We start from the raw sequence: 144,179 nt of genomic DNA, 5'->3' as shown, positions 1-144,179 counted from the left end.
ATCAAATACTCTAAATAACTCTGGGATGCTTTCTGAAATAAACCCAAATATCATATCTGGGTATCCCAGACCTGAATACTTTCATGCCATTTGGCTGTCCCATGATGTCGCTCTCAATTCTCCCCTTCATGCATTCTCCAGTATAGCTGAACTGGAGTATTGCTGTGCTCTGAACATGTTCCACACAGTTTCATTTTAAAATTCGCCCCAATTATTCCTTCTCCAGGATGCTTCTGTTCATCTACTAGTCCCATGTCTTTACTATCTACTCCACCCTTAATATTTCTTTAGAGTTTTAATTCAAAAGAGACAAGACGTCTTCCTCCAATGCACTTTTACTACATATTATTTAATCTTTGGACAGGATAGGCATTTGTTTCCTTATATCATCCCTGTGGGTAGTCAGTTTAGCTGCTTGTGAGCAAGGGCTATGACCTGTTTCTCCATGAATCTCCTTCAGTTACTGGGTGCCTCGAGTAGGACAGTTGCTCTAAAATAGCTGTTGGGTGCCATGAAGATAGGAAAGGCAAGAAGGGGAATTCGGTAGGCTAGCGAGTGTTAAAAATATGCTTTAATACTTGAAAAGATGTAAAAATGACTTTCATTCTCACGGAAACTCAAGTCATGTTAGATATTCCGAGTTACATAATACACTTTATACTTTTAGAAATCTCAGAATCTAGGAAGTGACGATGGGTTTCTCACAGATAAGTTAACTCTATGAGGGCTACTTTTATTCCAAGTGGCTGTTTTTTAAGGGCGAGTACCATAATAAGGTTTTGCTTGATCATCCTGTACAGTGACGAGGCTGTTCAGAAATTGCACTCCTCCCCTCCCAGTAACTGGCGTGCCTCACCTTATGTGAACTTTTGGTTTTTCTAAGAGAGAGAAAAAAAATCCTTCAAATTTCATTGATATTCCTTTTTTTTTTTTCTCTCAAGCTCTTATTTCTTGGAAACTTGTAATGCCTTATCCTTCACAACTGGCATGCTCCAAGTTGAATGGATCTATGAGGAAAAGTAACTTCCTCTATTGATAAAGTTGTTGCCCCAATCCCCAGACCCCAAAAGGATAAGGAAGACAAGACACCTAAAAGATTGATGACATTGTTTTTGGTTTTCATATTTTTACACTAATTTTGAAGAAGCAGAAAAACTTGCATTTTACTGGTACCTCAATTTCTACCAATGAGTGGAGTGGGATTTAAGGTAGTGAATTGAATAAGAATCTTGGGTAATAAATTCATCGATTTTGCACCTATAAAATTATTTTAATACTGAGTATATTTTAATACTGAGTGTCATGACTTTAATACTAAGTCATGATACTCAACTGCTCAAAAACCTTCCATGGGTCCCCACTGTCCCTAATATTTAGCCTACGTATGACCTGCTAGTCCCTTTTATAGTCAAGCTATACCTTGACTTGAAAAGTATACCTTTTCCTTCTTACTTCTAAATAAAATAATGTAGGCATGTGATGTCAGGCTATAACACTTGGTTTAATCCAGTAAGCAGTTAGAACTCTTTATCATATTCAATATGAGGAGTAACTGAGTCAGAGCCATGACCTAGGAATAAAGGAGTAGAGTAGTAAACAGGAGCCCTCCATTAGAGGGAGATGGGCACATTCACAGCTTCACTCCTTGCATCCTTTAGAGGTTCCACTAGTCTGAATGCTGATTCTGGTACTCTAAACCCTATTCAATGCCCGTATTTGTGCATGAAACATTTCCAGGTTATTTCACCTTAAAGGGACAAATAATTCCCTTTTTAGGTATTCTACAGCACAAATTGTCTGAGAGATCATAGAAACATTCAATTTGCAATTGCTTTGCTATATATCATTGTCTTACATGATCATTTAATGGGTTTTTAATGCATATTATTTGTTTCTTTGATTGGATTATAAGTTCCTTGAGACCTGTGGTTATATTGTACACATCTTTAGAACGAAGGGGCAAGTTTATATAATGTATTTACTGTAGACATGCTATCAAAATTTGTATCAAATATTATTAATGCATAATAAAGTTTAGTTTGGGAAACGTGATTGCTCTGTTACCTCTGGCTCCCTCTAGTGATGCCCAAAATATAACATCTAGCTGCACATTTCTGTTTCATCCCATTTGTTGGAATTTTACAACTATCAGATGTGATGCAGAGAACAAATTCAGCTACAAGCAAAAATATATATGTAATTATGATGTATAATATCATATATTAAATGATTATGTGAGACAGTGATCATATGACAATGATATATAGCAAAGCAATAGCAAATTGAACACATCTACGATTGCACAGCAAATTTGTGCTATAGAGTATCTGAAAAGGGAATAATTTGTTCCTTTAAGGTGAAAGGGACAATAAATTATTGTTATATTATTTTATGCTTGATTAATAATATCATAATTATTACAGCCAAAGTGCATCAATCTCCTATTTCATGCCAAGGGCTGCTGAAGACAATGATACGTATTTTCTCACCTAACCTGCATGAGAATCATGTGAGATAGCTATTATTGTCTTCCAGCATTGACTGGTGAGGAGACCAAGACACAGCAATGTTTAGGGACTTGCCTAAGGACACACAATGGGATATCCCTCATTCTACTGTGGACAGATTGGAGCATGTGAATGGATACCTTGAAACTCTGGAATAATTGGGCTATTGGCTGGTGTGCTTTACCCCTAAATCTTAATCAAGAATGTATAGTTCTGACAAACACATGTGCACAGCAGGCAGTACTTAGTTTATTTTGAAAAGAATTGAACAACTGCATATGGCAATGGAAATAAAGGAGGCTTGTTCAAATGGCCAGTCTATGCTCAAATTTCTAAATGAGGTAACTATTTCAGAATAAGCCTCATTTTGTATTGTTGTGCCTATGAATTGACCTAATTAAAAATTAAGTAATTTGCATAGTAATAACACATGTACCTTCTCATCTGTTAGTATCACAAGTCAAATGGAATTAAAATAAAAAATGTCATATAAAGTGGGAAAATAGTATCTAATGTTAACATTAGTATTGATCTCTTATTGTATGAAAGAGAGAATCATATCACTAAATAAAGAACAAAGTGCATAAATTAAAAAGAAAAGTCTCTTTCACACTCTATGTTATCTTCTTGCAGGGAGGTAAATAATGTAGGTAGGTCTTACCTGAATAATGGTAGATTTTCAATACAAATCTGTATTTCAATATGAATATACATTTTTCAATACAAATCTATATTTCAATACAAATATATATTTTTAAGTATAAATCATACATTCTCCCTTCCTAGACAGCACTAATATTTTTAAAAAAACAAAACTTAAAATCTCTCTCTCTCTCTTTTCCTGAGCATACATTATTATTAACAAGAGGCATCTGGTTCCCATTAATATTGAGAGAAGAAATCTATCTTAGGAATTATGGTTTAAGTTGAACTGTAGGGCAGGAGAATTAGCCATCCGTCCTGCTTCACGTGCATTTGTAGTCATGCTAATCACCAGCAGGAATCAAGTCAGTCTCTCTCTCTCTCAAAATGAATTAAATAATGTAAAATCTATGTCACTGTATTTAGGGCAAGTGAGCCATATGTGCATGTGAGATTGAGAGCATGAATGTGTGTGTGGGGGGTGTGTGTGTGTGTATGTGTGTGTGTATGAGGAGACAGGGAAAGGGGGAGAGCAAGAGAGGAAAGTCCATGGAAAAAAGCCATCGAGTTGCCATTCATAGCAAATACTCCATCTACTACAAGAAAAACATCAGGTCTTACAACTTCTCCATGGGTTTATGAGAACTACTTTTAGGGGTTATCCAGGTACTTGGAAAGGTAGTCAAAAAATAAATGATTTCTCATTAAAAAATAATAAAATGGAATTTGCAGAGCCGAATGAGAAGTCTCCAGGAGTGAACAATGGCTTGTGGCAGCCAAAAGACGTAATGTGAGAGAAAAGCAGGGCTGCTTAATGCCCAGAACCTTCAAGTCTAAGCAGATAGAATTAGGTCTGCAGCCTCTGCCTGCCAATCATTTGCTCTGTGACCCTGGAAAAATTGCTCAACTTTTCTGAGCCTCCTTTTCTTCACCTGTAAGTGAAATGAATGGCATTTATGTCGCAGGACTGTGGTAAGGACTAAACTAAATAAGACCTTCTCTTTGAAATTCTTTTAAGGACCACAGTGTAGTTGAAGCTCCCAATAATACTTAGATCCTCTTTCATCTTACCTTGGGAAGGCCGGTCGCCAGTCTGTCACCTGCTTGAAATATCTGCATGTAGCTAAGCTAGTCTCACATAATGGCAGATTCTGATTACCTTAGATGAAGTAAGATAAACAGATCAGAAGCTTCAGTTCTGCCGGGACTAATTAAATAATGGCTTGTTCATCTACATTTTGGCCCCCAGCCAGATGGGAGTCAAGTATGTCGACCTTGACATTGCCCATGAAGATGCATGCTTCCCTTCTTTGCCAAAGAAAAAAAAGTCAAGTTTGAGTGACAGTTTCTATTTCTTAAAAAGTATTTGGGTGTGCATGTATACCTTCTTCTTTTGCTTTTCTTTCCTCCCTTCCTTTTCTCTCTGTCAACCCTTTCCCCCATTAAAAAAAAAGGGTTTGATTATAGAAAATGTCAACTGAGTTTCTCATTTTAATAAAATAAGCACCTAACTTAAGTGGGGGGAAAAAGCATTTTGTGAAAATAGGTCTCTCTTGCTTATGAAGTTGAAGTCTTGAAGCGTTTGTCATGGCTAAAATTTGACACAAAGCACTGAATGTCCTTTGAATGATGATATTAAGATAGAGGTCAAAAGAAGAAGAAAATTGTTCCACAGAAAGCCATTAGATATTCCCATAGGAAAAGTACTATAATGGTCCCATAACTATACACTGTTGAAACCACTGGCTCACAAAATGCAGAGTAATGAAATGAGGCTTGTTTTATACTCTTGCTTCATTAGATTTCAGGTTCAGAAGTGAAGGGTTATAATATGTGGCCAGATGGGCTAGGAAAGCAGTTGGAAGAATAAAAGAGGCATCAAGGAGAGGTCAGATGTTCCAGAGTAAGAAACTTCTCATAAGGCAAATGGAAATGTAAATTAAGCCATGGTAATATGTCACAGGGGCATAATAAACCTTGACATTTCCGCAATGTGTGAGAACTGTTATACCCTGTGCTCTGAAGATCATATTTGTGAGATATTCTCTTGGATGAGGGCCATTGACAAGTGTTATCTTTAGAAATTGTCTTCAGTAGTCCAGAAATGAGAAGCAAACACTCAAATCGAGTTGTGGGGAAAAGAAAACTTATCATCATTGACTGAATGCCAATTGCCTGCCAAGTACTATGCTAAGTGCTTTCCATTTTGCTCAGTCCTCAACAAAAGCTTTATGCTTGTGAGATTGTTACCACCTTCTTGCAGATGAGATAACATAGTACTGGTACTACTAAATAATATGTCCCAGTCAACATGGCTAATGAGTGATAGCACTGAAATTTTACCCGAACCTTGATGAGTTTAGTAATGTTTATTTCTTCCCATTACAGCAAGTCTGCCATAAAGAAAAGAAGTAATTTATTTATCTGGAATCTGAGATGACTTTTCTAATCCAGCACTCCCAAAATGTGCTAAAGGGGACACTAGCCTTGGGATTATTTCCCAAAAAAATCATTGTTAAATGTGTGTGTGTCCTTATATATTCTTTGGTGTCTTTTCAAAGATTCAAATGCATATTATCTTACTTAAATTTCTGACAACCCCTATGCTAAAAGAAGTAAAACTGTTTAGAAAGGGGAACATCACACACTGGGGCCTGTTGTGGGGTGGGGGAGGGAGGAGGGATAGCATTAGGAGATATACCTAATGCAAATGACGAGTTAATGGGTGCAGCACACCAACATGGCACATGTATATATATGTAACAAACCTGCACGTTGTGCACATGTACCCTAGAACTCAAAGTATAATAATAAGAAAAAAATCACAGAAAGCAAGATAAGAAGAAAATATAGCTGTATTTCTACCACTTTTACACACACACACACACGTGCACGAGTGCATGCCAGAGTTAGTTTTGTTTTATGGAATCACATTTATACTATATGTGAAGCTTTGTATCTTGTTCTTTTGTTATTTTTATGGTTGTACAGTCAATTCTCATCAAGTGACCAAATGACCTTTCACTAATAATTTCTTCTAGATTTTTAAAGGTCTTCTTCCTTACATTTGCCTTTTTAATATACCTGAAATAACATTTTATTATATGATGGAAAAAAAAATAGAAGTAAAGCTGTTTAGCTTCATTTAACTGAACTTCAAAATTTTCTTTTGATCACAACACCTTTAAATCTCTGATTGAATCAGTGCTCAACATAATATTCTTTAAGAAATGTCATTCCAAAAACCAACACGACATTCCTAATCTTCCTCTTGTCTGGTTGTTTCCACTGGCAATGGATTAACAAACATGCAGGATTGAAAACTTATGGCCAGTAGGAGAAGGACCTCTTTCATTAAAAAAGAAGAAGTCAGGGTACACAGAGCAGACCAATGTAGAACATATTTAGTTTCGGGTTTGATAAACAGAGTTCAAATCTAACCACCGCCTCTTCTTGGATAGGCAACCTTGGACAAGATTTAATCTCTCTGAGCCCTGGTTTCCTCATCTGTATGATGAGAATCCTAAATCCTACTTAACTAGACGGTTATAAGGAGAAGATACAATAATAATAATTCCTATAAAATGTTCTGTAAACCATGAAGAGTTAAGTGACATTATTTCAACCTTGCTATTTCTTTAAGTAGTCTCATTATTTCTTCATGGGTCTTGTCTTTTGTTATTGTAAAATCAATTGCAAGACATAAACATGAATGTTCTGAGACCTCAGGATTATACCAGTTGTGTGAGTAGTTAGGAGAGGAAGTAAAGTCAGCAACAACTTTCCATGGACTTTTACTGTGAAATTATAATTATGGACTGCCTTAATGTGATATGTAGTATTTGTCTAAAACCATGACTTACCATGATATCTAAGGCCGAAACAGTGGGCTCTAGGAAATCTCACTTAAAATGCCATGATATTCTTATTACTCCTATTAATTGATTTTGTTCAGAAAATTCTAGACAACACATAATTTAAATCATATAAAATTGTTTTCATAGGTCAAGAGTGGGTGAATAAAGGACCTGAATAGACATTTCTCAAAAGAAGGTAGACAAATGGCCAATAAACATAGGGAAAAATGCTCAGCATCACTAGTCATCAGGGAAATGGAAATTAAAAGCACAATGCGATACTACCTTACTCCTACAAGAATGACTATTAATAAAAAGTCAAAACAACAGGTATTGGCAGGATATGAGGGAAAGGGAATGCTTATGCACTGCTAGTAGGAATCTTAACTAGAACAATCACCATGGAAAACAGTGTGGAGATTCCTTGAAGGGCTAAACGTAGATCTACCATTTGATCCAGCAATTCCACTACTGGGTATCTACCTCAAGGAAAAGAACTCATTGCATGAAAAATACACTTGAACTTGTATGTTTATAGCAGCACAATTAACAATTGCAGAGATGTAGAACCAACCTCAATGCCCATCAACTATTTAGCAAATAAAGAAAATGTGATATATATATACTTTTTTTTCTTTTACATTCCATAGTACATGGAATACTACTCAGCCATTAAAAGGAATGAAATAATGTCTTTTGCAGCAACGTGGATGGAGCTGGAAGTCATTATTCCAAGTGCAGTAACACAGGAGTGGAAAACCAAAAACTGTATATTCTCCCTTATAAGTGGGAGCTAAACTGTAAGTAAGCAGAGGCACACAGAGTGATACAATGGACTTTAGAGACTAAGAAGGGAGAGGAAGGTGGGGGAGTAAGGATCAAAAACCTACACATTAAGTACAAGGTACACCACTCAGGTGATGGGTGCACTAAAACCTCAGAATTCACCACTACATAATTCACCCATGTAACAAAAAACCACTTGTACCCCAAAAGCCTATATGAAATAAAAATTTTGAAAAAATGAGTGGGCCAGGCATAGTGGCTCACGCCTATAATCCCAGCACTTTGGGAGGCCAAGGTGGGTGGATCACAAGGTCAGGAGTTCAGGACTAGCCTGGACAACATGGTAAAACCCCGTCTCTACCAAAAAATATACAAAAAAATAAAATTAGCGAGGCGTGGTGGCACATGCCTGTAATCCCAGCTACATGGGAGGCTGAGGCAGGAGAATCGTTTGAACTTGGGAAGCAGGGGTTGCAGTGAGCTGAGATCGCGCCATTGCACTCCAGCCTGGGTACAGAGTAAGACGCTGTTTCAAAAAAGAAAAAAAGAGTGGGTGAATATTAATGATTTCCTATGGCTCCACCTAAAATATGTCTGAATATCTACAAGAAATAATTCTAAATGCCCTCAAGCTGCACACTTGTGCAGTAAGCAAAGAATTCTTTAGGAAAAGAATACAATTGAAGTGTCATATTAAAAACTTACAGACTTTTTTTTCTTCATACTATTTTGATAAGGTATGTGAGGCCCTTTAGTGAACTGCACCTTTATGGGGAAAATTGCATGAGCTCCTCACAAAAAGGTGGAACCAGCTTGAGTCTCTGCTAAGATGTAAGGTTGACAAGGACACAGGGTTTTTCTATTCACTGCCCTGCTCTGTTGTCTAGAATTGATCCTCCTCAACCAACTTACAGGTGGTTGCTAAATATTAGGCTGGTGCAAAGGTAATTGTGGTTTTGCCATTGAAAGTAATGGCAAAATCCACAATTACCTTTGCACCAACCTTATACTTGTTAATGAAGTTAGCAAGCGAATGGATAGTCACCATATGAGTGTGTATATTATGGGCATTCACCTGCGGGAAGTTCAAACTTCCTCGTGTATTTGATATTGCCCATACCAATTCCTGTGATTCAAAACGCCATGTCCCACTTTACCTACTACTAGCCATGTAATTGAAAGAAAGTCGTTTAACCTTTCTGTGTATGACTCCCACATTTCAAGTGGAAATAAAAGCATAAAATGAAACCATTTTCTTTGATTTCATGCCTAGTACACAGTGAGAATGAAAATCAAATTCCATCATAATGTTACAATCTCATTTCCTTCTTTAACCAAAACAACCAAATTGCAACCTCATTCTATTCCCTTATCCAGTGTTCTTTAAACAAAAGACAATTATCTTGCAGTGCTTCTATTACTCACTCACAGGAAAGAATTTGGGAAATTAAAGGAATTCTAGTTTTCTGGGAGGCCCGTGCAGTGATATGGATAATATAAAAGCTGCAATTTATCAAGCATTTGCTCTTTGCCAGGTGTTATCCCTGATATCCAGACATGGCATCTACTGCCCTTCATCTTGACCCTCGGCTGACATGTTTGTAAGAAAACAAGGTAGCAGTGTGGGTTCTAAGGCTGGGTCAGATTCTACCGTGGTCTCTTGGACTCTCCTGGAACCCTGCTACCATGCTCTAAAAAGCCCAAGACACATGGAGAGACCATATGCAGGCATTCCACTTGAAAATTCCAGCTAAGCCCAGCCTTCAAGTCATCCCAGCCCAAGCCCCCAACCTGTGAGTGAGGAAGCCTCCAGATGATTCCCGCTCCCAGCTGTCCCTGTCACCCAAGCTGTTCTCCAGTCTTACTAGCTGAGGCCTCAGAGGCTGTGGAGCAGAATCAGACCACCTCTGATGTGCTCGGTTTAAATTCTTGCCTCACTTGTAAATTATTATTAATCCTTTCTGTCCTCCACAGGCCACAGTCATGAAGTCAAAAACAAATGGGAATTGGACTTAATTGGAAGGAAGTCACTGATTCCAGAATTTATTATACTGTGAGAAGGAAGAACATTTAAATGGAAACACTCATTTTGAAGTTGACAGAATGTGGCCTGGAGGATTCTAAGAGAAAAGTAGCATGAGTCGTCTACCATGCAAAGAGAAAGATAGGTCTTATTATAATCATCCTGCCTAAAGGAATCCCAGCCAGTCAGTATAAATAAATAATCAGCAACTTGGGGAGGAGCCAAAGGTCCCAGAGAGCAAATTGTATCTATTAATACATTTTTAAACAGATGGAAGATAAATGAATAGTGTTTGGCATGGAATTGCAGTATATTTTTAATACAGCCATTCATGAGATTGCCTCAGATGGTCAGTTGGTGGGCAAGGAATAACTAAGGGAACAGGGCTAGAAACAACCAAGTTTTAATCACTCCCAGTGGTTGCTAGACTCTACCCAAATAGCATTAGGTGAGTCTCAGACTCACATTCAGGAAGCATCTGTAATTGACTAAAGATATAAAAATTAGATTCTGGGGGAAAAAAATACCATAGGTGAAAGACAGTGTTATTTTTTATGAGATGTAAGGAAAAGACAAAGAGAGAAACATTTGCTAATGATAATATCTTCAGACTTTTTTTGAAGGTGTTTTTTTGTTTGTTTGTTTGTTTGAGACAGAGTCTCGCTTTGTCACCCAAGTTGGCATGCAGTGGTGCCATCTCAGCTCACTGCAACCTCCCCCTCCCAGGTTCAAGCGATTCTCCTGTCTCAGCCTCCCAAGTAGCTGGGACTACAGGTGCGTGCCACCATGTCCGGCTAATTTTTTATTTCTTATTTTTAGTAGAGACAGAGTTTTACCATGTTGGGCAGGCTAGTCTTGAACTCATGACCTCAAATGATCCGCCTTCCTCGGCCTCCCAAAGTGCTGGATTACAGACGTGAGCCACCACTGTGCCAAGCTGTAAAATCTTTCCAGAACATTTGTTACCTTATATCTTCCTTGCCCATTCCCTACCTTTTTCCAGTGTCATGTCCCTCATGTTCCTGAGGATCCAGCTCAGGCTTTGCTCCTTTGTTCATTCTCCTGGCATTTGTTGAGCATAAGTTTAGACCAGATGTCATGCTTCTTGCTACATAAACAAAGTCAAATAGTACAGCTTCTGCCTTCAAGGAACTCCTTATTTAATGGGAGAGACTAATGCATAAATACACCATTGCAGGATAGCGTAATAAGTCTTCGATAACACACATGCCAAGGAACCTAGAGAAGCATACAAGAGGGTGCCAAATTCACCCTGTGTACCTCAAGAAAGGGCTTCCACAAGAAGTTCTGCCAGTCCTGAGGAATTAAGAGGATGGAGTAGGAAAAATCGTGGTGAGGGAGGAGGAGAGTGAGCAAGAAGGGATCATTATCAAAGCAAGCAGGTGCCAGTGAGCAAGAAGGATCATTATCAATGCATGCAGGTGCCCAGAAAGTGGGAGAGATAAGAAACAAGAATTGTCTGGGAATTGCAAGTTCTCCTTTGAGGAGCACGTCTTGACAGCCTTTATTCTTTAATTGCACTTCGTATGATCTCCCCCATAGCCCTGCTACATTATCAAATCCTTCGCTATCCTTATTATTTGGTCGGTCTGTCTCCCTGGCTGGGTTATGAGCCCTTTCAAGAAGGGGCTATGTCATTTATCTGAACATCCCTAGTTCAGTATTCAGTATATGCCTAGTGATTTAGCCTGCCTGCATTTATTGCCAGTGTAAAGCACCAACTGATCCAGCTATTCAATAAAATGGGTCTCTGAATTTGATTTCGAACCTAAGGGTTTAACTGGAATAAAATTGATTTCTACCACTGACTTATCTCAGAACCCTGGCTGCCCTTAATAGGATTGACTCACAAGATAGGGAGGGCATTTTCAAATCAGGAAGACCTTGATGGAACTCTGCTTTGCTCCCTGACAACTGAGTGCCCCCAATGCTTTCCACCCCTTTGAATCTTGTGGTCGTAGCTGTAAAATAGGGTGGACAGTACACTCAAAGGTTTGCCATGAAGACTCAGTGAATAAAGGATTGGAATCACTTCCTAGTGATTGGTACATATGAGGCACTTAAAAGAAGCGAGTCGTATCTCCTTGGATCTCACCTCCCCTCTTTCCAACTTTTATGCTTTATGAACTGGCCTGAAGGCCATAACCAAAGAGAAATATGAATCATTAATGTAGCTCCTCTTTCATTGCTGTAGGCACCAGTTACTGAATTCTAGCTGCTGGGCTCTTTGTATACATTATTTCCAATTATTTCAGAGCACAGCTGGGTAGGAACCACTTCTGGTTCCCAAGTGAAAAAATTGAGATCATCTGCCCCAGTTCGCACAGCTGGGCAGAGACTGTAATTGTAACAAGGAAGTAGGTTTGCATGAGCCTGGGAGAGCTGGCTGCTAAGTTTTCAGAAACTCCATGAGCCAATTGTTAAACAGAGCCATTATCTAAAATGAAATTATTCAGGCTTACAATTAATTTAACTACATTACATTAAAAAAAAGAAAACCCATTACTACATAATTATTTTCTATATTTTACTGTAATTTATGTCAAGAGTCAGCAGAGAGTCAAGAATCAGCCTCCTGGTTATGCTTGGCCCACCACCTCTCTTTGTAAATAAAGTTTTATTGAAAGACAGCCATGCCCCTTTGTGGAGGGGCTGTCATGTGCCAGGTGCTTTAGATAAGCAATCTGTCAATTTCACAATCTAATTATAATCGATCACAATATTGATTAATAGGATGGAGTTAGAGCACCTGGGATTTAATCCATACCCAGTCCTAATTTGGCAAGTGTGACTTTGGGGAAGTGGTTTAACTGTTCTGTGCTTGAGTTTTCTACATCTGTACAATGGTATCTTGTGTTTTGGTTCCCGGGGAATCAAACAAAAAAGCTGCTTACAGAGACCTTAGAAAAATTCAAGGCACTAGCAACAGGACAATAAATGTTGGTCATTATAGTTTGATCCTCTCCAGGAGATGGTAGGTCAGAGATCATCCCAGGCTAGCCAAGAAACGGCAAGAGAGATCAAAGGACTCACCGAAGTACACTAAGTACAGCAGCCTAGATTCAAACCAAATCTTCCTGATATTTAAATCCATGCCATTTCCAATAGACCATGTAGGGTCTAAATGACAGAGCACTCATCAGGGACCCAGCCCTGTGCTCAGCTCAGTTAATTGGAGATGGGTTTTTAGTAGGAAAACAAAGAGAGATTAGGCTAAAGAGCGTTATTGAAACTATATTACACAGATTTCTTTTTTTTCTGTAATCCCAGAAAAAGGAACTTGTACTGAGTTTGGAATTTGCTAAGGAGCTATCAAAAATTTCTCACCAGTAGAGAGACATGGTTTGTTCTGTCATATTATGTAGTAATCTGCCCCCAAATCAAGTAACAGTTGGTTGTGTTGGGTAACTAATCAAGTCACCCATCTGTGGGAAAGTTCCAGCTGCTTCCTGCGTAACCCACTGGGTCCTCTGGCTGAAACTCACTTAACTAGTGCACGTCTCTGTGGGTGGCATCGTGGTACACATTGCTATCCAAGCAAGATCAGTCCCCTCAGAGCATTTTCTACTCTTTCCTGTCTTTCACGATCACATCCCAATTAATTAAGGAAGTCTTGCCAACTACTACACCTTAAAGCTTTCCCTCCCTTCAGGCCCCCCGGAAACTACCCTCATGTCTAGCACCCATGGTCTCTCATGATGGCTGGAAGTCTGTATAGCACAGTGGTTACGGCTCTGTGCCTGACCTCACCAGACTGCTTGGGTGGTGTTCCTGCTCTGCCAGGTGGATGGAACACTTTGGGCAAGCTACTGAAACTTTCTGGCTCATAATACTATTGAGGAATTTAAAAAGTTAATACTACTAATGTGCTCAGAACAGTTCCTTGTATACAGGAGGAGCTCAATAAATGCTGTTGTTGCTGATACTGATAACTAGTTCGACAACTAGTTGTAACCCAATATTTGTGGATCCAGAGTCTCCTAAAGCAGTGTCCACATTAGTACCTGGGTCATATTTCCAAAACGCCACCTCTCCAGCCCACTCTGCTACCAAACTACAACCTCTTAATGTCTGTGCTGATCTTGCCTACACTATTTACATTAATGTTGCTTAGTATGTGCCTCAGATATTCCTCATTATACAGCTCTACACATCCCCAGGGACATCATGCTTTATTCTCTTCCTGCCACTTTATGCTTCAACAACTACCAAATACTTAAGATCCCTGGAACACACACCACTGTGTCTGTTGAAATTCATGTATCTTCAGAAGAGTCTCTTCCTTAGAGAGATTAAAGATCACTGTATTCAGGTCTTTTCCTAATATTCAGTCTCACTCTTATTATGATTTATTTTTCTTTGTAGCACTTATATATTATACATTTACTTTTATATTTATTATAGGTCTGTAGCCCCTACTGGAAAAAAAATATTTAGTAGACTCCTTGTCATACTCATCCTTGTATCACTAGTCCCTAAAAGGGTGTCTATTCATCTAAAAATGAGTTTGGGTGTACCAAGCTTCAGTCAATCCAATATGTCTTAAGTTATTGAACAAAAAACAAAGGACAAATGATTGTACAAATAAAGGGATATCTCATGCCTTTGTGCTTCTCTATAGCCTAGCCTCTCTGAAACAAAAGCCTTTCGCACCTTGTTTTCCCTGAGAACTCTGATTCACGCATCAATATCTATCTCAATGACCAACTCCACTGTAACACTGAGGCAGGAGAAAAATAGGAAAAATGAGGCTGGAGAAGAGCAAAGGGAATTAAAAGTTGGATAAAGAGCAGAACAAGTAAAAGCAGAGAACAGAAGCAAGGTGAAGGGATGGGTGAACGGGAAGCGAGATAAAAAGCAGAGGTTCAGCAGCCAAAAAAAAAGTTAGATAAAAAGGTGAGCAAGGACCCCATGACCAGCAAGATTGGTACCAAACCAGTAAGAGGCAGCGCTTCAGAGATGGGCATGCACATTAGAGAGAAAAAGTGTCCTTAACATAACCTTGTATGATAATCAGCCACTGAAGGTTCATGCCTATGGGCTGCATATCATGCATGTACTTAAAATTATGGGACAGAGGTGATGCACAAGAAGCACAGGGGCCAAAGGAACTAAGCAACACACCTATCAATCTAAAGGGCGGACACTGGCTAGAGATTAGGCAGTCTTGGGAAGAGAAGGAAAAAACACATAAAAAGACCCAAACTACAACAAACTGATGCTGATCTCATCTCACAGAGGTCAATTCGCTCTCCTGCTCCGAGTTGTAATATTGCGCTTCATACACTTTCGTTGCTTTGCTTTGCAATGTATGTGTCTCGTCCAATTCTTTGTTTGGGACACCAAGAACCTGGAACTGGCACCATCTGGTAGCAACACCATCCTTGATTTTCACTCTAAGGTAAAACTTTCTACTTCTGCTGTTTTTTGTGACTTGGACTTAAATGATCACAACATGTGCGACTATTTCAAACGTGGTCCCATATGTAGCCCGTAAGACCCCGGGGGCAGAGCAGAGATGGGACTTTGACCGGGCCAGCATAGACTTGGACATAGGCATTTGTGACCCTTAGTAGAGGTTGCTGGATTGAACTCTGTGCTCCTAGAGGTCCTTAGAATGCCTTGCAGATGCCTGATATGACAGGGGGAGAGGCCTGTGCAGGATCTCTTCAATCACAAATTCAAAGCCTCCAGGTCTCAGGACAGAATCGGCTGCCCAAATCTTTGATCAGCCTTGACCTGGGGGATCTGCTGCTTTGATGCAAAAGAATCACAGAGGGCAGATGTTAATGGTGGCCTATGTTTGCATTTAGTGAAGAAAATTCAGGGACCTTGTATGCAAAATTAGCCCAAGCACCCAGCTCATGGCAGCCAGCCAATTCTGTCTACTAGCCTCCTGTACCCTTCCTTTCAAGGTTTTGAAAAAGTCAAAGGAAGCCTGGAGATTCCAAAATAATTTTCAGTGCAAAGCAATTTGCATGCCAGAAATGTCTTTTATCTCTTCCAGTTAGGCCCTTCTTCTCCTTATTATTTTTTTTTACACTGTGCATAGATAGAAAGTGGACTAAATAACTGGGGAAGATGAGTTTAGGTGTACAAATTCCTGCTGACCTAATGAATAAATGTTATCAATAGAGGTCAGCAAAAAGGAGAGGCAGAAGGGATATGGGGAAAAGAAATTCATGGAAGACAAACTTTTCACATTCGAGGTTAATTCTGACCAGATATACCAAAAAAAAAAAAAAGAGAGAGAGAGAGAGAGAGATTTTTTCACCCCCCTCCCCAACTCTAGGGACATAGCTTGCATCAAATGTTTCCAAGATTGTTTTAAATCTTTTCTGTGGCTTCTATAGGAACCCATAATCCCATGTCTCTCTCTCTCTCTTCCCCCCTCTTCCTCTCTTTCTCTCTCTCTCCCTCTTTCTCTCTCTCTCTGTCTCTCTCACACACACACATACACACACACCTATCCCCCATTCTTGTCCCAAGTTAATTTCTTTATCCTTGCCATCCCTAAAATTGTTGTGTATGTTCTTATGGCAGAGACTAAAGATGTGGTCACGTTGGATATTTTCTTACAAAGAATAAACCACTAGGACATAATCCCCAAAACGCCACTTTTTAGCCTGAGCTGAGATCCCTGGATGCAAGCTGCCACCATCCAGTATCTAGGTAGGAAAAGTGTATCTGACAGGATGTGTCTGAGGATATTTTGCCAAAAGCAGTGAATATTGGGCCAAAAGCAGTGATTATTGGGAGAATAGAGGGCTCCGATGAAAGACAAGTTCTCACTCAAACACAAAGAGTGAAATAAAGGCATTTCATGGAGACAGAATGGGGGAAAAGTCCCATTTTTCTCTGGCTTTCTGTTCCCTGTGAGAATCAGAGTGAGCACAAAACCATGAAAACAATAGGCCCAGCTGCAAGGGCAATAAGGCAATTTATTAGGGAGATGACATTTTTAATGAGAAACACTTGCTGGAGGAGAACAAAAGGGCTTGTTTGGTCAGAAAGATGCTCTTGAATCTCTTCTGAAGTGCATGAAAAAGTAATTTCATTTACGCGTCATACCCTGAGCGGTGGAATTTCCTCAGGCTCCAGATGTTGTCCGGCGCAGATGCTGAACAAATGGAACAAATGTCCTAAGAGGTTTTTATTTTTTTAAAGCAACTCAAGGGAATTTTATGAGCTTTGTGGCCAAGAAAATCATTAGCAAATAATGAGCTTAAGAAAGAAAGGCTGAGGTTAGCAATATGTTGCTGGACATACAAAACTATTCATAATCATCTGCAATCGAAGAGAGGGATCAGTTTTCAACTTAGAAAAACAGAAATCAGTGGGTGTAGCTGCTGTGTTTCGGGCTTCCTCGCTGGCCTTCTGAAAGTGATTTGATAAATATTGTTTTGGCTGTATTCCAAAAATAATTAAAAGCAATGTATTTATAGTTTGAGATTTGAAAATCTAAAACACAAAGATTATTACCTTATAGTAGTAATTCAAATGCTTCCAGAGAAGGGGCAACACCACTCTTTTGTCTTGAATTCTCCTTTGAGGGTCCTGAGTTCTTCCCCAGCTAACACACAAGGTGAGCCAGAGTGTCCCGAGGCAGCTTTAATAGGAAAGTCTAATCAGGGTCCCCCTCTGGGCTGACTGCAGGGGCTATTGCGCTCCCTGGGGGAGCCACCAGGATCTATGTATGGCCTTTGTTCAGCCAGCTTCTTTCTCTGCAGTTCTGACAGGGGCCTGTATGAGTGGTTTTGGAGGATTATGGTGTCACGCAGGGTGTTTTAGGTCAGGATCTAAGAATCAAGTATGTTTGAAAATTCAGGACAAGGCCGGGCATGGTGGCTCATGCCTGTAATCCCAGCACTTTGGGAGGCCAAGGGGGGCAGATCACCTGAGGTCGGGAGTTTGAGACCACCCTGACCAACATGGAGAAACCCTATCTCTACTAAAAATACAAAATTAGCTGGGCGTGGTGATACTTGCCTGTAATCCTAGCTACTCAGGAGGCTAAGGCAGGAAAATCACTTGAACACAGGAGGCGGAGGTTGCAGGGAGCTGAGATCACGCCATTGCACTCCAGCCTGGGCAAAAAGAGTGAAATTCGGTCTCTAAAAAGAAGAAGAAGAAGAGGAAGAGGAAGAGGAAGAAAAGAAAAAGAAAAAAGAAAATTCAGGACAAAAGAAGTCTCTGATTCAAGTGTCAAGATCTGTGCATAGCCGGGCGCGGTGGCTCAAGCCTGTAATCTCAGCACTTTGGGAGGCCGAGGCGGGTGGATCACGAGGTCAGGAGATCGAGACTATCCTGGCTAACATGGTGAAACCCCGTCTCTACTAAAAATACAAAAAAACTAGCCGGGCGTGGTGGCGGGCGCCTGTAGTCTCAGCTACTTGGGAGGCTGAGGCGGGAGAATGGCGTGAACCCGGGAGGCGGAGCTTGCAGTGAGCCGAGATCACGCCACTGCACTCCAGCCTGGGAGACACAGCAAGACTCCGTCTCAAAAAAAAAAAAAAAAAAAGATCTGTGCATAGGACTGAAATCATGAGTGCAACTTCAGTCGGGAGGGCTCATGTTAGGAGAATAAATAAAGACACAGGTGCACAGACTGGTGCAGGTATGGGCAAGAAGGCAGAAGGAGCCAAAAGATAGTCACTTCTATCCTTGAGCTAAAAGGGCCAGATGTTCTTTAAATGTCTCACCAAGTACAGGACTCCAAGCTCCTTGACTTCACCTGCGTCACCATCAGTGTCATCAGCATCACAATAAATATGTTCTTATCAGCACTTACCATGCATTAGTCATTATCGATAGCTATGCATAACCCTTATCCTCACAGATCTGCAAAGCAAATACTAATGTCCATCTCCACATTTTAGGGATGAGACACTGAAGCCCAGAAAGGTTAAGTAAATTGTTCCAGGTCACATAGCCCGTTAGTGGTAGAGAGGGTGCCCATGGTACCATCACCAATGCTCCTGGTCCTCAGTACTTGATAATATGCTCATGCATCGATTCCTGGACCACGCTTGTAGCATTTGGGCTTAGCAAGGGGGAGATCTGTGAACTAGAAGGAGTGGTCATACACACCAGCGTTTAGAGATCTGGCCAAGGTGTTGCACCATAGAACAGCTCTGTCCAACTCTGGGAAGTAGTTTTTAAATAAACCTTTTCAAAGCAGTAAATTATCTTCCATCTCTTAAGCAGATGGATGATAAACAAAGTCAGTTAAGTAACGTCCATACATGTATTAACCTAGCAGTTGAAACATATGTGGAGATCTTTAATCTGTCAATGAGATTGAGTGGGAATGCTAAGCTAAGGCTTACATCAGGACAACTTTCGCTGCAATCAGGACAACTTTCCTGCATCAGGACAACTTTCACTGTTGTCTGTTTGCTGGCATTGTCTACTTGGCATTGACTCAATAATAACGCAGAAGATGACATCTTGATCAAGACCAATTAACACATTCCTTGCAGCTGTTTATTGCTATCTTCAGTGAAGACAGCATCTGAGGAAGCAGCTGGCAGCCATTGCCTTTTCCAAGCAAAAAGCAGCTCTTTCAGAACAGAAATCAGGTTGGCCTTAAGCCAACAAGGGTGATAGTGCTTTCAAGAACAGAGGATAATCAAGAGTTTTTTTTTTTTTTTTCTTTAACCCTAATATGACTGAATTCTGATCAGTGTTTGAATAGAAGAAATTGGCCAAAAAATAAAATGTCATTGGTCTCCACATACCTAGGGCTGGTGAATGGGCACATGGAGTGACTTTTGTAGAACCAAAACCCAGAGAGAGCATTTAGAATTGAAAGAATGGATTGCAACACTGATGCTACTAGCTATTGAAGATCTTCAACGGATAAAATGTTGTGCCATCCATGCTGTGCGTTTTCCCTTTCATTCTTTCTAACAGTCCTACCAAGTAGTGACTATTGGTTTTCTTTTGAACATGTTAGGAAATTGAGGCTCAGAACAGACAATTTGTTCAAGATTACACAACTGGCCAGAAATGGAGTTGGAGTCACAGTGAGTCTCCCTGAAGTGAAAGCTGGGACTAGCAACCACTTTTTTTATTTTTAATTTTATAATTTTTTTTTTTTGAGACAGAGTCTCCCCATGTCGCCCAGGCTGATCTCGAATTACTGGGCTCAAGCGATCCTCCCACCTCAGCCTCCCAAAGTGCTGGGACCACAGGCATAAGCCACCACATCTGGCCTTGTGACCACTTTAAACAAAGTTAAGACCCTTTACGTTTTTCCATAATTAACCAAAATGACCAGTAACTTCCTAAGGAGAGGGGGCTAAGTAAATTAGTATTGGGATGAAGAGAAGAGAGGTTTTGAGAAGATGTTGTTAAGTTTGTGATAAAGTAACACAAAAGCACTCAAAATAGCTCACATAAATAACAGGGAGAAATTGGTGCTGGTTTATAGTGCTGAGGGACAGGAAGCAACTCTGTTTTTCAAAAGGGGCTGCACTTACATGTAGAAGCCAGCAGCAGCTTTCTTCATCCTTCTTCTCTTTTTACCTGGTTTCATCCATGCTTGCCCCATCTTTACTCCCTTTCCAGACCACTTTTTCCTCCTGACTGACCAGCCTCTCCACAGTGCACCAGTTCTCAGTTCAAACAACCAGTCCAGACTAATGAAAATGACAGCTTCATGTTTAGAATCTTCCAGAAGGAACTTTTATTGGCTCCCTTTGAGTTAGAAGCCTATTAAATCCTGCTGCTCCTTCCCAGCTTCATCTGGCACCTGCGCTTACCAACCTGGTGGCCAAGGTCCTGCCTTCTGAGATGGAATGCACTAGAAAGCAGCCATTGTTTGCCTGTGTGGAGCCTTTCCTATGATTTCAAGCTAGTCTGTTGGCTTATTTGAGCTGACATTCGTAATAGTTGAGGGGTTTAGATTCAGAGGCAGACTGAATATAATTTACAGCTTTTACCAGGTCAACCATTTACCAACTCTAACCGTACAGATCACTTATCTACACTGAGTCACAGTTTGCTTCTCTAAAAAGGAGCCACTCATCATAATGACCGTATAGTATTGTTGAGAAGGCTCAGTGAAATCCAACCCTTCAGGTGTGGTGGCTCATGCCTGTCATGCCAGCTCCTTGGGTGGTTGAGGGAGGGAAGACCACTTGAGGCCAGCATCCTGGGTAACATAGGGAGACTCTATCTCAAGAAAGATGAAAGAAAAGAAAAACAAGAAAAGAGGAAGCAGGGAAAGAAGGAAGGAAGGCAGGGAGGGAGGGAGGGAGGGAGGAAGGAAGGAAGGAAGGAAGGAAGGAAGGAAGGAAGGAAGGAAGGAAGGAAGGAAGGAAGGAAGGAAAGGAGGGATGGAGATGGAGGGAGGGAGGGAGAAAAGAAGGAAGGAAAAGAAAGAAAAGAAAAGGAAAGAAAAATTCAGTCTTAACACAGTGTTCACCAAGTGCTGGCGATTATTACCTTAAATGTTAGCAGAGTAAACTACTGTGAAGGTAAACAAGGCAGGAGACATTATCTCTTTTTAATAGATAAAGACACTGAGGTTCAGGGAGTTTCAGTGATTGCCTATTTTTTGCATAATTTGTAAGTGAACTACAATTAGATCCCAGAGGACTTCCCATATACTGTGTCTTTTCATGCAAGAAACTACAGCCGAGAAAAATGGCCTCTATAGAGACAACGGCAAATAGTGACTGGGGATGGGAGTACGGTAGGATGTGTCTCCAGTGAACTGCTCCTGACTCTGACCATTCCAAGATTCTTCCCAAGGAGAAGACTTCTACATACCTCCTCTTCTGCCATCCTCCCACTTTAGATGTTACTATAGGCCCTAGGCCACAGGCTGTATGTGACAAATCTGAAAGAGTTTATTTTCCACATGCAAACCAATCAATTTTTGTGCTTCATCTTTTTCAAATAAAGGTCTTCTGAAGTGGCTCAATAGAGTTGACCAAACATAAGAAAATTAGGGAATGATGATTTTTAAATATTCAAACATTCTTCCAAGGGATTTTTGAAAATTTAATGAAAACAGTCAATCCAAATGAAGTATTCCTTTGGTGGGGGAGTCATCCTGTCTCCTCTCTATGACTCTCCCATCCGTTCATAATTTTTTTGTGTGTGACCCACATACTCTGAAGGAGGGCAGGGGGAAGCAGTAGGTGGAAGGAAAACAGGAAAATGTGTTGAGGTTATCAGTCAATAACTGATATAGTTGAGGTTATCAGAGTAGACACTCTTTTCTCCCTACCCTCCAGAGTTTATCACCAATCCAACAGGTTAGCAAACTGTATTTTCTTTTTATGTAAAAGGCTATATAGTTTACCAGCCCTGGAAGTTAGAAGGATAAAGCTCTATGGTATCATAGCTAAATATGTGGCTATTAGGCATTTAGCGTTCTAAACACTAGACAATGGTAAAATAAAAGAAGTTGGGGCATTTGAGGGTCTGGGGTAACTTCTCTGCTGGGTTGACAAAATAATTCAAATGTGAATGTTCCAAGGGTGGTGCAAAGCCAGGCTCAATGCATTTAGTGCCAATAGGTCCCAATTTGTGGGTGAGAGAGGGCAGCAGGCAGCCCCTGGCCTGGGCAATGATCTCCTAGTCAGGCAGTGCCAATAGATAAAGACACTGCAAAGTGTCTTGTAAAGTAATTCCAATAAGAGGTGGCCAGGACTAACTAAGGGGATTCAATGGTACTGGAGCCGTAAGGGAGGGAGTCTATAGAACAATGAGAGATATTGAGAGAGGGAAGAACATTAGGGACAAAGAGTAATGTATGCATAAAGAAGAATGATAAACCACAAGGCTTAATACACTTAGAAAAGTATATACTTTTATACCCCGAAAATTCAGTGTTCTACTGTACTGAGTCTTATCCTGGTACAGTGATCTTGAGGCTGTTGGCAGATGTTCTCGTTCTCCTGGGAACACGGTGGGATAAAGCTTGTTTGCTTCTTTGAAGCTAGGTACAGCCATGTGATTTGACTTGGCTAATAAAATGACTAAAGTGATGTGCATCATGATGAACTAAACTTTTAAGACCCATATTTTCTTCCTACTGCTGTGGAAATAGTGAAAGTGCATGTTATAATGAAGTGCACATGATGGAGGGACAATGGCTAGTGAGCCAAACTCCTCTGACAATCTTCATCAGATGTCATGATAGTTAATTTCACGTGTCAGCTTGACTGGGCTAAGGCATGCCCATATAGCTGGTAAAACATTATTACTGGGTGCATCTGTGAGTGTGTTTCCAGGAGAGACTAGAATTTCAATCAATAGGATGAGTAAAGAAGATTGCCTTCCCCAATGTGAGCACCATCCAATGCATTCATGGTCAGAATAGAACAAAAAGGTAAAGAAAGGGTGAATTTGCACTCTCCCCTTGGGGCATCTATCTTCTCCTGCCCTTGGACATCAGAGCTTCTTTGGACATCAGGACTTAAACCATTCTCCCTACTGTCCCTGTTCTCAGATCTTTGGCCACAGAATGAGAATTATACCATTGATTTTCCTGGTTCTTGGACCCCTGGAATAGGGCTTATTTATACTACTAACTTTTCTGGCTGCATTAAGCCACTCTTGCATTGCTATAAAGAAATACCTGAGGCTCAGTAGTTTATAAAGAAAAGAATGTTTAATTGGCTTATCATTCTATAGGCTGCACAGGAAGCATAGCTTCGGCATCAACTTCTGGGGAGGCCTCAGGAAGCTTACAATCATGGTAGAAGGTGAAGTGGGTGCAAGCATTCCACAAGGTGAAGCAGGAGCTAGCAAGAGAGAGAGGAAGGTGCCACATACTCTTAAATAACCAAATCTCGTTAGAATTCACTCACTGTCATGAAGATAGCACCAAGAGGATGGTGCTAAATCATTCATGAGAAATCTACCTCCACGACCAAAACACCTCCCACTAAGCCCCACCGCCAACATTGGGGATTACAATTCAACATGAGATTTGAGTGGGGACAAGTAGCCAAACTATTTCACTGACTCTCTAGCTTGCAGATGGCATATTTTAAGACTTCTCAGCCTCCATAACCACATGAGCCTATTCTCATAATAAATCTCTTATATCTATCTATGTATGTATGCATCTATGTATCTATATATGTATGTACATATTTATCTAATCTATCATCTATCTATCCTATTTTTTTCTGTTTCTCTGGAGAACCCTGACTAAAATAAATACCTAGAAAAATTTAGAATTAAATTTTGTTGTATAATTCACTGAGATTTGGGGGTGGTATGCTTTTTCAGCATAACTTCGTCCATTCCAACTGATGCTCTTGCAACTGCTAATATGTTTGGGGTATCTAAGAAACTCTTTCACATTTTCAAAGCAATACCTGATTAGTGGCAAACTCCAAGGACTCAGCAGCAGATTGATAAAGGAGGCAAAGAGATGTTCTATCTTGACAATTACATCTTTATTCCTGGATTAAAGACCCTCTTACTCACCCTATTTACCACCTCTTGCCTTCATCTCTAGACAAATTGGACTGGGACTTTAGGCTGGCTTTCTTCCATAAAGCTCTTTCAAGATGGTCTCCTCTGGGAAGAGTCTCTACAACGAAATCTGGAAAAGGTTTCCTTAACTCCAGACAGATGAGCTCAGAGAACCACAAGAGGGCATGTGGTCCCTAAATCAGATCTGATGGCTGCCTGTTTCAGGCATTGGACTTGAAATTTAAATACTAGTTCAAGACCAACCCTTATTTGCAGTAAAGACGACATAGATGAGCGCCGGGTTTGGAATAAGCAAATAACAGTTCTAATGCAGAGATGAGTCTTTGATAAGACTGGATGGGTTCAGGGATTTGAAACAGTTTGCTGGGGATCCTTAGAGGCGCCAAGGAAATAACCGAGAAGGCAAGGGGAAGCCCAAACAGAGAGAGTGCGGAATCTGCATCTCAGCTTCCCAGTGCTTCTCGGCTTTACTGTCATCTGTTGTGCTTCTCAGGAAGATATTGGTTAAGAGAGGTTTATTTAGCTCTAATCATTTATGACTTAATTCTTTTACCCTTACCTGTGAAAAGCTTGTATCTGACCCTGAGCCACCATTTTTTCACCCATTTTTTTTGGGAGGAGACAGAAGCATGGCTTTTTGAAATCAGAACCTATCTGGGTTTAAATCTCAATTTTACTTTGGTTAAATGACTTTGGTTAAGACCCACTAAATCTCAACATGCTAGAAAATCTAATCACCCCGTAACTAAAACTCTGCCAAAATATCTATTGCTTGTAATTGTGGAAAGGGATTTCCAAAGGGGTTCTATATATATTAAAAATTAATATCCCATTACATATATTTATGTAAATGTATATATAATGGGATATTAATTTATAATGTATACAGAACTCTTTTGGAAATCCCTTATATACAAAACATATAATACATAATGGGATATAATATATTTTATGATATATAATATATAAGAATATATATGGGATAATGGGATATAATATATATTATAATGGGATATATTATATATTATAAAACATAATATATAATGGGATATTAATATATATAATGGGATATTAGAGATAGGTGTTTTAGTAAGGAAAACAACTGAGACTGAAATGGGCTCAGAACAAAAAGTGAGTGACTATCCTGTCTAGCTCATCCATCTCTTGTTCATAGAAATGCAAATCAATTGTGACTGGTGGAATGCAACCAATTATTGCCTCGTAGATAGATCATCAATTTATAAATTCATTTCAGATTCCTAATTTCCTACATATGCCTCTGCTTTTTATACCAATTATAATATTTACCCATTCCCTTATTAATTAATAAGCTAATAAAGGCTTTGATACCTGTTGATTTTATATCCATATAAAATTCACAGTTATACCATGTCTTAAAAATTATCTTAATAGTTTCAAAGACATCTTACTCTTCTAGCTATGACCAGAAAAATGAGGAAATGAAGAGAGAAAGTACATTATATTTTTATAAGGTTTTTGACTCTAAAGAGGCATCCCAAATTGCCATTTTCATGTCTCCAACTCTAACGAGAATGGAACATATAAACCTTGGGAAAATCTCAAGTTATATCTTCTGATTTATAATGAAGATGCCTAAGTCTCAGGAAAGAAAGAGATTACAATAGTCAAAATCTGGGGAGAAAATCATGAATTCAAAAATGTTTTTCCTCTGTGTCTTTAAAACATAATTATAGAAGATTTATTTTGTAAATCAAGTGTTTGTTCCTTCTGACCGCCCAGGCTCTGGATCATTTTCCTATAGGATTCCACAGGCCATCGTTTTATGGATGTATTCGTGGACACATCTGGATGTGCAGAGCAGGATGGTCCAGTACGGCCTCCTTAAACAGGGCAGACAGCCAGCCTTGCCGTAGATCTTTCCATTATCCATGGTGTCCCTCTTGCTCAGTGATGTGCAGCTGAAGGAATTGTTTGGGAGAAATGAGACCCAGGGGAGAGCAAAGGAAACTCAACATTGTAAATTAAGAGAGACACTCATGGCCTTTCCAACCAGAGGAAAATAAACAGGGTTACAATGAGAACACAAAAAATCTGTCTGGAAAATCCAGTATACGCCCAGGAATCTAGTTTTCTTCCAAAAGATTGATAGATGAAGATTTAATCATTCCCCAATATAGTAACTGACATATTAAAATAGAATTTCGTAGAATTAAATTTGTTTCTTAAGTCTCATAGGAGAAAGAAATTTAAAAACCATCACACACTTATAAATGGAAAATGATAACTGTGTATGGAAAAAAGAGCAAATAAGTGGGGTAAAATATTTTTTAGAGAAGTAAATTGTAAGTAAAAAAACCCCAAACTTTTTACTTAAAAATTTTTTTCACTGTTAGACCAGAGAAATGACAGTTGTATTCTAAGTAATGGTATTAGTAACAGGAGTTCTATATCATTATTTCTTTTAGTTTTGTGTTTCTCCTGTTAAGCCTAGGATCTTAAACTATCTCTAAAACAATCAGGTCACTAACGGCCTATGAAAACATATGTAGTATTCCTGGGGACATTCTTTCCAGAAGGTTGAAATTTCTTACATAGAAAGAACCTTTCATAACCATTGGTTAAGGTAAAAATACAAAACTAAAATAAAACTCCCATATTTGAAGAAAAACCATGAGATTTTCTATTTATTCAATAATAAAGATTAATTTGTTGTTGAGGCTTTAAAATATGCAGGGCACACAAGCACTGAAAGGAGTACCCAGTTGATATGGATGACATTGCTATCCAATGTAGGAGAGTGACCTGGGAGTCTAGATATGTTTCTGGAGGGCAAATTAACAATACTTACAACAACCCTTAAAGATTTACATAGTTTTTTACTTGGCAATTTTCACTTAATGAAATTTATCCCAGGAGAAAAAGGCATAGATGAGCCTAAGGATTTAGCAGTTGGATTGTTTAACACAGTTTAGATAAAAATTGAAACTAATAAAGAAGAACAGCCCTACAGGATTAGTGTGCACATTATCATACATCTGTCTGATGAACTTGAAACATCCATCAGAAGTAATGTTGTGGAAAAATTTTAGTGATATGAAAAGCAAAAGAAAAAGTCACAGGTTCAGATGTATTTCAAATGGAATAAAGCAGATGTAGTGTGTGTGTGTGTGCACAATGTATGTGGACACACACACATTTATGTTTATTTATTTACATTTACTTGTATATAAATAATACTTGTATAAACATACCAAAATATTTACTATATTGAATTCTGGGAGACATAAATGCAGATTTTTCAAATTGTTTTATTTTGATTATTTCATTTTGAAAACTTTGTAAAATAAATATTAATTGTAGCAATAAAAAAAAAGCTTATTTCCATATTGTAATTTATTTTTAAGGTAGAGAGACTGTAAGGAATCTTTATAAATACCTATAGCTGTGCCAAGTATTTATATTCATAATTGAATTTAAACTTTATCCAAAGCATATAAATAAAGTGTTCTTATTTTAATATATGGTCTAATGGTGACTAGGAGGCACTCAATGGCTTGCTTAAGGACACTACAAGTAAGTGTTAGAGCTGACATTTGATCCCTGGTCTGTCTCCAAAAGCCTTTACTCTCTATTTAAACCTTAATCATTTAAATGTCTTGGATCAATCAAACTAACAGCGAAATTATAAGCAAGCAAACCCAAATCTGTAAATATATTGATTTAAAAATTATAAATAGGTGTGATTAAAGTATGGTATGGATATTAAAATATACCTAATAGACATGTTTAAAGGATTAGGGAAAATGAAAATATTTAGAAACTCAATACCTCACCCTGAACTCCTATGAAACCCCTGTACACTCCTGGCGTATACACCCACCAAGTGACGACAACTGCATTATACCATTCTTTTTTTTTTTTTTTGAGACGGAGTCTCCCTCTGTCGCCCAGGCTGGAGTGCAGTGGCCAGATCTTGGCTCACTGCAAGCTCCGCCTCCCGGGTTCACGCCATTCTCCTGCCTCAGCCTCCTGAGTAGCTGGGACTACAGGCGCCCGCCACCTCGCCCGGCTAATTTTTTGTATTTCTTTAGTAGAGAAGGGGTTTCACCGTGAAAGCCGGGATATTCTCGATCTCCTGACCTCGTGATCCGCCCGCCTTGGCCTCCCAAGGTGCTGGGATTACAGGCGTGAGCATTATACCTTTCTTACCAAGAACACCTTTATATTCGTGTCTGCAGTGTGCTACCATTTGTAAAAATTGCTTTAACTATTGGTCCTTTTATACTTACTGCACTCCGCAGTTGACCCTGGTTAAAGAAAAACGCAAACGAAAAGTGCTTTACTGGTGACATTTCCAATCCTTGATTACCATTCTTGAGCGGACAGGTAGTGATGCCTGAGGCTCACTCATTCCCCTATCCATTTCTCTCCCACTAGCTCTATTTAAATATACCAGACCTTCTTCCCTTTTCTCAAACCCCAACACCTCTCCCTGCTTTTCACTCTCAACTAATGACTCTGCCTCCTATTTCCCTGAGGGTGGAGAAAACCATGAGGAAAACTTCTCTACTTCTCTCTCTACCACACTTGCCCACTTGTGCTCTCAGCCCTGACTCAGATTTTCCTCCTGTTACCGTGGATGGAAATTTTGATGCTCCTAACTGAAGCCGAATTATCACAGAAATAAGGATACTTATTTTACATTTCTCTTCTCGACTATTAGCTAAGACCCTTCCCTTTATTTCCTCTATTAAAAAAATCAGAACAAAAAAACACCCGGCCCCACTTCTCCCTTCAACAACTGTGCCATTCTTCTGCTCCCCCTCTACAACAAAACTTAACAATTTGTCTCTACTTGCTGTTTCTAATTTCCTCAGCTCATTTTCTCTAGAACTCATTCCAATCAGCACTTTCCCTCAATACTCTACTGAAGATGCTCTTGTCAAGGTCACAGCTATATGGGTTGGTTCAATCCTAGTCCTCATCTTACCTAGCAATCAGCGTCTTTGACAGAGCCCACCATTCTCCACATCTCGAAGGTCTTTCTTCCACTCACCACTCTCTCCTGGATTTTCTTCTGTCTCACACTGGCTTCCTCTCAGTCACCTTCTCTTTCTCTATTTGTCTTGCTAACCTTTGATCTGTAGAATGTCCTGAGATGATATTTTTGGCCTCATTTTCTTCTATCTACAGTAATTCCCTGGGTGAGCTCATCCATGTCACGGCTTCAAATTTTGTCTATATTCTTATTACTTCCAAGTTTATAATCCTTAAAGAGGACCTCTCCCTAATTTGAACTCTCTACTGTACATATTTACTAAGTTGTCTAACAGGCATTCCAAGTTTAGCATGTCCAGGGATGGAACTCTATCACTTGATCCCCCGTCCTGCTCCTCCCGAAATCTTTCCTAGGTCATGAATGCCATCTCCAGTCTCCTAGCTGGGACACCCCCCCTTCCCACCTTCTTGCACTTCTCTCATGCAAATACTATTTGCTCAACCTACAAAACATTTCTCCACAAATCAGCCACATCACATCCCATCCCATCTATAGCGACTACCCTGATTCAGGTCATCAGCATCACTTAACTGGAATCATTTCACTAATCTGTAACAGGTCTTATGGATTCTGCCCTTTCTACAGTTCATCTTCATCTTAAATTCAAGAGTGATTGATAAAATACTTCTGCTCAAAATTATTTCCATTACTTCCCAATGCTATCCTCTCCCTATGTCCCTAATTTCATCTCTGTCCCTAGCTCACTCCACCCTGGCCACCCGGGCTTTCTTCCTATTCCTAGAAGGTGTCAGGCTTACCCTGATCTCTGGGGCTTGCCTTTGGGATCAGGAATACTCTATTTCTGGAATATCTCCTCCCAGATTCTATGGGGCTTGCTCCCTCACCTCCACCAGGTCTTTGCTCAAGTACCACTCCCTTATTTTAAAGTGAAATACTTTCCCATTCCGGCATGTTCTTTCCGCATTATTATGCTTCATTTTTTTCTTTAGTGGTTGACAATCTAACACCCTATGGTTTACTTACTTTTTATCATCTGTCTCCATTTGCTAGAATGAATGTCAGGGAGAGGAGGAACTTCTCTGTTTTGTTCATTACCTTAGCTCCCTTGGCTGGATTGAACATTATCTGGCAAAGTATACACTCAATAAATATTTGTTAAATGAATAAACAGGTACATGGAAAATAAAAATGTGTGCATCTATACATGCAATTGATTAAAATTGTATAAAGATACTCTAAAAGGCAACAGAGATTAGAATAGGACCCTAGGATTAGAGTGAAAGGTGTATAAACAAGATTTATTACTACATATGCATATATATTTTTTAAGAGACAGGGTCTTGCTTTGTCACCCAGGCTGGAGTGCAGTGGACACGCAGCCCACATCACAGCCCAGTGAAACCTGGAACTCCTGGGAGCAAGAGGTTCTCCTGCCTCAGCCTCCCAGGTAGCTGGGACTATGGGCATGCACCACCATGTGCCACTAATTGCATATTTTTTACTGTTTGGTGCTTGAGTCGTGTAAATATATTATGAATTTTAAAAAGCTATCAAAGTAAGAAAAGAGGTCTACTTCTCAGTCTTCTGATGCAGCAAGATTGCCAGAGTTTTGCTAGATTGGATACATGCCTCACCATGTTTATATTTCTTTATCCAAATCCTTATTGTTTTCTACTTCACCTTCATCATATTTTTTCTGAAACCTTTAGCCACTCCTTGTTGCATTTTCTCTGCTACTCTGATTGCACACTCTCAGTACCCAAATCACAAATTACTTCTGCAAGGACATCATTAGGGCCTTTGTCAGTTAACAGACAGTTGAGATTACTTTTCTATTTCCATTTATGAAGATTGCTACTGCAGCTGAACCAAAAGCCCATCAAAACCGTTCCAGTGGATTTAGCTGGGGCATTTATTTCCACAAAACACCAGATGGTTTAGAAAATTCAAATAATTCAGCAAAGATCCTATTTGGATGCCTAACAGGCAAAAAGGAAACTAACATTTATTCGCTCCTTACTATGTACCTGGAGATGACCCAGGAACTTTTCTATGAGTCACTTCATATCACCAAGATGTCATTGCTTTTAGCCCCAGGAATGACCCTATCTAAACAATTCCTACAGATTCTTCATAACTTAGTTTCACTGCCACCTCCTTTGAGAGGTCTTCCCTGATGCCTCCATTTGATTTAGTTTTTCTTTCTATGAGAGCAACCTATATTTAATTATTAATTGCATTCTTCATGTGATTCTTCTTTTGCATTTTTTCACTCTATGTGTCTTGGAGGTAAGGATTCCCATGTGTTACTTCATGCTTTCTCTCCGGTGCCTGTCACGGTGACTTGCCCATAACAGATGGTCCGTGAAACCTTTTTGAATCAATAAGTAAATTAATTGATAAATTATTTACTATTTTCCATCTTCTGATTCTTTAGTAAAAGACAGAATTACCCAGAACTGCCTTGCAGTGGGTAATTTTGCCTTGCAAAACATCGTATTTCTTTAAAAATTGAAACAAATACTAAAGAAATACTAAAACAAATGCTAAAGTAAATAAAAAACATTTCCCTATCTGCAAGGTGCCTGGCATGGATGTCCAAATGAATTCATAGCAGAACATGGTGCTTAAAGATAAAGAATCCCAGTGTAAAATAAAACATTTTCTTGACTAAGTTTTCAGTTTCATGATTAAAATACCTTTCACATCTGAGAGAGGAAAGGAGATAAGCCAAAATGTAAATGTCAAGATAAAATTGCTTATGAAAATGTAGTAGAGTTTAGTTTACAACATCCTATGGAGAATAAAAGTGTCTCTCCGACCAGTCCCAGCAATGGAATTAAGTTATGGCCATTATCTCATGGAAAAGCGTAAAATGTGTCTGACAAGTAGGATCTCTTAATGAGATGGGGCAGAGGAATTCAAAAACATCAGAAGGAACCTCATCAAAATGAGAGTGTATTCAAAAAACAACAAAAAGGCCAGGCTCAGTGGCTCAGGCCTGTAATCCCAGCACTTTGGGAGGCTGAAGTGGGTGGATGGTTTGAAGCCGGGAGTTCAAGACCAGCCTGGGCATCATGGCAAAATCAAATCTCTACAAAAAAATACAAAAATTACCCAGGCATGGTGGCACATGCCTATAGTCCCCACTACTTCAGAGGCTGAGGTGGGAGGGTCACTTGAGCCTGTGAGGTCAAGGCTGCAGTGAGCTGTGATCATGCCACTATACTTCAGCTCAGTCAACAGAGCGAGACCGCAAAACCAACAAAAAATATGTGACACACAGGAATATTTCAGCCCCTGTCTCTCTCTCTTTGTGTGTGTGTATCTTTCTCTCTCTCTCTCTCAAACACACACACACATACACACACTCATACACTCATGCCATTTTCTTGTGGCTGCCACGTAATATACAATGCTCTTGGCATTCTAGCGACCCTAGCTGATGATTAACAGGAGATGAAAGAGAAAGAAGAAGAGGAGGAAATGGAAAAGTGGAATGAGGAGGACACACACACACACACACACAACATGCATGTGCACACATACACAGTCTCATTTGTTTTTCCAACAATATTCCTAGGTTGAAAGAAAGGATGGGGATTGCTATGATCATTGCAAGGATATAAAAATTGAAGTAGGAAAAAGCTAAAACAATGCACACAAGGTCATCACCTTGGACCAGGAAACCTCTGAAGCCTGGGCTATAGATTTCATCAGGATGAGAATGTTCAATGTTACATTTTCACAGAAAAGGATTCCCACTATTTTCCACATGTAGCTGCACTTACCGTTTTAAGTGAAATAATTGTATATGTGCAAAGGTCCCGTATGGCTTTTCTGAAATTTGACAATAATACTAAAAACTTACTTGAAAATCCAATAATAGTGCTTTGGTTTTTACCCAAAGGAGTGGAAAACTTATGTCTCTACCAAAATCTGCATGTTTACAGTAGCTTGACTCATAATCACCATAACTTGGAAGCAACTAATATATTCTTCAATAGGTGAATGGATAAATGAACTATGATACACCCAGGCAGTGGAATATTATTCAGTACTAAAAGGAAATAAGCTATTGAGCCATAAGAAGACATGGAAGACACTGAAATCCATATTAAAAGTAAAAGAAGCCCATCTGAAAAGGCTAGATACTATATGGTTCCAACTACATGATCTTCTGATAAAGGAAAATCTGTGGTGACAGTAAAAAGATCAGTGGTTGCCAGAGGTCAGGGGGAAGTTAGAGAAGAATGGGGAGGCACAAAGGATTTTTAAGGGCAGCGAAATTATTCTTTATGATACTATAATGGTTAATGTATATTATTATACATTTGTCCAAACCTATAAAATGCACAATACCAAAAGTGAACCTTAATGCAAACCACAGACTTTAGGTGATAATATGGATTAATGTAGGTTCATCAGTTATAACAAATCTACCACTTTAGTGGAGATTGTTGATCATCAGGGAGGCTCTGTGTGTGTGGAGGCAGGGACTATATGGGGTATCTCTGTACTTTCCTCTCAATTTTACTGGGACCTTAAAACTGATCCAAAACAAGTGGCCTTTTTAAAAGTGAAATTTAAAAAAAATAACATAAAGCTAAGATTTTTCCAAACTATCAAAATAAAAAATAGATTTTTGAAGTATCATGCTTGAGGAACGCATGAATTTTCTTTCTGTTATTTCAAAAGGTGATTGTGACAGGACTAGGAGCAAACTGCCTCATGCTGGGACTTAGCAATGGCAACAACGCTAAGACTGTTGCACAGCTGTAGGACTATGAAAGAACGGGCTGGGGTTGCCAGGGTCGGGGCCTATAGTTATATCTGTCACCTCACCATCAGAGCTCTGGTCTCTTCTGGGTGTCCTTTCCTGCAGGGACCCTGGAGGTCAGATGCCAGATCTATGACAACTAAAGAACCATGAGAGGAGAGAGAGTTGCTTGTAGAGGCCACATAATCTTCAGGCCACAGATGGAACTGTGGTCTTTTCAGCTGACACGCATACAATTCCTACTATAACAAATCCCCTTTCAGTGAAAAGTAATAAATCTCCTTTTGTTTCAGGAATAGTCCTTTGGGATTTCTGCTTTTGCTTTCAGAAAACTCATATGAGAAAAATTGAATCCACATGGTTTGGTGAGAAAAAGATAGGCTAAATAATTAGTTGGGATTTGATCATCTAGCAAGTAGGCTAAAGATAGGACAGCAGGCTTGTGTTTCAGACTAGAAATGCTTTTGTTCAGTGGGGATACAGAAGACCCAGACACGTCCATTCTTCCCTTTCCCAGGTTTTGCCAGCTTCATTCTCAGTTGGCAAATATCACATTCCAAGTGTTTACTACTTGAGATTTAATATAAATGTGGCCTCCATAAATAGAGAGCAAAAAAACTATTGAAATAAACTTCTAATAATAAGCTGATAAGGAAAAATATATGCATACATAATTATATATATGAGCATGTATTTTTTTAACCAGAAACTACTTTTCTGTGTGTCCCATAAATGATATACTAGATACAGATTTTTTTTTTCACTTTAATTTGACCTGTCTTTAGTCTCTCATTAATATTCTATTCTATTCTCTGTCTTCCAGGGGTACAGCATAATGGTTACGTGCATGACATTTGCCCTGTGACCTCCTAGTTCACAAGAGGCTTCAGCCTCTACTGCTGGCTGACCTTTGGACAGTTAGTCTTACTACATGTAGGTTTTCTGGTCTATAAAATAGACACTAAAGTAATACTACTATGTTTCCTCTGAGGCCTACAGATAATCCCTATTCTATAATTATCAGGGTACCTGCTATGCAGTAAATGCTCAAGAAATGTTGTTATTATTTTTACCTCTCCATGAATCCATTCCCAAGCTATAAAACAGGGATAATATTCATACTTATATCACAAGGTTCTGTATGATTACATGAGTCAATATATGTGTAGGTATCTAAAACATTTTTGGACTCAGAGCGTACAATCCATAGGAATTCACTATTGTTCTTCTCCCATTTCACCTTGTTCTTGGCCAAGCAATTTATTAGTTTTTAACACACCCTGTTTCTCTCAAATAATTTAAAAAGGAAAATATTTATCATAGTGAAAGGGCTGCCCAGGTTTCTTTTCCCAGATCTCTCCAAGGCAGTGAATATCAAACCTAAGAGCTAGCAGCTAATGACACGAATTAACAGCTCTTGCTCTGGACATAGTTGAGAGAACATTCCTCACACCTAGGTCTCACTTCTATTCTCAAATGCTTACATGGGGCACCACTCACTTCAGAAAAGTAGGTTATACTAGAATTAAAGTGACTTTTACTGGCTTAAAGACAAAATTCAGCGAATACAATGAGAAAGATGAATTTAGAAATTAAGAACATAAAAAGAATTTTATAGTGCCTCAAGAACTACAACTGACTTTTTAAAAATCTTTGCAACTTAACTGGGTTTGCCTTACTAAGTCTTAAATTCCGTGACCAGTTGGTTTTAGATTTGCAAAGCTACAACAGGCAAATTGGTTATTGTTTCTACTGGAAGGCAAATATGCAGGATTGACTAGATGTGACAGATGAATTCTATTAAATTTCTATTAAATACGGAACTATCCAATGGAAAATCTCAATAATTTGAATAATAAATGCTATTTTCATTAGCTATGGATGAAAAGGAATTTAGAATGTAAATTATTTTAAAGGATCATCATCTCAGGAGCTGTGGACTGGTGCAATTGTATTTATTAAATAGATAAAGAAAAGTTATATGTGGTAGGTATGAGTTATTAATGTCAATGAATGAGTCATTATTTTTATTGTGCAAATCATTTTTTATGAGTAGAAAGCATATACTAGAATATTTGCATAAAACACACAGCATATGCAAAATGTAATATATATAAAATATATATAGTAAAAAAGTAAAATTCTTTTAAGAACTATCTTGGATATATTGTTATGGTTACCTAATATAAGACTATTTTTCCTTCCCATTATAGTCAATCCATAAACCTATGTGTGGGAGACTGAAAAAGTAACTTCTGGCAGAAGAAAGAGTTTTGTGGTCTTTGTTGGCTTGGCCTGGAGAAGGGTTTTCTAACTCGACATGGGAAAGTTTTCATGAACATGACAACAGAAATATGAGTCCATTACTGAGTGAGATTCCCATCTATAAGAACGAGACATAATGAGGAAGTGACAAGTCACACAGGAAGCTGAGTTAATTGATTATATTCATACAGAACAGGGTAAGAACTAAATTTGTTTTGAAAAATTCGAATTTTAATGATAGTCAAGATACTGAATTTTCAGGTATCAACTTTCTGTTGTGAGTTTTAAAATTTCTCTTTGTTATGTACAAATATCTTTTTACCCTAAAGCTATTTTTTTCTCCATTTCTGAATAGAACACTGGATTCTTCATAGACCCATGAGATCACTACTCCTCTGGTAAAATGCAGGAAAGGAAAAGAGCAAGCCATATGAACACCTTCTTCTCATTTTTCAGTCCCGTTTGCAGACTAATGAACTTTATGCTAATGAACATTTGAACTAATGAACGTTTTCCTTGTCAGTATTAAATCCTATCAGTACCACCATCTCTAAATGATTACTGATCTCATTTTCGATCCAGAACTCTTTCCACCAAATACGTTAAAGTTAGTGCTTTTCCTGCTTCTCTCCATTCTCTCATCAGGCTCTGGATTCAATAATCACATTTGAAAACATCTGAAATGCTTTAACTTAGTTCTTTCTTTATTCTGCCCCACAGATTTGATTTTCCACATTTTCAATATTTACCTTATACTCTGGACATGTAGTCTCCTCTTCACCCTGAAAACATACAAGCTTACTTCTGATTTGACACATGTTTTCAGCATTATTCCACTTTGCTCTTCTCTTTTCTGCATATATATTACATATATATTACATATATATATATATATTTTTTTTTTTTTTTTTGAGACAGAGTTTCACACTTGCCCAGGCTGGAGTGCAACGGCGCAATCTCACCTCACTGCAACCTCTGCCTCCCAAGTTCAAGCAATTCTCCTGCCTCAGCCTCCTAAGTAGCTGGGATTACAGGAGCCCGCCACCATGCCCAGCGTTTTTTTCTTTGTTTGTTTGTTGTTTTGTTTACTAGAGGCAGGGTTTCACCATGTTGGCCAGGCTGGTCTCAAACTCCTGACCTGACCTCAGGCGATCCACCTGTGTTGGTCTCCCAAAGTGCTGGGATTACAGGCGTGAGCCACTGCACCCAGTCTATGTATATAATAAATTCTATAATAATTTGAGACAAATATCAAGCCCTCCTCCTTCCATAATATCTTTCCTCTCTACTAGAATAAACCATAATTTCCTCCTTCTCTGAATTTCTGCACTTTCATACAGATATCATCAACAGGGAGTTAATCGTCTTAACTGGAGGTGTTTGAGCATAATCTCTGACCAATTGTTGACTGAACACTGCCAGAGCACTAAGATTCAGGCTGGAAAATAATAAATAAAGGAACAAATAAGTGAATAATTTCTAAAAATAAGCAAAGCGGGGACATTCGTGGTCACACCAGGTAGGGGAGACAGAATTCACAGATTTAATTCATGCATGTTACAAAAGCAAACAACCCTCAGAGAGAAAAGGAGTCAAAATCCAGAACTGACACAACATAGTATCTAGAATGTCTCGAATTCAAACAAAAATTATAAGGTGTGCAAAGAGACAAAAAAGCGTGATCATATTTAGAGGGACAAAACCTGTCACTAAAAGTTGTCTTTCAGTGTCACCGGTATTAGATTTGTCAGACAGTGACTTTAAAACAGGTTCAATGTGTTCAATGAATTAAAGGAAAATACACTTAAAGAATTAAAGGAAAGTATGTTAATAATTATTTAATGGCTCGGCTGTCTCATTAAAGAAACAGAAGTTATAAAAATGAACCATTTGGAAATACAGGTTGTATAGAGCAACAGAAGGATACAATGTAAGGTTATCTAAAGCAATAATTGTGGCACTGCCTTGTTGGGTTTATACATGAATATATACGTGTAATACTGCATGTGAAATCAATAGCACAAAGAAGAATGAAGGAAAAAGATGGAGTGGATACGAGTTTCCATATTTTACCAGACTTTAGATAAAAATTATAACTGTATTAAAAAAAGCTAAGTAGAGAGGCTCTATAAGAAATTTGATACGACAGAAGAATCACCAAACTAGAAAAAAGATCAATAGAAAATACCAAGTCTAAAGAACACAGAGAAAAACAAATGAAGAAAAATAAAGGGAATCCTAAATACCTGTGGAACAGCTTTGAGCATAACAATGTAGGCGTAATGTTATTTCTAACAGCAAAGGAGAAAAAAAGGAGAAGAAAAATGTTTCAAGAAGTGATGGCTGAAAACTGTCCAAATTTGACAAAAATCATTTTAATCTACAAGAAACACCGATAATCCCCCAAAAAATTAGCGCAAAAAGATTCACACCTAGATACAACACAGTTAAATTGTTAAAAGCCAAAGGCAGAGAAAGTCTTAAAAGCAGTGACAGAAAACACAGGGGAATAAGAACAGATATAATAGCTAACTTTGTCAATCAGGGATTCTAAACAAACAAACAAACAAACAAACAAAAAGTTTTTTGTTTCTTTTTTTTCTTAATGAAGGTGAAATAAAAACCTCTCCAGACAAAAACTAAGATAATTCATCATTTGGACACCTGCCTTACCAATTTTTTTTTTAATTACTAAAGGAATTTTGTAATATGTAGGTAAATATATAAGACTTAATGCAATGTATTTTCTCTTTTTTCTTAACTTCTTTAAAAGACATAAGCTTGTATAAAGTATGTTTATAATACTGTATTGTTAAATATGTAATATATCTATATCTATCTGTCTGTCTATGTACATGTGATGATGATTACACAAGAGCAAGTACAGGAAAAAGTAGATATAGCAAAGCAAAGTTTTAATAGTCGATCAGAAATTTGTTAGTATTATTTTGAAAGATACTATGATAAGGTCAGATGCACACTATAGTCTTTATAGTATCTACTAAGAAAATCAAGACAAGTATGAAAATGGCACACTGATTATATTTATTTAACACAAAGGATGGCAAGAAATCAGAAACAGAGGAACAAGAAAGACATGGGATAAATAGAAAACAAGTAGCAAAATAGCTGATATAAATTCAATCATGTCAATAATTAAATTAAATGTGAAAGTACCAGACTTTGCACTGAAATAGCATAGAATGTCAGAATGAAGTTTTAAAAATTCAACAATGTACTGTCTAAAAAAGAAATATGCTTGATTTTAAAATATAGGTTGGAAGGAAAATAATGAAAAAATATATATCAGGTAAACAGTGACCACAGAAGTGCTTGAGTGGTTACACTATTATCAAATAATAATAAAAAAAAACAAGAACTATTACTATAGGCAAAGAGAGTTATTTTATAGTGATAAAAAGCTCATTTCATTAAAATGATTTAAAAATTGCAAATATATGCATACCTTCCTCAGAGCTCCAAAATACATAAAGAAAAAAATTACAGACTTGAGAAAAGAATTAGAATTAGACAACTTAGCAATAACAGTTAAATATTTAAATAAGCTAATCTCAGAGATTAATAGAAGAGCTAGATAGAAAATCAGCAAGTGTACAGAAAACTCAATTCTAGCAATCCATTTTATCTAACCAACATATACAAAATATTCTACCAAATGACTGTAGAACACTTATTAAAGTGCACATGAAATATTCTCAGGATAGAAAAAAAAGTCAGAAGATGTCTCACAAAACTTAAAAAGACTGTTATCACATGAAGTGTCTTATCCGATCACAATTAAATATCTATTATAGAACCAGAAAAGGAAAATGCCAAATATTTGGAAAGCAAGCAAACTTCTAAATAGCCCATAGGTTAAAGGAGAAATCACAAAAGAAATATAAAGATATATGAAATGGCACAAAGTAAAAGTTCAGTATATTAAAATTTATGGAATTCAGGTAAGCAGTGCTTGAAGGGAAATGTTTACCTTTAAGCACTTATATCTGAAAAAAAAGAAAGTTTTCAAATCAATAAAGTAAGCTTCCACCATAAGAAACTAGAAAACAGCTAACTAACTTAAAAACAAATAAAAGAACTAATAAATATTATATTAGAAATCACTGAAACAGAAAACAAAAATAATAGAGAAAATCAACAAAATAAAAAGTTATTTGAAAAGATCAACAAAATTAACAAGACTTTAGCTAGACCAATTAAGAAAGAAAAAAAAAAAGAGACACAAATTAACCAAAATCAGAAATGAAGAAGACATCACCATCAACTTTACAGTAATTAAAATTCTTATAAGAGAATTTTATGAACAACTCTATGACATCAAATTAGATAACTCAGATGAAATAAACAAGTTCCTACAAAGATACAAATTACCAAAACTGATGCAAACGCAAATTTTTAAGGTTTGAATAGCTTATACAAAAGTTTATACACAAATGTTTACAGCAACATGAGTTCCAACACTCAAAGACTAGAAACAATCCAAATATCCATCAACTGGTGAATGGATAAACATAAGATGCATACATCCAATGAATACTATTTTTCAGTAAAATAGAATAATATATTAATGCATACTACAATATGTACAAACCTCAATTATTATACCTATCGAAGTTTAGGCTTAAAAACATATATTGTATGTTCTATTTGTATGAAATATTCAGAAAATGCAAATTTATGGAGATACAAAGCATAGTAGTGGTTGCCTATGGCTGCTTGTAGGAGTAGGGATTGACCATAAACAGGCTGTAGAGAATATTTGGGGAATAAAGGAAGGTTCTAAAAAACTAGATTGTGATGATGATTGTTTAACTCCATATAAATTTACTAAAACTCATGGAATTATACACTTAAATTGAGTAGATTTTATGGTACACAAGTTATATGTTCATGAAGCAGTAAAAATAAGTAACATAGATGATGTTGCATTCTTTCCCATTGCAACTAGTCAGGAGCTTATGATGTCAGGTTGTTTCATTATTTTGGTTGGTCACTTGGTTCAGGTGGTGTCTGCTAGATATCTCCATGGTAAACACGCCTTCTATGGTCTGAATGTTTCTGACTCCCCCCACATTAATCTGTTGAAATTCTAAACTGGAATGTGGGACCTTGAGGGGTAATTAGATCATGAAGACAGAGCCCTCATGAATGCCACGAGTGCCCTTATAAAAGAAGCCTGAAGGAGCTTGTTTGCACCTTCCACCATGTGAAAACACAGTGGGAACATGTGCATAAACCAGAAAGCAGCCCTTACCAGACACTTAATCTGCTGGCACCTTGATCTTGAACTTCCCCCACCTCTAGAACTGTGAGAAATAAGTGGCTATTATTCATAAGCTATGCAATCTACAGTATTTTATTATAGCAGTCCAAATAAACTAAGATAATATCTTTTCCATGGATAATTAATAAGTAATCTAAGGGGCAATATTTTGATACTATATGAATGCTCCATTTCTAACAAATGCTTGCTATCTTATTTTATCATTTCTTCTTCAGCTTCATTGGCTATCATCCTTCATGAAAATAAGCTCATTCCCAGCTCCATTTTCTTTGCGTGTCACTATGGACACCTATATTCTTTTTCATTTAATATGTTATAATCGACCTCTCTCTATTCTATTTTATAGACATATTGCCCTAACGTTGACCAGCTGGAGTCCCTTCAAGTTAGTTCCTTTTCCTTTTGACATGTCTGCATTAGCCTCTGAGCACTTCATTGCTTTCCAGCACAGCAAAATGTTCCACATTCATTCAGTCCTTTTCCTGACCCAGCCATTTCTCCATGTATTCCTGGTAGTTTTGGGTGGTTAATGGTGTTTAAAATCAGAAATGATATCTTCTTTATTCTCCCTCCTCTCTGCCCAGTTGGAACTCTAAAGAGTTGCTGAGTCCATAGTAAATATTTCCAATAAATGCTGGTGAGATTTAATCTCATCATAATGATCTGGGAACGCTTGAGAGTCCTGTGATGGATGTGTTGATGAGCAAGAGGAGACAAGGGGGTGGACTCGAGCTATAGCTGGCATTGCTTCATCGGGTAGCCTCTGCAGGTCAATACATAGTCAGATTTATTCTCTCCAACTGTAAAAATAATTACCTGCTTCTGAAGAGTTCTGGGAAAATTAATTTGCTAATGCCTTTAAAGAGGTTTGAAGATCAAAAGTTCTATGTATATGCTAATATTATTATCTTAAATGGGTCTCTTGTTCCTGACTGAAACTGAGATGGCTAAATCACAGTGTCATTGTAAAACCACGTACAATTCCCTATCACTTTAATGCCCAAGCAGTACAAATCTGAATAGTGGCATCGCAGCAGCAACAAGCAAAATGCAGAACAGTAGGAGTAATTCTTGAATCTCAATATCTGGGTGTGCATTTAGTTGAACCAATATTCATTACCTCTCCACTATACCTATCTATGTGTAAACTATTGGGACAGTCCTACTTTCTCATTTTATTTATCTTCGTTCCTCTCTGAACTTATTACTTCTGAACTTCCAAAAATCTCCTGCAGAGGCCAGATAAATGTGTGCAAAACAGATAATTATGTTACATTGAAGAGAAGCTGTCATGAGCAATGAGGACACCTGGTCTTAACCTCTGCTAATAATAAAATCTGACACTAGGTGAGGCAAGTCATTTCTCTGTGACCCTGGTGCCATGAAGCCGTGATGCTGTGGTTCTGGCTGTTGAGGCTATTGACTTTACATGAAGAACTGCAGAGACCCACAGCAAGGACCAAGATATAATGAACAAACGAGAGAAAGGCAGGCTGGACTGTGTGAACTATACAGGGTGATACTGCAGCCTCTATTGGTTGATCTTTAGTTGTTCACTGCCTACAGAGTCATGGGCATAGATAGATAATCGTGACTTGGGGCTAGCAGATGTTTTAGTAGTTTGTCTGTAAAGGTGGTTGTGATAATTCTACCTTTCCATGTATGCACACCTCTTTTGCAATGTGATCTTGCCACTTCTCCCATAAAAAAATGGGAAGGAATGTTTTCCCCTCCCAGGAATCTGAACTGACTTTGGAATTTACTTTAATCCAGAAAATGAAAATTAATGAATATTGTGTGACTTCCAAACCTTAAATTTAAGAGGTATGCAGCTTCTGTTCTAATCTTTTGGACACTGAGACAACATGTCATAAAGAAATCTAGAAGAAAAGAGCACAGGGAGAGAGACCCAACCATGGCAACCTGTCCCTTCATCCTACAGAGCTGAGCCCATCATAGGATGAGTGAGCTCTAAGAAGACCAGTGGAGAACCCACCAGGTAAATAAGCAGCATAATCTTTCACTCACTAAAGTCTGTCCAGCAGCCCAATGTTAAATCCTCCTTTCAATCGGTCATTGTGTTAAAAGGAACCACTCATCCTCCTTTCAATAGGTCATTGGACTGTGGATATGTTTTTAGACTTTTGAAAGACCATTATCAATCCTGAGTGTTTACTCTTGATAATACTCTTCAGCTATGAGAGGGTGCAGAGTTATAGGGTCCAGACACATAGCTCTGGGATAGAAATGAGGGCAGAACTTGTATCACCAAATGTGTTTGTCTGGGATTTCAGAACAGGTCACCTTAAAGCAGCAGGCTGGTTAGGCAGGGAACAGCCACACAGTTTACCAATATACAGACCAACAAGAGAGTCAAGGCTGTAACATGATCATATCTGACAACAGTACAAATGAAGTGCCAAAAGCAATTGCCTTTTATACACAGGCAGATAAACAATCATCCGCCTTTGCCTTCAGAAACAGGTCCAGGCATTCAAGAAGGAGAAACGCTAAAAAGAAACGTGGCACTAATGTGTCAAATCTGAACAATGACTTTCTTGCTTAAAATGATGGCAAAACAGCTCCTGATAAAGAATGAAATAAACATCGCATGGGAATAATTGTAATGAGGAATATCTCACTCTTCATTGAAATATCCATGAACATCATCTTATACACTGTGAAAAATATAATTACAGAACTGACCCGGACTGGAAATGTGAAGAATCTACAACTAAAGACTGGCTTATTTGGATAAGGTTCCACTCTTTGCTAGTCAAAGAAAATTACCATGAAGTATTTTTGTGTCTTCTGCAATATATCCTATTTTAAAATATTGGAATATTCATTGAAGACTATCTAAACTTCTTAAGGAATTGCCCTGGTTGTGTTTTTTAAACTTCTTACTGTTGAGGATTAAAGACTGAAAACATTTCCTCAGATAGAAATTGAAGATATGAGAAAAAAAATAGATGCATCAGCAATGGTATTTCCAGCCTGCTACATATGTTGTGATTCTGTTCAGTAATAACAAAGCAACTTTCTAGATTCTCTATGTGAATATGATGGTGTGAAGATATACATCTAGCTCAGCAAGGATTCTATGTGTCAGTGACACATATTCCTTTAGAATTCCGTATTCCATAAGAATTTTTGAAAATATAGATGTCGGGGTGAGCACTGTGAGATGTGAATCAAAGTAATAGCAGCCAGGAGCTATTAAGCATGCAGAGCTATTCAGTGCTTATTAATATATGGTAAGCAATATGAATATCTTACAGCTCACAGAGCAACCTAATGAGGTAGGTATATTTTACATTTTTTGGGGGGGAAAAAAAAGGCTCAGAGAATAAGGAATTTCTAGACATTCCGACCCAGGTACCACTTTGCCTCCAAAGCTCTTCCCTTCCTTGGATACATGTAGGAAACCCGGCTCTTTGGCCCCACTCCAAACCAACACACCAGGTGTAGCTCCAAATATCTCGATCATTACCAGGCTCTCATTTTTCCATGCCTCTCCTCCAAGTCATCAAAACCATCCAGCCCTGTTTTGTTTTTGAGTCACTGTTTAAAAGAGTAGGAAAATCAGTAACAAACTGATTCCGTCTTGAGAGATGTAGAACTATTCCTGTTTCTATATATTGAGGAACTGGCATATTACTTTGTCTTCTAGTTTTTCACTTTTAATCATTCACTTAACTTTCTTTTTTTGAGACGAACTCTTGCTCTTGTCCCCCCAGGCCGGAGTCCGATGGCGCAATCTTGGCTCACTGCAACCTCTGCCTCTCAGGTTTAAGGCATTCTCCTGCCTCGACCCCCCGAGTAGCTGGGATTACAGGTGCCTGCCATGACACCCAGCTAATTTTTGTATTTTCAGTAGAGATTGGGTTTCACCATGTTGGTTGTCTTTTGGTAGAGATGGGATTTCACCATGTTGACCTCAGGTGATCCGCCAATAGAACAACTATTATGTGCAAGGTGCTATACTATGCATTAGATAATCAACAACAGGAAAAATGTAAATGATGCTTGCCTTAAACAAAGAATTCCAGAGATAAATGCAGAACTATAAATGTGTATTAAATCTTACATAGAGAAATTTATGATGCTATAGAGCTACACTGTTCAATACAGTAACCACTAGCCAACTGTGGCTATTGAATTTAAATTTACCAAAATTAAATATCATAAGAAATTATTCTGTCACATTAAGTAACATTTTAAGTGCTCAACAGCCTCCTGCAGATATTAGCTACTAGACTGGAAAGCACAGATATAGAACATTTCCATTATTGCAGAAAGTTCTATGGAACTACTCTTATCCTTGTCTTTTCTTCATAACATTTAGAACTACTCTTTAGTTTACTTATATTTATTTATGTTTGCTTCATGTCTATCTATTTCACTAGAATGTAAACTTTTCCATGCCAGAAATTTTAATTTCTTCTTATTACTAGAGGTTTACTCTAAACTGTGCTTGGTTTGTCTAGAGCTCAACATCCATCTATCTCTTGCTAGATTCTCCCTTTACGCACAGGCCTTGCATGTGGTTTGACAGAGTAATGCTACCCATTGGCCAAGGTCTTCACCAACCATGTCCCAAACTGTATCTGGGCTCAATGCATGCTTTATTGAATAGCTTAGCTCCCTAGAAGAGTCATCCCTTGGAGTTGGTATTTTCCCCATCTCTCATTCTACTGATACCATCCCCTCTTCTTTTTGTTTCCTACTAGTCAATCGTGCTGCATGACTTGCTCCTGAGCATATCTGAGCTATGAAAGTCCTACATGCCCATTCCTGTACTTCCCAATGGCACAGTGGGTTGCATGAATGAACCTCACATACATCTTATTATAAAAGCACATGAGCTGAACTTTCCATCTTAAACTCTCTTCATCCCTTCAAGGACAAGTGAGATGATTCTGCTCTGAGAAGCCCAAAGAAGAGATCAGAGAATAGAATTCAGTATGATGCTTAGAGAGATTCTCTAAGAACTTGCACCCTATGCCTGATGACCACTAAATAATGCCCTTTGTAGCTAGCATGGATTGTGCTATACTGACTTGCTCAGTGTTTTTAGTAATTTGGACACTTGGTATAAGACTTTAGGAAAACAATTTAGAATATATAAAAACAGCAATAAAGCTGTCATAGCAATCTGACATAGATTAGATAGATAGAGGTATAGATATATGGATATAGATATATGTAGATAGGGATGGATGAATAGATAGATGACAGATAAAGGTATAGGTATAGATATATGAATATAGATATATGTAGGTAGGGATGGATAAATAGGATGAATAGATAGTCAGACAGATTGATTGATTGATATATGTATAGATATATGGATATAGATATGTATAGGTAGAGATAGATAGATAGATAGAAGATAGATAAAGGTATAGGCATAGATATACAGATATAGATATATGTAGGTAGGGATGGATAGATAGATAAAGATAGATATAGGTATAGATATATGGATATAGACATATGTAGGTAGGGATGGATTAACAGATATAGATAGACAGATATGAGTATAGGTATAGATATATGGATATAGATATATATAGGTAGAGATAGAAGATAGATAGAGGTATAGGCATAGATATATGGATATAGATATATGTAGGTAGGGATGGATGGAGAGATAGATATAGGTATACATATAGATATATGGATATACATGTATATAGGTAGGGATAGATAGACGATCGATCGATCGATAGATAGATAGATGACAGATTTATTAATCCTCCTGTTCTCTTTTACGCTGCATCAAGAAGAATACCCCTTTGCTTCTCAGCCTTCTCAGGCCACCCCTTCTGTGACCCCCTCCAGTGAGCCTTTGGTAGACAATCTCCTACGCTCATATTAGATGCAAACAAGGTAATTGCAAAACTTAGAAAGACCAGAAAGTTATTGGTAAGAAGGAAGGAGGTGATAACGCAAGCTTCAGTGGACTGAATTATATGGGCAATGAGAAGAAGGGCTTTAGTGGGAAAGGAGATTTTGAGGTTATGGTGGGGGTGGGGGTGTGCATGAGGAGGGAGAAATAGAAGTTTTCACAAAGAAGATGTTATGTTTTTTGCTGCTTATCAGAAATATTTAAAAAATAAAGCAGTAAACATTTAAATTTATTTCCATTGTTTTTCTATGCTGAGCTGATTGTTTTTAAAAACTGGGCACTGTCCTGGGATGGGGACATTAAAAGAGATTTACATGGATGTATTTCTGATGTTCAACAGATAATTTGCCCAGAGAAGTTCAAAGAAAGAGAAAACTATGTGCACAAAAACATGTACCCAAGCCTTACTGACAATATCAGAATTTGGAGATATCAATGTTGCCATCAAATAGGAAATGAATCAAGTAAACTATGGTTCTCAACTGGCTACACACATCCACCACCGCAACCCTACTTAACCTTTACTGAATTTCTCCTTTGCATCATTTTTCTAAGCATTTTGCATGTAATAACATATTTCATTTTCACAGTAACCTTATGAGGTAGATGCTCATTATTGCCATTTAACAGATGGGACTATTGAGGCACAAACAAGTGCATTAATCAAGGCACCAAGCCAGGGAGTCTTTTTTTTCCCCCTTTGAGACGGAGTTTTGCCCTTGTCGCCCAGGCTGAAGTGCAATGGGGCAATCTCGGCTCATTGCAACCTCCACCTCCCAGGTTCAAGCAATTCTCCTGCCTCAGCCTCCCAAGTAACTGGGATTACAGGTACCCACCACCATGCCCAGCTAATTTTTGTATTTTTAGTAGAGACAGGGTTTCGCCATGTTAGCCAGGTTGGTCTCAAACTCCTGACCTCAGGTGATCTGCCCACCTCAGCCTCCCAAAGTGCTGGAATTACAGGCATGAGCCACTGTGTCCAGCTCACCAAGGTGTCTTATTTTGGTATCAGTGCTTTCTCAATCAATACACCACACTGCTGCAAATAGCATGCATGATGGACACGAGGCAACACATAAGAAGAGAATCATTTATGAAAAGTTATGTGAAAATGCAGAACTAACATTTTGTGAGTTGTTATAACCGCAGGCACTCATACGTATATGTGGATATGAGCTGGATCCGGAAAGGAATTGTGTTCTGGTGATGAGCTTATGGCCGATCTACCTGAATCTTTTGAACTTTCATAATATTATAATATGATTTTTACAAACAAAAGCATGAAGCCAGGGTAATCACACAAATGATAATTTAAAAGGCTATTTCAATTATTTACATTTCCTCCATATGATTTATTTTATATATTTACTTGAACAGGTTTTTCCTTGCTACTTTTCCTCTTTTAAAAATCTTCTTCAATAGGATTTTTAAAGAAGGTAATTAAATCCACATATAAACATATGGTTATGTCTAGTTACACAATTAATGTTAATATATGGCATGTAATCATCATCTAATTGGAAGTATATAGCATGTGGTGACATAATTATAACATGTAATGATGGCAAGATCCTTATTTAAGCCAAGTGTAATGGCTGCAGTTTGAATTAGATTATTCTTAAATTATAATTTCCTAGTTGCTTTAAGAGTCCCTCAGGGACAGGAACAGGCTGAGCCATGACTATTGTTAGGAAGAAAAAAGAAAACAATTTAAGTACCTAAGAAAATAAGGTGATCAGAAACATGATGTTTTCTGTCCTAATCAGGCAGAAAAGAAAGGGCTTTAACTAAAGCATATTTTTGTATTATTTGTTAAATAAAACTTGCTTGTGACTTTTGTATTATTTGTTAAATAAAACTTGCTTTTTCAAGTTGTGACCAAAAAAAATGTCACTTTAGGCTGACCTTTGGTATTCACCTCATCGGTCCACAGAGTATATCCATTAATCACAGAATGGGGTACAGAAGGAAAGCACTGCCATCCTGGTGATGTTCACCCCCATCCACAAGTCACTTTACTCTGGTCCCCCATGAGTTTTTTTCTGCACCAGACATCCTGTTACAAATGTCTTGTCCTTTGCAGAAAGTTCTGCTTCTGAAAAGGGCAAAAGATGACATCCTCAAACTCGCAGCAATAATTGGAAGGAGAGACACGAACTCCCCGTTGCTCTGGAGAAAGTGATGAAAGTTCCCGGGGCTCTGGCTAATGACAGGAAACACATAAGTGGACAGAGTATCAGGTATCAAAAAATGAGTCTGGGAGTAATAAAACAAATTAGGGAAGGGAAAATGTAAGCTAAACGTGGAAGTGTCTCTTTGCGCTGAGCTGTATGAAGTGCAACAGCCTGCCACGGAGAAGAACTCTCTGAGCCGCCCACGTTTAATTAGTGCAAATCCCACAGATTTAGATATTGGAAATGAGAAGGAGCAGGACCTGCTGAACAAGTAGCTCTCAAACATGAGGTTGTGGAATATTTTTGTTTTGCTTTGATGCCTTAAAAGCTGTAAGCACGCCTCAGCATTGGGGCTGGGAGGCTTTGGAGTGGGCATTCTTTGTTTTTAAGTTGTTTCTGCTGAGTTTTTCTTCCTTGTTTTAAATGAACTGTTGGAAACTCCATCGGGAAACCCGCAGTTCTTGAAGAGTCAGTCCCATTTAGGAACAGTAGCTGAGGCCTTTGCTTTTTGTACCGGCTACTATTCCTGGAGGGTGGTAAGGTGGGCTCAGTGTTTCCAAGAGTGTTGGACTTGTGGCTTTGTCCCTAACCTTCTCCGTTAGAGTGGATGAGCCAATTAATCCCTCTAAATTGTATCCTCATATGTTAGATGAAGGTATGAATAAGAAAAGCTCTAAGCAACCTTGGACAAAAAATAGATCCTCTTGTTAGGAGCCTCCATGATTTGAATTCTAAGCTATCAGAAAGGGTGGCCTTATTGGGAGGGACTGATGGTAGCTTCAGCCTCCGTCAGCCTTGGGATTCCAATCTCTGACTCTGTTTAACTCCTAACAACAACATTCACTTAACCTGCAGGTTTGGGCCAAATCAGAACACATCAAACCTGCAGAATAAAGTGGAATGTGGCTCACGGCCATGTTGAAGTAGGAATTGTCATGATTTTTGGGAATGGCATATGGATCTACCTCTTATTTATCCAGGCATCCTGGTCCTGCCAGACCTAGCATAATGGTGTCCCAATTACTATCCTAGAACAGCCCCTACTTGTAGAACAGAGTGAACCCTGGATGCCCTTGAATTCCTCCCAGATTGTTCAGGGAGTTCCAATAGGTTTCTCCCAAGTTCTATGGATGCTAACCTTTCTTGTAATCAATTTCCCTTCTTCTGATTTTATCACCAGCCTCTTGGGGGGCCCCAGGATATAGTTCAAACAGCAGCTTGTCTGCTCAGGAATTAAGGGGTTCCAGCTGCTGCTCCACTCTTCAGGTATTTGAGGAATTTTGACCCTTCATGGTCCTCCACCCCAATATCCTCTGCTCATTTGTTGTAGTGCAACAAACAGATGCATAGAGACACAGGGGTGTGCATACTTACGTTCTTTACGCACAGAGTAATGCCATTCCTCTTTTGTGCAGTTGTCATTTTCTTTTATTACAAGCCTTCCTATCCATCAGGTCATCTACTTAAACTTGGGGGCCTAGTCTGGAAATCAATCTAAGACACACATTTTCCTTTAAGCCTAAAGTATCTCTACCCTTGTAGGCAAACACTTGGTCTTTGGAACAAGCTCTATTCATGAACTCAGGCATGGAGGCCCCTGCTAGGCGTCCCTGTGGCTCCCTCACCCATGATGAGGAAAACCTGAAAGTTCCAATGAGAACAGGACTTAGGGAAGATTCTGGGTCTCCAAATACAAGGGTCAAAGCAAATGACAAAACTGCAAGTGGGTTGTATGTGTTGACACAATGTTAAAGTTGATTTCTTCACTGGCTATCAAGGTACAGTAGACATTGCACACTCACTGGAGGTTGCAGATTTCCAAAACAAATGAACTAGAACCAGTTTCACAACTCTTGGACTCCCCAAACAGAGTCCCCTGGTCCAGTTTGAGGCTATATAACCATTGAAGAAGTTAAAGACAGAGAATTTTGAAAGAGGATTTTTAGAGAAAGCTGTGGAATCTGTCAGGGCCTCTCCCCGCACCCCATCCCAGAGCCAATGGGTTGGGGAGGAAGGCCTTCTTACCTAAATTTTAGTGACGGGTGTTTGGAACAGGCACCTAGGAACAGGATATCAATTCTGGCTGTAAGCAGAGGAGGCAGTGAAGGAGAAAGAGAAAGAGTAGAAGAAAGAAGGACTTGTAGGAGGAGAAAGGATTTCACATTAAAACAACTTTTGGCAATCCAATTTCTGAACAGAAACCATGTTTGCTATTTAAAGTCACTTGCAGGTCTGTCTCTGGCCTAAGAATGAACTGAATATTCTGGGATACCCGATAAGGCAACTGGAGACAGCAATCAAGTTAACTTTCTAGATAAACTAAACATGTCCTGTCCCTGCTTGCAAGAACCTTATGTTGTGAAACAGGGAAAATTCATGATAAATCATTAGCTTCTCATATACATGGATAACAAGCTGAGGGAGGATAGACCAGGGTTTGAGTTCTGCCCCTGTTGTAGTACTTAGAAAAATATCTTATCTTCCCAAACCTCAGTTCATCCATATGTCAAAGAGAGATTTCAACCCTTGCTTTGTTTGGTTATCATGAGGACTTCATGAATCATATTAGCAAAGTGCAATCAGTTAACCGAACATCTGGCATATAGCTAGGTGGTCAAAGAAATGCTATTTCTCTTTCCCTTTTTATAGTAAAGAGAAGCAGTACATTCTTGCTATGGTTCAGCCTGAAAGCTGAACCATGGAAACATTTTTGTACCAAAGATCTTACTGGAGAGTAGATGAGCATCATTGAGTTCTTAGAATAATCTAAGGCTGAAGAATTATTTAATCATGTTGAATAATTAGATGAAACCTATGAATTAGAACATGAATAAGCACTAATATGAATGGAAAGCCCAACCTTGTGGGAGAAGACATTTGTCCTCATAAGCTTTCTCAGTTAGGAAAGAAGGCTGTCTCAGAAATTCTGTTTAAAAACTAACAATGAATATATAAGGAGCTCAAGCTATTTAATTCTGTTTTGTTTTGTTTTGAGCCAGAGTCTCTCTCTGTCACCCAGGCTGGAGTGCAGTGGCCCGATCTCAGCTCACTGCAAGCTCCGCCTCCCAGGTTCACGCTATTCTCCTGCCTCAGCCTCCCAAGTAGCTGGGACTATAGAATCCTACCACCACGCCCGGCTAATTTTTTGTATTTTTAGTAGAGATGGGATTTCACCATGTTAGCCAGGATGGTCTCGATCTCCTGACCTCGTGATCTGCCTGCCTTGGCCTCCCAAAGTGCTGGGATTACAGGCGTGAGCCACCACACCCGACCTATTTAATTCTGTTTTAAAAGCTAACTGGAATATATAAGAAGCTCAAACAACTTTACAGAAAAAAGATCTAATAACCTGATCAAAATATGGGCAAAATATTTGAATAGATATTTCTCAAAAGAAGACATACAAATGGCAGACATTTGAAAATGTGCTCAGTATCATTGATCATCAGAGAATTGCAAATGAAAACTACAATGAGATATCATCTCACCCTGTTAAAATGGTTTACATCTGGCTGGGGGCAGTGGCTCATGCCTGTAATCCCAATGTTTACAGGCTCAATGCCTGTAAACTTTGGGAGGCCGAGGTGGGAGGATCACGAGGTCAGGAGATCGAGACCATCCTGGCTAACATAGTGAAACGCCATCTCTACTAAAAATACAAAAAATTAGCCGGGCGTGGTGGCACACTCCTGTAGTCCCAGCTACTGGGGAGGCTGAGGCAGTAGAATTGCTTTGAACCCGGGAGGCGGAGGTTGCAGTGAGCCGAGATCGTGAACTGCACTCCAGCATGGGTGGCAGAATGAGACTCCATCTCAAAAAAAAAAAAAAAAAATGGTTTATATCCAAAAGGTAGGCAATAACAAATGCTGACAAGGGTGTGGAGAAAAGGGAGCCCTCATACACTGTTGACAGGAATGTAAATTAGTACAACCACTATGGAGAAGAGTTTGGAGGTTCTTCAAAAAACTAAAAATTGAGATACCATATCATCCAGGGATCCCACTGCTTGGTATATATCCCAAAGAAAGGAAATCAGTATATTGAAGAGATATCTGCACTCCTATGTTTGTTGTGGCACTGTTTACAATAGCTAAGATTTGGAAGCAACCTAAGAGTCCATCAACAGAAGAATGGATAGAGAAAATGCGGTATATATACACAATGGAGTATTATTCAGCCACAAACAATGAATGAGATGCAGTGATTCACAACAGCATGGGTGGAACTGGAGGTCAGGATGTTAAGTGAAATAAGCCAGGCAGGGAAAGACAAACATCACATGTTCTCACTTATTTGAGGTACCTAAAAGTCAAATCAATTGAACTCATGGACCTAGAGAGTAGAAAGACAGTAACCAGAGCTTGAGAAGGGTGGTGGGGGGATGGGGGAAGGTCAGGATGGTTAATGGATACAAAAAAAAAAAAAATAGAACTAATGAATAAGACCTACTATTTGATAGCAGAATAATGTGACTAAAGTCAATAATAGCTTCATTGTACATTTTAAAATAACAAACAGCATAATAGGATTATTTGTCACACAAAAGATAAATGCTTGAGGGGATGAATACCCCATTCTCCATGATGTGCTTCTTTCACATTGCATGCCTGTATCAAAACATCTCATATACCACATAAATATATACAACTACTATGTACCCCAAAAATTTTTTTAAAAATAAGTAAAATTTATGTCTGATCTAAAAAAAAAGCTAATAATGATAGCTCCTTTATTGAGTGCTTACTGTGGGCCTGAGATGGTTCCAACCATTTTCTTTACAGGTGGCCTTATTTCCTCCACCTGCACAGATGAAGAAACTGTGGCACAGCCAGGTCCAGGCACTTGCCCCAAGCAGTTATTCAGTGGCAGAAGCAGTTTTTGAATTGAGATAAGCCTGTGCACTAATCTGCTATGGTACAGACCTGTCTTTTGAGACATATCGAGCCAAGACTGGCTTTGTCTAGTGCGCCAAATGAACAAGGCCCTGGGAAATTGCTTAGCAGTGACAGTCACGTCTCAGGAATGGCTGCTGAATATGAACAGGGACTGCCAGACAGCTGCTTCCTGATCTAATGGCCTCTCTTTCTAAGGGCTGTCTTCCACATCTACTACGTGGATCACATTCAAAAGCAGGGCTATGCTTCTTCTGGAAGCAAGCAACTACCTTGAATACAGAAAAATATTCAGGTCTTTATTACCATCGTAAATTACTTGTGGCCTTGTGAAAGGCTGAGGATGTCGCCAAGCAGGAAACTGTCAATACACCATCAAAGGCTCCCCACCCCATCCCAGCCCCCAATCTGTGCATTGATTACTGTTCTATAAAACCGACAAAAAATAAATGCTTAAACTAAGTTGTAAAATGAAGCAAAATAATACCCTCTAAATGTATGCTTGTCTCTGTGTATTTAATGTATCAATTTATAGTCAAAAGCTAGAAATTATCTACCAAGGAGGCAATTTATACAGTACTTTTTGTCCCTAGAGGAAAAAATGCATCCCTTCTCACAGAATAGCAAAATTTGCAATATGATTGCTTTATATGTATATTTTAGGCCATTTGTGCAACAAATACAATATTTTTAAATCAACCGAGACAAGTCATATTTTCTAACAGTATTGAAAAATAGAATCTATTAGTTACATGCCTCATTTAAAAAGGCTGAATTGTTGGCGGGCAATTTGAAGATATTAGTTGCACGGAAACACTTGCTTTGGATGGTTGATCATGACTTTATGTTTTAATTCTACACAAGATTAGTTGTTATTTTGATTTGTCCAACTCTAAAATCATTGAATATTAAATCATTCACCAATACATTTTCTATTTCTCATTTTTTATTTTGATAATGATGAATATTTAAAAAATAAAAATGCGATTCAAAAACAGGGCTTTCTTTCCTATATTGTTGATGCAATTTTCTACTGTGTAATTTTGACTATATTCCACATATATAACTAATGATGTTTGTGAATCACTCATTGATTCATTCACTAAAAATATAGTTATTGAGCCAGGAACACATGTCAGGAACTGGATTAACTGCAGGGGGACAAAGTGATGAGCAAAATGGTCATATTTCCTGTTTTTAAGAAGCTTATGGTCTTGAGCAAGTGTTGGCAAAGATTTCTCTAAAGAGCCAGGTATTTTAGTTTTGTGGGTCATACTGTCTCTGTTGCAGCTACTGAACACTGCTGTTACAGTGTGAAAGCAGCTATGAACAATATTCAAATGAGTTAACGTGGCTATGTTCCAGTAACACTTAATTTTGCAAAAGCAGATGGTGAGCTGGATTTGACCCGAGGGCTATAGTTTTCCAATCCCTGGTCTAGAAAGGAAAGTAAATATTTATCAAATAATCAGACAGATTATTTGCCATGGTAAGTTTGCTAGTTGTAATTCACAATTGACTTAAGGGCCATGAATGAGAGCTACCTTTCACTGTAAGCATGAGCAATAGACTGGTTCCATGTGGACAAAAAGGTCAGAGAAGTATCTCCTGGGAGAGGAACAATTGAACTGAAGTTTGAGTTAAGAGGAAGATGTTAACTTGGTAAAGAGTGAACGAAAGAGTGTTGCATGCACCTGGAACAACATATGCAAAGGCCTTGTGATGCAAAGGTATTCTAGTTTTAGGGAGTGAAGGAAGACCATAGTGATTGAAACAAAGTAAGGAAGACCATAGTGATTGAAACAAAGTAAATAAGAGGGAGTACCATAAAAAATGGAGACGTGGACAGAGCTTTTCAGATGACTAGATACTGAACAATGCTAAAGTGAAGAGTGTTTTGTTAGGTCTCCCCAAAGGGCCAACTCTCAGCTTCCATTTATAAATCTGGACTGGGAGCCCAAAGCTAAGATCATTTCCTCCAAACCAAAGCAAGGCTGTGAGGTTCAGTCATGTGTCTCCTGAGAGTGAAAACTTGGCCTTAACTGACTTTACTGCTGTGGGTGGACACATGGCTGGAGGCAGTGAGGAATAAAGGAGCCAATTTGAGGGCAATCGGAAGACTCAACTGGAGTCTTCCTATGTTATCTTCATGAAATCGTGAATACTCATGATGTAACAAAAATTAGGGACCATCCAGCTCTGCAGTTTTCACCTTGTATTTCCAGGATCCCCAGATTTCTACAAGAATACTCTGGAAGGCCTGGGTAGGTGGGGAAGACAGTGGGTGGGTAACCAGGGTTTCAAATAATTCTGCTTTATTATGATCTATGAAAAGATAATTGAATCCTGAATAAGATTCCACATTCAAAAAAGTGGCAGAGGGAAGGAGAAAAAAGTTTGAAATCTATTACCCAATAGACAACTTATATTACATTATAGTATATATTACATACCTCCCATAAAAACAAACCAGCTCCCCTCACTTTCCATTGTGCTTGCTGCCGCTCAGCTTGAACTACACCTCTGGTCTGATTTCTTATGCAAGGTTCTGGACATCCAGGAGAAAAAGCTCCTCCTGGGAGATTTTCTCAGATGGCCTCTGGCTGCCGTGGTGCCTCCTGGGAAAACCTGAGGCTTCTGCTGACTGGCCGTACATTGTGCATCATGAGCCTGTCCTCTGAAACAGATATCAGTTCACCCCCACTTCTTCTGCACAGGTCTGTGGTCCCATTCAAGGACATCAGATGGGTAAATCAAGCAACTCCACAGACACTGAACGAGAAAATGTAAATGGGACATGGAAACTGAAATGTCCTGCTATAATTCAGAACATTTCAATTATTTATTTCAGGACTAACTGAATTATTTCTTTCAACTTTTATTTTCGATATGGGGATACATGTGCAGGTTTGTTGTCTGAATATATTGTGTGATGCTGAGGTTTAGTGGTCTGAATGCTCCTGTCACCCAGTTACTTAGCAGAGTACCTAACAGTTTTAAAACCCTTTCCTTCTCTCCCTCTCACCTCCAGTGGTTCCCAGTTTCTATTGTTTCCATCTTTATGTCCATGAGTACCCAATATTTAGTTGTCAATTACAAGTGAGAACACGCAGTACTTGGTTTTCTCTTTCTCCACTAATTCTCTTAGGATAATGGCCTCCTGATGCATCCATGTTGCTGCAAGGGACATGGCTTTATGGCTGTGTAGTGTTTCATGGTGTATATGCGCTACATGTGCTTTATCCATTCACCTAGGTTGATTTCATGACTTTACTGTTGTGAATGGTGTTGCAACGAACATACAAGTGCATATGTCTTTTTGGTAGAATAATTTGTTTTCTTCTGAATATACACCCAGTAATGGGATTGCTGGCTTCAATGGTAGTTCTGTTTTAAGTTCCTTGAGAAATCTCCAAACTGCTTTCCACAGAAGCTGAACTAATTTACATTCCCACCAGCAGTGTATGTGTTATCTTTTCTCTGCAGCCTCACAAGCCTGTTGTTGGTTGACTTTTTAATAGTAACCATTCTGACCGGTATGAGGTGATATTTCATGGTGGTTATGATTTGTGTTTCTCTGATAATTAGTGATATGAAACTGTTTTTATATTTGTTGGCCACTTGTATGACTTTTTTTTTTTTTTTTTTTTTTTGAGACAGAGTCTCGCTCTGTCACCCAGACTGGAGTGCAGTGGCGCAATCTCAGCTCACTGCAAGCTCCCACTCCCAGGTTAACACCATTCTCCTGTCTCAGCCTCCCAAGTAGCTGGGACTAAAGGCACCCGCTACCACACCTGGCTAATTTTTTTTTTTTGTATTTTTAGTAGAGACGTGGTTTCACCGTGTTAGCCAGGATGGTCTCGATCTCCTGACCTCGTGACTTCCCGCCTCAGTCTCCAAAAGTGCTGAGATTACAGGTGTGAGCCACTGCGCCCAGCCTTCTTTTGACTTCTTTTGAGAAGTGTCTGTTCATGTCTTTTGCCCATTTATTGATGGGGTTATTTATTTTTTGTTTGTTCATTGTTTAAGTTCCTTATAGATTCTGGATATTAGATCTTTGTCAGATGCAACATTTGCAAAAATTTTCTCCTCTTCTGTAGGTTTTGTTTCCTCTGTTAATATTTTCTTTTGTGTGCAAAAGCTATTTACTTTAATTGAGTCCCACTTGTCAATTTTTGTTTTTGTTGTAATTGCTTTTGAGGACTTAGTCATAAATTACTTCCCAAGGCTGATGTCCAGGACGGTGTTTCCTAGGTTTTTTTCTGGGATTCTTACAGCTTAAATTTTTAATTAATCTAGAGTTAATTTTGCATATGTTGAAAGGTTGGGGTCCAGTTTTACTCTTCTGCATATGGCTGACCAGCTATCCCAACACTATTAATTGAATAGAGACATTGTTGACTTTTTTGAACATCAGATGGCTGTAGGTATGTGGCTTTATTTCTGGGTTTTCTATTCTCCTTCATTGCTCTGTGTGTCTGTTTTTGTACCACTACCATGCTATTTTGGTTAATTTGCAGATGATATAAATCTATACCCAGAAAACCCTAAAGCCTTCACCAATCAGCCATCAGCCATGAGTTCCAGGCTCCAGAAACTGTTCAACAACTTTGGTAAAATTTCAGCATACAAAATCAATGTACAAAAATCAGTAGCATGTCTATATGCCAATTACATTCAATCTGAGAGCCAAAGGAAAAAAATGCAACCCCATTTAAAATAGCCACAAACAGAATAAAATACCTAGGAATGCATTTAACCAAGGCAAAAGATCTCTACAAGAAGAGCACTGCTAAAAGATATAGTAGATGACACAAACAAATGGAAAAACATTCCGCACTCATGGATTGGAAGAATCAATAACATTAAAATGGCCATACTGCCCAAAGCAATCTACAGTTTCAACATGATTCCTCTTTAAACTACCAACATCATTTTTCAGAGGACTAGAAAAAACTTGATTTTTGATTCCTGTCTTCATTGTGGCTCTAGGGGTCGATTTTCAAATTCAATAATTACTGTCATTTTAAAGTGGGATAACTTCTACTGGAATTAAGAGGCCTGCATTCTTATCTGCCTCTTCACTCCATTGCTCTGTGTGTGTGTGTGTGTGTGTGTGTGTGTGTGTGTGTGTGTGTCGAGACAGAGTTTCACTCTGTCACCCAGGCTAGACTGCAGTGGTGGGATCCTGACTCACTGAAACCTCCACCTCCCGGGTTCAAGCGATTCTCCATCCTCAGCCTCCCAAGTAGCTGGGACTACAGGCGGGCACCACCATGCCTGGCTAATTTTTGCATTTTTAGTAGAGGCAGGGTTTCGCCACATTGGCCAGGCTGGTCTTGAACTCCTGACCTCAGGTGATCTGCCTACCTCAGCCTCCCAAAGCTGGGATTACAGGTGTGAGCCACCATGCCTGGCCTCCATTGCTTTTTAATGTTATCCCGTGTTACAGTTGGCATTCCTATCACAATTTTTCTTATGTGTCCCTTCAATTTGTTGCTTCCTGAGCCATGTCTTTTGCTGCACAGGTCTGCCAATTCTTACCTCTACTTATTTAATGCCAACATCAAACAGAATCTGGTAAGTAAAGGAGCAAATTCATTCCTCATTTCTGAGGTTGGGTTTAGCTGTGATAAACCTGTTGTGTTCCAATTTGGAAATGTACTAAATCTAACTACACTTCTCCCAACATAGCCTTTGGATCTCTATTGGCAAATGTTTCATTGGACAAGCTGCAAACAGTTCTGACTGCTGAAAATCTCCAAAGTGGATGTTCCAAGGGCTTTTTAGCCAGAAACTACCTTAGATAAGTGATGGCCAAAGTGTACAGGTGACTCAACGATTTTAGCTACTTGGTACATTCTAAATTTATACGACTTCATTCTCCAGCTCTTCAACTGAGCATATGGGAGAGAGAAAGAGGATGTCCAAATAGCTGTTCCCATTAAAATCCCCATGTGTATGAACTCATAAAGCCCCATGTCCCTGTTTCAGACTGGGATTCTGCATTTCAGCTTTGCTGTTGGCAGCAAGACGCGGTCTGGTCCCTACAACGGTTCTCAAATGTGCTGTGCTCTTCTCCCTTGGTCACGGAATTGGACTAGATTGTTATGATAAAAAGTGTGTGCTATTTGGATTCCCAGAAGGCAATATCATAAAATATCCGCTTGTCGAATTTTATGTGAGTTGATTATACATTTATCCATTAGTCTTCCACTGCCCTCAAAAAAGAATAAGAAAAAAAAAAATCTTTTTGATTGAGTTTTAAAATAATCTTCCATATGGGTGTTCTTTTTTAATTTATGAGACCAATTTCAAATATTAAAGCTTCAGAGTAAAGAGAATAAAGACCTACTCTGCAGCAGAGCAAAAAGGCACAATGAGAGCTGCAGTCTGGAAGAATTTTTAAATTGCTGCTAATGGGAAAAATGAAATGAGGCAAGTGGGGATAAAAAGCATGCTCTTGAGATTGTTCTTTAAAGACAGAGCCTTCTAATGCCTGCAGAAATGTGTATTACAGAGATCGGAAAAGTGGATTTACTTATTGTGTAATAATCTACATTTTCTGTAACTATAAATCTCTTACGTGATGTCTGAGCGTTCATACTCGGAAAGACTTCAGTATGCCACTTTTGAATCCAACGAGGTATTACATGGCAGAGAAATTCACAAGAGGTTTGCTAATGCTAAAAAATCAAGATACAAAAAGGTACACTGAATTAATGAAAAAAGGCCATTTAAAAATTGGAGAGAGTAAACCAAGCATTTTGCGTACATTTTCAAAATCTGGGCATCCTCTTCACAAAACAAGGAACACTAAAGGCCAGTGGTGTGTTGGAGTCAACTTTCACTAAATCAAGTCAACTTTCACTAAATCATGATGGCTGATTTTTAATTTCTAGAAATCTTGTGAAGTAGTTGCTGAACTTAACAATTACTTTAAAAACATAGAATATAAACTCACTATTAAATAGCTTATAATAAAACAAAGGCAATATTCAAAATTTAACAATTTCCATTTTTCTAATATTTTTGTCCTTCAGTTTACTTATAGTTATTATTACTGTATGGTGCAAAGATTATAGATGGATGTAATACTGTACATCTCTCCTTACCTTCACATTCAGGGAGACAAACTGTCACTTGAAATAGACCACAGAGGGAATTTTTATACCACCCAAATCAGCAAATGATGTAAACTACAGCTTAATTCATTGTTTTGTTGTTTGTCTAGACCTAAGATAATTATGGAGAAAATGCTTACGAGGCAGATTACATTTAAGAGAAGGAGGCCAGGTGCAGTGGCTTATACTTGTTATCCTAGCACTTTGTAAGGCCAAGGCGGGAGGATTGCTTGAAGCAATCAGGAGTTCAAGACTAGCCCGAAGAACATAGAGAGACTCTGTCTCAGTAAAAAAAAAAAAAAAAAAAAAAAAAAGAAGAAGAAATTTAAATTAGCTTGGCATGATGGCACACACCTACAGTCCCAACTACTTGGGAGACTGAGGCGGGAGGCTGGTTTGAGCCCAGGAATTCGAGGCTACAGTGAACTGTGATAATAACACTACACTCCAGCTTGGACGACAGAGTAAGACCCATCTTTGCCTCAAAAAAAAAAAAAAAAAAAAAAAAAAAAAGGAATGTGTTCACAGCTATTAGACTGTGCATAGCACAAAAATTTTTTCAGAAACTATTCTTTCAGTACTCAAAAATTATTATTTGATTTGGCAAAAACATCACTTAGGTCACTAAGTGATTAGTGATATTATTTCACTAATAAATAAGTGAAATTCTCACATGTGCCTTTATTGTTTCACCGTTATCTTACTGTAAATGTAAATTAAACAGCAACAAACATTCATTTCAGAACTACAATCACTCGGTCAATCCCAACCACAGTTTAGCTGTGGTTGTAAAAGTAGGCAAAAATCAATGAAACAATTCTGCAATTAACAATCAGCCATAGGAAATTTATATTACAGAGTATTGCATATTGTATTTATAAAATGTATGCTACCCATCTTCTATATCAGTAAAATCTATGATAAACTCATGTGTGTATATACGTGCACATATTTTCAAAACACTTACCAGCACACAACTGAGTAAGACTCAGAGACTGTCTTCCCCAAGGTCACACAGTGAGTGAGTATTAAGAAACTGAAGCTGGTGATAGTGAGTAACAACTATCAGAGGAGGTGAAAAATGTCAATGCCCCAGGAGTTTCTGCAACCCTTTCTTTACAGAAGTCACCTCTGCTTTCTATGCCATCTCCTGTTTTTTTCTAACAGTTGCTGAGAAGGGTTGGTCTGATAAAACCCATGCCCACCTCAATACTGTCCCTCCTTCTTTTTTTTTTTTTTTTTTTTGTGGGATGGAGTTTTTGCTCTTGTTGCCCAGGCTGGAGTGCAATGGCGCGATCTCGGCTCACCACAACCTCTGCCTCCCGTGTTCAAGCGATTCCCCTGCCTCAGCCTCCCGAGTAGCTGGGATTACAGGCATATGCCACTACACCCAGCTGATTTTGTATTTTTAATAGAGAAGGGGTTTCTCCATGTTGGTCAGGCTGGTCTCGAACTCCCAACCTCAGATGATCTGCCTGCCTCGGCCTCCCAAAGTGCTGGGATTACGGGCATGAGCCAACGCGCCCGGCCTCCTCCTTCTTTTGATTACATAATTTAAACATGCACAAGCCTAACCAAACCACGTGTATGTGGGTCTTTCATCAATTACGTTTCCAAGCCTCACCATTGTCAGCCCTCTGCCTCCCTTTCCTGTAAAACATAAGCACAAATTTTAAGGAAGTCGTTCTCTTGCCCCTTTTAAAGGAATGTCACTTTCAGACAAAACATGCTCTTCAGTAGTTCCCTATTGTAGGAGCTAGCACTTAGAATAGGCGCATGACCACTTTTATCTGCAATTTTTTCTTGCTGTGTAACAGCAAGAAAATAAAAATCTTACATTTTTTACAGAACTTTAAGTTTTATAATGTATTTTACCACCACTGTATCTTTTGATCCTCATTACAGTGGTGAGATATGTAGGATAGATCTCATTTAACGTAAGAGGAAATTGAGGCTCAGGAAGATTAAAGCAAGTCTCTATGGTTATTGCCCTATCATATTGTAACTCAGGCTTTATTTTCCATCATCGCGGCACCAAACACCCTGAAGTGGAAATGTAAAAAGAAAAAACTTCATAAGGTTTATTGGGCAAAGCATGGCAATAAAGAAAATTACAGAGTCCAAATAAATTGAGCAGCAAAAGGCCCATCAGTTCCTCATTACAGAAACAGAGGAGCAAGGAAAGGAGAGAAAAGGCACTGGAGACAAAAGTTAGTTTTTTGCAAGTGATTTTTCTCAAAGAAATAATGATTTCATCTAACTGAAAAATCACATCAGTTCTTGATGTAAATTCACAGCACCAATGAGCAGATTCTTTCATTGTAGAATAAGAAAAAAGAAAAGTCATTGAAAAGGTAATATGGATTAGTATTAGCTCACCTCCATGAGCGGTTACCATGTGCCAGATATTTCACCAAGTGTTTTAAGTCAATTACTCATTAACTTCTCAAAATAATCCTGTGAGGCAACATTCTAGTCATTCTAGCCTATATATAGGTGGTCATTCTAGTCTATAGGTGAGAAAACTGAACCTTAGAGTTAAATACATTTTCTCAGGTAAAAAGACCAGAAACTTTTATTTGAACCCAGGTTTGTCAAACTCCGGAACCTGTACTCTTAACTCTATGCAATCTAAAGTGGATTGCCTGTTGCCATCCATCTTGAGGCATTTTACAGCTGCTGCTTCTGCTTGAAAAGCCTATGTTTACTTGATACAGAATTGGGTAACCCCAGGAACAACGTAAGCTTAGACTCCAGCCCTGGACATCAGTGCAGCGCCTGTCCATTGGGGTCAGTGCGGACTAACAGAGCAACCCCAGCTTGGCATGGACTGACTGTGTTTCTTTGGGCACATGGTATCATCTCTGAACCAGCTACTTATGATAAGGATAGGTGAACTTTTGCAAGGGCGCATTGGGATAAAATATATTAAATTGCCTCGTACTGGAATGTCTGAGGTACTCAGTAAATGCTACTGCATCCTTGCACATTTTGGGTTTGCATCATAGGAATGCCCCTCCAGGCAGATTCAAATAAAGTTCCCTAGGTGTGAGCTGGACCCCAAGCAGAATACACCTGCCTGGTAGAACTACACAAAACAGGAGAGGGCAGATGTCTATTGCTTTCCATATCCCACACCTCACAAGCATGGAAATGGCACTGTATGGGGTGTATGTGTGATCACTCAGAGGTAATCCTATGCGTTTATTCTCATTTCTCCACCCAAGGCCTCTCAGCGATCTGAGGACCCACACAGCCCTCCGTGGCTATGAGTTTTAAAGGTTATTAAAACTAAACATCTTTCACTTTCACCATCCTTTCTTCTTTCCAAAAGGAATTTTCCTCTACTTTATTTTCTCCAGCACGCTCTTGATTCTTTGCATTTTTGCTAGGGAATTTAGTTAATGCATCCTAATAAAAAGGAGAAACCAATGTGAATATGAGTTAGCAGGCTCAAATTCAGGCCACTGCTAAGTCTCATGTGCATTATTGCTTCCTTTATTATACGTGGTTTATCGACTTCCAGCCTCACCCCAATTCTGGTTCATTCCACATGGTGATCTTCCTAAAACTCAGATATCATCTTGCCCCTCTACAGCAAACATTTCTTCATTGACTCTTCATGTCTTCAAGGGAAATTCCAAACTGCATTGAAAACCTTCCATTGTCCTTCAAGCTCCAGTACCTGATCAATTCTTCAGCCTTATCTCTCACCCGTTTAATACCATCTGATACTATAGTTACACTGGATTTTTGTAGTTTTGCAGGTTCAAGATTTTACTCAGATTATTTCTGCCTTTCTGTCATAACTCTTCGAACCCAGATTGGGTATCACCAGTGTCTGGAGAACCTGGGCTGAAAGGCAGTGGCTATTTTGTGCGTTTTTACATACTCTATCACATCTATCTATATCTATCACAGCTTTTACCTGGCAAGGTGATAATTGTTGCTTACTTATCTCTTTCTTTCACTAGTTCAGGAGTTCTTAAACAACAGGAACTGTATCTTTTTTTCTCTATATTACCAAAATTCCTTCTAGGACTTTGTATATAGAAGGCAATTTGGAAATGTTTGTTAAATGAATGCATCTTACTTATTGACATAAAATACATTCAGACTTATAAACATGTATAGTCATAACTATATCTCCATCCACCTCTGCAATTTTAAAACGATAATGTATAAATAGAAACTGAAAATCAGAAGAGATAAGTTTCAGTTTCAGCTCTGCTACTTATAAACCGTGAGCATTTGGGCAAGTCAATGAACTTTTGAAATCTCTTTATCAATAAAATGGAAGAATACATCCACTCTAGCTATCTCAGAAAGTATATCATGACTAGATGTGACTACAGGATAGATCTGGTCATACCCCAGCCAAGTCTCCCTTTTGAAGTGAAGGACCTATTAATTTCACCAAGTGATGGGCCAGATAACAGCAACAGGTTGTTAGTTGTCACCCCTATGGGGAGTGCCTTGCTTGAGATTAATTCCTTTTCCTAGCAAGGCTCTTATTTAGTGACTTGGTACAGGTAAGGGTACAAAGGTCTGGCCCCTTGACCAGACTTAGCACAACTCTGATGAGCAATCCCATCTTCAGAGCTTCCTATGGGGCTTGAGGTCTCTTCTGACACATCACACAGCTCCACATCTCCCTGTTCCCATCCTGCTATGCTTCCGTCCATACTACAGATGCTGCCTCCAGGGACTCTCTCGATTGTACCTCCTGCATGCTAATTTATTAATCTCCAAAATTCCTTTTATCAAAAAAAGTTATCTCGAAAAGGGGTCATGGGCACATATTTTAGTGTTACAGATATTGTAAAAATATGGTTTTATATGGAAAACTGTAAAGATAGAGAAACAATAAAGGACATATAATCCAAGTTCTCCCACCCCATAGAAGGGTATGTTTAGGTTACATAAAGCTAAAATAGATCCATCATGGCAAATGATCCAGTAGAAAGGTTATGTTTATACGTTCTCCCACAACTAAAGTTTTCTATATATTTGTAGGGGGAGTGTGCAGAGAATATCTATGTGACTATATAACTATGGAAAAATTACCTTGCTAGAAGGAGGGACTATGTGAGACCCAGTAGCTAGAATCAGCTTTCTCTCCTTGAGCTATTTTGTGCCTGCTGAGCCAGCTTCTGCTAAAATACTAAAAGGGGGAGAAAATAAGGACCATACAGATTTGCCTCTCTTTGCTTCAAGTCAAAAAACATTATCAAAGATGCTCTTTAAATCTCCACCAGAGTCTTTCTGAACTACACAATCATCATGAAGTCTTTCAATGATAACCTCTAATATCTACAGTCTAAAACTTATAGGTGTATTATCTCATACAATCCCAATCCTATAGGGTAGAAACTATTACGGAGACTAGATGGAAAATTAGATGGGAAACTAGAACTTAATGAAAGGTTAACATTCTCTCAAAGTCTCATAGCTGGTAGGCAGGTCAGCTGGCATTGGCACCAGGCCAGAAACTAGGGTTTTAACTGCTCTGATCCATGACTTCCAATGAGTTTCATCAAAAATAAATTACAGTTATGATACAATGTGATTAATATCAGTAGAGTACATTATGATACTCTGTCAGATAAAACTAGATTATCTTTCAGATAATGCTATACTAAATAATTGGCTTAAAATGTCTTTTAAAAATCTTCATCAAATTTGTGGTTTTTAAACTATAATGTATATAGAAATCACAGGAAAATGCAAATTTTAGGGCTTCACACTCAAGAGGGTTTTAGATAGGCCTAGAAATCTGCCTTTTAGAACGAATCTTCAGTGATCCTTATTGAGATGGGTCGCAATCCACACTTTGAGAGATGTTAATCTAGCTGTTAGGTATAGCATTTAAAACCATTAGGTACATCATCACTTAAATATACGCTAGATATCATTCTACTAAAAACAAAATTGAGCACTAGACACTTAACTATGACTATTATTAACTTATCTCTACTACATTGTAGATTTTACTTCCACTGTTTTTATTTACAGCAATTTTAATGTCTATACGAGAGGATTATGTGTGTTCAATAGAGGCAAATAGTATAGTATCTATTATGCGAAAGGCACTTCAGTCCATTATAACTGACCCTCACGTCAGCACAATGATTCCTATAAATTAGAAAATTGAGGTTCCGAGAAGTTAAGAAATATCTCCACATCACACAGTTCATAAATGCCAAAGTTGAGATTTAGATACTGGTTCAGCAAATTGAGTAGCCAATATTGTTTTCACCAAGCCACAGTGTTTCCCAGTCGCAGTCTTCAAATCTGTTGAGTTGCTTCATGACCTCTCACAGGTAAGTCTAAGTCCTTAAAAAGACAGCCAGGGGTAAAAATATTGGGTTGATCTTATGGTGAGTCCTCTTCAGGTCATATACACATTTAGCTCCTCTTCATTTAGAAATAGGGAATTGCCTATGTTTTTAATACAGAAGAGAGATTATAAGTATTTGTGTGACCATCTCAAACACTTCCAATTTCTACCACCCCAACAATAAAGGGAAAAGAAAAAAGAATGAGAAGAAAAGAAAACAATTCGCATTGAAGGTACTTATTTAGATTAAGGAAGCAAAATGTGCCTTCAGAATCTAGCACTAAAGTTTTGCTTCTTTTTTTTTTTTTTTAAATGGTGGGTGGATGGAAATGTGCCATATTTATCTAAACACATCTTATAAAATCATCTGGTGTAGGCGCAAATTCAGTCTCCTTGCTTCTGGTCTCTTTTTCTTCCCATTCCCTCAGGAGTAGCTTTCTGGGAACTGCTAATTCATCGAGGATGCTGAAGAGGACAGGGCCCATGCTGATGACTCACATTCTTTCAAATACAGTCAAGGGTGGGCCGGAGGACTGCTTTGGTTGAGTCCCGTTACACACATCCTCTGGCTCTCTGCAAGCTATTTGTAGAAGCAGACAGAAAGCTCCAGGAGAGACGGTCCTTGTCAGAGGGCTGGGAACAGCACCAGAAAAACTGTTTCACCCCATCTCTGACTCAGATACTTCCTGCCCTGGCTGGAATCAGATATTGCCAAGACAGCTGTGCGAGAAAAAAAAAAAAAAAAAAAAAAGGAAGAAAACCTAACTTTTCAAAAGTAAGCTTCTATTTAAATGGAAGTTAATCAAGTAGTTGAATTTGGACAAAGATTCAGGTTGTGACTGCCCAATGCCACCAGAAAGTCTGAGCTCAGTGCCAACGTCCCTCGTGGCTAAATCCACCAGCTCTGGCTGGGTGGGTCTGAGGAATGCGCTAGGTGTTAGTCACATCCGGACTCCGCAGATTCTGCTAGGGGTTCACCTGGATGACAACAACTGAGCATCCAGGTTGGGGGTGAGTGAAATCTAAAATGCATCTCATTTTCTTTCATACTTTTTAAAGTAGTGAAGAGCCGGTTTCTACAGTATTTATTATTCGTGCTGACTATAGAGGCGCTGCTTGATTAAAATAGAATGTGGACAATTCACTAAAGCATTCATGGAAAAAGCCACCCAAAGTCTTACCACCCAAAGATAACTACTATAAAAAATTATGCACTTGAATCCATATGAGAACATTTATACTCTTGTTTCCTAGTCTGTATATATGTATATGTATTATGTAAGTGACCTCATATATTTTTGTACCAATTTTCCACTTTATATGAGGTTATTAAAGTTTTTATCAACTTTTTATACTTCTGATTTCTTTCATTTTCTCTCAAATTGTTTTCTCATATAAAAATAATATCTCATGCTTACTAAGTGCTCACAATGTGTTGTCACATAGTGTTCTAAGTGCTTTATAGATATGTGCTAATTTAATAGTCACAGCAAAGCTTAATTTATATCTGAGGGAGCAGAGACTCAGAGAGGTGAACTGACTGGCTGAATGTCACACAGATGAAAAGAGGGGAAGCCAGAACTTATCCAAGTGATCAGATAAAGAACTCACACTCACTGCATATACCTCTTATCTCTATATAACCAATTCTTCCGTAAAAAAATAGGTACATTTTATCATCAGATAACTTTTCTCCTACCATAATACTCCCACTTCAGGGAGCTATTTGTTTAACAAATAATCTCTGGGATCATACACTAGTCCTGACCCTGTGCTAGTTATTGGGAAAATACAAAGTTAAAGGGGACACAACTGATTCACTCATTAATTTATTAAAGTACCATTTGCTTTTGCTGAACACCAAATGTATCCATTGTTCCAGAAGCTAGAGGTATAAAAGCAAAATGGTAGAAGGACTTGTTTCATGGAGTTTATATTCTCACTGGGTGGAGAGAAGACAAAAACTAAGCAAACAAAAATATTTTGTGATGACAGTGTTGTGGAAAAACAGCAGGGCAGGAGGTAGGGAGGTTCTGGTGCTCTTCTCCGTGGGTGCTTGGGGAAGGAAGGCCCCACAGGTGAATGGCATTGAAACAGAGACATGGGAGAAGTGAGGAAGTGAAGCACATGGCTGTCTGGAAAAAAGCATTCTGCAGCATGCCACAGTTCTGAAGAGGGGCATGAATATAAATCTAAGTGTTCCACAGCAGGGAAAGCAAGATCGAATCCATGGAAGCAAAGCCGGGGAAGAACAAGCCATCAAACATGGCAGGAGGGAAGGCTGTACATGAAGGGATGGTGAGGCATAAATGGCCAGAAAATAGGTGGTAACCATATTATAATGAACTTGAATGTCAGATTGTCTTACTGCAGTAAGAAGCTGGTCTATAGTGAAATATCACCTCACATCTGTTAGGATGGCCATTGTAACAAAACGAAACAAGAAATAAAATGAGTAGGTCAGATGTGAAGAAACTGGAACCCTTGTAAACTGTTGGTGGGAACGTAAAATTGTGCAGTGATGATGGAAAACAGTAGGAAAGTTATTCAGAAAGTTGAAAATAGAGCTACCATGGAATCTAGCAATCCAAGTTCTGGGTATATGTCCAAAAGAAGAGAAATCAAGATCTCAAAGAGTTACTTGCAATGCCATGTTCAACGAAGCATTACTCACAATAACCAAGATACAGAAACAACCCAAATGCCCATTGACAGATGAATGGATAGAGAAAATGTGGTAAATATATATAATAAAATGTTATTCAACCATAAAGAGAAGAAAATTCTGCCATTTGTGATGACACGGATGAACCTTGAGGTTATTGTGCTAAGTGAAATAAGCCAGTAACAGAAGGACAAATATTGTATGATTCCATTTATATGAGGTATTGATAAAAGTGAAACTCAGAGAATCAGAGAATAAAATGGTTCCCCAGGCTAGAAGAAGGAAGGAAATGGGGAGTTGTTGCTGAATGAGTATGAGGTCTCAATTATGTCAGATGAGTAAGTTTTAGAGATATGCTGTACAACATAGTGCCTATAGTTGACAACATGGTATCGTGCACTTCAAAATTTGTTAAGAGGCTAGATCTTACCGCATACACACACAAAACAAAACAAAATAATAAACCAAGCAACATAAGAAAACTTTGGGACATGTTGGATGTGCCATTACCCTGAACATAGTGATAGTATCCAATGGGAGTTTAATCCAAACTCATCAAATTGTACACATTAAATATGTGCAGATCTTTGTATGTTCATTATACCTTAATAAAGCTGTTTTTTATTTAAAAAAAAAAAAAAAAAAAAAAGCTGGTCCGCAGTCTTCTATCTCTAGAATTCTCTCATCAACTTGTTCTCTGTTTTGATAAATCCCAATTAGAAATTTCATACATTTTAAGTCTTGATCATCAGAAACCCAATTTTTAAAAAAGGTTTTGGTATTCAACATTCTTTAGGAAACACTAACAACTGTGTTTGCTCCTGGACTCTTAAAGGAGAAATGAACTAGACTTTATTATACCCAAGACACAGCAATACTTCTTTTTTTTTTTTTTTTTGAGACAGGGTCTTACTCTGTCACCCATGCTGGAGTGCAGTGGCACAATCTCGGCTCACCGCAACCTCTGCCTCCCAGGCTCAAGCGATTCTCCTGCCTCAGCCTCATGAGTATCTGGGATTACAGGTGCATACCACTACCACCTGGCTAATTTTTGTATTTTTAGTAGAGACAGGATTTCACCATTTTGGCCAGGCTGGTCTTGAACTCCTGACCTCAAATGATCCACCTGCCTCGGCTTCCCAAAGTGCTGGAATTACAGGCGTGAGCCACCATGCCAGGCCCAGCAACACTTCTTAAACACCTTCTTTAGAACTCTCTCCCTCCCACAGCCTCATGCCACCTATTAGTGGCTTTGGTCTTTCTTCCCTTCTGGTTGCATGGGATCCCCAAGGTCACACAGGTGTCTTATTTACATCTACCTCTTGTCAGCATCCCTTTCTTGACCAATATAATTTTAAATGACTGTGCTCTTAACTTGAAGCATGCCTCCCCCGGAGGGGGAGGAGAATTGCTTGAGCCTGGGAGGCAGAGGTTGTGGTGAGTCGAGATTGTGCCACTGCACTCCAGCGTGGGTGACAGAGTAAGACCCTGTCTCAAAAAAAGAAAAAAAAAAAAAAAAAAAGTATTGCTGTGTCTTGGGTATAATAAAGTCTAGTTCATTTCTCCTTTAAGAGTCCAGGAGCAAACACAGTTGTTAGTGTTTCCTAAAGAATGTTGAACACCAAAACCTTTTTTAAAAATTGGGTTTCTGATGATCTGAAAATCCTCCATCACTCTTTTTTTTCAAGAAGAGACACACTTGTCAAAAAACAAAAACTTTCTTCCCTTGAAGAACAAAATCATTTATTCTGTTTACAAATTATATACATTTACAAAACCTTTAGCTCATAGTTCCAACTGAAATATCCAGCCCCTAAGATCCCTTGTCCCTAAAACTGTAAATTTAATTTATCAGTAGCTGGCACCATTTCCCTCTCACCTTGAGTTGAAACCATGAAGACCAGAGGACTCATTTTTTATTGGTTCATGCTTCCAGCAGCCTGGCTGTCAAGGTGAAGGTGTACTCTCTGTTTCCTTCTAGAAGAGATGCTGGAGCCTGTACATTAGGCCCCCAGTCCCTTATGGAAGGCTCTGAAACATTACCTCATTGGCCCTGCCTTAATGCATGGCCAGCATTTTATGTCTTTGGTTGCATTTGCAAGACATAAAATCAATTTAAAAATTATTTTTGATAATACAATATAGGTCTCGTAAATAAGCAGAGACACACAATTACATTACACAACACACAGCAAAAAGTCTCGTTAAACCTCTCTCCCCCTCACGACATTCAACAGCTCCTTCTTTTCCAATTCATGACAACCTCACTCATTCTTTTCCACCTACTAAGCATGACTATGAATAGAGTCTACACTTTCCAAAATCATGTGCCCTTAACAAGCCTTCTTGAAGCTCAAAATTCACTACAGAGTATAGTCTGTGACCTACACTGAAGGTATCTTGCAAGAATAGCATCTTGTTGAATTTCACTGAAAAAATTTCTTCTACATAATAACCGGCATAACATTAGTGTTCACGTTTTAAAACAACAACAATGAAAATGTAATCCTGGTAAATAACTGTATCAAGTCACAGTCATTTGTAAAGATGTTAAATAAATATAATGAATTAGAAGTTAAAATGACAGTTTAATCTGAAAAGTTTCAAAGACTAAACACAGCAAAATGAGTAGGAGATAAATGGTAAGGACTGCTATGGTCATTCTCCTGCCCTGAATTGACATTCCCCTGAGTGTCTGAGGACTGGGTTTCATTTCAACTCCTTCAATTGCCTTAACATTCAACCACACTTCCTGAACCTTCTGCCTCATTCTTCTCTCTCCTCAATAAAACATTTTTGTTTCCAAACCCAAAATAACTTCATTGACTTTTTTATAATTATAAAAAATAAAAACTCCTTATGAAAAGTCCAAATTATATAAAACTCTAAAAAGCAATAAAAACAATGGCACCACTAAGAGATGACAATTATTAACATTTTGTTATACTCCATTCAAGACAGTTGTAATATGTATGTTTATAAATTTAGATATGCTTTTTTTTTTTTTTTTTTTTTTTTTTGAGACGGAGTCTTGCTCTGTCACCCAGGCTGGAGTGCAGTGGCCGGATCTCAGCTCACTGCAAGCTCCGCCTCCCGGGTTCACGCCATTCTCCTGCCTCAGCCTCCCGAGTAGCTGGGACTACAGGCGCCTGCCACCTCGCCCGGCTAAGTTTTTGTATTTTTAGTAGAGACGGGGTTTCACTGTGTTAGCCAGGATGGTCTCGATCTCCTGACCTCGTGATCCGCCCGTCTCGGCCTCCCAAAGTGCTGGGATTACAGGCTTGAGCCACCGCGCCCGGCCTAGATATGCTTTTTTAACCTTAAAAATTCCAATTTTTTCAATATATGTCATATCATATTTATCTTTATTTTCTTTTTAAATTTTTTATACCAGAATTTATTTGAAATTATAAAAGTAATACATATTTATTATAATAAGTGAGACAATTCAAAGATGTGAATACAAAAGTTAATCACCTTCTTTGCTCTTTTCCTTTTTGTCCCCTGAGCTAACTAAACCTTCTCCAAGGGTTTAGTTTCCAAGGGTGTAGTTTCCACATAATAACCAAAACATTATTAATTTGTAAGATTTTTGAAGAACAGTATAAACAAATAGAAGCATCACATGTTTGGGAGTTGTTTTTCACCAGCAACAGCCTTCCTGGGAAAAGAAGAAAGATTAATTTGATGTGCCCACCTATATTCTACTGATTTTGATATATATATATTTTAATGTTTATCCTTAAAATAAGCAACTTTTGATTTTGTAGATTTACTTTTTTGTTTCATTATTTCATTATTAGTTCATTAATTTTTATTCTAGTCTATTGTTGTCTTTCCTCTATTTGCTTTGTAAATAGAAGTTTAATCTTTTTAAACTAGTTGCTTAGGGTAGGAAATTACACGATCAATTTGAGATTTTTCTTAAAAAATAGTTCTTCATAGTTATAAATCTCCCTTTAGTACTACTTTAGCTGTACCCAATAAGTTGTGGTATGCTATGTTTTTTAATTTTGTTCATTTCAAATGTTGATTTTCAAAGTATTTTCTAATTTTACATGTTTTTTTTTTCTGTGACCCATTGATTATTTAAGAGTATGATTTTTAAAAATTATCACATATTTGTAAATTTCCTTCTGTTGCTGCTTTCTAGTTTTATTTTATTTGTGTCACAGAACATACATTTAGTTATTTCAATTCTTTAAAATTTATTAAGTTTTTAAAAAAATATTGCCGATTGTCCATTCTAGAGAATGTCCCATGTGCATTTAAGAATGTTTATTCTAAGCCGGCCACAGTAGCTCATGCCTGTAATCCCAGCACTTTGGGAGGCTGAGGCAGGCGGATCCCGAGGTCAGGAGATAGAGATCAGCCCGACCAACAAAGCGAAAGCCTGTCTCTACTAAAAATACAAAAATTAGCTGTGCATTGTGACGTGTGCCTGTAGTCCCAGCTACTCAGGAGGCTGAGGCAGAAGAATTGCTTGAACCCAGTTGGCGGAGGTTGTGGTGAGCCGAGATCGCACCACCACACTCCAGCCTGGGCAACAGAGCAAGACTTTGTCTCAAAAATAAAAAAGAATGTTTACTCTACCATTTTTGGGTGAAGACTTCTCTAAAATTCTGTTGGGTCCAATTGCTCTATAGTCTTATTTAAGTCTTGTACTTCTTTGTTGATATTCTGTCTCATTGTTTTTCCTAGTATTGAAAACCCATACTGAAGTCTCCAATTGTTTTTGACTTGTCTATTTCTCTCTTCAATTCTATCAATTTTTGCTTCATGTATTTTGGGACTTTGTTGTTAGGCATAGTACATATTTATATACACACATACACATATATGTATGCATATGAATATATACACATATATGTGAATATGTGTAATTTATAAGATGTCTATAATTACATATATAGTTGATAAAATAATATTTATGTCTTCCATTTTGCTCTTTGATTTCTGAAGATCTTACTTTTTTTCCCTTTAATTCTCCATACTGTCTTCTTTATACTGTATAGATATTTTTAGTATACCACTTTAATTTCCTTTTTTTAAGCTACATATTTTTAGTAATTCTCTTAGTGGATGCTCTGGGAGTTACAATTAACATCTTAAAACAATCTAGGTAAGATTAATACCAAGTTAATTTCAATAGTATGTAAAAACTCATTTCTGTATAACTTCACTCCCCCTCCCATTTGTATTATTATTATCACACAAATAACATCCTGATTCATTATAAGCTCATCAACTCAGCTTTACAGTTACTGCTTTATGTAGTTTTCTTTAAGTCAGACAAGACAATAAAAGTTTCAAACAAATGTACATTTATACTGTTTTAAAAGTTTACCTATGTATTTATCTTTTTTGGTTTTCCTTATTTGTTTATGTATTCAAATTACTCTAATGCCTCTTCAATTCATCTTGTAAGACTTATTTTAGCTTTTTTTTTTTTTTTTTTTTGGCAGGTCTGCTAGTAACAAGTTTACTCATTTTTTTTTTATCTGAGAATGTCTTAATTTCTTCTTTGCTTTTGAACAACAGTTTTGCTGGATATTTAATTCCTGGTTAAAAGTCTTTTCCTTTCAGTACTTTAAATATGACATGCCACTGTCTTCTTTGCTCCATGATTTCTGTTGGTAAATCAGCTATTAATCTTAGTGAGGATCCCTTGTATATGATAGGCCACTTTTCTCTTATGGCTTTGAAGATTCTCAGTTTGACTTTGTTAAAAGACCATTTAACAATGGCATATTTAGAATAAATCTCTTTGAGTTTATTAGACTTGAATTGATTGCTAAATTCTTGGCCATCATTTCTTCATATATTCTTCCCTCTCCTTTTTTTCCTCTTCTTTTGGAAATTCTATCATAGATATGTTGGTATGCTTAAAGTGTACCAATTTCTCTATTCATTTCTCTTTATTCTTTATCCTTTTTATTCCTCAGAATGCATAATCTCAAGTGACATTTGTTCAAGTTTCTTCTGCCAGCTCAATATGTTGTTGATTCCTTCTAGTAAATTCTTCATTTTAGTTCTTATACTTTCCAACTCAAGAGTTTCTATCTGGCTCTTTTTTAGGGTCCCTTCTCTACTGATAATCTCTCTTTGGAAAGACATCATATTCATAGTTTACTTAAAGTTTTTAGACATATTTTTCTTTAATTCCTTGTACTTTTAAATTTTTAACTATTTATTCAGTATAACATCTGTGCTTCTTGAAGTACTATTTCTCTTGAGTACTTTTTTCTCTTTGTGTGCCAGACACTTTTATCTTTGTATGTCTCATTAATTCTTTGTTGTCGTTAAAAACTAAGCATTTGGAATAATATGATACAGCAACTCTTGAGTTCAGATTATGCTCCCCTACTTTTACAGTGTTTTTTACTTGTTGCTGTTTGTTAGAATTATTTAGTGACTTTCTCATACTAATTTTGTAAAATTTGTATTGTTTTGGTCTTGTGCAGCCTGTGAAATACCTACTTAGTTAGCTTAGCGATCAGCTAATGGATTGATGAACATTTCCTTACATTACTTGTGTTAATAATTCTCCAAATCTTTGCTAAGTGGCTCTATGTGTAGGTATAGGGAATGCCTACAACACTCAAGCAGACAGTTCCCAGCTCTATCCTAGCCATCACTTTTGGTTTTCACAGAGTCTTAAAGGCAGACAGAAATAAGGGATTAGGGTGCTTGCAGGTCTTTATGGGGATGCATAGCCCTGGACATGTGCAAGCACATGAATATGATGGTTAATTCTATGTGTCAACTTAAATGGGCCACAGTGTACTTAGATACCTGGTTAGACATTACTTCTGGGCATGTCTGTGAGCATGTTTTCAGAAGAGATTACCATTTGAATTTATGAGCTGAGTAAAGCAGCTGGCCCTCCCCAACGTGAGTGGCCATCATTTCATCCATCAAAAGACTGAATAGAACAAAAAGACAGAAGAAGTTTAAATTTTTATTCAACGTGATTGCCTGTGTTGAGACATTGATCTCTTGTATTTGGCACTTCTGATTCTCAGGACTTGAGACTTGGGCTAGGATCTACACTGTTAGCTCTCCAACTCTCATGCCTTCAAACTACACCACTAGCTTTCTTGGATCATCAGCTTACATATGGCAGATCATGGGACTTCCCAGCTTCCATTATCACATGAGCTAATACCTTATAATACATCTATCTATCTATCTATCTATCTATCTATCTATCTATCTATCTATCTGTCATCTCTCCTGTTTCTCTAGAGACCCCTGACTAATATAGCAACCTTCTAAATATCCAGGAGTATGCCAAAGCTTTCAAAGTCCCCTATAATTCCCTCATATTTCCTTTTAAGTTTTTGATTAGCCTTTTGTTAGCTCCAGCTATAATTCTGCCTCAGGCAGCTGCAAAGTTAAACAATTGCCACTGGTTGTTTTCAACCAATGAACTGCAAATAAGGCCTTTCACACAGAGTAGCTGAGTCAGGTCAGTTAAAGACAAGCCCCAAGAATGACGCTTTTCAAAGTACTGCCAGACAGGTCAAATAGTGACAATAAACGGAATGGTGTATTTGGGTAGCTCCAAGTCCATTCAGCCCTTTCCAGTGGCTACTAGGTTACTGTTTTTCAAATGTACCATGGATCTTGAGAGGAGAGATGAGATTAGGTCAAACTGTAACGTCATATAATTTATTGTTCCACTAATATTTAGCCATTACTCTTAAATAAATCTTTTCAGATTGTTGCAAGCCTTTAATTAACTTCCAGAGCTCTGAAAAAGTTGATTTTGACAGTTTTAAACAGTATTCTTATTGCTTTTATAGAGAAAGGGATTTTTAAAGATTTTTCGGAAGTCTTCAGTCATTTTTTTAATAAAAATTGTTAAGACTATACATAGTTTCTGAATACAGTTTAGCTGTGTTCCAAATATTCTAGCATAGAGTGCTCTTCTACTTGTTACTTTTAATTATTTAAATTAAAAAATTCATTATTGAACCAAATCTTGATTTAAGAAAGTGTTTCACATTTTCCATGTGTATACTCTCTTGGTTTCTGACATGTGTGTCCGTGTGAAGAGACCACCAAACAGGCTTTGTGTGAGCAATAAAGCTTTTTAATCTACCTGGGTGCAGGCAGGCTGAGTCCGAAAAGAGAGTCAGTGAAGGGAGATAAGTATGGGGCCGTTTTATAGGATTTGGGTAGGTAAAGGAAAATTCCAGTCAAAGGGGGGTTGTTCTCTGGCGGGCAGCAGTGGGAGTCACAAGGTGCTCAGTGGGTCAGCTTTTTGAGCCAGGATGAGCCAGGCACAAGATAACGTCATCGCTTAAGGCAAGGACCGGCCATTTTCACTTCTTTTGTGGTGGAATGTCATCAGTTAAGGCAAGGCAGGGCATTTTCATTTCTTTTGTGATTCTTCAGTTACTTCAGGCCATCTGGGCATATACGTGCAAGTCACAGGGGATGCGATGGCTTGGCTTGGACTCAGAGGCCTGACAGTTACTTATGTTTATTTTAGCTTTAATGTATTAAAGAAAAAGTGTGACCTTGTCAGTCTTGACTTTCACATGTTTATTAAAGTTTTCTTTGTGGATACTTCCATGAATGATTTTTGTAAATGTTTCTGGAAATATATATTTTTTGTGTATGGGTAAAAAGTTATATTAGTCAAAGACTATATGTTGCTGACCTACAGAATCTGTAAGCTTTCCATTTAATTCATATTTTCAACATTTATTTACCCTTTTAGGAGCTTTTTCCTTATGGTTAGCACATAATGTTTTATTTGCATGGGACATTTTCTTTCACAAAGTATTTCCCATTTTCATATTTACTGTTTTGGCCCTTGGTAATTCCCCTGCATCTAATGTTCTTCTAATATTACTATTACTATTCTTGCTTTTCTTACTTTTCTTTAGTATATATTTTACTAAATATTATATATTTTAGTATATATTTTCCATTTTTATTTTGTTTATTATTTTCTCGTGCCAATTCAAATCTTTAACTTATTTTCCTGGTAGATTTTATGAAACCACAAAATCTGAGACAGGTCTTAGTTAATTTAGAAAGCATGTTTCACCAAGGTTGAGGATGCCCCGTGGCACAGCCTCAGGAAGTCCTGATGACATGTGCCCAAGGCAGTTGGGGTGCAGCATTTTAGGGAGACAAGAGACATCAATCAAGTACATTTAAGAAATACAGTGGTTTGGTCCAGAAAGGTGGGACAACTCAAAGTGGAGGTGGGGGTTCCAGGCTATAGGTAAATTTAAACATCTTCTGGTTGACGATTGGTTGAGTATGTCTAAAGACCTGGGATCAATAGAAAGGAATGCTTGGGTTGAGATAAGAGGCTCTGGAGACCAAAGTTTTATCATGCAGATGAGGCTTTTAGCTAGCAGGCTTCAGAGAGAGCAGAGAGAAATGTTTCTTATCAGACTGAAAAGTCTGTGTTGATGTTAGTGCCTGAGAGGTATAATGAGGCATGTTCCCACCCCCACTTCCCTTCTTGGCCTGAATCAGTCTTTCAGGTTAAATTTTAAGAGCCCTGGCTGAGGAGAAAGTCCATTTAGATGGTTGGGGGGCCTTAGAATTTTATTTTTGGTTTACAATTTAGAGTTCTTTCATATCATTTGTTTTCAATAATGTCATCAGAGAGATATATGTTATGGAACAACAGTAACAAATATTTAGCTCTTTCTTAGATATAATGTATACAAATGAGTCTTATTCTAGATTAGCAGCAGGCCTTGGAAGAAATCTATGAAAATGTAGATTTTTAAATTTAGTTTACTTTCCCTTTATCCCCATAAGACACCAAAGAATATCAAGTCTCTGTACTTGATATGTCAAGATTTTTAAATAAAATAAAACCTAATGCTAAGTTGAAAATAACCAGCTGAGTGTGATGGTTCATGCATGTAATCCCAGCACTTTGGGAGTCTGAGACAGAAGGATTGCTTGAGGTCAGGAGTTCAAGACCAGCGTGGTCAACACAGCAAAACCCGGTCTCTACAAAAATATTAAAAAATTAGCCAGGAGTTGTGGTGCATGCCTGTAGTCCTAGCTACTTGGGAGGCTGAGATAGGAGGATCACTTGAGACCAGGAGTTCGAGGTTACACTGAGCTACAATTGTGTCATTCACTCCAGCCTGTGTGACCAAGTGATACCCTGTCTCTAAAATTAAAAATTAATAAATAAAATAAAATCGTGCTAATTGGAATTGAATTGCAAATCCAAGAAGTTAGTGGCCTTCTGCAAAAGAATGAACTGCAAAGCTTTATATTAAGTGCATAGAAAATATTATAAACCACAATTTCTATCCCAACTTGGATAGTTTATTTAAGGTCTGAAAAGTAATTTATTAAAAATGTTATCTATGACCTCATGCTAATTATTTTATTAATATTATTTCTTTTAATTCTCAAAGAAAGTGATAATACATGGGAAGTATATGGACTGGAATTTGGTATATATTAAATATGCAATAAGTGTGAGCCAGTTTTATTGTGAATATGAATAACTTATGATTCAGAGCTACTTATGGATTTGTTATTATCACCTGTAAAGAGGTTAAGTGACATGATTGACCAGATCTACTTGGTTAGTTAGTAACAGAGACAGAATTCAAGTTTATGTAAATTTTATTCCAAACCCAATTCTTTTCCTTCTTTGTCTTACTGCTTTAAAAGGAAAAAAGAATAAACAAATATAAAATGTTGAAAAGTCACCGAGGCCCACTTTACAAGATAACTACTGCAACTTCCAAAGAATCCTCAAGTATAAAGAAAAATACTTCTGATTGTTTATTTTCATTTTCTAAATACACCTTACTCATTTTTCTAATGCCAAATGTTAATTTACTAGTTCCCAGTAGTCATGACAGGACTTCTGTGTAGTAGGTAGTATTTAGACAAGTCTCAGGACCCTATTTGACAATGAACTCTGCCCAGAGAGAAGAAAGTTCTGTCACCATGAAAGGAAGTACTCACCCCTGGAAAGGGCAGCTACCAGTTCCACCACTTCCAGCACTGCCCCTGCTGTTATGGAGCCATCAGAGAAGATGCCGCTTCAAAAAACAAACTCATTTGCAAACCTTTCATAATCCTTCCTGGGGATCTCAAGGTCACACTAACTTCTATCCTTCAAAAGCCTTTCTCATCTGCATTGCAGAGACTTAAACTAATCTCCAAATATTCTGCTATATCCTCTTCAACAGTGTCCTTTCTCTTCTTCCTCTCCCTGCTTGCTAACCTGTCCTAATTCTCTTACATATTCCACAAGGCCACATTCAATTAGCCTTGTTCTATGACGATTTCTCTAAACCTTTCAGTCTACATAAACCTTTGAAGTGCTAACAAATCATATAATATTTTGTATTCTTTAACCTCAAATAAAGTGTGATGTCCTGCAAGAACAGGAATTGTCAGATGCATATTATCAGCCAACGAGAACTACTATAGTTCCAGACACATAATAGTTACCAAAATAAAATTCCTTAAGTTAAAAAAAACTTTGGGCCAGGCACAGTGGCTCATGCCTCTAATCCCAGCCCTTTGGGAGGTTGAAGTTGGTGGATCACCTGAGGTCAGGAGTTCAAGACCAGCCTGACCAACATAGTGAAACCCTGTTTCTACTAAATAGAAAAAATTAACTGGGTGTGATGGCACATTCCTGTCATCCCAGCTACTTGGGAGGCTGAGGCAGGAGAATTGCTTGAATCCAGGAGGCAGGTTGCAGTGAGCCAAGATTGTGCCATTACACTCCAGCCTGGGTAACAAGAGCAAAACCCTGTCTAGAAAATAAAAAACAACAAAAAACAAACAAACAAAAAACAAACAAACAAAAACTTTAGAATAGTATGATGGCTACATTTAAATATGTCTTTTAAATATGTTCTGTGGATTTAGGGTGGCTATATTCCATGAACAATTTTTGGTGTTTTTGTACTGTAGTCGTGTAATTATAAAATGGCATAAAAAACAACGCAAAAAACCTCCCTAAATCCATGTAAACATTGTTAACCTTACACGGATTTGATTTAAGAGTTTAAACATTATTAAATGTCAAACCAGAACTTTGCCTCCTCATTAATCAAAGTGAAAAAGAGAATTAAGATCATTGTTCCTAATTGTACCAAAATTTCAACCTGCTTTCTTACTAATTTTATATTGCTTAAAAAATATGACATGGTATAAAGTAAAATAAGCATGTAATAAATTGTATTAGTAATTATTTTAGCCAAACACATCAAAACATAAAGATAGATATTCTAACAGAAAATACATCACTTATATATCTTCAAAATCACTGTGTAACTTAATCCAAATTTCATTCATAAATTTTAATATGTCTCTGGCTTCAGAATAACTTTAATTAATTGGTTTGTAGTCTCAAATCTCTCCTCCTAGAGACAAGTCTTGAACTCTAGAACTTCAGCTCTTTAGGAAAACTTAATATAAAAACCCCATGTTCACTGGCTTATTGTGAACTTTTATATTTCTGATCTTAAAATGTTTTTATCTCTTTGCTGATAGTTGACATAAAAATGGCCTCATTTCTGATATCATATCAAATTCTTTTTCTTGTGTCCTTGCAGGAAGAAGAATGTCTACTATTGGTGTGCTACCAACATCACTTCTTCTCGTCCACATTCTACCGTGTGTTTTTTTAAATACATAGAACCACATATAACCCATTTGACAAGGTCTTTCTTATTTTAAGGAGACTTGATTTCTTTTCAAATTTCTTTACTTTCTAAATGTAACAAAACCTTTCAACAAAACTATAAAATGGTTTTGTGTTCATGAATTCTACCCTTCCAATATTCAAGTATTTCAGAAAATGCTTGAACCTGCTGTGCCTCCAGTTCTCTCATTTAATCTGATGCACAAAGTTTCTGAACACCTGCTATGTGCCAATTACCGGTAAGAGACCATTTGTTTTAAGTGCACACGCTTTCACACAGAAGAGGTTGGTATGTTCTATTCTAGATGTTTCCAATGCCTTTGTCATTGTGGAAATACTATTTGTTCTCAGTCCAAAAAAGTACTGTGAAAATGTCGCAGCCAAAGTATAAAAATTAGAGGTGTTTTGTTTCCCTAAATACTCTCTAGTCTGTGGAGATGTGAACACCTTATCTTTCATGTGCTGCTGCTGCTACCACGGAGTTTCAGGTGAGTTGACCATCCTTGCTTGTCCAAACTTGCTTTCTAGCTTCTGAAAATGCAGTGTTATTATACGCTTGGCCTGACCAATGAGTTAATGACTAAGGATCACTTTGAGTGACAGCATTCTGGTTCTACAGCAATAATACATCTGACCCAAAGGAGAAACCACTGATCATTAGGATCAGCAATTAGAAACCTACATGTAATTGCCCATGAAAGATTGGCCCTTGAACTCCCTTTTTGGGTGCATTCTGCAGGTCATATATGGAACCTAGAAGTGAACAAATAGTAAATGGCATGAAAAGATGTGCTTTAAGCAGCACTCTGATGCTGTGACAATCTGGGAGCCAGCTGTACTGAGAGATACAGTGTTCCTGTGTTTAAAAAGACTTCTTTTGTTAATAATCCCTCACACCACCATACTCATAAAAGTAAAGCAATCCCAATCTCACATGGTCTGGTGAGGAGGGAGCTGGTAAAATACTAGCATGAGCACCTAAGGCCTTAGTGGACTAGAGATATTACTAAAATATTGAGTAAAGAGTCTTCAGATTATGAAGGGATTAAATATCTATTATGAATTTTAAAGTAAATTTAAAATTAATCAACAAATCCTAGATTAACTGTAAAAAATATGAGCCATCACATAGAACAAACAATCTTTTAGTCTATATATTAAATTCTCCTGAGGTTATGAATGAAGTTATTGTTCGGGTGAGGGAGAAAGGACAAGATGGAAGAAGGTAAAGAAGGTAAACAAGATGGCGCAGTTCCGGGTTCTTCATCTGTGACTTTCCCACGCCTGGGAAAAACACCCACTGTCCGCCCCTGCGCATTGTGACGTCAAAACAAAGAAATCGAAACTTACCCAGCCACACCTATGAAGACGCCTTTACCCCCGCCCCTGTCCTGCCCACCTCAAGCCCCATCCATAAAAGGCCGCTCCCGGAAGACATCGGCGCGAACTTCCTGGGCTCCTCCTCATATGCGGACCTAGGAACCTCGCCCGAGAACACTGGAGCCTGAGAACGCCGGAGCGACCTCCTCGGACTCCACCGCCGGAGACCGGTGAACCTCGCCCTTTCCTCCTTCGCATTGGCTAGCAAATAAAGTTTTTTTACCTTGCCTACTTGCCTCATCTCTGGCGCCTGCTCCGGTGGTCGCATAAAACAAATCAGTTATGTTTAGGACTCAGGAGTCAAAAGCTGAATTTTTAATAATAAATATTATCAATCAAAAAGTGAAAGGAATATTGACATAAGGTAAAGAAGAATCAAGGGAGTTCTGAGAGACTATGTTTCAATAAAGCAATCACAAAACATTCTTGATCATCTTATCCGTGGTCATTCCTTTAGAACATATATAATACGTATTTTTATCACATACATTTCCAGTGGGCAACATGAGAAATGCAGAGATGTTAAGCATCACCTTAAATCTACACAAACACTTGAAGAAGTGTTGAGATAGTGTCATTGAGAGTGTGCCAAAAGGAAAACAGCCTCTAAGCAACCAGATATTCTTAGTGGAAATGCATATCCACCTCAGACAGATGACCTTTGCTATACCTATGTATTTGTCTCTCATGGTTTAATTTTTGAATGGGCTTTATCACCCTTCAGCCACATCAGTTCTCATCTGTTGCTAATCATCATGCAGATGCAAGTGTACTTTGACTTCAGTGAGTGTTTTTCATCTGTGTGAAAAACAACCGAAAGGAACAAAGAGAGTGAAGGACAAAGACTGTGGCAAATATTTAGAAGGAAGAAATATATGGATTTTTATAAAGTGAAAACAAAATCCACGTTATTTTGAGTTACCTTGTACTTGTGTTAGGAAAAAAGATAATTAAAAATTGGCATATAGTTTTCTGTGGCATTATTTGTGACATTAGTTGTGACACATCTGAGATATAATGTGCTATTACTGAAGTGTTCTTCCTATCTTCCATTCTGTAGAAAAACCTGAGACATAAGCAAAATGGGACAATATCTGGTGTCTTGGTCCATTTGTGTTGCTATAAAGGAATACCTGAGGCTGGGTAATTTATAAAGAAAAGAGGTTTATTTTGTTCCTGGCTCTGCAGGCTACACAAGAGGAATGGCACCAGCACCTGCTTTTGTTTAGGGGCTCTGGAAGCTTCCACTCATGGTGGAAGGCAAAGGGGGGCAGGTGTCATGTGGCAAGAGAGGAAGGAAGTGAGAAAGGAGGAGGTGTCCACCTCTTTTCCACAAGCAGTTCTCACAGGAACTAAGACTGAGAACTCACTCGCTCCTGCAAGAATAGGAGAATGGCACCAAGCCATGAGGAATCTGCCCCCAAGACCCAAACACCTCCCACTAGGCCTCACCTCCAACACGGGATCAATTTCAACATGAGACCTGGTGTGGCCAGACAAATTATATCCAAAATATAGCACCTAGTTTGTTTGGTTAATTTTAAAATTGAATCAAAGTAATAAATTATTAAAAATGGTTTGCACATGTCTCAGAGAATACATTGTAAGTTAATATCTATTAATGTAAGCTCATTTGGAAACCATTTGATGTAGGACTAGAGCTGATTTGTGTATGTGTGTGTTTACTATAGATAGAGCCAGCTACGTGAATATCGGTGTCATCAATTTTGTATGTTATACCCATGTTTCATTATATAAGAACTCCAGTTTTGGTTTCTTTAAAGGATGTCTGGAATTTAAAGACAGATGCAAAGCTATCTGAATGCAAAATTGTTCTAGATGTGTAATTTTTTTCTTCAATCATTCTTATTTGCTAACATTTTTAAACCAATTATCTTGATCAAGTTATTTAAGTCATTGCTCAATGTCATTGAACTTGGTCTTTTGAAAATGAATTTCTTTCCACACTCATATTGCTTTGAATAATTCTTATTTAAATTATGCAATTAAAAGAACAAATGTACTTGAAACAAACAACCTTGGAAGTAAAAAGCAAAAGCTATCTTTTGGTTTGAAAAGAAGGGTGTAGCCTATTAGAACTTAAGCATTTAATGTTCTGTGGGCATCTGTGAAGGAACAGAGTGTCAGTCTGGAGGTTGGATAAATTGAAGGTCACTTAAGAGCTCTTTCTATCATGTTTAAAATAACATCTGAAGAGCAAGACATTGTAAAATGTGGTAGTGGGGCCAACTTTGTAAAACACAATGTTTTATCCCCTCTCGCATGAGAAAAGAAAAATTATTTTCTTTGAAAGCTTTATCATTGCCTTGAAAACAGGATAATCTTTTACTAATTAGCGGCTAATAATATCAAGTGATAAAAATCAAACATTATTGAAAGAAGATAGGATGAAGTGACCTAGCATGCAAATTTAGGAGATAATTCATTAAAGGTAATCTTGAATGGATGACACACAACTTATTACTAAATGTCAATTATACTGTCTTTATAGTATAAAATATAGATTTATCCAACAGCAGTGCTCACTCTTCATCAAGCTATAAATTTTTATTATTGGGAAAGTGAAGGGGTGGCCTGCCCCTCCACAACTGTGGGCATTTCTCGTTAGGTGGAATGAGAGACTTGAGAAAAGAAATGAGATACAGAGACAAAGTATAGAGAAAGAAAAAGTGGGCCCAGGGGACCGGCACTCAGCATACCGAGGACCCATGCCGGCACCGGTCTCTGAGTTCCCTTAGTATTTATTGATAATTATCTTTACCATCTTAAAGAAAAGGAAGTGGCAGGATAATAGGATCATCGTAGGGAGAAAGTCAGCAGTAAGACATAGGAATAAAGATCTCTGTGACATGAATAAGTTTAAGGAAAAGTGCTGTGCCTTGATATGCATATGTAAACATCTCCATAAACCTTTTTAGTGCACAAAGAGCAGCATTGCGCTAGCAAGTCCACCTTTCACCCTAAGGCGGTTTTCTCCTTTCTCAGTAAACAGAACATACAATCGGGTTTTATACCGAGATGTTCATTGCCCAGGGATGGGCAGGAGACAGATGCTTTTCTCTATCTCAACTGCCAACAACCACCAAGAGGCCTTCTTTCCTCTGGTACTGGTCCTCCTCAGCACAGACCCTTCACGGGTGTCAGGCTGGGGGACGATCAGGTCTTTCCCTTCCCACGAGGCCATATTTCAAACCATCACATGGGGAGAAACCTTGGACAATACCTAGCTTTCCTAGGCAGAGGTCCCTGCGACCTTTGGCAGTGTGCGTATCCCTGGGTACTTGAGATTAAGAGAATGGTGATGACTTTTAACCAGCAAGCTGCCTTCAGGCACTTGTTTAACAAAGCACACCCTGCACAGCCCAAAATCCTTTAAACCTTGAGTCACCATAGCACATGTCTCTTGCAAGGACAAGGTTGGGGGCAGGGTCACAGATTAACAGCATCTCAAATACAGAACAAAATGGAGTCTCTGATGTCTGCTTCTTTCTATATAGACACAGTAACAGTCTGGTCTTTCTTTCTTTTCCCCACAGGAAAGCCTGTCTCAAATAAAAAGAGAGGTTGATACAATGATGCACAAAAAAAATTGCTAACATGTTTCCACTAGTCTGGGCAAAAATGAAGAAAACTGAAGAGTCATAGAGTGGTGATGAAGCATAAATTGGTAATTCTTCCTCAAAGAAAATCTGGGAACATTCATTAAAAACTTTAAAAATATATACACATAATTACTCAGCACTTCTGATTCTAAAAAATCCTCTTGAAAAAACTATTACAAATATGCAAAATGATATGTGCGTTACAAAATTCTCAACAGGATTGCATAGGAAGGAAGGAAGGGAGGGAGGGAGGGAAAAAGGAAGCAAGCTAGCAGCCCCTACTGACTTCTAAAAGGGTCAACTTTATTTATGGTTATAAAAGATGAGTTGAATTATGCTGGTTGTATTTCTGGAACTGAATGACGATGAAAATGGTTGCAGTTCATTCAGTTCCACTAGCAGCACCATAACTAGACTATTTCAGCTATGTGCCCACCCACCTCTGTAGTTTCTACACACAAAAAAAGCCTACCATTCCATCTTGATTTCTCCATAATTTTTGAATTGCCAACATCCTTCCAGTCAACTCCATTCTGTTTATTATCAGAGTCAGAATTGGTTTCCTTTGCTTGCAGCAAAAACTTTAAATGGTACACATTATTATTCTTCTACAATAAGATTAGCATAGTATGCTGTCACCCAATAATATATCGGTGTGCTTTTTAACCATTCCTTTATTATTCAGCATCTTAACTACCTCCCTTCATTCCTTTCCTCCTCCTTCCTTTCACTGTTGCTAGCAACAATGTATTTCTTGATTTGGATGCTGGTTATACACTTTGTTCAATTTATAAAACTTCATCAAGTATACTCATGCATCCTTTCCATTTTTTCGCTATAGAGATTACACTTGAAAACGGATTCTACTTATAACTAGAGACAATCTAATATCTCACATTTTTTAAACTGGCAGAAAGTCTGAACTGTCTAGATCGATATTCCCTCTTCCTTTTGCTCTCTTGATTTTCCATTCAAATATTGTGAAACTTTGAAATAATGTTAACTTTAACCACCATAAATACTACCAGTATAAGTAGAAACAATGGAAAGAGAAGATAAAATATTTGTCACAATATTAAAAAAATCAAAAAATAAAATTTGCATAGACTACATTACTTATTTCTACAACTGGTCCTGCCTATTACTCATACTATGTCCCCCTGATATTCAGCCAGCTCTCAATTGGTCAGAGTTCTTTGTCAAGTAGACCAATACAAACCATAATTATTAATAACCGAGCTTAGTTCTTGGTGATTCTCCCAACATAGAATAGAGGTTTCAATAACTTTATCACTGCCCTTAGTAGTTTCAAGGACACTCTCCAAATGGTTGGATCACAAAATGTCACATTCATCAGGAACAGTTTGGATTATGCCCAAGAATTTAGAATCTAACAGAGCCCAGAAGTAAAACAAGAGGCACTGCACACAGAATAGTTACTTAACCAATGATAATAGGGCTTTGCTTCCAAATTCTAGATATTTCTTTTGTGATTCGTCTAACAGAGCTTACTATAGATTCCATAAAGCACTCTGAACCACCACTGAAATTCTAGTTATCATTGCTCTTACTGAGCCCAAAGGGCCAATGTACGTAATCATTTGTACAGGTAGAGAGATATGTCTGTCTTAGGTTCCATCTCAAATTTGCAGGTTTTCAAGCCACTTGGCAAATTAATTTAGCTGCTTTCAAACTCTCCAATACTGCCAACAAATTCCAAAGACAGCAACTGAGAGATGTGTCTTCTGTCCTCTTAAGGTAGGGAATGCAAAGCGAGCCTACTGGTTCTTCACTTGAAAAGGGAAATTTATTCCAATATGCTGCAATTCTCAGGATTCTCAGACATTTCACAGAGGTGGTAGATTTTAGTGTATTCATTTTTTTTCTATCTTGCTTCCAATGGAAAACAAGTGTCTCAGCAAGGTGCCTAATGTTCCTAATGTTCCTGCTATTTCCAGTTTCCTACAAATTATCAGCATGATTTTGCCCATTTAATGTAAAAGTGTGATGTCGTGTGATACAATGAATATATTTTAACATAGATCTCTAGAGACAATTTATCCATGAAACAAGAAAGTAAGGAACACTTCTGCTCCTGTCAGATGAAAGTAAACTTCTGATGTTTTCTGACTGTAAGAATGAATAGGAGAAAAACATTTGCCAGATCGAAAAGTGCACACCAGGTGCAAGGGCCTTGTGGATTGTGTTATCATCAGTGTTTTACAAATATTTGTTGTTTGAAGCCTCGTTGTGGAAGGGTAATTCTTTATTCACACCCTGTTGAACTCAGGCACAGCCTGAGCTCAATTCTGTGAGATAACACAGCACATCACAAAGTGTTTTCACAGATAGCTTGTTTCACAGATAGCTTGGCACTGTCAAAGTTTCCGAACCTATTGAGGACTTATAAGGAAATATGAATATCCAGGCCTAAAAACTAGAAACAAGCTATCTGTGAAAATGCTTTGTGATGTGCTGTTTTATATCACAGAATTGAACCTGCACTTTGATGAAACAGGTTCCAAACACTCTTTTTGTAGAATCTAAGAAGTGACATTCTGCCAGCATAGGCACACATAAGTACTTGCCAGGAGTGACATACTGCCCAGCGCTTTGCTAAATACTTCATGTGATATAGGTACTATAATTATTCCCATTTTACAGATGAAATACTTGAGGTCCAGAGATGTTAAGTTCTTACTTAACGCAGCTCATCTGAGCAAATAAATGAAATGAAATTCAAATGTACATTTCTTTCAGCTTTTTAGGAATTTTGAGGAAGTTTAGGAAATGTTTGTGCATACTGTTTTTTCATGACCCTTCATTAACACATTTGGAGTGATTTTAAGAGATACAGGAATGAGTTCTGAGCAATAAGAATTTTTTACATTTATGCTTCATATATTTAGTGAGCATTCACTTTGTGCCAAGATGTCTAAGGTTTGTGCTGTTGAAGACATAAATACTGTCTCTCTAGGTCAGTCTATACAGACAATTTTATCCTTTGTCACACTATGAGTTATTTAAATATGATAATGTTTTTATTTCAGAAGCAGAAAAGCAAACATCACAAAGCTGTGATTTTATAAATTCTACGTGAGGTTTTGATTCAATTCACTTTTTTTTTTTTTTTTTTTTTTTTTTGAGACGGAGTCTGGCTCTGTGACCCAGGCTGGAGTACAGTGGCACGATCTCTGCTCACTGCAAGCTCCGCCTCCCGGGTTCATGCCATTCTCCTGCCTCAGCCTCCCAAGTAGCAGCTGGCCAATTCTCTTTTTAAAAATTTGTCTCGCTCAAGCCTGTAATCCCAGCACTTTGGGAGGCCGAGACGGGCGGATCACAAGGTCAGGAGATCGAGACCATCCTGGCTAACACGGCGAAACCCAGTCTCTACTAAAAACACAAAAAATTAGCCGGGCGAGGTGGCGGCGCCTGTGGTCCCAGCTACTCGGGAGGCTGAGGCAGGAGAATGGCGGGAACCCGGGAGGCGGAGCTTGCAGTGAGCTGAGATCTGGCCACTGTACTCCAGCCTGGGCGACAGAGCGAGACTCCGTCTCAAAAAAAAAAAAAAAAAATTGTCTCATCTGATAACTCAAGACTTTCCATAAACTAGCAGTAAATAAAACAAATAAATTATTGAGTGTAGGGAATACATTTGGAATATAGAGAAAAGTATCTCTGGAAGGCCATACAAGATATTTTAGTGCTCATAACTTTGCAGGGTTCAATATCAAAGTCGAGAATAAATGCTTGAATTGATGGATACCTCATTTACTCTGATTTGATTAATTCACATTGTACGCCTGTATCAAAATACCTCATAAATCCCTTAAATATATACACCTACTATGTATCCATAAAAACAAAAAAAAATTAAATAAAAAGTCAATGTCCATCTATAGTCGTAATACTCCAGCCTCAGCCACAATTTTGCTGAGATTTTTCCACATCAGTAGCAACTTACAAGGATGAACTTTAAATCGATTTCTCTTGGTCAGATTGCCATTTTCCAAACACTTCCTCACTTCTCTATATTTCATAAGATTTATCCAATTTCCACTAGAATAAAAATTTCAATGAATTTGCAAGGTGACATTTCCATTCATATCTTGGGATTTCACTTACCTCTGACATTTAGAAGTTCCTTTGGTAAGAATACATAACAATGTAATGGCTTACATTCTTAATCCAGGAAGGAAGGAAGGGGAAACACTTCACTGGAGTAAATGTCATTACCTTTAGGCTAAAATATGTTATATGGAACATAATTCTGTGGAATCCTGTCATTTTCAAAATGCTTTCCTGTATTTCAGAAACAAGAACAAATAAGCGAACTGAGAACTTACCAAGTGGCAGGCACTGTAGGAGGTGCCAACTGCTCATAATAGACCTTCATGTTGCAGCTTCAGCCCATCTTCCCCATCTCGTCTCCCAGGACTCAAATTAGCAAATCTCCTTAGGCTACTGTGAGGAGGATGGATTAAAATGGGGAAAAGGCTGAAGCAGGGGGAATTAATTAGGAACCTGTTACAGTATAATTGGGGACAAATTATGACGGTCTGCCTCATTATAGCAGTAGTAAAAATAAATTAAAATGGATAGATTCAAGAAATATTTAGGCAATAGATTGACAGCATCGGGTGGTTAATTGACCTTATTGTGAGAGTTTGTGTGAAAGATGGGAATAAGTGAATGATAAACCTCAGGATTTTGTTTGTTTTTAATGTCAACAAATGGGGAGAAAGGTGTGGGACTCCTTGTTCATCTTTAGGCATCTTTAGGTATAAGATTCAGTTACCTGAAGGATCGTTAAGAGGACATGCTTAGTTAGTATTTAGGTTATAATACAGAAGAGAAATTTTGCTGGATATACAAGTTTGTGAGCAATTAACATGTAATAAAAGTAATGAGATCACCCCAGGGAAGCTTTTATATTGATAGTGAGGGAAGCCTAGAAAAGACCCCAGTGCCTATAAAAGTGCCTGGCAGATACATAGTTGTCAATTGATAAGTGCATGAAATAATTAACTAATGAAAGAATGAATAGACATAGAGGTCTCTCTTTCTGATGAACAGATAGATGTATAAACCAGTAAGTTCGTTCTATGTGCTATAAATGAAGTACTGTGGAAAGAAGTAATATTAAATGTTTCCTACAATAATTCATTAAATTTTATAATAAATACAATAAATTAGTCATGGCAGATTATTTTCTTATTTTAATCATGATATGATTGAGGCCAAGAAGGGTACTTTTGTAAAGCAGCAAAGGTGCAATTTGTAATGATCGAATCAGGACTATAACCAATTTTCTTTTTTAATAGTAAATGAGAATTTATTGAAATAAAGATTATATTTAGTTTTTTGGAATGCAGAATTCAGAAAAGATGACAGAGGTAGAAGAGGGAAAATTTGCTCTTTGGACTATAATGCGAAATAACGAGAGTCAGAAGGCAGCCCTGCAAATCGAAACCATTTGAAATAAGTGGAAGAAGATTACAGAACCACGGTCCTTTCTGCCTTTCTGAAAGCCAGCAGCAGTATCCCTTTTCAAAGTCACCCTAGAGAGGGCCCAGAATGGACTCTTATCCTGCTAGATTTTCAGAGTCCTGGGTCTGTCCCTAGAGAGGGCCCAGAAGGGACTCTTCCCTGCTAAATTTTCAGAGTCCTGGGTCTGTCTCTCGTCGGTGCTAAAACAGCAAGATTTGTATTAATCATCCTGTTCCGCAAATGCATAACCTGAGGTTCCTTTCAGACATTCAGGTTGTTGATGGAAATTTTGCTTGGAATTTAAACTGCATAACAAATTGAGGCCCCTTTGCCCTCATAAATCAGAAAACTTCTCTAGAGGGGTTTTAAGTCTCTAAGTTGCATTAATGGGTGTTTTAACATGTCCAAAAGGCAAATATTCTTAATGCAAGTAGTTTCTCTTTTTTCATCTATCAACTAGAAACTCATTCCCATACATTGCTTGTGCATGTGTGTGCTTCTCTCCATCTACTTGAGAAATGTGGGATTAGGTAGAGGGGAGGAGCAATACATTTTTAGTCTAATCAATCTTTCCAGGGATCTCTATGGGGTTCAGTTACATAGGACTTCAGGGCATATTTTCTTCTGATCCACATGGACACTGCCTTTTATAAAGAAGAAGAGGGACTGATGTTTTCATCACAATAACTGTCATTCTGAAGCCACTGTGTTTTCAGGATAGAGCACAGGATTGCCTTTCAGGAATCCCAAGAGAGGGAATCTCAAGTGAAAGTAATGGTAAATTCACAATAAAGTACTGCCAAGGGAATAGAATCTTTTAAATGGAATTCTGTCATCAACACTATTCTGTTCTGGTGTTAATGACAGAATAAAATTCTATTTCATTGGAACAGAATAACCAACACTTTCAGATTATCTAGGGGAATATCCGTTGTCTACTACACCCAGATTTTAGGACTCGGAGTTATCTCAGTCTCTTTCCTTTCTAATGAAAATCTCTACACTTGATGCTGCTGTTGCTATTCATGGTAGCCCTTCTATTCCCAAGGCCACTGCTTTATTTCAGGCATTTCCAGTGGCCCTGGCTGGAGAAAAGGGGCTCAGATGTAGGGAATCACTCTCAATTATACAGAACTAAATATCATGAGATATTTATTAAGAAATCTTAGTGATGGAGATATTTCTTAAGAACATCAATTTCTTCTACTATCTAGTTATTGGTGCAACCAGCAGGTCTCTGGTTTGTTATTTCATATTCTAGTTTGACCTGCTTTCCAGAAGGGTTTCCTTAAGTAAGTGATAAAGGCCAGTTGTCTTAATAGATATATCCTGAGGGTACCTTAATGTAGACTCTTCCAATTTATTCAAGACTATTGTCATTTGATTCCTACTGACAACTTCAAAGCCTAATAGATACAGGGTAAACTGGTAAAATTGAGTTCCTTAGACTGCAAATCAGTGAGCCAAAAACTGAACCTTGGGCTTTCATCTAGGAGTATCCAAATCCCTTGCTGCGAAGACAATGAACTTCAGACCCAGGCAGTCATAGTTTGAGCTCTCTATTCTCTCTCTCTCTCTCTCTTTTATTTATTTATTTTTTATTTTTTATTTCTTTGAGATGGAGTCTCGCTCTGTTGCCCAGGCTGGAGTGCAGTGGTGTGGTCTCGGCTCACTGCAGCCTTCACCTCCAGGGTTCAAGCAATTCTCCTGCCTCAGCCTCCCGAGTAGCTAGGATTACAGGTGCCTGCTACCATGTCCAGCTAATTGTTTGTGTTTTTAGTAGAGATGGGATTTCACCATGTTGGCTAGGCTGGTCTTGAACTCCTGACCTCATGATCTGCCTGCCTCAGCCTCCCAAAGCACTGGGATTACAGGTGTGAGCCACCGCGCCCAGCCTGAGCTCTCTGTTCTCTAATTGGTAGAAAGTTATTTAATCTATCTGATTCTGAATGTTCTCATTGAACAAATGGGTATAATAATACTCACATTTAAAGTTTTATATAATAATTTGTGATAATGTATATGAACTATCTGGTGCATAGTAAATGTTATTGATATCTTAATTGTAATATTATTATTAATCTATCAAGGATTTGTAGTTATTATTACTACAACTAGTATTGTGACTGTTACTACAACTACTATCACTTCTATCACTACAATTACTCTTATGACTACTAATATGACAAGCACCAATCTATTTTTTAGGGTTGTTATGAAAGTGGCTGTATGTAAAGCTCATACATAAGAGCTTGGCACATTGTATGTACTCAATAACTGTTCCTCTTCCTCCAAGTGACTAGATATATTCAGATTGATGGGGTTGAAGAAGGACAATGGTGTCTATTGCGCTCAGATTTGAGGACTTGGAGTTACCTTAGTTTTCTCCTTTTCTGACAAAAGTCTCTAAACTTGATGCTGCTGCTGATATTCATGCAAGCCCTTCAATCCCATGGTCCCTGTGTTATTTCAGGCTTTTATCAGCTTATGCCTGAACTAGTACAATAGCATTGTAATAAAATTTTCTATTTCACTTTTTTTCTGTCTTTAGGCTGTACTTTACTGCCAGATTTAGTCTTCCTCAACTAGCAGTCTGTAAGTTTTCACTCCCTAGTTACAAATTTTGAGGGATTCCTTTAAAATTTAAATCCAAACTCCCTGGCATTCAAGACCATAAGACAATTTCCTCCCAATATATCTTTACAACCTTGTACATAAATGCTACCATAAAAATAAGGCTCAAACAATCCACCTCTAAACATGCTCTACAGGCCAGGTGTGATGTCTCACACCTGCAATTCCAGCACTTTGGGAGGCTGAGGCAGGATAATTGCTTCAGCCCAAGAGTCAAGACCAGCCTGGACAACATAGTGAGACCCCATCTCTATAAATAACAACAACAAAAAAAATTAGCCAGGCATGGTGTATCGCACCTGTAGTGCCAGCTACTTGGGAGGCTGAGGTGGGAGGACTGCTTGAGTCCAGGAGGTTGAGGCTGAAGTGAGCCATAATCACACCACTGCACTCCAGCCTGGACACCCAAGCAACAAAGTGAGACCCTGTATCTCTCAAACAAACAAAAACAAAAAACAGAAAGGAAGAAAAAGAAGAAGAAATAAAATAAAAATAAATAAAAATAGACATATAGACATGCTATAGAGTTATTGAGGGCACACAGTATGCCAAGCACATATGTATAAGCTTTACATATAGTGTCTTTCATAACAACCCTATAAAATAGATTGACCATAGTTACAGAAGTAGTCATGATAGTAATTGTAGTAGTAGCAGTGATGGCACCGGCCACCTGTCTGGAGCTGCCGCTGCAAAGACAACGGCTGCAGAAGGGGAGGTGCCGCCAGAGCTGCGCACTCAGCAAAGCCAGGGTGGGTGGGAGGCGGGGCAGGGGTAGCTGGGAACAGGCAGGAGACTCGCCCCCTAACGAGTTAAAGGGTGGGGAGCCCCGTGCTTGGGGCACAGCTGCAGAGCTGCCGCCGCAGACCTAGGCATCCCTGTGCTTTCGTGGGGGCCAGGAAGCCCCGACCCACAGGTTCAGAAGTGCCTTCTTGCTCCCATTCCTGGCCTCTGCCTGCTCCCTGTGCCCACTTCAATTTTGGAGCAAAGTTATGGCCAAGCCTGGGTGCTGTTGCAACCTGGCCAGGTGTGCGCATGCTCAGGGAGGCGCTGTTACACCAGCTCCCTGCCTCCCCAGCCCGCTTTGGACTTTGGGCACTGATGAGCTTGGGAGAGTGGCGAGGAAGCGCTGTGGGCTGCTGGGTTGAGGCCTAGAGGCACCCTTCAACACGAACAGCCTGGGTGCTGCGAAGGGCATGTTGATGGCAGCAAGAGGAAGACAGGCTACTGGACAGAAAGGGACGGGTCCTAGTGAAGCCCCACCTTCAAGCCAGGGATGGCTTCAATCCTGGAGGCCCCGCCATCAGTTCCGGTCGGAGTCTGTGGCCTGGACTGAGCACTTATGGTTCTTTTTCCAGGCCCACCCATGGCCACCCATGGACCAATCAGCATGCACTGCCTCCCTTCTGAACCCATAAAAACCCCCAGACCCAGCCAGACTCACACAGAAGTCAGGAGTACCGGCTGCGAGAGGGAGAAACCCACTGTGGGTCTCCTCAACTTGTTGGGCCAACCTTCCTGAGGAAAGGAGGGACAACCTGCCTGCAAAAAGGAGCTACCCACTTCGGGTCTCCTGAGAACTGTTCTGCCACTCAATAAAGCTCTTCTCCACCTTGCTCAGCCTCCATTTGTCCGCAAACCTCGTCTCCCTGGACACAGGACAAGAACTCAGGACGCGCCCGGCGGGACTCAAAGAGCTGTAACACAAACAGGCCTGAAACACGCTCCCTTGCTTGCCACGTTGCAGGTGACGAGAAGGAGAGAAGAGCCGTGTTCCTTTGGGGAGCCTAGACCTAGGGTCTCGCTGAGCCAGGGCTGTGACACTCTCATTGGGGCTCTGTGGTTCCTGGCATCTCCAAGCTTCCAGGAGCCACCGTGTTCCCCTCATCCAAACGGGTACCTGCAGCAGAATCCACATGCAGTACATCTGGTCCAGCTGCAGCCTCATGCAGAGCCACACCTGTGCTGGAGCCTGGAGCTGCCTGCCCCACTGCAGCAGCCGGTATGTCTGGCTGTTGCCAGACACTGCGCTCACTCACCCACACACCCCTTGCCACTCTGCGCCTAGCTCTCCCTGGGCAGGCGTGGGATCTGGGCTGGTGGCGGGAGCCAAGCACAGCCTGCCAGGTCAAGTGGGCAGAACAAGCCCAGTGGGCACGAGCAATACTCAGGCAGAAGGTGCCGCCAGCCACAGAGGTTTCTGGCTGATGAAACGACACCTCAAGGATCCCATGACAGCAGTAATAGTAGCTATAGTAGCAGTCATAATAGTAGTTATTGTACTAGCAGACACAGTAGTTGTAACAATAGTTATAGTTGTTGTCTTAATAGCAGTGATAGTAGTTACAATAACAGTTAAAATCGTTGTAAGAACAGTAACTGAAAATCCTTGATTGACTAACAGTATTACAACTAAGATATTTATAGTACTTACCATGCACCAGTTCACACACATTAATTCTTTGCCTTTTTACCATTTTCCTCCTTTGAGATAATTGTCTCATCTGTCTCTCCTCTTTCTCCTTTAGGCATTTCATCAGTGAAACTATTTCTATCCCTCAAGGGATGTCCCTCCATATCTTTATATCTACCTCTCCTTCATCCTAACTCCACTATTGTGTCTTATCATCATTGTGTTTTGTAAAAGGAAAAAAAGAAGACATTCCCTACTTTTTAAACTTGTCTCCTTGGTATCTAGGACTGACATTCAGACATGGAGCAAGTTGGACTGCACAGGGACCCACCAGTGAGATTGATGCTGTCTGTAAAGAATAGGGATGGCGGCTGGGCGCGGTGGCTCACGCCTGTAATCCCAGCACTGTGGAAGGGCGAGGTGGGCAGATCATGAGGTCAGGAGATCGAGACTATCCTGGCTAACACGGTGAAACCCTATCTCTCCTAAAACAAAAACAAAAACAAGCAAACAAACAAAAAATCACCCGGGAGTGGTGGTGCGCCTGTATTCTCAGCTACTTGGGAGGCTGAAGCAGGAGAATCGCTTGAACTCGGAAGGGGGAGGTTGCAGGGAGCCAAGATAGTGGCATTGCACTCCAGCCTGGGCGACACAGTGAGATTCCGTCTCAAAAAAAAAAAAAAGGAGTAGGGATGGCTGTGCTGGCCACACTGTGCCTCCATCCACCTTTCCTGACACTCTACTCCATGCTGGCCACTTGGCATGTTTGACTTTCCATCACTGACTGCTCTGAGCTCACCTACTTTTTTAGTCTGTCATTTTTTTAAAATTTATTTATTTTTTATTATTATTATACTTTAAGTTCTAGGGTACCTGTGCATAACGTGCAGGTTTGTTACATATGTATACTTGTGCCATGTTGGTGTGCTGCACCCATCAACTCGTCAGGACCCATCAACTCGTCATTTACATCAGGTATAACTCCCAATGCAATCCCTCCCCCCTCCCCCCTCCCCATGATAGGCCCCAGTGTGTGATGTTCCCCTTCCCGAGTCCAAGTGATCTCATTGTTCAGTTCCCACCTATGAGTGAGAACATGCGGTGTTTGGTTTTCTGTTCTTGTGATAGTTTGCTAAGAAGGATGGTTTCCAGCTGCATCCATGTCCCTACAAAGGACACAAACTCATCCTTTTTGATGGCTGCATAGTATTCCATGGTGTATAGGTGCCACATTTTCTTAATCCAGTCTGTCACTGATGGACATTTGGGTTGATTCCAAGTCTTTGCTATTGTGAATAGTACCGCAATAAACATACATGTGCATGTGTCTTTATAGCAGCATGATTTATAATCCTTTGGGTATATACCCAGTAATGGGATGGCTGGGTCATATGGTACATCTAGTTCTAGATCCTTGAGGAATCACCATACTGTTTTCCATAATGGTTGAACTAGTTTACAATCCCACCAACAGTGTAAAAGTGTTCCTATTTCTCCACATCCTCTCCAGCACCTGTTGTTTCCTGACTTTTTAATGATCGCCATTCTAACTGGTGTGAGATGGTATCTCATTGTGGTTTTGATTTGCATTTCTCTGATGGCCTGTGATGATGAGCATTTTTTCATGTGTCTGTTGGCTGTATGAATGTCTTCTTTTGAGAAATGTCTGTTCATATCCTTTGCCCACTTTTTGATGGGGTTGTTTGTTTTTTTTCTTGTAAATTTGTTTGAGTTCTTTGTAGGTTCTGGATATTAGCCCTTTGTCAGATGAGTAGATTGCAAAAATTTTCTCCCATTCTGTAGGTTGCCTGTTCACTCTGATGGTAGTTTCTTTTGCTGTGCAGAAGCTCTTTACTTTAATTAGATCCCATTTGTCAATTTTGGCTTTTGCTGCCATTGCTTTTGGTGTTTTAGACATGAAGTCGTTGCCCATGCCTATGTCCTGAATGGTACTACCTAGGTTTTCCTCTAGGGTTTTTATGGTATTAGGTCTAACATTTAAGTCTCTAATCCATCTTGAATTAATTTTCGTGTAAGGAGTAAGGAAAGGATCCAGTTTCACCTTTCTACTTATGGCTAGCCAATTTTCCCAGCACCATTTATTAAATAGGGAATCCTTTCCCCATTTCTTGTTTCTCTCAGGTTTGTCAAAGATCAGATGGCTGTAGATGTGTGGTATTATTTCTGAGGACTCTGTTCTGTTCCATTGGTCTACATCTCTGTTTTGGTACCAGTACCATGCTGTTTTGGTTACTGTAGCCTTGTAGTATAGTTTGAAGTCAGGTAGCGTGATGCCTCCAGCTTTGTTCTTTTGACTTAGGATTGTCTTGGAGATGCGGGCTCTTTTTTGGTTCCATATGAACTTTAAGGCAGTTTTTTCCAATTCTGTGAAGAAACTCATTGGTAGCTTGATGGGGATGGCATTGAATCTATAAATTACCTTGGGCAGTAAGGCCATTTTCACGATATTGATTCTTCCTATCCATGAGCATGGTATGTTCTTCCATTTGTTTGTGTCCTCTTTTATTTCACTGAGCAGTGGTTCGTAGTTCTCCTTGAAGAGGTCCTTTACATCCCTTGTAAGTTGGATTCCTAGGTATTTTATTCTCTTTGAAGCAATTGTGAATGGAAGTTCATTCCTGATTTGGCTCTCTGTTTGTCTGTTACTGGTGTATAAGAATGCTTGTGATTTTTGCACATTAATTTTGTATCCTGAGACTTTGCTGAAGTTGCTTATCAGCTTAAGGAGATTTGGGGCTGAGACAATGGGGTTTTCTAAATATACAATCATGTCATCTGCAAAGAGGGACAATTTGACTTCTTCTTTTCCTAACAGAATACCCTTGATTTCTTTCTCTTGCCTGATTGCCCTAGCCAGAACTTCCAACACTACGTTGAATAGGATTGGTGAGAGAGGGCATCCCTGTCTTGTGCCAGTTTTCAAAGGGAATTTTTCCAGTTTTTGCCCATTCAGTATGATATTGGCTGTGGGTTTGTCATAAATAGCTCTTATTATTTTGAGGTACGTTCCATCATTACCGAATTTATTGAGCGTTTTTAGCATGAAGGGCTGTTGAATTTTGTCAAAAGCCTTTTCTGCATCTATTGAGATAATCATGTGGTTTTTGTCTTTGGTTCTGTTTATATGGTGGATTGCGTTTATTGATTTGTGAATGTTGAACCAGCCTTGCATCCCAGGGATGAAGCCCACTTGATCATGGTGGATAAGCTTTTTGATGTGCTGCTGAATCTGGTTTGCCAGTATTTTATTGAGGATTTTTGCATCGATGTTCATCAGGGATATTGCTCTAATATTCTCTTTCTTTGTTGTGTCTCTGCCAGGCTTTGGTACCAGGATGATGTTGGCCTCATAAAATGAGTTAGGGAGGATTCCCTCTTTTTCTATTGATTGGAATAGTTTCAGAAGGAATGGTACCAGCTCCTCCTTGTACCTCTGGTAGAATTCAGCTGTGAATCCATCTGGTCCTGGACTTTTTTTGGTTGGTAGGCTATTAATTATTGCCTCAATTTTAGAGCCTGCTATTGGTCTATTCAGGGATTCAACTTCTTCCTGGTTTAGTCTTGGAAGAGTGTAAGTGTCCAGGAAATTATCCATTTCTTCTAGATTTTCTAGTTTATTTGCATAGAGGTGTTTATAGTATTCTCTGATGGTAGTTTGTATTTCTGTGGGGTCGGTGGTGATATCCCCTTTATCATTTTTTATTGCGTCTATTTGATTCTTCTCTCTTTTCTTCTTTATTAGTCTTGCTAGTGGTCTGTCCATTGGTCTATCATTTTTCATATGAGCAAATCCCTAACAAAATCTTAAATTTTTATGAAGGGATATAGGAGGGGTATTATCTATGGATTTTGATGGTATTTTTCATATTTGCCATCTTTTCTAATTTAAAAATTAAGACATAATATTCAGAGTAGGAAATCTGTAATACACAAAGTTATACAAAATGATCCTTTATGTAATCACACACAATCCATCTACCTCTAGGACATCATGGTACATACATTTTGATATCTGTCCTTTTAGTTTTATACAATAATTTTTTGTCAATTGTTTATTTTTATTTAGCAAAATAGTGTGAACATCTCAAAAAATACTCATTCTTCAAAAGTGTACATTTTCCAATAGTGTCCAGTGAAACTTTTTATATGTATATTTACAAAGTTCATACAGAATACTGTAATTATTTCCTTGTTTTCAGGCAAAACTCCTTTTACTATTTTTATTACTTATTGATACATAATATTGGCATGTATTTATGGGGCACATGTAAAATGTTGGTACACACATAGACTGTGTAATGACCAAGTCAGGGTATTTAAGATATACATCACCTGGAACATTTACCATTTCTTTGTGTTGAGAACATTTCATATCTTTTCTTCTAGCCATTTTGAAATATACAACATATTGTTAACTACAGTTAACCTTCTGTGCTGTCAAACACTAGAATTTATTCCTTCTGTCTAACAATGTACTTTTAAATGGATTCATAGATCATAATTTACCCTTATTTTTGGTCATTGAGAGTATATGTGGAGTGTATACTTATTTAGGACAGAGTGAGGATTAGGGTTAGTAAAGCCCTCTCCCTTCCCTAGTTCTTCATTATCTTGTTTGTACACAAGCATTAGTACATAATGCTTTCTGTGTCTCATCATTAGCTTTCAAAACTTTGTACGGCAAAGAAAAACCCATCCTTGTGTTTATTCCCAGAACTTGCTTCCTAACAGGTATCTGGGGATGTTCCAGTGTCCCCTTATCCCATCTCCAGGACCTTCCTATTCCCAACTGCCTTTCTCTGATCTTCTCTAGTAGTGATATTTATATGCTGGAAACTGTGCTAAAGGTTTTCTATAAGATGCACTATATATATATATATATATATTTTTTTTTTTTTTTTTTTTTTGAGACGGAGTCTCGCTCTGTCACCCAGGCTGCAGTGCAGTGGCCGGATCTCAGCTCACTGCAAGCTCCGCCTCCCGGGTTCACGCCATTCTCCTGCCTCAGCCTCCCGAGTAGCTGGGACTACAGGCGCCCGCCACCTCGCCTGGCTAGTTTTTTTGTATTTTTTAGTAGAGACGGGGTTTCACCGTGTTAGCCAGGATGGTCTCGATCTCCTGAATTCTCACAGCTCTGAGAGACAATTATTATACTTACATTCTCTCATGCCGTCCCCTCTCACCCCTAATCTTAGAGGATGTACCAATTTGCATGCTCGTTTAGAAAGAAGCAGACGGCTATGTGTTTGAGTCTAAGCCTGGAAACTGTTTGCCTTGGAAGACTTTCACTGAATGTACTAAGGAGAGGAACCCCTCTGCAGACACACACAGGCATTCTGCAGTTTCCCAATTTCTGGTGCAGCTCTGGCCTTTTAGGGCTTTAAGGGCTTTGGCTAAGGTGAGAAGAATCTGTCATTTCTTCCCGAGGCTCAGAATGGGCAATTATAAATTGTTCTTGACAAGTTTAAACAGGTCAAAGGAGCTTTTCTCAGATTTGGGGAATCCCTAAATGATTTTTTTAATACAAATCTTTTTTTTTTTTTTTTTTAATGATACGACATTATACTCACAGTTCTTGCTTTTTAGGGCTCTGTTTGCATTGGATATTTTTTCCTGTTTTGAATATCCAAAGCTAGAAAGTTTGAGGTTTGTATTCTGCCAGGGCACTCTGAGTAGAGTTTGGCTTGAGAGAGCTAACAGCCTTGATAGTTTTCACCCAGTTATTCTAGAAACGATTATTTCGAAAAGAGGATTTCAAGATCCCTCAAATGTAGAGTCACCGGATAAGATACAGATGCCCAGTACAATTCCAATTACAGATAGACAACAAATCATTTTTAGTATTTATGTAAGTATGACTCATGTCAGTTGGGATACACTTATGCTAGAAAATTGTTATTTATCTATATTTTTATTTGCTAAATTCTGCAAACTTATCCAAGTGTTTATAATTAACTGAACTGGTGAAAACACCAAATAATGAGGGTGGCCTACTATTTCCTGAGGACTGTGTTAATATAATTTCATGTAATCTTTCTAACAATACAATGACATACACATAATTAATTCTATGCAACAGAAAAGAGAATTGAGCTTCAGGGAGTTTTAAAATTTTGGCCCAAATCACACTATTGGTGAGTGGCAGATCTGTGAGTTAAAGACAGGTCATCTGACTCCAAAACCCACCTTCATTCCAACTCACCTAAGGTGTTTAAAATGTGTTAGGAACACTGAGCAGCCCTAGCTTCCCCATGAAGCAAGCAAATACCTAGAAAGCTGACCTGAAGTGCCTGGGGCCCACATTTCAGGTTCACAATGTAATTATAGTGCTTGGCATTCAATGCAGACACACACATCATCATTCTAATTAAGCAACTGTCTTAATTATCAGGTTCTCCAGGGAGGCTGCTCTGCCAAGTCTGGTATTTCATGAATAGATCTGAAAACAGACATTATCTCTTCTCCCAGTGAAGAGAGAGTGATGAAGGCTCAGGACAAAAGGAGGCAGTGGGATGATGCCACCAAGGGACCATTCTGAAGAGCCATCAGCAAAAAGCAGCCACACCTGCTTACACAGCTCTGAGAAAAATGATCTGAGCCCTGACATGGAACTTAGATGCAATAAAGTCCATTGTATTGAGCCTTCTCTGGCACTCCTCCCAAAACAGAGAGGCAACAGTTCTGTTACGTTTTGTTTGGTTTGGTCTCCCTCATCTCATCAATGAGCTTTTTTAAAAAGAAGAATTCGGTACTTTCTTTAAAGGTGGTACCATTGGCTTTTACTCTAGTCTGTTTTTTCCTTCCTAAGGGAGGAGCATCGTTCTTGTTAACACAGGACCCCAAACTATCTGATCAGAAAGAAAATAATTCAATCTGCTGTTTGAATTGACTTACAGCAGCATCTTAAATTTTAATTGGCCCCCTGCCTAAAACAACCCCAAATTGTATGTCTTCCACACACCTCTCACCACCACCATCACCACTGCCCCTACAACCACTCTAAGCATAGCACACATGGCGAACATACCATGATATTGAATGCTATTCTCACTCTTCCTTCTCTTAATCTGATCTTACTCAGGTTCTGAAAGTGGACGCTGAAAGCAATTTTTTTTTTTTTTTTTTGAGATGGAGTTTCACTCTTGTTGCTCAGGCTGGAGTATAGTGGTGCAATCTCGGCTCACTGCAACCTCTGCTTCCTGGGTTCAAGCAATCCTCCTGCCTCAGCTTCCCAAGTAGCTGGGATTACAGGTGTGCATGACTGTTCCCGACTAATTTTGTACTTTTAGTAGGAACAGAGTTTCTCCATGTTGGTCAGGCTGGACTCGAACTCCCGACTTCAGGTGATCCACCTGCCGTGGTCTCCCAAAGTGCTGGGATTACAGGCATGAGCCACCACACCTGGCCACCACACTGAAAACATTTTAAAGGAGAAATAGATTGCCAATTATCCATAAAGATGAGAATTATCTGGCAACCTTTTGGTTAGATGCAGACTATAGAGCTAACAAAAACAAACACGATGAGCACTAGATATCTGCCAGGCATTGTTCAGAGCCCCTTTTTGTCTCAGTTGATCCTTGCTGTAGATCAGGAATCAACAAACTAAGCTTTCACCACTTGTCAGGTGTAAAGCCATGTCAGTCTGACTCCCAATGCCACACTGTTAGCCACTCTCCCACACTGCCTGCTCCAACTATTTCAAGAAGGAGAATGTTTTCCAGTTAATAGATTAAGTTAATAGTTAAAAACTGAGGGAATCCCTTTGTTTTTTAGCTTTTATTATTAACCAAAACTTGAAAATATATATCTTCCCCCAATGATATCTCTATTTAGAATATTAGAATGGATATTTGGTACTTAGCCTTCCATTTTCCTGGATAAGTAATATTTTGAGGCCTGTGCAGTTGTTTAAGCTACCGATCATTCTGTCTCATACCAAGAGGGAGTTTCTATGCTCTTCCATGTTGGGCTGGCCTTGAAAGTTTATTTTAATATGGTATTAGCATCCATCGTCACCACTAATTGCTATTTACTAAGAAAGCACACAGTGCCGGCCCTGTACATCAGAGGCACACTTGATAGAGCTTACTCTTCACTAGGAAGCAGGAGGCAAAAATAGGAATTAGCTTCTTTTTATGCATGTGAAGATGCTTGTCTGTCTTTAGTACTTCCCAGGAACACTGCCAATGAGGAATGCTCTGGAATTCTAATCTATTAGCACTAAATAACATAATAAAGCTGACATGAACACGAATGACAGGATGTAGTTTACACATCCTGGTATTAATGTCAAGAGCCTGAGCATGAAAGCAAAGGATTAACCACTTCTTCTTTGGGAATCTTGTTCCATCACTCTCTGTGCAAACGTTCACCTGTAGAAAAATGAGATTTGGAATTAGGCTTTAGGAGTCAGTGAAGGCTGATCAGTATAGGACAAAATGCCTTCCCTTGAGAAAGTCCTGGAAACTCCGAGCTCAATCTCTGCTCTTGATCACCTTGCTCTCTTGGTTGGTTGCTTGCTTGCTTTCCCCCTTAATAATTCTGAGGTTCTGACTTTTTCACATTGCACATGTTTATCTTGCAAAAAAAAAAAAATGCATGCATACTTGTACTTATAAAACACATTTATTGGGGAGTTGCCATCTATTTAGTAGAATAATTAATTTTTCTAAACACCCTGACTGAATTCTTTTGAGCCATGAAAAAGAGTATCAGACTCAATATGGGGAAATAAAGATCTTTGGCTCAAAGATCTTTGGCTACTTCTCGGGGATTCTGAGGCTTCTTTTCATGAACTTGTGATACCATGCATGATGCATAGAAGCGTACACATCCACAACAGGCAGACACCATCCTGCTCCATCCTTCCATGACAATCGTGATATAGTCAAAACTTACAGAGGACTTACTATGGCTATGCATGTGTTAAGCAATTTGCTCGAATCATCGCCAGTGAGACCACAGATGGTCTCTGAGGTGCCTCAGAAACATAACCAGCTTCTCTTATGCACTGACCCGATAACTCATTTCTGTTTGATTGTGCTGTATGTAACATAAGCATTAGGAAGTTGGAAAAAATATCTTTAATTTATTTGTCCCACAGAAGTGAAGAAATTCATAAGATTATGGTCTCCTGAGCCGGAAGACTTGGGATCAAGTTGCAACGCCAGCAATTACTAGCTGGGTGACTTTGGGCAAGTAATTTGACTTCTTTGTGCCTTCCATTCTACATGAATAAAATGGGAAAATGGGCCGGGCGCGGTGGCTCACGCCTGTAATCCCAGCACTTTGGGAGGCCGAGGCGGGCGGATCACAAGGTCAGGAGATCGAGACCACGGTGAAACCCCGTCTCTACTAAAAATACAAAAAAAAAAAAAAAAAAATTAGCCGGGCGCGGTTGTGGGCGCCTGTAGTCCCAGCTACTCGGGAGGCTGAGGCAGGAGAATGGCGTGAACCCAGGAGGTGGAGCTTGCAGTGAGCCGAGATCGCGCCACTGCACTCCAGCCTGGGCGACAGAGCGAGACTCCGTGTCAAAAAAATAAAATAAAATAAAATAAAAATAAAATGGGAAAATGAATGTTTTTGAGAATAAAATGAATTAACAGATGTGACGTGCTAAGAACAGTGTCATTAGTGAATTAAGGTTAGCCAATAACAACCACAAGTTAAAGTTTAGTAAAGAACTTTAAACCAGATGGGAATTCTTGATTTTACTATCATACTCTCATTACATTTCTGGAATAATCTCTACTTGATCATTAAGTATTATTTTTAAATGCTCTACAGGAATCTGTTTATTAATATTAATGTTAATAAACAAATATGTTAATATTACATATTTTATGATATTCTGTGAAATGATACTGATATTATTCCTAAAAAAAGATAGGGCCTGCTTATTAGTCTATTCTCACACTGCTATAAAGATAATACTTGAGATTGGGTACGATTCAAGATGAGATTTGGGTGGAGACACAAAGCCTAACCATATCACTCTGTAGTTTTCTATGTAACATTTACCAAGCTTTAGTAAAATTAAATGCTTATTTCGTATGAAATATCTGGAAAATTGTTCTGTTCATCTTCACTATAGAATAATTTAAATAACATTGTAATTATCTATTCTTTAAATGGTGATATAATTCCCCTAGTGATACTTTCCCCAGGGCAGTTCTTTTTTTTTTTTTTTTTTTTAACAACTTTTATTTGTTCCTTCTACAGAAAGTGGACTTATATTTTATAGTCCCTCTGGACTAAACTTTAGTAATTTCCCTAAAAATTTTCCATTTCATTAAGATTTTCAGATGTATTTACGTAAAGTTGAGTAGTACCATTCTTGTGACTTTTAAAATTTCTCTTCCTTCTGTTGTTACTTCCCCCATGTTTTTATTTTATGTGTTTACATTTTCTTTTCTTATGTCTTGATTAGTTGATAATCTATTAAAAATCGACTTTCAGATGACTAGTTTTACTTCTTTTTAAGACTGATTTTTAACTTTTTAATTTCTTAATTTATCTTTGTCCTTTCTGTCTTCCTTATGTTCATCTTGCTGTCTTTTTCTAACTTCTTGCATCAGATACTAAGTCTTAGTGTTTAAAGATAAGAATAGCAAAACTTTTGAGTTTTCTTTTGATTTTAGTTGTATCCCATGTTCTGTTTTGATTTTTATAATTGTCTGGATAAGCTGAGGTTATACACTATATTTTCTTTGTACTAAGAATTCATTAAGAAATAATTTATCAATCTCCAAGGTGGTGGATTATTTGTTTTTTATTACAATTAATAGTCATTGAACTATAATAATATAATGCTGTCTGCATATTTATTATTTAGAATTTATTGTGGTTTACTTGGTGACTTAATTAATACACAACCAGATTTTGAGTGTGATCTGTCAGCAAGGTATGTTCTCTCTTATTATACAAAGCATGATTAATATCAATCAGGTGTACTTTTTAAATTAGGGTATTTAGATATTCTATACCTTTGCTTATTTTTTGTTCATTTTATCATGAAATACAGATGAATTCAATTATCTTGCTAACATTAATGTTTCTTTAGATAGCAACTATTAGTCTTGCTATGAGCAATAATAAATTTTCTGTTTATTATCGCCAGATTTTAGTCCATAATTTTATCTCTCTTTGGTTTTACTTTGTACACCTAAATATACTTACTTTTCTATTACATGCTCTATCAGCATGTAATAAATAAATGACTTCTAGCCCAGCTATGATTAATGAAGCAATCAGTGAACTTACTTTACCTCTAATCTTTCTTCTCTTCCCAATCTGTGTTGTTGGATCATTTCTATTACACATTGTCAAGGCATTGGAAGTGTGCATTATGTTTTCTCACTCTCATATGCACTTCTCTTTTAGTCTTTCTCAATCAGAATGGATTGAATATATTAACCACCTCCAATTCTTTTGCTCTTATCTCCTCAGTCATTCCTTGGTTCATTGAAGTTTTGTTTTCTATTAATTTCATCAAGAAGGCATAATGGGTACATACTTGCTGGACATTCCATGTTCAAAATTGCCAGCTAAGAAAGCTTAACTTGATATAAAATCCTTGTCTTACACTTTCTTTCCTTAAAGATTTTGTAGATTTTGTTCCAGTTTTCTGTCAATGAATATTGCTTAGGATAAATCTGAACTCAGTTTGATTTTTGTTTCCTCTTACGTGTGACTTGACCTTTCACCTTGTTTACCAGAGAAATTCTTCCTTTTATTGTAAAAAACTACCAATGTCAACTATATATTCTAGTATTAACTATTAACTACTCCCCGGTGTATTTTGTGTCTATTCAATATGTAGGTTCATAGTATTTATGTGGCAGGAAGTATTTTTGAATTATATATTTAAGAGTTAGTCTTATTCAGTTTGGCTTTTTTCTTCAAGGACTTTAATATTATGCGTGTTAGACATTCTTTGTCTATATTGTATAGTTTATTATTTTCTTTCCAAACCTTTTAGACTTTTTATTTTCCTTTTTATGTTTGATTTCTTCTTTCTGTCTTCTGTGCCTTTACTGTGACTTTCTCTGTGTTTATCCTATCTTGGTGCCTTTCAACGATATCTTCATTTCTGTAATGGTTTTATTTTCCCCTTTATTTTTTCTCTGAAATTTGCCAGTTCACCTTTCATATCCTTCTGCTAAATTTATTATCTCTTCTCTGAATTCTTGCATTTGGCTTCATAGTGTTCCTCATAGAAGTAATTAATTATTCTTTGAGATTTTAAACTTTGCATCAAACATACTTGGTCACAATTTTTATCAATTCCATGGCAAGTGCATGTATTTGAGGTCTAAGAACTAAATTTGTCTCCTAGTTTCACTAAACACAATGTACTGTGTTTTTTATATATATATATATATTATATATTATATATATATATATATCTTTTAGATGTCTTCTAGGAGGAAAAGAAAAAGTTCTGAGTAAACAGCCATATTCATGCTGGACATCTACACTTTGAATTTCTTGCACTCCAAGATTCTAACTGTTGACCAGTTATCAGTTGACATTCTATAAATGTTTGATGAGTAGCTGAATGGCTGAAAAGATTAGTGCCAACTAAAGAATTACTTAAGTCCTGAATGTGATGTTTGGTTATGTCTGTAATTTATAGAATTTTCCCTATTATTTTAAATGCAAACATTTCATGGAAGTATATTTGAATACAAAAGATTATAAAATTACTAATCTGGCATTTTAAAAATCCCCTGCTGAATTTCTTAGAAACAAATATAAATAATACCTTCTCTAGGTCATTTCATATATTTATTTTTTCTTTCATGTTCTAATTTTGTTGAGACAAAAGGAGGGATTTTTCTTTCAACCAAAATAATCAGAAATCTTATCAGTTTAGTAACTAGGGATTGAAATAAAAGCTAGCGAAGTAAGGCTACTTTGCAAGGTCTGATAGTATACAGTAGTTTAATGTTTATTTATCTGGCATCATGTCCTCTCTATAAGAGAATGTGTTGGAAGATTAAGTACAAATAGTTTTTTGCTTGACATGCTATATTTCGTCATGCTGCTAATTAGCACAAATACTTACTCCAAGAAGTGAGATCATTACTTTCTCTGGTAGTAACTGAGAGGTTCTTTGTGTTGGAGAAAAAGCCCAGGTGTCCAGCTTGAAATAGCAATTACCACCCAGATGTCTATCCTAGTAACAACAAAATACTTTAGCTCAAAATCCAAGAAGAAGAATGGAATCACTTCATTCTTTCTATGTTGGATGGCATTCACGAATATGTATTAGTAAATAAAATAGTTAGCTCCTGCTGTATAAAAAACTACCTCAAAATTTAGCAGCTTAAAACAACAAGCATTTATTATCTCACATGGTTTCTGAGAGTCAGAAATCTGGGAGCAGCTTAGCTGGGTGGCTCTAGCTCTGGACCTCTTGTGAGGTTTTACTCAAGCTGTTGCCTGGGGTACAGTCTCCTGAAGGCTTAGCTGGGACTGGAGGATCTTGTTGCAACCTCCCTCATCTGGCCGTTGGCAGGAGGCCTCAGTTTCTCACCATGTGGGCCGCTCCGTAGGACTGCTTGCAACAAGGCAGATGGTTTCTATCAGGGTGAATTATGAGAGAGAAAGAGATAAAAATTGAATGTCTTTTATAGCATAATACCATCCTTTCTACTATACCCTGTTGGTCACATTGACCAACCTTGGCACAATGCAGGAAGGAACTACAAAGAGTGTGAATACAGGAGGTGGAGATTATTGGGGGCCATCTAGGAAACTGATAATCACCAGGTACTAAAGTTGTTCCAGGAAGTACACCAGGCATAGATAATACATGTATGAATAGGACAATTTATTTATTCCTTTTATTAGGCTTGTGATCAATAGAACGTGTATTTAATATCTACTATATACCAGCATCTGTGTTATACAAACTGTATTCTAAAGTAAATAAGACATAAGCTTATCCTTATATTCTAGTGGGAGAGATAAATATGTTAGTAAATAGACATGATGTTCCACTCTAACATTAAAGAGATGACATTAAGTACTGTAGGGGTATTTTGGAGAGAGGTTGCATAGAGAATATGCAAAGTTGAGCAATTGTTCCGAAGTGCATTTGAGTAGGCTAGACAGAGCGATTAGCATTGAAAGCTATAGCCATCCAGCATTTTAGAAGAATGAAATAGCATGCATATAGATTTACTTTTGCAAATACGGGTGCAGCAGTGTCTCTTGCCCTATGTGCTCTTCTTCAACGTGACCTGGACATTTTCCCATCTAGATGTGGGGTCTATTTCTCTGTGCTCTTAAATCTGAGGGTCTCTGGAACTGCTTTCACTAATAGACTATGGTAGAAGTGTTGCCATGCCTTTTTCTCTTATAGCCTTTAACTAGCTGGGCAGCTTCTACTGCCTGACTCTTGGAATCTAGCTTCCATGTAAAAAGCGAGACTTCTTTTAGATACTCTTGCTGCAAGAAGGTAAGCCAAGTGAAGAAAGCGTGGAGGATGAGAAGCCACATGAAGAGAGAGAGAGAGGTCAAGAAGCTCTAAGGCACCATGTGTGAGTAAAGAAGCTATTTTGCAGAAGATTCTTCCACCCCAGCTGATGCAATATCAATCAGAAATGACCCCCCTTTGGAGCCATTTCTACATTTTACCCCCAAAAATCATTAGCAAAATAAAAATGATTGCTTTTAGCTATTAAATTTTGGGGTAGCCAGTTGTCCTGCAAGAGATAACTGAAATAATGAGCATGTCACATTACATAATCAGTAAACCATATAATGGAGCTAGCCTAAATTACAGACTGGGGCAGGCCAGCATGAAGCTGGCACAGAATTCAATGAAAAACAAAACATACTTGCTGTGTTCTGCCAAATGCTGTTAGGAAAGAGGTGGACACTCTCAACTCTTCTGCATGGCAGAGTGGCATAATGAGATTTGTGATTAGAGATGATCACACTGGGAGAAATTCAGAAGATAAGTGACATAGTGGAAGGACTTGAGGAAAGCAGCACCATTCTTCTATTATTATTATTATACTTTAAGTTCTGGGATACACGTGCAGAACGTGCAGGCTTGTTAGTTAGGTATACATGTGCCATAGTGGTTTGCTGTACCCATCAACCCGTCATCTAGGTTTTAAGCCCCGCATGCATTAGGTATTTTTTCTAATGCTCTCCCTCCCCTTGCTCCTAACCCCCTGACAGGCCCCGGTGTGTGATGTTCCCCTCCCTGTGTCCATGTGTTCTCATTGTTCAACTCCCACTTATGAGTGAGAACATGCAGACGCAGCACCATTCTTATACATGCTCTTGAAATTGACCATACAAGGATGATGAAGGCAGACAGTGGAAGAGTCACAGCATGGAGAGGAGCAACACACTTGGAAACCATTAATAATTAGAATCATGGAGGTTTGATTAGGAGAAAGGAGTGAGACAATAGTTGTTGCAGATGATTCTACAATGCTTTGCAATTGTCTAAGACAGCAAACACACGAGAAAGAGTAGCTATAGTGGGGCAAAGGTGGCTAATGAGTCAGTTTCAAATGTGTTGAATCTGAGGTGCCTATGGGATTTTTAATGATTGCAGTGAAGTACTGGAAAAGCGATTGTACTATGGTTTTACTCAGCCATCATTTTCCCCTCTCTCTTACAGTTCCTAATTATTTTTAATAGAGGGCAGCAATTCAAGAGATGTTGGTTGCTACTGAGTTCCCACTAATAGCTTCATACAGATTCTCACATTGTAATGGTCCTAACATCCCAACAACCCACTTTTCCCATTTGGTATTTTTTTTCCATATCTAATTACAGGCATTAGATCTCGGTAATGACTGGGTTACATTTTCCGCTAGACAAATTATGGACATAATTATAGGCACATGTTCAGTTTAATATTGAAGCATCTGATGCTTCTATAGAGAAGATAATTGTCAATCTTTGTAGTGTAATTAAGTCTAAATGGGAATCCTCATCATTTTCCAAATGAGCAAACAGTGAGCCAGTCTTGATTGGCTGTGTCATGGCAGCAAGTGAAATGGATTTGCTGTGTAGGTTAATTAGTCATGTATGAATGTCACAACCCTCAGAAAACTCAACATTAGCTCTAAGTATTAGAGTTCATTAGCAGTACATTGTTGCAACTCTCCATGATATTTACCTGGCTTATCTTTGGAAATCTAACCTCTCATTTTTTTTTTCATTTATCTTTCTTCTCATAGTGATTCAGATCATTTAAATTTTCTGCCCATGAATTCCAATGCAGACATGAGAGAGCACAGGAACAAGGATTTACAGTGAAACAGACCTGCGTTCAAATCCCTTTCAATTTCATTCTTATGGTGAAGATTTTGACTATTACTGTTAATATCTCTCAGTTTCAGTAGTTTATCCATAAATACATGTTTAATCTTATTTTCAATGCTTTTTTTTTAGTAAACTTGAGGCATTAATAAGTCTTTTCCTTAAGTTTTTCTCCACACATATCATTAACTACAGTTCAATATTTGTTTACAGCCTTTCCTTTGGTGTAAAATGTATTGTACAAGGAAGAACACAAACCTTACCTCTACATTTGCTAACTTTTGCAAATGCATACACCTATGGAACCCAAACCTCCATCAAGAAATAGAATATTAATATCATTCCAGCATGTTCCCCTAGGCCTCTTCCCAGTCAAATCCCATCCTACGCCTCCAGCGGAAGCAAGTTTTCTGATATTTTCCCACAACTTTTGCTTGTTCTTGAACTTCATTTGAATGTGATAATATAGTCTATAATTTTTTTACGTAAGTCTCTTTTTTCATCAAATGTGATGTTTTGAGCTCCATCCATGTTGCTATTATCAATACATCCTTCCTGCTGGGATAACTAATATATCTGAACATTTCTGTTGCTTAATATAATATAAATCCATTTCTCGTTCATGTCAGAGTACAACATGGGTATTTCTGGTTCAGGGACAGCTTCCTGGATATGGGGAACTTGGGCCCCTGCCAGTTGAGGCTTCACCTTTTCCTAAGGCCTGGGCAGAGCTGCATTCAGCAGCTGATTCAGAGAACAGGGGCAGAAGGTAACCACAGTGCAAATATCCAGCCCAGAAGTGGCGCATATCACTCTGCACACATGCCATTTGGGGGTGGGGGGTAGCGGGCACATGGCCATATGTGAGGAGCACAAAGGTGAAAAGCATAAGTCCTGGGTGAGCAGCATCGTTCCTGTACATGCTCCACACTGTGAAAGGAAGAGTGCACATTTTTTGATTCTCTGCCACAATGTCTTACCTTAATCCCATGACCTTCCCCTCACACTATGCTCTTTCCTGGGTTCCTCTGTAAGGGTAAATGGAGCATAAACCCTCTAAACCAATGATATCATGTCCACAGATTCCACACCTGTCAAATCTGGAAGTCAATTCCTGTCTGTCCAATTGGAGTTTCCCTACAAACTTGGCTTGTCCATGAGCATTCTGCCACTTGCATGGGCTGCTGGATGTCCTCCAAGGCTGTTTCTAATGTTGATCCCACTTCTGTATTCAGATCTCTCACCTCTGCTAACCTGTTCAAATGTTAGTAATGAAAAAATATTTCCTTAGGTAAGGGTCTGCCTGGTACCCAGAATCTGTTTTCAAGCAAAATTATTTAAAATGCAGATGGTTCCTGGCATACTGTGGTACAATTTTTCAACTTTACAATGGCAGGAAAGTGATAGGCATTCAGTAGAAACCACATTTCAAATTTTTAATTTTGATCCTTTCCCAGGCTAATGATATGAGTACTATAACTCTCTCTCAATGCCTGGCAGCGGGGGTGAGCACAGCTTCCGGTCAGCCGCGCCATCTCAGGGGTAAACAACCAATGCTCTAAAGTGCACTGCGTTGCCAAGTGATTCTGCTCAACTGTAGGCTATTGGAAATGTTCTGAGCATGTTTGAGGTAGTCTAGGCTAAGCTATGATGTGTGGCAGATGAGGTGTATTAAATGCATTTTTGACTTAAGATATTTTCAACTTTATTGGTACACAAACCCATCATAAGTCAAGGCACATCTGTACAGAAATCCTTGACTGGAAAATCCCCCAATCATTCCCTTAACTTTTTTTTCTTTTCAATCAAGCCATTATCAACAAGGCTCCTAGAAATGTATTGAGATATTTACTATGTGTCTGGCCCTTTGCTAGAGCTTTTCACATATATTATCTAAATTAATTTAAAAATGTTATAAGACACAATTTATTGTTGTTATTCTAGGATATAGGACGCTAAGGTCCAGAAGGTGAATGGTATTCTGAAGACAGAATTAGAGAATAATTTGGGATTTGAATTCATGTAATTTGCAGTCTTATGACTAGAAAAGATACTAAAGATTTTCTAATTCCTTCATTTCAAAGACAGAGAAATTGAAGCGTAAAGCACTCCAGTGATTTGTCTACATCCAAATGCTGGGGAGCGGCCAAGGCTTCTAAATCTATTATGTCTGTTGTTTTAAAAAACAATAAATGTCATTATTCCTACACCCTTGCATTATGCCTGAATTGATTCCTAGTTGACGGTGACCAGTAGGGCAGCTTCTGTTTGGAGGTTGCCTATCAAAATATTCTCAGCTCCCACCTAAATGCTGATGTCACATCAACTAGCTATCTTCCTAAAATGATCAAACCACACTTCGCCTTTGCTAAACACTTTTTCTCTTAAAGTCTTCCCAAAACCTGTTTAGCAAAGGCAAAAAGGCTTTGACAAAATTTCCCCTAATTCAAAGGTATGAATTCACTGCATAGGTGCAATTGAAAGTTTTTGCCACCACAACAATCAGCTTCTCATATTTCCTTGCTATCTTTGCTTTTATTGTCTGAACCCAAATCAGTTTGGCTCAGCACTGGCAACGATGTCGTATTTAACGGCTGTAAATATGTTTTCTTCACTATCAGGCGTCTTTATTTACTCAATGTAAGGGAATAAACTAGTGTAGGTTAGGAGTCACCTACATACTGAAAATGAAATGGAAAAACATTCCCACCAAGAAAATAAAATATCTTTGAAAGGTGACATGCCATGTTACTTTTGTTAATCCCTAGTTGGGCGCCTTGTAAACACACAGCTAGAGTCCGCTGCAGTACATACCTATCTAAGTGAGTGGGTATAAAAGGAAAAGAGAAACTATTTTCTCCCTAAAGAACAATAACATACACTCTTGTAAGCCAGTTAGCAAAGCACTCTGGAGAGGCCTCACTTGCTGGAGTGATATGCAATTTGTGGGAAGCCACTAATTGCAACTTATAGAACATGGTTTTAAATCTTTCCAGAAAGTGCCTTACTTATTCAAAATGAGGCATTTAAAGGCTGCAAAGCTGCCAAAAGCTCCTGCCCATGGTGACTGGCATTTTCCTGTCTTGGAGAGAGAGTAGGTCTAACATCTTATAATGACAATTGGAGTCAAGTGTCCCATGGGGAGAGGGGAGACGTTGGCCAATACTAAAAAGTAAAACAAAAAAAGAAAGCTACCGTTTGCTTGAGGACAATCAGATTTGTGGAATGAATGAATCTTCGGTGAATTCTCATTAATATTGTAACACATATATGTAACACATATACTGTATACACATATGTCTATATACATGACAATCTGATTTCAGGCTCTCTCTCTTTCTCTCTCTCTCTCTATATATATACACACACATACACATATATATATTATACTTAATAGGTTTTACCTTCAGCAGGAAGGCTCTGCTAGATATCTTCTAGGAAAAAAAAAAATTTTTTTAAATCAGTTCCAAACCACTTACTAACCAGAACACTGCCTACTTTCTAGAAGTCAAATAACACACAGTTTTTGAATGATGAATATAGTTTTCATTAATTGAGAACATATCACACCTCTGGCATTCAGGTCAAATCTATCCCCTGCTGTTTACCATATAGCCCTGCTGGGCTTTCTTGAGTGTTTCAGGTCTTTTCTCATGCTGTATTCTCTTCCTTCCTGCTCTCTCCCAAAAGCTTCTCTGTCTAGCTATCTACTACTTATTATTCCACACTCAGTCAAAATGTCTAGCAACAGGTGAAGAGTTAAAAATCAAGGATTGCCTACCCTGGAGGCCGAACACTTCCCTTGAACTTGCATGTGGTGACAATTTCCTTCTATGACCCCAGTCTATGTAGATGTCATGCTATGCATCCCTACAGGATGCTTCACTTTTTCTTTAATGTCATTGGGAACAAATGTGATTTCTTATCAAAACCTCTTGGTAGGAGCCCTAGAGTGGGAGAACATGCTGGTCTTGCTTCCTTTTACCTTCTGTGTCCTCTTCCCTTGGTCCAGTTCCTGTAGGGGCACATAAACATTTGTGGAATGAATGAATCTTCAGCGAATTCTCATTAATACTGTAAGATAGGAATCATTACCCTTAACATACACATAAGAACTTTGAGGAAGATTAGAGAAGAAACTTCTCTGGGATTCTTGATGTAACAAATAATAGAGCTAGTTTGAAAAACCATGTCTACTTTTCTCTAAAATCCATAACTTTCCACCCTATGCTACTTTGCCTTATGCTTTAAAAGGAACTCTTACCACACAAATTTAGGATATAAAAGTGAAAATAGTGCCAGCAAATGCAAAAAAAAAAACAAAACAAAACAAAAAAACAAAACAACAACAACAAAAAACAAGTGAAATTTACATGTGTAATGAATGATTAGCAGATGGCCAGCAGTTTTAGTGTGTTTAACTTGCCTTTTTTTTTCTTTTTTCTTTTTGCCTTGGTGCCTCATGGGTATTAGCTCAGAAACCAGCAGTTCCTAAATATATCTCATGGTTACTTAAAAGAAGATAGGAGACTGAGGATGAAGAGAAGCCAACCTGTGTTTTCCTACCCTGGCACAGAGTTTGAAATCTGTAGGAGTGGCTTCACCAATCAAGTCAGAACTGATACACACCACAAGGGAGAGGGCAGTCACTTACTCTGACTCTGATGGGAAAAGAGAATCCCTATAACCAATCTCTACTCACCATTTAGTTTGGTCTGTGACTACTTCAATTGGAGGTAATAAGATTATAGCCATGTGGAACGCCTTCAGAAGGTGACATCCTTTGAAAGGCATACAACTGGTGGTCTTATTGGAATACTGCATCGAGCTAAACTTTTATAAATATGCAGAATGCCTGAGAAAAGCTGAAACTCTATTGAATGATTTGGAGAAGGCAGACATAGCCAATTTCCACACCATGATGCTTATGAGTAGATTATGTGGAGACTGGTGCCTATAGCTTAAATCAAGGGCCACTTAGACTTTGTGAGAGAGGTTCACAGTTTCAACTGGGTGATGGTTCCTCTTGGAATTAAAAATGACAGAAATTATTGACATATATTTTTTCAATAAAAGAATAAGTCTATTTTCAATAAAAAAAGAAGTCTATTTTTCAGATAGACCAGATACACCGGAGCTTAAGCCAAAAAAATTATAAAGCTCCTAAATGTAAACCAGGCTTTGCATGCATTTGGCACATTTAAATGTGAACCCTCAAATACAGTGCCACCCTAAGATATGTAAAGTATGACCTAGTGGTGGCTTGAGCACTGCTTGAGTAAGGGGAGGACTCCAAGAAGACTTGTTGAGCTAAAGGTGAGAGGAGAAGCCAGGCACGGTGGCACACCCCAGTAGTCTCAGCTACTCAGAGGTTCAGGTGGGAAGATCAGTTGAGCCTAGAAGTTCAAGTACAGCTTGGGCATCATAGTGAGACTCCACCTGTAAAAAATAATAATTGAGGTGATGGGTAAAAGAGGAAATGTACAAGGCTGAAAAACTGGCATAAAATTATGGGAGGAGCATAAACTCCATGGCCAGGAACTAATTGTTTTCACGGATTAAACAAACACAAATTGGGTGCTCCAGTGGGGCAATCTGTTAGTGTGTGATACTTATACATAAATACACATGAAACATTTTTATAAGTCATTTTAGGAACAGTGCTAAATCCCAGGAATAGGAAAAAGAATCATACAAGGTAATTAATAAATTATTTTTTGATATAATTTGGTTGTGTCCCCACTCAAATCTCATCTTAAATTCCCACCTGTTGTGGGAGGGAGCCAGTAGGAGGTAATTGAATCATGGGTACAGGTCTTTCCCATGCTGTTCTCATGATAGCGAATAAGTCTCATGAGATCTGATAGTTTTAAAAAGGGGAGTTTCCCTGCGCAAGCTCTCTTCTCTCGTCTGCTACCATGTGAGACGTGCCTTTCACCTTCCGCCATGATTGTGAGGCCTCTCCAGCCACGTGGAACTGTAAGTCCAATAAACCTCTTTCTTTTGTAAATTGCCCATTCTTGGGTGTGTCTCTATCACCAGTGTGAAAACAGACTAACACATTTTTCTTTACAGTGATTTCTTAGTTTAGTGAAGGAATGAGACATGTGGACAGATATTTACCTTGGTAGACAGGAATTCACAAAATACAATAGGCACACAGCACAGAAAGAACTAAATACTTGAACATGGAAGAATTTCTAAAGTAAGTTATGCAAGCAAGTGATCCTCGAGGAATATTTTCCAGAATGCTAGTTATGTAATACATTAGGATAGGCCAATACCAGAAAGGAGGAAAATCTCCAGAATGCTATTGTAGCAATTCAGGCTCCAGTGGGATATGGCTTAAAGAAATAATATTTGGTATTAGAAGCTGATTTTATGAGTATTCAAGAAGAAATTTGCTTTCCCATTCATTCCCTCGCATGGCTCACATTGTGTGTGTGTGTGTGTGTGTGTGTGTGTGTGTGTACTCAAACTTCATCAATCCACACTCATTCAATAATTAATTATCTATTTATTAATCATCTATTGTGTCCCAGGAACTGAGCTAACAACTGCTGGAACAAAATGGATGGTATAAGAGCCCTATCCAATAGGTACCACTAATTGAATGACCTTTTTGTACCTACCTGAAGACTTAGCCTAAGTTAAGCAAAGCCTGACACTATCTAATCTCTTATATTATGGCATCATGTTGTTGGGATAATGAGTTGAAGTAAAAAGAGCATGGTCTAGCTAGACAGAGGGTCTCAAACATGCATGTGTATCAGAATCACCTGGAAGACTAAAACAAGGATTGGTGGACCCTGTCCCAGAATTTCTGATTCAGTCTGGGTGGAGCCTGAGATCTTTAATTCCAACATGTTTTCAGTGAATGTTGATGCAACTGGTCCAGGAATAATACTTTGAGAACCTTTGGAGATATACTAGTTTCTCATTTCTCTTTCTTTATTACTCTATCTCAGAAAATCTATCCTTCCTTGTCACTAGCAGCACCAAAGGTTGAATTCTATGTGGTTCAGCTTTCTGCTTAACATGTAGACTTTTCTCTCTTCAGGACTAAGTTGGAATCTGTTGGATTCCTTTGAATTTCACTCTTGTCCAGGGAAAGCTGTTCATTAAGCAGTAGCTGATGTGGCCTGGCTCAGTGGCTCACGCCTGTAATCCCAGCACTTTGGGAGGCCGAGGCGAGTGGATCACCTGAGGGCAGGAGTTCGAGACTAGCCTGGCCAACATGGTGAAACCCCGTTTCTACTAAAAAAAAAAAAATACAAAAATTAGCTGGGTGTGGTGGCTTGTGCCTATAATCCCAGCTACTTGGGAGGCTGAGTTAGAAGAATCGCTTGAATCTGGGAGGCAGAGGTTGCAGTAAGCCGAAATCATGCCACTGCACTCCAGCCTAGGAGACAGAGTGAGACTCCATCTCAAAAAAAAAGAAAAAAAAAATAGTAGCTGATGGATAAAGTGTCATGATCCCCAGAGTCAGGGGAAGAGATGTGGCCTCTCAGATGAAGGTGGGTGAAGTTTAGCAGCAAACTTTCATGGAGCACCTCCCATATGATACCACTGCATCACGGCCTGAACATATGTGCCTTGAGAAAGCAGTCTTTACCCAAAAGCGTGTGTCCCACAAACTCAAAAGAAGCTCTCAGTGTTTAAAATGAAAAAAGCTCAATTATGACAATAGAAACCATATTCACTATACAGGAAATTGAAATTCAAGTCTTACCTATATATCCAAGAAAAAGAAAAACCTGTGTTCAATCTCAGAGTAGTCCCTAATGAACTACAAGAATCTCTGTGTGCCCTTTATCAGGTGACCAGCTAGCCACGCAGTCAATTCACATCACTGTGGAGCATATGAGGAAAGCTGCACTACATTCATTTTCATGCACTTACATATTGAAGTCAAAACTCCAACGTGTAAACTGAAAATAAAAAAAAATAATTAGCACAATTTCCTCCGGAATTATTTGGCTTACAAAAATGAAAGTGTAGTTTTAATTTAAGTGTTTTTGGGTGTTCTCCCTATCGAAGCCTGGCTACTTGTAGTAGACTTTATCTCATTCGTATATGAGGAAAATTAAGCACTATTTCATCCTATGTCTAAGGGCCGTTTTGCTGCATGTACAGAGACCCATGTACGTGGGGAGAAGACATGTTGCATTGGCCAAGCTTTGAAAAAGTAGGATAAGATCTGGGAGGACCTTACACAAGCAAGGTTTCCATGCTAAAAGAGTGAGAATACAGATTCCCACCAAAATTATGAATCTCTAGCCCAGTGCTTGGCACATTAAAAGCACTCCATAAATACTTTTGATTTGGAATTTAGTAGAGAAAAAAAGAGCCACGATTTGTTGGGTTTTACTCTTGAACCTGTAACTCATTTTGTTCTGAAAACATTCCCCAGTAAAAAGGCTTGGCCATCTATATACAGCCTTGGCCATCCATGTATATTTCTCTTAATTTTCCACAATATGTCCTCAGCAAGTGTAAAGTTGTAGAAAGGTGAACATCATGGTGTCCTATAGAGGAAATAACTTAAATAACTTTCCAAGATGCATGGTGACGCTAGACATCATCAGGCCTCACTGTAAAACGTTGCTTTTCCAGATGGTGAATGGATGTGAAAAGTTTTACAAGCACTTATTTTCCAAATGTTGAAGAATTTTAATTTTTTTCTTGTTCTAAAATGTTGATGCTCCAGCCATCAAAAATAGTGCAATATGAAAACTTGCTGATCTGCTTTTTGTCTAGAGAAAGAAAACAATTTGTTTGGCACAAGTCATTGATTTTCCAGTAATTTGAGCAATAAAGGGACTAAATTCTTAGAAAAAATAACAAATCCAACCCCACCTGCCTGATGTTTTCATAAGATACTGCATACTCAGCTCAGAGTCCAGAAACATTTATAATTTGCAGTTCTTAATGAACTGATGGAAAGGCAAAGATGTTAATAATTTCTACATTTTACAAGCTAAAGGTATAGTCATCAATTCCTAAGTAATTATGAACAAAATATTTAAACTTTTGGCCTCAATTTATCCAATGATAATATAAGCGTACCAAGCTACCTGCTTCTCCAAATATGTATTCATAAGTAATAGTAAAAATGATGATAATGACTCCTTTTTGAATGCTAGTGTTTTCTACATGTCAGGCATTATGCTAAAACCCTTGCTTGAATTAGCTCATTTTGTTCTTATCACAACCCTAAAACATGTTCTATGATGTCATTTTACAGATAGAGAAAACCAAGGTTATTTAGAGGATAAGCAACTTTTCCGAGTGAACAAAAACAGACCTAGGATAAATTCAAGTCTATCTTACTATAAAACCAGTGTCCACAGACATTTGTCAAAATTATAAATAGGCTCTCAAATTAAATTTTATTATTTCCCCCTTCAAAAGACATATATGAGCATACACTAAGCCATGAAGTAAATGATAGATAATAGATAGGTGATAGATAGATAAATAGATAGATAGATAAATAGATAGATAGATAGATAGATAGATAGATAGATAGATAGATCACACGCATACTTGTTTCTTTCCAATTCCAACAGCCCACTCTGTTTTTTCCATGACTCTGAATAGATTATTTCTGTTACTTTGGATAGGTGGGTTGATTTCATAAAACAAAATATAAAAATAAAATATTTTATCACTTTTAGATATAAATGACTTGTTTTTGCAATTTATATATCTACTTAAATAACGAAAATTCAAACTTGTTTCACAGTTAAAACTTCTTTCTTCCCACTTCCGGAAGTGGATTCAGATTCAGGGGCCTAATGCTCACACACTTTGGTGTAGAGCCTACTTTTTGAAAAGGGATGCAAATTTTGAAATATAAATTTAGATACAAAAGTGAATATTTAGTGTGATGTCAGCAAGAGGGTGGATTAGGAAGCTCCAGTTCACAGAAGGCAGTGGTACTCACTGTAGTATATGAAAACCACAGAGGCACTTCAGACCATTGAACATCTAGAGTCAAGAGATTACAGGCCAAGGAATGCAATAGAACATTTAGGACCCCCTAGAAAAAGCTGGAGTGAGATATTTTGGGAAATTAAGACACTTAAAAGAAGCCAGGAAACACACAGAGACACACACACACACAGAGGACCACCAGACAGAATGCATACCCAGAAAAGATCTGAAAAGACATTAAGACTTCAACCCAGGCTAATGTCAAGGGTAGGTGGGCCTACTAAGTAGCAACAGTCTTCCACATCAGTTTGCAAAGATGGGGAGAGGTGTCTGCTTTTTCAAATGCCCAATTGTTAACAACAACAACAAAAATAAGGCATAAAATGAAATAGGGAAATATGACCCATGTAGAGGAACAACATAAATGTTGTTATTTATATATATATACACACATAATGGAATACTATTTAGCCATAAAAAAGAATGCAATTATGTTATTTTCAGCAATATAGATGAAACTTGAGGTCATTATGTTAAATGAAATGAGCCAGGGTCAGGAAAGACAAATACCATATGTTGTCATACATGGGAGCTGAAAAAGTAGAACTCAACTAGGTACAGTGGCTCACGCCTGTAATCCCAGCACTTTGGGAGGCCGAGGTGGGTGAATCACTTGAGGTCAGGAGTTCAAGACCAGCCTGACCAACGTGATGAAACCCCATCTCTACTAAAAATACAAAATGACCCAGGCATGGTGGCACATGCCTGTAACCCTCGCTACTTGGGAGACTGAGGCAGGATAATCGCTTGAACCCAGGAGGCAGAGGTTGCAGTGAGCCGAGATCTTGACATTGCATTCCAGCCTGGGTGACAGAGAGACTCCATCTCAAACAAACAAACAAACAAACAAAACAAGAACTCATGGAAGTGATTAATAAAATGCTAGACACAAGAGGATGGGAAGTGTGAGGGAGGGAGGATGAAGAGAAATTATTTAATAAGTATAAACATAAAGTTAAAATAAATAAATTCTAATGTTTGATAGCAGAGCAGGGTGACTATAGTTAGCAACAGTGCATTGTATATTTTAAAGTAGCTAGAAGAGAGGGCTCGAAATGTTCCCAACACAGAAAAATGATAAATACTCAAGGCGATGGACACTCCCAATACCCTGACTCGACCATTACACATTCTATGCATGTAACAAACGTACCCACATATACCCCATAAACATGTAAAATATTATGTATCAATTTAAAAAAGGATGATTCCAAGTTAATAACTTAGCTTCATGCTTTAAGATACCATAAAAAGAATAAACTAAACCTAAAGCTAGCAGAAGGAAAGAAATAATAGAAGTTAGAGCAACAGTGTGGAAGTTCCTCAAAAAATTAAAGAATAGAATTACCATATGATTCTGCAATTCCACTCCAAAGTATATAACCAAAAGAATTGAAAGTAGCATCTCAGCAATATATTTGTACACCAACACTGGTAACAGCTTTATTCACAAAACCTAAAACATGAAAGCAACTCAAGTGCCCATCAACAGATGAATAGATAAGCCAAATAGGACATATGCATTCAGTGAAATATTCAGCTCTAAAAAAGAAGCACATTTTGGCATATACTACTACATGGATGAAGCATGAGGATATTATACCAATGAAATAAACCAGTCACAAAAGATAAATACTGTATGATTTTAATTAACCCCAAAATAGTGTCATCATCCCAATACTTGCAAATGATCAGAGAGAGCAAATAATTGACAGGGTTACCACTGGATGCTGAGGCCTAAGTAAAACCTGGGATATATAGCTCACTCATCCCAGCCATCCCATGCTTTCTTGCATACAACACTTAGGTGGTCTTTATCACACTTTGTCAGGGTAGAGAGGCAATCATCTCTATTTGTGTAACTCCTGTTCCACTCTCCTCAGGCCAAAGGGGAGCAACTAAGACAGATAAAGCTTTTCTTAAAATAGATTCTGTCCACTCCAAGTGCTAAATGTTAGAAAAAGTAAATACTTGACATAGTATTCATATCTTAAAATTGGCTAGTTACCATGAATACTGCAAAATTTTAAAAATACAAACATCAAAATCAAGTATTTATGAAGTTTCCTTAAAGGACCATCTCTCTCACAGCAGAGATCAATCAATATTGGTTGCTCAAGATTACAAATATGTGTATAGAAGGGTCAAAGCTATGAAAAGAGTAGTTTCTCAGTAAATTTAAAGCAGCAATGAAATACAAAATTAGAAGAGATACAGCATCCTATATTATCAAACACATTCAAGTCAATTAGTTCATAACATCTGTTGATATTTATCCACAATAGTCTAAAAAATCACTTTCCTGTATCAATGCTTGCTACCTTTAATTTGTACAACAAATCAGCAAGCTAGGTATTATTTTGCCTATTTTACAGATGCAGAAATTGAGCAATAGGAAGGTTGAAGGCAATGTAGTCAGGATAAGAATGAATGAGAGGAAGCCCAGTCCTTGGGAGGAATTGTAGCCAAGTTTCATCTGTAGATCTCCCAGTGATCCTCCAGCCTTGAAATTGTTTTAAGGTGTATCTGAGCTAGTACTTCCCTAGGAGTTTCTCAGAAGCAAATCCAAATCTTCCCTTAAGTAAGGTATTTACTCAAAGATATTCAAATTATTTCTACAAATAACTGTACAGAGTTAAAGATTTCCAGATAACAGAGAAACCAAAGACATCATAACCAAGAACCAACAAAAAAGAGAAGCTGACCCACAAAATATTTAGATTTTGTGTGATCAGTCTTTAAAATAAGTGACCGTACTATGTGTAGAGAAACAAAGATAAGCTTGAAAATGTAACAGGGAACAAGAAATGATAAAATATAATATAGCATATTATAAACTAAAGGATGAAGCTAAACTTCTAAGCCTAAGGTACAATAATCAAAATCAATTACTCAAAGAGTAGGTTTTACATTAGATTACATATAGCCATAAGGAAAATTTTAAACTAGAAGATAACTCAGAAGAAATTATCTAGACTATAGCTTAAAAAGGACACAAAGGTGGAAAAATTAGAGTAGTATGAAAAGATATAGTAGATTCCACGAGATCTAGCCTTTACTTGAAAAATTGTGGTCCCAGAAGAACAGAAAGTTAAAAATGAGGCAATATTTGAAGACATAACAACTCAGAGTTTTCCTTAACAAGGCAAAGCTTCAACCTACAGATTAAAGAAACTCAGTGGTACCCAGTAGGATAAATAAAAATAGATATTCAGCTAAATACATCAGAGTGAAACTGCTGAATATCAAGTCAAAGAGAAAAATCTCAAAAGCAACAGAAATTTTCTTTAAAAAGACATTACTTTTATTGAAACCATAGAATTACAACTGATATCTCAAAAGCAACAATAGCCGGAAAACAATGGAATGACATTTTCAAGGAAACAAAAGAAAATAATTGCTAAATTACTAGATCCAGGAAAATGCAGCTTAAAAATGAAGTTGAAATAAAGACATTTTCAGACAAACAATAATATAAGATTGCAGCAGACTGTACTAGACAATTAAGAGAGGAACCTCTGACATTAAAAAAGGTAATCCTGTTAAAAGACATGGGGTGATGGAAGAGGTAAAGAGCAAAGGAAGACAAATTGGGATGGGAGTAATTCCAAATGCAAATCAAACAATAATGCTTTAGTTATATATGATTTTCTTTTCTATTTCTCTGATTACTAATAAGAATGAACATTTTTTTTTTCCTGTGTTCATCACCATTCATGACACTCCTTTGAGAAATGCCTGCTCCTCACCTTTGCCTTCTTTTCTATTTGTTCACTTGTCTTCTTGTGATTTATTTGTTATTTATTTCATATAAATTATATCATTTTTACTTATTTTTGCTGTGTTTCTATCTTAAAAGTTTTTATTTTTTATGAAGTTAAATGTATCAATTTCCCTTTATAGATATAACTTTTACTCCAATGTTTAAGAAAACTTTTATATCTCAAGACTAAAAAGTAAAACTCAATGACGGTTTGATTTGCAACATTAGAAAGGAGGGGTTGGAGATGGATTCTCAGCTGACAGCTTGTATAAGTGGATGGATGGTAAATCTACCTACTAAGAAAAAGGACACTACAAGAGCACTAGGTTTTAGGGAAGGGGAGGAAGATTACAAATTTATTCTTGGCCACATTCAGTTTGAAACGCCTTTGAGTCTTCTATGATTAATATATCAAGAGGGAAAATGGTTACATGTATCTGGTGCCCCTAAGAGGTTTCAGAGATGGAGATGTTATTTATTAATTATTTGTATGACAGGGGAAAATTAAAGCCATGAGTGTAAATGAGCTCACCTAAAATGAGCGGAACAGTGGTTCTTAACTAAGGGTGATTCAAATGTCCCGTGGAACATTTGACAATGTGTGTAGACATTATTTTGTTGTCAAAACTTGGAGGAGTGAGAGGGGAGTGTCTCTATCAGATAGAGGTCAGGGGTTCTGCTAAACAACCTACAATGCACAGGACAGCTACCATCATGAACCCCACTTCATAACAAGAAATTGTCCATCCCACAGCATTGGTAGTACCACAGTTGAAAAAGAGAGAACTCAAGAATCACCTGGGTGTTAGGTTTCCGTGCTCCAGGTTGGCTAACTGAGAGGTGAGAGAGCAGAGAGAAGAGGGCACAGGCCGTGTTTTGAGCAGCATTTGGTAGCTGTGTAGAAAAGGGCAAATTTTCAAATGACATTGAGGAGGAGCAATTACTAATTTAGGAGGAAAACCAGGAGTGTTAAGTCATGGAAACCAGAAACCAAAGAGAGAAAGTGATCAGGGATGTCAAATTCTAGCGAATTTAATCAAGTTAGGAATAAAAAGTATCAATCAGACAGAGGTCATGTAAATGCAGGTTTTGATGACCTTACCGAGAGCTGTTTCAGTGAAGTGATAAGGGCAAGAAGGGAGCAAAGTCAGATGAGAAGGTATTGAGGATTGAGTGGGAGATACAGAAATGAAATTAGCAAGAATAAGTAGCTCTTTCAAGATATTTGGCTGCGAATGAAAGAAGAAACAGAGGTGTGAAGTGGAGCGAGATTTTTCTTTCCTTTCTTTTTTTTTTCTGAGCAGAGATTTAAGAATACTTAAAAGCCAATGGACAAAAATAACAAATGTTGGCAAGGATGCAGAGAAAAGGGTACTCTGGTACACTGTTGGTGGTAATGTAAATCAGTACAGCCATTGGAAAACCGTATAGAGTTTCTTCAAGAAATGAAAAAATAGAACTACCACAAAATCCAGTAATCCCATCACTGGGAATTCATCCAAAGGAAAGGAAATCAGTATATCACAGGGATGTCTGCACGTCCATGTTTATTGCAGCGCTATTTGCAATAGTCAAGATAGGGAATCAGCCTGTGTCCATCCACGGATGAACAGATAAAGAAAATGTGAGTTGTACGCACAATGCAATACTATTCATCCATTAAAAAGACAAAATCTTGTTATTTGCAGCAACATAGATGGAACTGGAGGTCACTATGTTAAGTGAAATAAGCCAGGCACAGAAAGACAAATACCACATGTCCCTACTCACAATGTGGGAGCTAAAAAGTTGATCTCATGGAGGTAGAGAGGAAAATGATGGTTACCAGAGCCTGTGGTAGGAGAGATGGATGTGGCGGGAGGGATGAAGCAAGGTTTGTTAATGGGTACAAAAATACAATTTGATGGAAGGGGTAAGTTCTAGTATTCAATAGCACAGTAGAGTGACTCTAGTTAACAATATATTTTATATTTTAAAATAGCTAGAAGGGGGAAGGCTGGGGAAGAGGCCGAGGCGGGAGGGCTCCGAGTCATGGCGGCCAAGACCTCAGGCGTGGGGCGCTGGTAGGTGGTGAAGAAGGGCAGGCGGCCTGGGGCCGGCACCAGCGGCAGAGGCGGCGGCGGGAACCGCCAGGCGCTCGGGGAAGCAAATGGAGTGTGGAAATACGACCTGACCCCTCCAATCCAGACCACAGGCACCCTTTATGAGCGGGGCTTTGAGAATATCATGAAGCAGCAAAATAAGGAGCAGGTCTCACCCCCTGCTGTGGAGCCTAAGAAACCAGGGAACAAGAAGTAGCCAAAGAAGATGGCAACTCTTCCCAACCAAAACCAGAAGCAGGGCCGCTTCCGCAGCCTGGAGGAAGCACTGAAAGCTCTGGATGTGGCAGCCCTGCAGAAGGAACTGGACAAGAGTCAGAGCATGTTCTCTGGAAACCCATCCATATGGTTGAAGGACCTGGCCAGCTATCTCAACTACAAGCTACAAGCTCCTCTAAGTGAACCCACGCTGAGCCAGCATACTCATGATTATCTCTACAGCCTGGTGAGCCGGGAGCTGCGTGGGATCATCCGAGGGCTGCGTGGGATCATCCGAGGGCTGTTGGCGAAGGCAGCAGGGTCTCTGGAGCTCTTTTTTGAGCACTGTCTGTTCACCATGCTGCAAGTGCCGGATAAGACACCAGGGGAGTCACTACATGGTTACCGCATCTGTATCCAGGCCATCCTGCAAGACAAGCCCAAGATTGCCACCGCAAACCTAGGCAAGTTCCTGGAACTACTGAGGTCCCACCAGAGCCGACCAGCAAAGTGTCTGACCATCATGTGGGCCCTGGGTCAAGCGGGTTTTGCCAACCTCACCGAGGGACTGAAAGTGCGGCTGGGGATCATGCTGCCTGTGCTGGGCATCAAGTCTCTGTCTCCCTTTGCCATCACATACCTGGATCAGCTGCTCCTGATGCATCCCATCCTTACCAAGGGCTTCGGCATGATTGGCCCCAAGGACTTCTTCCCACTTCTGGACTTTGCCTATATGCCGAACAATTCCCTGACACCCAGCCTGCAGGAGCAGCTATGTCAGCTCTACCCCCGACTGAAGGTGCTGGCATTCAGAGCAAAGCCAGATTCCACCCTGCATACCTACTTCCCTTCTTTCCTGTCCAGAGCCACCCCTAGCTGTCCCCCTGAGATGAAGAAAGAGCTCCTGAGCAGCCTGACCGAGTGCCTGACAGTGGACCCCCTCAGCGCCAGTGTCTGGAGGCAGCTGTACCCTAAGCACCTGTCACAGTCCAGCCTGCTGCTGGAGCACTTGCTCAGCTCCTGGGAGCAGATTCCCAAGAAGGTACAGAAGTCTTTGCAAGAAACCATTCAGTCCCTCAAGCTTACCAACCAGGAGCTGCTGAGGAATGGCAACGGTAACAACCAAGATGTTGTCACCTGTGACATGGCCTGCAAGGGCCTGTTGCAGCAGGCTCAGGGTCCTTGGCTGCCCTGGACGCGGCTCCTCCTGTTGCTGCTGGTCTTCGCTGTAGGCTTCCTGTGCCATGACCTCTGGTCACACAGCTCCTTCCAGGCCTCCCTTACTGGCCGGTTGCTTCGAACATCTGGTTTCTTACCTGCCAGCCAACAAGCATGTGCCAAGCTCTACTCCTACAGACTGCAAGGATACAGCTGACTGGAAAAGACACTGCCTGTCTGGGGCTCCCACCTGCTCACCATGATGCGGCCCAGCTTGCAGCTGGCCTGGGCTCACACCAATGCCACAGTCAGCTTCTTTTCTGCCCACTGTGCTTCTCACCTTGCCTGATTTGGTGACAGCCTCACCAGCCTCTCTCAGAGGCTACAGATCCAGCTCCCTGATTTCCTGAATCAGCTGCTCCGCTCTCTGAGAGAGCTGCTCCTGCTTTTCTACCAGAATGTGCTGCTGCCATTGTGGCACCTCTTGCTTGAGGCCCTGGCCAGCACCCACGAGCACTGCCATGAGGCATGCAGAGGTGAGGTGACCTGGACTGCATGAAGACACAGCTCAGTGAGGCTGTCCACTGGACCTGGCTCTGCCTACAGGACATCACAGTGGCTTTCTTAGACTGGGCACTTGCCCTGATATCCCAGCAGTAGGCCCTGCCTCCCTGGCCACTGATTTCTGCGTGGGCAAACCATCCAAGACTGAAGCGAGTAGAAGGTGGCAGTTCTTCATGGGAGTCTTTTTAACTTGGTGCCTGAGTTCTCTCCTAGGCAAGTGGCCAGTTGCCTCCACCTCAGTTCTTCCATCTTTGGTGGGGACAGGGCCCAGCGGCATCTCAGCCTCCTACCCACAATTCCACTGAACACTTTTCTGGCCCTACTGCACATGGCCCCCAGCCTTAGTCCTTGTGCCGCCCTTGCCCTCTGCCTTCTGCTTCCTTCCATCTCATTTCTAAACCCCAAACAGCTCATCTCTAAAAAGACAGAACGCCCAGCATGTGGCTTCTGTGTTCTTCTGACAAATGATTCCTGCTTCTCCAGACTTTAGCAGCCTCCTGTTCCCATTCTTGGTCACAGCTCTAGCCACAGCAGAAGGAAAGGGGCTTCCAGAAGCCCCGCTGGGAAACAGCAGCCTTACCTCCACCTGAAGCCCAGGTGTGGCTGTCAGTGGATATGGGGGACTGCATGGAAATGCCTCTCACTTCAAAATGCCCAACCTGCCCCAAATGCTTCTGAGCCCCTCCCTGTCTCCTCCTTCATAGTCCTACTTCTTCCAACTTTCCATTCCCCATCATGCTGGGGGACTCTGTCACAAGGCTCAGCTTCTCTCCACTGTCCATCCCTCCTATCATCTGTCTGGAGAGCAGAGCCCAGGTAGTTGTGTGCCTTGGGCCCAGGGAACCCTCCATCAACCTGAGACAGGACTCAGCATATGGTTCTTGGGTACGTCTACCAGGTGGAATAAAGGACACAGATTTGAAAAAAAAAAAAATAGCTAGAAGACTTGAAATATTCTTAACACAAAGAAAAGGTAAATGTTTGAGGTGATGGCTATCCTAAAAACCCCGATTGATCATTACACATTGTATGCATGTATCAAAATACTGCATATACCCTATAATATGTACAAATATTATATATTGATAAAAATCATAAAAATAAAAAAAATTTAAATAGAAGCAGGGCTACTACCCAGGTACCACCATGCTTGAGAGGCCATCTGTAGGTACCCTGGCCAGTGACCCCAGCTAAGGCCATCCCCAGTGACACATCAGCCATGTGAGCAGAGCCATGGCAGACCTCCCAGCCTGACCATCTGCCTGCTGAATTCCATGGAGCGACCTTAGTCAAAAGAGGTGGAAAAGAAGACGTGGCCAACCAAAAGGAGCTTGAATTTCTGACCACAGAATTCCTGACCATAAAATTATGAGCTCTAATAAAATGTTTTCAAAGGCAAACAAACAATGACAAAGGCCAATGGAGTAGATCCAAATGAGGGAGAACGAGAGAAATGTACTAGAGAGATCCTGACAGTGCGTGGATGTGGAGGATGGGAGAATTCAAGGGCCAGAAGGAAAAGATGACTTTAGGCAGGAGGAGAAATAGCTCTGCCAGTATAATAGGGAGAAGGAAGATGGAATGTGTTATGTGTAAGTGGATGTGCATGTAGGTTTAGGATCAATACTTCCAATCTAACAGCTTCTACTTTTAATCTAAAGTAGGAGGCAAGTTCAACTGCTGAAAATTGGGAAAGAAGTGTGGAATGAGACTGTATAGAATGGAGATAGTTTTAAATATGCCTTGTGTTTGGTAGAATAGTCAGTGATAAAAAAAAAAAGGTAACAAGATAACACAATCATCCATCTGTCTCATTTCAGTCACCATCTCTCTCTCACTCTCTCCCATTTCCTCTTTCCTTTTCTTTCTCCCTCCTTCCCTTTCCCTCTCCCTCTGTGTCTCAGCTCTCAGCCAAGCTGAAGCACAAATGCCTAACAGCCAGGTGATTCTTGAGTTCTCTCTTAAACATCAAGTATTAATAGATTTTTCATCGCACACACGACATAGTTACACAGAAGACAATTCAGTGGAACATTTATTCTCTACTTTTTCTGCCTTACGACTGCATCTTTACATTCTAAGTTTCTAACTTATTATACAGTCATCAGAAATATGTTCAAATGAATCCTATGTAAACTCACTATTTTGGGCCATTTCTACTCCATAAAGTACCTGAAATGAATGATAACCTACTACACAACAGGTCTCTGCTTATTTCTGCTCCTCAATGGTATCTTCCCATGGCTGTCACAAGTAGTAGGCTTATTGTAGTCAGATTCACTTCAATTCTGATTCCTTTAATTCTAATTTGTGTGAAAGAAATTTGAGAAACTTACTTAAATTCCCCAAGACACTGTTGACTAATCATTAAATGGACATTATGATAACTGTCTTTCACAGGCATTGTATTAACTACTTATATACTTAAAGAGATCGTAATTTCTGATTCAAGCTGATTGTCCTGGCATAATTATTAACAATGTCTTCTTTCTGTTCTTGTTTTGTGCTTTTTCTTTTTATAACTTTTATTTTAAGTTCAGGGTACACGTACAGGTTTGTTACACAGGTAAACTTGTGTTGTCATGGGGGGTTGTTACACAGATTATTTCATCACTCAGGTATTAAGCCTAGTACCCATTAGTTATTCTTCCTGATCCTCTCCCTCCTCCCACCCCTCACCCTCTGACAGGCTCCAGTGTGTGTTATACCCCTCTATGTGTCTTAAAATTACCCAGGTTTAAATAGCAAGTTATATGGTTACCCCTTAGGGTCACCAGTGTGTTTGTAAAAATTTAAAAACTAGTTCTCCAGAGAGATAAAAAACTGATTTGCAGCATTCGTAAATTTCCATGGTGTAAATATTCCCTCTGTGGCCAATGTGTTTCGCTTACAGAATTCCTGAAAATTTAATAATTGGCTTATGTGAGCTAATAAGAGCTGGCTCTAGCACCATTGAAAGTGGCTCTCAAAATTAACTGCACATTGAATGACTTACGTAGCTTTAAATATGTTGGATTCCACCTGTATTGGTCTGCAGTTAGCCCTGGCATCAGGATTTGTAAAAGCTCCCCTGGTGATTCTGCTATGCAGCTAATCTTAAGGACTCTTGCCCTATATACCCAGCCTATGGTAAGTGCTCAATAAGAGGTGGCCATTTCCATTGGATAGGAACTTCCTGTGACAATTTTATCTTTAATGACTTCCTTTCTTTTCTCTCTGGCTTTAATGTAAATGTTAATCAGTAAATTTGGGAAACTATTAAAACCAGAATTCTGAAAGACTTCTTGATTCTGGTCCTTCTTCACAGATCACTCCCCACTTGAAAATAAATGTGTTCTTCTTTCAACCTTTGTGCTATTCTCCTACCCAATTTTCATCACCTTTTCTGTTTTTATTTCTTAGCTTTACCCATCCTGAAAGTCTGTCCTTGAGAGTCTCGTGTGATATGAAAGCAGGAAACACAAAGTGTGGAGGTTACCCATATGGATAGTAGGGTCATGATGTGGGCAAAGCACACAAGAATGTCCATGCCATGAGCTATTGAGGATAAGAAGAAAGCAGGAATTAAATCATAGGCAGGAAATGGCAAACCACCCCCAAGGGACAGGAACAAGTTGAAATTGACCACGTATGGATTTGATATTGAAAGAGGTCTAATCCAGTTATTGAAACATGTCCACAGAGTCTGTAGGCAAGGATGCTATTCTGAGAGAAGGAAGATGGCAATCACTGTTTTTCTGACTAGTCTGTTGCAAGGGGAAAGGAGTATCACACAAAAAGTCTAAAATATAAGATTTTTATTTTCAAGTACTTAAAAGTCTCTTTTTTCATTGTAGAGATAGACATTTTATTATGGTAAATTAGTCCTGAAAGCCCCTTAAGTTCCTTAAGCTTCATAAATTACTTTTCTAGTTAAGTAGTAGTTCCTATACTGTGTTCTGGATATTTCCAGAAGATACCGGTTTTAGAAAACAACAAACAATGAATCCATTGAAGGCTAAATATATGAGGTTGAGATCAGTGATTCACATTCCAAGTAGCTGAGGAACCAGCTGCATCAGCATCACCTGGGAACTTGCTAGAAATGCAAGTTCTAGGGCCCATCTTAGACATACTAAATCAGAATTTTTAGGGGTAGAGACAAAAAAAATCTGCATTTTACCAACTTTCAGCTGATTCTGATGCAGGTTAATGTTTGAGAAGTGCTACTTTTACACAGTCCCACTGCATAAGGACTCTTCTCCAAATACATGTTTAATTGTGAACTACTGGCGTGTTTTACTCAACCACTTACCTAGTTTTTCTGGCCCATGCAAGTTATTCCCATTCAAGATAAGGTTAGCTCACAGGTGGCAAGCTGTGCTATGTCATCCTCCTGAACAAAGAGGAATGCTGAGTGTCTACATCCCTTCCTAAAAGTCCTAACGTTGACTTCTGTCACATTTACATTCACATTTTATTATGAAACCTATGTCATAGCAATTGAGATATTGTTAAAACTTGCTAAAAGACTCAGCTCTAGATTATCAACACAGCTTTGCAAACATGCTGATAAACCAAAGATTTAAATTCTTCTTGAGAATACCTTCTGCAAGACTGACAAGGGAACTTGGTTTATATCAAACTGGGCATTATAGGAAAGAACAACATAAGAAAATGGCATTTAGCACTTACCAGAATTTGGTGTTTTAATTTATGAATTATATAATTCAGTTTCAACACAACCAGTGGAGCAAGAATTATTGTTCCCAATATACAGACAAAGAAGTTGAGGTTAAGCATAGAGTAATCGCTAGGACCAAGATGAGAACCTAACCCCCTAGTTCTCTGTCAATGATACCATCATGACTTCGTGTTGCCCCAATTAAACGAACAAATAAGGCTTTTGAGGAAGAGGCAATTCCAGCTATGGAAAGATTAAATACAGAGCTTGAAAACTGAGTATGCATTCAGTCTTCTACTACTTTTCCTTCACCATGCTGAAATCTACGGGGGACAAAAAGATTGCTAGTATGATCTTCATTCTCAAGGAACAAATGTTAATTTAAAATGAGCCAGAGGATGATATAAAATCATCAAAACAGGTTCTGAAATGTGTGGTACAGATGCAAGGAACTTTGGGACTCTGGAAAGGAGAAAAAGGTCAGTGTGGCCTGCAGGCCTTGAGATGGGATTTGTTGGAGGAAGTAGGAGTAAGATAGGTTTTGGAACTAAGTAATATTTAGACAGCTGGAGGAAAGCAGGCCAGGAGAGCTGCTCCTCAGCTAAGCAGATCTGTAATATAGCAGATCTTGTTCAATCAGCAGATGATGAGATTAGGTTATTATTTCCTTCCTTCCAGGGGAAATTTATGGAAAGATGTCCTGCAACTGCTGAAAATGCAACATGCTGCCCAGGTCCTGCTCAGACCACTGACAACTTAGAAGTTAATACTCAGGGTGGAAAGGTGAGTAAAGGCTGTTTGATGACCACCCCATGAAAAGAGTCAGAATTACATCCCTCTTGATTCCTGCTTCTTTCTGAACAACATAAATGTAATGTTAGCCAAGCTAATACATGCTGTTTTGTGATATATAATGGGTTTTCTATAGCCAGATGTGGCGTTGATTGTTTTATTTTTTTTTTCTGCAAATCTGTGTTACTTTCAGTGTAGCAAACTGTAGTACATGAGCAAAGACTTTCAAGTCAGACAGAATCAATAATTCATCTGTCACTGAATTTGAGCTTATGGTCTGCTGGACAACTGTGCTGAGTGGAAAGTAAGCCTCCGATGGCTAAGTCACTTGTCCAACATCAGACAATGGCAGATCCAGGATTCAAACAGCCAGACTCTAAATGTGTTTCCTTTAACCAATTTTCTAACTTTTCAACGTGATTCCACACATCACCACTGGGAAAGCTTAGGTGAGTAAGTTATGTGGGCTTTGGGTTTTTCATCTGCACGATGGATAGACTGAGACCTTCTTCTCTCATGCCTCTGAGGATGACATAAAAAACCCACAAAATCCCTAGTCCACTTGCCTGCTCACATATACTTACTGAGTGAGCATCTAATTTCCGTCTCATTGTCACCTTCTCCCTAGCTGTCCAGATACCCTGCTTGCCTGGCCAATGCCATCAAAGAATGGAACCTGCTTTTGTTCCATACTCCATGGCCAGAAAAAAAGAGAGAGTTGTTCTGGCATGTTATTGTTGGATTTTATTTTACCTCAGGGGTTAAAAATAATGACTATCAATTATAGCAACATTGGGTAGAGGGTTTGGTATACATTTCCAGTGAGCTTAGATTTCTCTCAAATTCTCAGACTTTTAAGATATATTTTCAAATGTGAGCGTTGAAACTTAACCAATCCTTTAGACTCTTACTCAACCAGGGACTCTAAAGAAAATTTCTCAGTGGGAATTAATCATTTATTTTGAAACTACATATTTAATTTGTCTGCTATGGGAAGGATATGGACAGAGAAAATCCAATTCTTTTTATTTTTTGGAACAGCTGGGTCCCTAAACCACCAGCAGCTGCTTCACAAATTGCCTAGCCATTAAGTAATTATTTCCTCATCATAAGAGCAGCTGGAAGAGATAGTCTTTCTCCCTCCCCAGGGCAACTCCCACTTCCTTCTGCCTCCTCCACCCTGTCCTGAAATGGGCAGGCCAAGAGGTGTATGGTATTGGTTTTCTTTATGTAATTGAAGATTGGGATTAAGCACTCTAATAGCTGATTATTTTTCAATAGCCCTTACCTTAAAGGTAATAAAGGATGACTTGGAGTCTTGTGACACTAGATCTCTACATGACATGAAATGTTGATATCTAGGCATGTAGGCCACTTCCCTCATTTGTTAGTAAGGAACTTAAGTGCAGAGAAATGGTTTATTCAAAGTCCCATTTAGCAAGTGGCAGAGCTGAGTCTTGGATTCAGGTCTTACTGCTTCTGGCCCAGCGTTGTCTCCACTATCCATGACACTGGACCACAAACTTGCCTCATCTTCCTACCAGTCATCTACTATCTGGTGACTGAAGAAACAGATGCAAATGAGTGATGTTTTCTGTTTCATCAAAAGAAAAAGATAATGTTGAAGTTTTAGCAATTGCATATACTTTGCAAAAGTGTATAGACAATATTAAAATACTTCATAAAACCACAAATTACACACTCAAAAATATCAGTCAATTCCATCAATCTACTCCATACCCAGTCAAAGGTCAAAGTCAAGGAAAGTTCACGATTTATGGGTAAACAAAGAACTTTAGGGAAATATTAAATTTTCCAAAAAAAGTGGCCATATGTGGAATTCAATCAATTGTAAGTTCTGTCTCTATCCCCCCAAAATATAGTAATAAATCTTGATACTTTTACTTGCAAGCTTCCTCAGAATAGTGGTTCCTCCTCTGGAAGCACTTCACCTTGCTCTAATCCAGTGTTTAATAAAGTGTGGTCCATGAAAACTTTGTGTATATTCTAAAGATCTAGAATAGGAACAGAAGGGGAGGATGAGGTACTTGTCAAAAGTTCAGATTCCTGGGCCTTGCCCCAGACATACTTAATCCTAATTTCTGAAAGGTGGAGTCAGGGGTGAGGTTAGAAGTAGTAATCAGCATGATTTTCCTTTTTGTATCTGCCTCTGTAACTTCAGATAACCACCATGTCTTAGTCTGTTTTGAATTGCCATGAAGGAATGTCTGAGGCTGGGTAATTTATAAAGACAAGGGGTTTATTGCAGAGAAAAGGAAATGCTTATATACTGCTAGTGGGAATGTAAATTAGTTCAGCCATTGTGGAAAGCAGTTAGGAGATTTCTCAAAGAACTTAAAATAGAACTGCCTTTTGACCCAGCAATTCTGTTAGTGGGTATAGACCCAAAGTAATATTAATTGTTCTACCATAAAGACACATGGACATGTATGTTTATCTCAGCACTATTCACAACAGCAAAAACATGGAATCGACCTACATGCCCATCAACAGTGGACTGAATAAAGAAAACATGGTACATATACCCCATGGTATACTTTGCCGCCATTAAGATAGAATGAGATCATGTCTCTTGGAGCAACGTGGATGGAGCTGAATGCCATTATCCTAAGAAAATTCATGCAGGAACAAAAAAACAAATACCTCATGTTCTCACTTGTAAGCGGAAGCTAAACACGGAGTACACATGTACACAAAGAAGGGAACAACAGACATCAAAGCCTGCTTGAGGGTGGAGGATAGGAGGAGGGTGTGGATCAAAAAACTACCTATGAATGCTATGCTTATTTCCTGGATGACAAAATAATCTGTATACCAAACTCCTATGGTATACAATTTACCCATGTAACAAATCTGCATGTGTAGCCCCTGAGTACATGTTTCTTAACAACATAAGTGTAACATTAGTCAAGCTAATACGTATGTTTCTTCAGACATTAAGTAGCAGATAACTATTAGGAAGATGAGGCAAGTTCATGGCCCATTGTCATGACATAGTGGAGAAAACACTCCACTGGGCCTTTATTTCCCAACTAAAACAAAAGTTGGGAAGAAAAACAATAAGAAGAAAGGTTTGTTTGGCTCATGGTTCTGTGGGCTGTACTAGAAGCATGGCACTGGCATCTGCATCAGGTGAGGCCTCAGGCTGCTTCCACTCATGGCAAACGGCAGAGGGGAGCTGGCTGTGCAGAGATCACAAGGTGAGAGAGGAAGCAAGAGAGGGAAAAATAGTGCCAGGCTCTTTTTCACAGTTGTCTCTCATGGCAGCTAACATGGTGAGAACTCAATCACTCCCTCCCCCTCAGAAAGGGCATTCATCTGTTAATGGGGATCTGCTCCTAGGACCCAGACACCTTGAATTAGGCCCCCTCCAACAATGGAATCAAATTTCAACATGAGGTTTGAGGGGGTCAAACCGCCAAATTATAGCCCAGCCTGTAGACACAAATGAGGTAACTTCAGTGTTTAAAACCCACTCTGCTAGACTGCAGCTTCCACGGGTACCCTCAGAATCTTTGCATCACCCCACATGGCTCTAACTTGCCACGAATTTCAGTTATTTTGAGCATCATTGACAGCTAACAACCACTTCTCTTACGAGGTCTTTATTCTGGTCTTCACATGCTATGCCCACTCCCACAGGCCACTGTAGATACATTTGGCCAAACCTTCCCCCCATGAGAACACCTCTGCTTTGATCAGAATACCTGCTGCTGGTGCTCTCAGAGATGTGAGAAGCTCCAGGAGTCCCAGGGGTCCAGCACTGACTTTTGCCATCACCACACTGCAGGATTCATGCTGGGATCTGCTCGAAGTGGGGAGAAGGATCCTGTCTCTAGTTTGGGGTTGCTTGTCGTCATTTGAGCTCAGGCATTTTACTCCTTGTCTCTGATCTTACTTACAGAGTCCGTTGCACAAATGACTTTCTCAGCTTTCACCTCGCTCTTCCTTCCTCTTGGGGTCTGACTCAAGTCTGGGAACAGACTGTATTATTTGCCCATAGCTCAGTCTCTGGCCCTGACACAACACCCCAAATACTCTCCTCTAGGTCCCCTCTTCCCATGAACAGAACTCTATCATACAGGCACATGGGTTTTCCATAACCTCAAAATTCAGCAGAAAGTCTGTGAATCCTAGTTATGGTGCCAGTGAAATATACCCCTCCCTTACGTTTTCACTTGCAGGCATCCATTATTTTGAAAATTGCTTTTTGCCTCATATTCCCATTCCATTCACATATTCATTCCCACACAAATTTGCATGAAAAATACCAACAGGAAAGAAGAAATAAAATAGAGAAACATAAAAGGGCGGAAACAACATTAGGGACATGAGAAAACTTTAAACAAAAACAATAGAGAAGTGGGTAAATAGAACCAGAAATACACAGAATAGACATGTGGGTAGGATAAAGCAATGAAGAAGCACCAAAAGAAATATGGGAGACACAATCAGGTAATGATAATAATATCGGCTAATATTTATTGAGCACTTATGCTGCGTCAGGCCCTGTGCTATGTGCTTTACTTGCAAAATCTCAGGTAAGCACCATAATAACCCTATCAAGTAAACACTATTTGAATTTCCATTTTGTACGAGGCAGGTGAGACTTAATCAGGCTTGGAACTTAATCAGGCTGTGGCTTCCGTACCTGTGATAAATCTGCTACCCTGATTCTCCCAAGCACTCTCCTGTGCTCTGGCTACTCCAAATCCTCCTCTGGGTCACCTCCTTTGACTGCTCCCCACTTCGCCTTTTCCCCTCCCTGCTTTCACATGATCCAGTGACTCAAAGCTGAGCGCCTGGTACAGCAGGAACTCCCAGTACCTGCTCCTGGGCTGTGTTGCCATCTGCTTGAACTGGTTGAACCTCTGCTTGAACTGGTTGAGCCTCAACAATTTTATCCATTTTGACTATGACCCGTGATTAGAAGTTTAGTAAATTTTCCAGCTACAGTAGTCCATGAGGATACATTCCAAGCACCTCCACTAGTACTGAATCCTATGTATATTGTGTTTGCCAGAAACCACAACTAGTACTGAATCCTATGTATATTGTGTTTTTTCCTGTATATGGATACCTCATAATAAAGTGTAATTTATAAATTAGCCACAGGAAAAGATTAACAACAATTAATAATAAAATAGAATAGTTGAGTTAAATAATTGAATACAAGCACTGCTGCAATACAATGGCCGCCGGTCTGATAACTGAGACAGCTGCTAAGTGACTAACGGGCAGGTAGTGTCTACAGCGCAGATACGCTGGACACATGGATACATCACCTCTCAGGCGGGATAGAGAGGGACAGAGAGAGATTTCATCACACTACTCAGAACAGTGCGTAATTGAAAACGTATGAATTATTTCTTTCTGAAATTTTTCTTTTGATATTTTCAGACTGTGGTTGACTGAGTAACTGAAACCACAGAAAGTGAAACCACAGATAACGGGGGGACTACTGTCGTAAGTGGTAAGCTAGGATTTGAACTAGGGCAGAGAGTTTCCTGGCAAGAATAAGGCCGCAGTGAAATACGATGAAAAATGATAGAAATGATGAACTGAAAATTTTTTAAAACTTTAAAATGGTCATTTGATGAATGATTTAAAAAGTAAAGGGTCAGAGAAT

The 144,179-nt window shown here is 38.7% G+C and overlaps 1 long non-coding RNA gene and 1 pseudogene across 1 annotated transcript; one reads left to right on the top strand and one right to left on the bottom strand.

Annotated features, from left to right (window-relative positions):
* Window positions 1-25,766: 25,766 nt before the first annotated feature.
* LOC106999293 (uncharacterized) lies at window positions 25,767-97,901 on the bottom strand. Its single transcript, XR_001446092.3, has 4 exons — window positions 97,824-97,901; window positions 92,783-92,900; window positions 30,328-30,429; window positions 25,767-26,242 (listed from the first exon to the last, which is right to left on the bottom strand). It is a non-coding gene; the product is annotated as an uncharacterized LOC106999293 (long non-coding RNA).
* Window positions 97,902-131,086: 33,185 nt separating this feature from the next.
* Window positions 131,087-133,205, top strand: LOC706657 (transmembrane protein 214 pseudogene; annotated as a pseudogene).
* The last annotated feature ends 10,974 nt before the right edge of the window (window positions 133,206-144,179 follow it).

Source organism: Macaca mulatta, chromosome 7 (genome assembly GCF_049350105.2).
Source record: "Macaca mulatta isolate MMU2019108-1 chromosome 7, T2T-MMU8v2.0, whole genome shotgun sequence".
NCBI lineage: Eukaryota > Metazoa > Chordata > Mammalia > Primates > Cercopithecidae > Macaca > Macaca mulatta.
This window is presented reverse-complemented; position numbering and strand designations above follow the sequence as displayed.